The sequence below is a fragment of the Lycium barbarum genome, chromosome 1, assembly GCF_019175385.1.
Source record: "Lycium barbarum isolate Lr01 chromosome 1, ASM1917538v2, whole genome shotgun sequence".
In the NCBI taxonomy this organism is placed as follows: Eukaryota; Viridiplantae; Streptophyta; class Magnoliopsida; order Solanales; family Solanaceae; genus Lycium; species Lycium barbarum.
Window position 1 is genome coordinate 121,319,941 of NC_083337.1, and position 144,179 is coordinate 121,464,119.

Genomic DNA, 144,179 nt, shown 5'->3' on the forward strand with positions numbered 1-144,179 from the left:
GGAGCATAGATACATGAAATGCCGGATGTACCGCTTCCAAATCAGATGGTAAATCTAACTCGTAGGCGACATTCCTAATCTTTCAAATAATCTGATAGGGTCTGATATATCGCGGACTGAGCTTACTCTTTTTGCCGAATCGCATTACGCCTCTCATAGGCGATACTTTCAAAAATACCCAATCCCCGACTTGGAACTCTAAGGGTCGACGCCGTTTGTAAGCATACGATCTCTGTCGACTCTAGGCTACTAATTTTCTTTCTCGGATGAGTTTCACCTTATCAACGGCCTGCTGGATCATATCGGGACCGATTAACTCTGTTTCGCCAATATCGAACTAGCCGATCCGTGACCCGCATTTTCTGCCATACAAAGCCTCGTATTAAGCTAGAATCATAGCTGTCATTATAAGCAAACTCGATCAACGGCAGATGATCGTCCCGGCTACCTCTGAATTCAATAATACAGACCCGTAACATATCTTTTAGTGTCTGTATAGTGTACTCAGCCTGTCCGTCGCTCTGAAGATGGAATACTGTGCTCAGACTTACCTGAGCCCCTAATCCTTCCTGAAAACAAATCTCCAGAATTTAGTCATAAACTGAGTACCTCTGTCAATGACAATAGATATAGGAACTCCGTGGAGTCTCACTATTCCTTTAATACATATAGTCTGGCATAATCCTCAGCTGAATAAGTGTTTCTGACGGGAAGAAAGTGGACTGATTTTTGTTAGCCTTTCCACAATAATCCTTATGGAATCATACTTCCGTGGAGTGCGAGACAATCCTGTAATGGAATCCATATTAATTATCTCCCACTTCCAAATCAGAATTTCCATTCCCTGGAATAGTCCATCAGGCTTCTGGTGTTCAATTTTTAATCTGCTGGCAATTCGGGCACTGGGCAACGGCCTTGCGATGTCGGGCACACATAATCTGCCTCGGTATAACAATACTCATTCGGTACAACTTCGAGCTGAATCTCTTCCTTATCAAAGGTCGTCTCCCTACCATACCAGAATAGACTCCTCAAACTGACGCTGTTTTACCTCTTCCATAATCGATGATTCTGCAGCTTCTCGGACAAAACTTTCAATATCTTCAGAACCGACCAAACGGACTCCAAGACTAGCTGACTGATGAGTTTTACAGACCAATTCTTTGTTTCTGACTGTACGCCGGTCAAGCCGTCCATAGATTCACAACTAAGTGCGTCTGCCACAACGTTAGCTTTTCTAGGGTGGCACAAAATATTAACATCATAATCTTTCAATAATTCGAACCATCTTCTCTGCCGTGAATTCAACTCCTATGGCTTAGAATATACTGGAGGCTCTTATGGTCCGTATAAATATAAACGTGGAACCCATGTAAGTGATGCCACCATATCTTTAAAACATGAATCTCTGTGGCTAATTCCAGATCATGAGCGGAATAATTTCCCTCGTGCGGTCTGAGCTGCCGGGGAAACATAGGCTATAATCCAACCATTCTCAGAGAACTACGTATTTCAGTCGATGTCGAAGGCCTAGGTCAATTCTTTATCGCTTCAATCTTCTATGTGCCAATTGTTTCTACTTATACTTACTTTACTTTACTTTCATTCACTCCCCCTCTTTGGGGTTATACTTATACCATATCTATATCTTTTCTTTCTAACCTACAACTTGATTTTCTCTGTACGAGACCTTAACAGAATCACAATTATATAGTACACAATCTTATCCGATAGCTGGCACTCAAGTAATTTAATTAACGCAGCAGTTTATCCTTTAGTAACCACGTTCTTCCTCCATACCCATTCCTTATCTGTCGTTCTATTTTCTCGATAATCGAATTATTCGATATGCACATGATTCATCATTTCATGCCTTAAGTTTTCCTTTGCCCTGTACTATTCCATTTTTGTTTGCTTTCGCAATTGACTTCGTACTTTGCCCGTCGACTCTTTCAGAGGCTCCGCTTAATTACGTTTCTTACGGTTCATTTTTGTTTTTGACATTTTGATCTCCTTACCTTCCACTCAATTATTCTCTTTTCTTTCCAAACATCGTTGTATTAGAATCTTCCAATCTCAACCAGTAGCAAAATCAATATCAGTCTACTTCGTAACATCTATACCATACCTTTCCCCTTTTCTCGTAAATTCTGTCCAGTCAATGTTTTCCCTATATTACAACACTGGCTATTAGGGTTCACCAATCAATCGACATAGTTATAAATGGGGGCCGTACACATACGTGTATATATATATATATATATATATCACTGTCATTTCCTTTTACAATACATCTTCAATCACTTGTTCAAATTTACTCTAGTTCCTGAGCTACGCTGCTTTTTCTTCCTTTTTGGCAATCTAATCCGTCTCAGCTCGTGTGACCCCTATAAAGTTTCTAACCATTCCACATATCCTAATTCCCTTTAGGTTACCCCGAATTTCCTATTCGTCTCTTATACCTATGTTTGCAAAAATTTTTGCACATTTCCCAGGGGGTCACCCATCCCAGAATTGCTCTGGCCCTGGCACGCTTAACCTTACAACTTTAATGAATTTAGACACGTTAAAGCCGGTATAATCACACCAATTGCCCCGCACGTCTTTTGTCACGTAATTTAAGACAAGTCGGGGTCTTGACAGCTTTTCAGAACGTTCTCATAGCGGGTCCCACCCCGACCTAGCGAGAATTCTTTTATTTTTCTGACTATATCGTCTTCAATACTTACCTCCATGTATATATATTATATATATACGAGTCGTGAGCGAACCACTCAATTCCCGACTGCTTGTCATACGTTTTGTATTCTTCCAATTAGAGGAAACTTGCTCGTCAGACATTTTTGCCCTTCCGCATATTTGCCCTTCACATGGGCTATGCTAAAACAAAATGGGGTTAGAACATATTTCTGGTCCCTCCAAATAAATTGTGAATTCGCTACTCGTATATGCTTTCTCGAGATAAAATTTTCCATATGAGGATAACGCTTCTTACGAATGACATGGAGGGTATCGCTTAAACTTTTAACCCAACATAAGAGATTTACCCTATCGGTATCGACTTTCAAGACATATTAAGAATTTATATCTTATTTTCCTGTTTATATTTCTGGAAAAATTTGGGCAGAGGTTCCTCTGTATTTCTTACTATCCCAAAACCTGTACACAGGAAATACCAACCATGCCTCACAGGGCCAACACATATACGTATATACATATATCATATCATATCGCATCATAGCCACACGGGGCTAACAATTTCAAATAAAAGTATCAGAATTCCGAGGCTTACCTCACATGCCCAATTCGACTTTATGTTTTAATCGTACTTCAGGATACCTTACCCAGCATACATCTCTCATACCATTGCTTACCGGAGTACTGTGTAGCTTCCAATATCAGCAGGCGCTGTCTTACGTCGATACCGTTCACCAGCTGCAATTATGGGTTAGTAAAGAAAGGAATTCATTTCCTACAGCTGGCTCTATCGCACGATCTAAGAATCAAAGAAAGGTAACACCTAAATGTCCTGTAGCCTCCTGTTTATAGATGTGGTGCACAACACACCGATAAACAGGACTCTACTAGACACGGTCTGTAGACAATCCGAGGACGAACCGCTCTGATACCACTTTTGTCACGACCCAACTCCGTAGGCCGCGACTAGTGTCCGTGCTGGACACTCAAACGTACCCAATAACCCAAATTAGCAAACGACAGAATATTTTCAAATATAGAAGTCGCTTGGCATTAATAATAACCATAAATGACCCGACACCGTACATGGAGGCCGATGAGGCTGTCACAGATCATATCATACCCAAACATATACAGAACCCACACAAGTATGTCTACAGACCTCTACAGATCATAACAAAATCATAAGACGGGACAGGGCCCCGTCATACCCCTGAATCGCATACATATATATAATACAGCGGCAGACTGTACCAATATACAGGCTCTGAACAAAAGAGCGCTCCCAATATAGCAGAACAGATGTCCTAAGCAGGCGATCAGCAAATCTGTCTTCTGTACCTGCGCGGCATGAAAACGCAGCCCCCGAAGAAAGGGGGTCAGTACGAAATATGTACTGAGTATGTAAAGCACGGAACGTAGTAAACAAACTCATAATCAAAGTAGAAGGTACAGAAAATGGACAAAATGTACAGATTAGCAAAATGCTGATCATAAAGTATAAATAGTATTTGTTGAAAACATATGTCGTACCTGGTCCCAATACGGAACAAGATCATAACCGAAACAGAACTTACAGAGAAGTGAGTGTGACATCCGAAGTATCAAATGCATATTTTCAAAACATGAGGAGTGTGTTCAGAAACATATAACATATCATGTCCGGCCCCTGCCAAGGGCTCGGCGAAACAGAACGTGGCCACCCCCCGACGCTAGTGCCACCATACATAAGGAACTGAGTAGGGGATAACCCTGTAACATAACATATCATATCATATCAGATGGCCATATCAGATCATATCATATCAGAATGTGTGTACATGGCACAGCATACTCCAAAACCCATGTACATATATACCTGCCCCCTCACATCGAGGCACGGCGAACAATGCATTGGAATACGCTTGACAACATATCCTGGCCCGGGCTCAGTTTGGAAAACATTGGGGCATCCACGAATGGAGTAGTGAGAGACTAAATGCAACAAAAAATATCACAGATTTCCAGAGACTCAATGAGGCATATCGAAATGACAAATCAAATCAATAAAGTCGGACAGAATCATAGTAGGTGTATGTCGTATGTCATAATGAGTTACGGAAGAATAATCCTTCTGGGGTCATTCTCATATTCCAAAATAGTTTACCAGACTCGAGGGAATCATTAAAACAATTTTCCTTAGTAATTAAAAGGATAGTTAAAACGTTTCATTTTATATTGTTCGAAAATAAGGCAATAGTACAATAAGAGAGCAAAGCGGGAATAGTGGAACTAAATGTAATACAAAATATCGTACCTTTACAGAGACTCAATATAGTACCCCGAATAAGCATCATTAGTAGTTGGAAAAGTAGATAAGACGTTTCCTTAAAAATTGCTTGACATCAAGTTACAAAGGACCATAAGGGTAAAATCGGAAATAGCGGGCCCACCTCGGGACAACCAAAGCGGCGGGCTCAAATTACGTGTATTAAGCTTATGGGGTCACCTACAGAGGTCCTACGGCATTCCATAACTTCCTAAGTGATTTGGAGAAATTTTGCATAATTTTTCATTAAAGCATACTAAAAGGGTTCAATTCTATTGAATGAAAATGTGACAATTTCAGACGCGGATTCCGATGAGCAGAATATGCTCCGAGGCGTGAATCCGATCCTAGTACATCTAGGACATGCCAAAAGAAGAATCGGGGTGGCTTTACATACCTTTTACGCACTTTACGCCTTTCCAAGTTCACTTCCCGTTTCGTCCAAAATCTGCAAATGGTCACATTTACCAAATGTTAACCATAAGGCTTTAGGCTTAAATCTAAAGTTATCACTTTTCTACAGAAATTTGGGCAGCATCTCCCCTATACATATAGCATCCCCGAGAATTCAACTCGGCCAAAACAATCAACAACAACCCAACAACACCACCACCAACAACAACAATCACTATAAAACACTCAATATGGCACAACTAGTTCCCTTTCCAACATAGTGCAATATCTTCCATTTCAACTTCAAATTTCCAAACCAAGCTCGATGGTTTCACATTCATCATTAATCTAGATCATCACAATATAATTTGGAAGCATTTCATATCATTTCCACAAAATATTCACAAGATATACAAAATATACAAACTTTCCACCAAAGTCATAATTCATCCAAAACTTCTAATCTTTAACATACTTATTCATAACATGTTTCCATCTTCCTATTACATCAACAATCATCATTATTTGCACCTTAACAACTTCATTTCCGTAATGTCATAAAATCATACTAAAATGACACAAACTTCTACATTCCATTACAATGCAAACTTATATCATTTTACCTTCATTTACATTGCAAGGTTCACCACAACACAACTAACATATTAAACAAAATTAATTCATTCCTATTCCAATTTCAATATACCACTCGGCCAATACATATAATTCCAACTTCAACCAAATTCAATCAACTTTCATTTCCAATATGAATTTCACCATAACCACAACTAGAATACAACATAAAATTTACTCATCTTTGACTACACAACCACACAATATACACGGCTACATTCATACATATATATATTCATGCAACTTCCATATTTTCATGAATTTTAACCCTTTCTACTTCCCACAACATAAACCAAACCTTCATAACACATAAAAAGAAATTAAATCTTACCCTTTCTCTTCAACTTCTTCACTTGGCCAAAGTGCGGAAACAATGAAACGGATGACTTATCTTCCGAAAAAATTATACTATGTTGTAGAGGACCCTTGAATTAGTGGAAATACTACAAGAAAATAATTTTTGGAACAAAATTTAAAGCACCTAATTTCCATGGTCTTGGCCGAAATGGCCCCTTTCTCTTGCTCTTCATCTTTTGTCTTCTCCTTATCTAATTTTTCTTGAAGCTTCAAAAGGATAAAGACCCCTTTTTAATATAATTGTCACATGACTAATCACATGACAATTTCATATTGTGGGTTTGGGCCAAGGCTTGGCCGGCCTCCCTTCAAACTTGGGCCTAAATTTTTTTCTTTTCATTTTTTTTTGGGCCAATTCGGTTGGTCCCGAGTTGGGCCTAGCCCACTGACCGTTCGACCTTAAAACGTCCATATCTCCTTGTACCAACGTCACCTAGGAACCCACGACCTATGGTTGGAAAGCTAATTCAAATATCTATAACTTCTATCTCTTGGTATGTTTCCAAATTCCAAACTTATAATACCGTTTGTGCCCCTCCAAGTCAGGTCACCCGGAAACGTTTTCTTAAAAATATTCGTTTGGAGGGCTTCCACTTTGATTTGGCCAAGGGTCCTTCATGAGTTGTTTTTAACTTTACATATGTGATTCATATAGCTTGTCACATGTTCCAAAAAAATTCTTGATGTGTGGGCCCCACCTCAGCTTACAAATAATCCGATGTTCAAAAATATGGGATATAACACAAGCGGTCAGCCAAATTCAGAAAATCTTACACAAATCCCGAGGCAAACGAGGTAGAGGGATATCCACTGAAGCATCTAACGAGTTCACTGTTTTGGGAAGATATCTTTAAATACGGCCTGTATTTCATTATACGGACCGTAAAGTAGATCGTAAAGTGGAACGTGAAAAGTTATCCTCAAGTTGAGCTCACTGTCTCGAAATAGGATCCTTAAATACGGCTCGTATTTCACTATACGGACCGTATATCAGCTCGTAAAAAGTTGGGTCCAAAGTTGAGTATTCTGCCTCTAGGACTAATCCTTAAATACGGTTTAAGTTTACAAACCGTATTTCACTTTACAGTCCGTAAACTTCAAGGGGTCAGTTCTATAACTATTGGGGTCCAGTCGTATTTCACAAATACGGACCGTATATCAAAACACAGACCGTATTTGGTGAGAGGCTAGTCGTCTTTTCTAAGGTACCTATCTTGATTCAAGCTTCGTTTCTTTCCACTTCCATCTCATTTCATTCCTCAAAAAAATTTCTTGAGCCTTGATTGAAAGTGATTATGTCCCTATTCCTCTGGTAGGGAAAAAAAAGAGTATAGAAATTTAAAAAATTTCCGTTATTTCAAATTGACACCTTAGATCAATTGGGGCTTCACGGTCGTGTTTTCAAGTTATCACCTACCCGGGCCTGAAATTTTATTTCATTCCTGATTTTAGCATTTCATTTCTTGTATTCTTCAACTAGTGTGCATTTAGTAATTCTTCTACTTGTGTATGCTAGTTCTTGAGTCTGTCTTTCATTCGTGCCAATTCTTTCCAAGCTTTTCTCGTTTTGATATCGTTGAATATATTCCTCCACAAAGGTTAGCAATCTTGTGAATTGATTTGGATTAAAAGGGTTCTTGACCAACCTTGGAAGAAGCTTAGGTTGAGAGGTAAGTTTGAGTGCAAATACGACTGACGTGAGGAGCTTTTGCTACTAATCTTGTTTGCTTGTTTTGTAGGTACACGAAGAGAAGACATAACGAGAAGGAGAGAAAAGGATGTCATCCATAGCTTCCGAGTCTTGTGGAGATGATTTTGAAGGTTATGCCTCTAGCAATGGCGGGTATGACTATGAGGGTGACGGAGGCTATGAGGGAGATGACATGGGATATGAGCATCACTATTCTTACAATGAATATGATGGTGATGGTGCTCATGAGTCGTATGAGGAACATGGTCGATATGATCATAACTTGTACGAGGGTGAAGAATGCTACTCTGAGGGCAATTGTGAGGCAACACCTCATGAGGCTTATGAAGAAGAAGTAGTAGATGAGTATGAAGAAGGGTCCTATGGTGGATACGAGCTTGAAGAGTCTCATTCTACATACCATGGACATGGAGGTGAGTTGAGGTATGCTCCTTCCTCACACTTTCGATATGAACCACTCGGCGAAAACTTGCAAAAATGGCAAGAATGTGGTGAAGATAAGCCTATTGGCTATGCACTTCATGGTGAGTATGCTTGTGAAGGTAATGGGGGTGCATATAATTCTAATGAGGGGCCTTCTAATAGGTATTCACGTGCATCGCCTTGTAATACTTCCTATTCCAAGCCAAAAGGTATAAGTGTGTGGATTGGGCCGAGTAGGAGTACGCCTAGAAGGAGAAGGGAGTATACATGTCCTCCTTCAAGAAACACAAAGGCATACAATTCTTACCCTAATCGGGTGTCACCATGTTCCCAATATGGTTATGATTTGGAGGGTAGGAGTAGAGAAGGTTTGAGGGGCGATGACCAACATGTTGTGTATGGAAGTCCTTATGGCGGTTACTCAAATCCAACATCTTATCCTACTCCAAGGAATATAATGAATCATTACTCTTATCGTAATCCGAGGTTGCCATGTTCTCAAGGTGGTTATGTTATGGAAGGTATGAGAGGAGTGACAATAGGTAAAGGAAGTAGGAGGAATAAGGGGCCTCAAGCGACGAATGAACCCAAAGAAGAAACAAGCACAAGTGGTGGGTTCAAGGAGATAAGAAAAGACTTCAACTGCATAAGAGATCATATAAAAGGGACAAAGAAAACCTCAAGGAAATGACGGAGCTACTTCTCCAAATGTAAGAACAAGTCCACAAGGCCCAACAAACTGTGAGAGAAAATATTGAGAGGAGTAAGGGAGTGAAAAGTGACAACTCTGGAGAGGAAAAAGGAGAGGATGTGAGGGAGTTGTCACAATCTTTATCTAGCCCTTGTAACTTTTCTTTCTTCTCTAGTTTCTTTGATAATGGTGTAGGTATTCTTGGAAGCAAACCGAATGATAAGCCTCAAGATTTGAAAGTTCATGAGGTAGTTGAAGGCTTCCCGAAGGAGCAAATGGGCTCCAATGTTGAAATCTGAGGTAAAGAAGGTGTAGTATGTGAAGTTCAAGGTAACATAGCTGATCTTAACTCTCCATATGATATGAGTGAACATGTTTTTGGGGTGAGTGTGAGTGAATACTTGTCTTTATGTGAGCTTAATGAACCTTTACCTTGTGATAATCTTACCGAGTCTTCATTGATTGTTGACAATGTAGTTGATATGGGTGATCCAACACTAGTTGATCCTATTGATGACCATCTTGATTCTTCTTGTAAAATCAATTTGAGTCAACCTAGTGTTGATCCCTATGATTTGCATGTTAGTACATTGTCATGTGATGTGATAGCTCACCCACTAGTTGATCCTAGCAATGACAGAATTGATTCTTCTAGCAAGATCGATTTGAGTCCAACTAATGTGGATACTTGTTTTGATCAATTTACTTGGCATGATAATCCACTATTTGAGGAACTTTGTCATGTGCTTAATGAGCCTCAATTTAGTGACGATATTGATGAAATTGATCATGTGAATAGTTATGTACCTAGTGGGATGCTTGGTAATGTTGCAAATGTAGTGTCCTTTGGAGACTACAAGTTATTTAGTAACCTACTATGGGATGATGATGGGCTTGGTCTTGATGACAAGCATGGAGTGGTTGAAGTTTTTGACACCATTCCCGAAGACAAAAAGTCCTTCTTGAGGGTTTGTGACCCACTTGATGGACCAACGTCGAATTTGGAAAAGGCTTCCGAAAGTGATGAGTGCTCTTTAAAGAAATGGAGTGAATTGCATGAACAAGAACACACTTCTTGGAAGGACTATGCTAGATCTCCTAACCTAAGGGATAGGGAGATGCTACTTCTAGCTTGGCATAGATTAGATAACCCTTTCCCCTGTGATGGAAACTTTCCCTTGAAGGGATATGACATGATAGTTGGGGAAGGATGCTTAAAAAAAGGAAGGTTAAACTTGTTTGCAAATTGTCACTTCTTCCATAAGTGTTCCAACTAGTAGTGACTTGCTTGAACCCCATAATGAGTCTACACTTGAGGTCACTTTAGTTGAAGAAGTTGTTTTGTGTAGCACCTTTCTTTATTACCTATTTGCTTATGGTGATGCCCATGTTTGTGTTGAGGGTGCATCCTTGATTGAGAGAGGTAATTGCGGGGTGAATAGTGTTTTCCTTAGCCATGCTTTGTGGATAATTTTTCCCTTCGACCCCGGTGCTAATTGTTGTGCATTGGTGGTGGGATGACCTTTGGAGTGTTTTTATTTGCGGAATGAGGGTCCAATGTGTGTTGTGTTTTCTAGAATCAATATAACATTGCATGCTTATTGTCTTAGGTCCTTCGATTTCCTTATCTTACCCTCGTTTCATAATCCTTGGAGAGGTCAACTTCTTGGTGCCCCATATGTGGAGTCTTTCTTCACATTGATGATTGATAGGTGGTTATACCACAAGTTTGTGCATCCTTGGCAGATTCTTTTGTGCTAACTCTAACCCTCATGCTTTGAGGATCTTGCTTGTTGTTGTCTTCCCTGTGTTTTTTCTACGTTTGGATTCGAGGACGAATCCTTTTAAAGAAGGGGAGGATGATATGATTCCCGTTGGCTCGATGCATTTATAGAGCCTATGATTCGAGGTGGAGCTCAACTTAAAGTCTATGATCTTCATTGGAGCTTATTCACCACATTTGGAGCGTTTCAAAAGACCTCAAGTGTGTATTTCCACACTATACACTTGATGAGGATCAATGATGAGAGCCAAGTCTCTACAAGTTTCATAGAGGTTGGATCCTACAAGGTTTGGGAGATTTCTTGGTTGGGAGATTTAGATCTCGAGGTCCTTGCACGCAAGACTTGGAAGATAGCGTGGAGGGCTATTTGTGCAAAGGGCTATTTGTGCAAGTGGTTACTTTGCGCAATGAGGGTTATGATTGCAAAAAGGCCATGCGTGCAAGGTTTATTAGAAGGCCATCTATGCCAGGAGGGATGTGTTTGGCCATTGAAGGCCAATCCTTGATTTGAAGACTACACCAAGAAGACTAGCCAAACAATGCCCTTACTTCATTAAGGGTAGCATTGTAATTGCCTATTAGTCTTCTTTACTTAGCTTGTATATATAGCTTGTCTTTCATTTCATTTACTTAGATTTTGATGATGAACATTTGAGTGATGATAGGATTATCATAGTTTGTTTAGCTAGGGTTTAGCTGAGTTTAGTAGATTTAATGGGGGATTCCATTGTTGGTCTTTGAACCTTTAATTCCATTGATTTCATGAAGAGTTGTTCATTTGTGGATTCATTTGAATCGCTCTTGCCTTGATTTCAAGTAGCATAGGTTCTTTTAGGATTGAATTCGATTGGGAGGTGTTGGATTTAAAATATCCAAGGTTGCCCATAAATTCACCCTAATTGGGTCTTGCTTTTATCCTCTTTTCTCATCCCCTTTTCTTCGTATCTTTAAATTCTGTGTTTTTGCATTGAATTTCTCTAATACCAAATGATACGAATCGAATTGGGGAAGAACCAATTCAATCCAAAAATGCGGAATTTAAAGTTACGAAGAAAAGAGGATGAGAAAAGAGGATAAAAGCAAGACCCAATTAGGGTGAATTTATGGGAAACCTTGGATATATTAAATCCAACACCTCCAAATCGAATTCAATCCTAAAAGAACCTATACTATTTGAAATCAAGGCAAGAGCGATTCAAATGAATCCACAAATGAACAACTCTTCATGAAATCAATGGAATTAAAGGTTCAAAGACCAATATTGGAATCCACCATTAAATCTGCTAAACTAAGCTAAACCCTAGCTAAACAAACTATGATAATCCTATCATCACTCAAATATTCATCATCAAAATCTAAGTAAATGAAATGAAAGACAAGCTATATATACAAGCTAAGTAAAGAAGACTAATAGGCAATTACAATGCTACCCTTAATGAAGTAAGGGCCTTGTTTGGCTAGTCTTCTTGGTGTAGTCTTTAAATCAAGGATTGGCCTTCAATGTCCAAACACATCCCTCCTTGCATAGATGGCCTTCTAATAAACCTTGCATGGATGGCCTTTTAGCAAGTATAACCCTCATTGCGCAAAGTAACCACTTGCACAAATAGCCCTTTGCACAAACAGCCCTCTATGCTATCTTTCAAGTCTTGCGTGCAAGGACCTCGAGATCTAAATCTCCCAACCAAGCAATCTCCCAAACCTTGTAGGATCCAACCTCTATGAAACTTGTAGAGACTTGGCTCTCATCATTGATCCTCATCAAGTGTATAGTGTGGAAATACATACTTGAGGTCCTTTGAAATGCTCCAAATATGGTGAATAAGCTTCAATGAAGATCATAAACTCTAAGTTGAGCTCCACCCCGAATCATAGGCTCTATAAATGTACTAGAGCCAATAGGAATCATATCAGGAGCACAGTTCACAACTAAATTCTGGAAGTCTTTTCAGTAAGGATTAGGGACTCAAGTGAGTCTCAGTACTGCGTTTCACCCGCAGACAGATGGACAGGCAGAGCGTACTATACAGACCCTTAAGGATATTCTTAGAGCATGTCTACTTGACTTTCAAGGCAGTTGGGATGATCATTTGCCTCTTATCGAGTTTGCATATAACAACATTTACCATTCCAGTATTCAGATGGCTCTGTACGAGGCCTTATATGTGCAGAGATGTAGGTCGCCGTAGGATGGTTTGATGTCGGGGAGAATCCGTTAGTAGGCCCAGACCTAATTCAGCAGGCAGTTGATAAAGTGAAAATGGTCCGAGAAAGATTGCTAACAGCTCAGAGTCGACAGAAATCCTACGCGCATAATCGGCGTCGTAAGCTAGAGTTTGAGATAGGTGATTAGGTTTTCCTGAGGGCTCACTTATGAAGGGAGTGATGAGGTCTGGAAAGAAGGTAAGTTAAGCCCTCGATATATTGGGCCATATCATATTATTCGCACTGTGGGTAAGGTGGCCTATGAGCTAGCATTGCCTTCTGAATTGGAGTCTGTAAATCCAGTATTTCATGTATCTATGCTTCGTAAATGCATCGAAGATCCTTCAAGAGTTGTACCAGTAGACGATATCTAGGTGACCGAGCAATTATCATACGAAGAGGTTCCAGTGGCTATATTGGACAGACAGGTCCATCGGTTACGGACTAAGGATGTAGCCTCCGTTAAAGTCTTGTAGAGGAATAAGAATGTTGAGAAAGTGACTTGGGAAGCGAAAGAAGTGATTAATATTAAGTACCCGCATTTGTTCCCAGCATTACAGGAGGTGTAGTCTGAGGCATCGTCTCCCCAGGTATTATTTCATTTCAGTTATCGTGACTGGTTTTGTGAGCCCTAGTATTGTATGTTATAGTATATGGCCCTGTGTGGCATTATATTGGGTTGTTACTTGCAGGACGGGGTGGTATAAGTACAGGGGAAACTCTGCCGAAATTTTTATAACCCATGACTGTTCAATCATTCGAGGACGAATATTCCTAAGTGGGAAAGAATGTGACGCCTCTCGTTTGCGTCATAGTAGAACTCGTGGTTTTCTAGTGGGGTAAAAAGTGTCTTGCCCAATGTACAAGGGTACTAGCAGGTATTCTTGGCAATTTCCTAGATTAGAAGTTGAGCGAATCGAATCGACGCGACCTGAGCTGAATCTGAGAAAATCTGCAGACACCAGTCATCGTCGATGGGTCATCGACATAGTCGACAGACGGTCTTTGTGTAGCTTCGACAGGGTTTCGTAGCCTTGCATCTGCAGGCACATGTCGACGGAGCAAGTCAACGGTTCATCGACCCGCTCATCGAACCGCACCGCTGTAGCTATTTATTTCCAAGTATAAATATAGGAGCCATGACTTTATTTCTCATTTTCCTCCATTCCAAATCAGTGGAACCCTAATATTTTCTCTCCGAACATTTTCCATCATTATTAGTGGAGATTTGGTAAGATTTGAGCCCCGTGAACCCGTGCTTGTCAAGAAGAAGGTTGTTTCTAGGGTTTCTTTAAGGTTGTGAAGCTTAGGAAGTTGGAGTTGAACTGATTCTTGGAATATTAGACCCCTCAAGGTAGGTAAATGCTTTTTACCCTTGTATTTGAGTTTATTATCAAGAGTTTTAGTGATTTTAAGTAGAGATAGGATACTTATGGAATTGGTAACTTGATGAAGGGTTACATAGTGATTTGGGGTTATTTTAAGAGATGATTAGAAATGGATTTAAGTATATATATATATATATATATGTGTGTGTGTGTGTGTGTGTGTGTGTGTGTGTGTGTGTTGTCATTGTGTTGTTGGTATATTGGTTGATATTAGATTGAATGGGAAGTCGAAGGGTTGTTAAGCTTACAAGGGGAATGTTGGCCATAATTCGTTAAGCTCTATATGTATTTAAAGATGGTTAGTAAGCGAGGCAAATAGTCTAATTAAGGCCTATGTTATCTTAATTGTAGACTTGCAAGTTCGAGATGTAGAAGTTGGACGATTGGATATACTTTAAGGTATGTTAAGGCTATCCTTTCTTTCCGTTGGCATGATCCTATGATATGAACCAACAAGCGAGTAAGCGAGCTTCCATATTACTCGACTCTTAGAAGCATTAGAAGTACCTCAGCCTTTGATGTTCATGTACCTCGTTTATGATTGTTCCTTCTGTTCATGGGTCTAGTCTTATGTAGACAGTTCTATGTATACAGTTTACTCATGCATTACATTCATTATATATATATATATTTATGTACATTGACCCATGATCAGAAGGTGTTATATACGCGAATATTAGATATATGTGGAGTATGAGAAGAGAGATAGGCGTTATACACGCATTATCACCATGATGATGATATGAGAATGAAGTTGCACGTACCGCAACAATGTATATATGATGATGGCCGCAGAGAGGCCGATATGATATGAGAAGAGAAACAGGCGTTATACACGCACATATATATAGATGTTGACCTTCATTGATAGGCATGAGCATGCTATTATGCGGCCACAGTGGCATTGTCAATTACACAGATTTATACAGATACATACAGATACTAGTTCATACAAGTACGTACAGATAGTCATTTTAGCTTATGAGTTCAGATCTTATTCATGATTCTTGTATATATATGTTGTTCTTGTCCCTTACATACTCAGTACATTATCCGTACTGACTCCCAGTTGCTCTGAGAGGGGGGGGGGGGTGGCGGCTTTGTTCATGCCCGTAGGTGCAGGTAGACAGACAGGTGGTCCAGCTTAGTAGGACTTTTATCCAACAACGATGAGTGCACTCCATTTAATCAGGAATTGCAGTCTATTTTGGTATGCCATTCTTTTGAGATGTATATAGATGGGTATGGCGGGGCCCTATCCCGTCCTTCTACGACTTTTATTCCAGTAGAGGTCTATAGAAAGTTATATGTATTAGGCAAATGATGTAGCCTTGTCGGCTTCTATTCTTTTGTGTACAGTATATGTAGCAGCCTAGCTACCTTGCAGTATTCTTTCAGCATGTTTATGTATATACAGATTGTTCAGTGTTCATGATGTCGCCTATTTATGAGATCCGTTTAAGTCATGTATGGGCCCTAGATGTCCAGAAGATTCAGATATGAGTATAGGGGTGTTTGGTCATTAGAGGTCAGACACTCGTCACGACTCATCGGTTTGGGTCGTGACAATCAACTAGCGTTGGATCACCCATATCAACTACAATGTCACTTGGCACCAAAGCAAGCCCATCACATGGTAAAGATTCGTTAAGTTCACATGAAGACAAGCTATGACTCAAACCCGATTTAACAACATGCTCATTAACATTTGTTGGAGAGTTGAGGTTAGCTATTTTACCTTACGGCATGCCCACATCATTCTCTTTACCATGGTTTTCAAGTGTGGATTTCATTTGCTCCTTTGGGAAGCTCTCAACTATCACAAGTACTTGTGAAGTTTGAGGTTCATCATACGGCTTACTTCCTTGGTGTGCCTTCGAGGTCCTTTCCAATTTTTTCCAAATCTCACTTGTGGTTCCCATTTTCAAAGCATTTTCAGCTCCTTGAGTACCTACAAAAGAGTCTGCATAGCAAGATGAGGAAATAGAAAGGTTAGATTGAATTTGTGGCAACTCCTCACATCACTCCACACTTCCTCTCCTTTTTACACTCTTGGGTGGCCACTTTGCACTCCCCTACTACTCTCCATTATTCCTATCTTGCCCTTTAAATTAGCCATTAGATTCTTCGTGTCGGTTATCATAGCCATCACATCACCAAGTGTAGGTTCCCCGGTGGGAACTTGAGTTTCCTTCACCGTCGTCATCGTACCTGCTTAAGAACACTTAACAATAAGCAAACAACGTTAGTAGTATAGGAATCTCACCATACTCGTGTTTACACACTTTTGCGCTGGGCTAGCACCACTCAAATGAACTCACACTCTCGTGCCTTTTACCACTCAATTGGACTGGCGGATGTTGATTCTTAATTGGATTCGGTTGCTTGCAAGGTGCACAATTACTACTCGAGATCGGAATGGATTCTTGTAGACTCAAGAAGAACGAACGAGTCAATTAAATCAAACGGACTTGAATCGAGAATCAACAATGAAGTTGTTAAATGAGAAAAAGAACGAAAAGAATTGGCTTGAAAGAAAGGACCCAAGAGCTAGTTAACAACCAAGTAAGGATCAATTACTAGTTGTTAATTAGTTAGAAGAATCAAAGAAATGAAGTTAGGAAGTAGACAAACCCACTTAGAAAAAATTTGGGAAAAACGCAGGTCATGCTATGGGTGTGTGTCGCACACCAATCGCACAACGTGCCCCTCTCTGAATCTCTCTGATCAGTGCTGACGTGGAAGGCTGATGTGTTTTTTTTTTTCTTTTAGTGTAAAATGCACTCCTCAAATGCATTTTGTTCTATTTCCATTTTTTCCTCAAAATTTGGGCTGTAGTTTCTAAATTGGTGTTGTGGCTTGGGCCCACTTTCTCACCAGGATGACGTGGCGTGCTGACATGGCACGCTGCTGACGTGGCATTTTTTTCTTTTTCAAATCCTTGAAATTTTTGGGTTGGATTTTTTTTTACAGATTTTAGTGAGGTAGCTTGGGTCCACACAACCTAGCATTTTCCTTTTTTTTTAGGCCCACAAACACCTTTCTACACTTGACCTAAAATTATTTGGATCAAACAAGCTTTTTGGTCATCTTCTTCCTATGAAGATATGAATGTCTTCAAGAACATTCAAAAATCCAACCACCTTAATTCACCTCCTAATCACTCCAAATTCTAGATCTAGGATCTCCTTGTTGTTGAGAACAAAACCCAATAACACTTAACCTCTAATTTTCACCTAATCAACAAGACCCACTTTCAAGTTGTTAAAGTTTTTCAAAGCTTCAAATTCCCAAATTGGTAGACCCTTCAATCCTTTGCCAAATACCTCCACATTTTGGATTTAGAGTCCTTATCAACTAGAGAACAAACCCCAATCAACTTGAACCCTCAAATTTTCTCTTTCTTCAAACCCACCAACCTTGTTCTTGAAGTTTTGAAGCTCAACAATGGTGGAACACAAACCCTAACTTCAAATGGACTCAAATTTCAGATCTGAAACCGTAAAATCTAAGGAATTCGAATCCAACATAGATTCAACAAAACAACACAAAAATTCGAGTTTTTTTTTTTTGAATTACAATTTTCTTTTTATTGAATCAAAACCCAAGACTAGATTTGTGTGAACAAACCTAAGCTAAGCTTTGATACCAATTGATACAAGAACGGATATGCGAAAGCAATAAAAAAACAAGGAAAGTAAAGATAGATAGATTGACACAAGAAAATGGAACTAAAAGCAACCTAAAGGTATATTAAACCTAAAGACCTTAATTAATTAACATTAACAAACACCAAACTCTTAGGAAGACCTCAAGGGAATTAGATTCCCTTGCAACCAACCACTCAACAAATCTCAAATCAACAAGAGCTTAAATCCATAAGACTCTCACAATTGTTTCTCTCTAGAGACAACACAAACATACTAAAATTTTCATCAATTTATCAAAAAGCTCCCTAATGAAATAAAAGACTAGCTATTTATACTAACTAAACAATAGAAGACCCTATTATTACATAAATGCCATTAATGAGGCAAGGGCCTTATTTTGCTAGTCTTGTGGAGATGGAAATCTTGAATTTACGAATGTGGCCTCTTGTAAACATAGCCTTCCTTGCTTGTTTGGCCCCCTTCAATGTGCATCCATCTCCAATCTGTCCTCCCATGCTATCATCCACTCTTGGACAGTCGGGGACGGCCCATGACAACATCTTTGAGGCAACTCGACTTGTATCAAAAGGGATGTTAGTACGAAACAATGTACCGAGTATGTAGGGCAATAGATAACTGAAACTGAACTGGCATACATGATATACTAAATGTAAACTGAGAGTCAACAATAATCTACATATCTAGCTGTCTTTGTTTCCTGTCATGTACGCAATACTGAAAATAAACTATCCGGCCTCATTTGGAGTCCGGTGTGTAAGTGTATAGCCCCGAAGGCAACGTCAGTGACCCGAAGATCGTGCATAGCCCCGAAGGAAAATGTAAATAGCCCCGTAGGAAAACTGTATCTCTTTATAGCCCCAAAGGCAATGCATATATCTGTATAGCCCTAAAGGCGACTGTATCTCTGTATAGCCCGAAGGCAAATGTATGTAATGATGCTGCAAATGATATGCATGATATACTCTCTGTTTTTCAACAAGAGATGATATACTCTAACTGAATATAGACTCTCGACAAGGGAAGATTTCAACACAAGTAAGATGGAATATAAGAGATATAGAAACTCTATGAATTACTCTTCTTGTATACGCTTGTTCGACTCTTACTGATTATGGGTTCATGCCAAAAAAAGAAAGGATAGCCATTAAATACCTTTGACGCTTAATCCATGAATCAATATGTATACGCTGCTCGAAGTACTTCAACCTATACTAATACATGAGAACTATGGTTAAGCTACGGAAAAGCTTAAAACGGATTTCTAAGCTAGTAGCTCAATTCTAGAAAATTGGGCAGCATCTCTCCTACGACTTTCACTTCCTCCCAATTCAAAATACCATCAACAACAACAACAACCAACAGCCACACATTCAGCCCTTTAACAATATAGGAACAACCTCCACAGTCCATTAGAACAATGTTCAACATTAGATTACAACTTTTCAATCACCATTTCAAAAGTTCTTGACAAACCAACATACTTAAAGCTTCAGCAAGCTCATATACATAAAGAGGAATTAAAACCTTGCCTTGATTAGCAGCCCTCAAATAAATCACAACAATATCAGCTCCTACAAGTTTACTCTGCACAGAATGATAATTATATTAGTGTCAAACAACCTTAAACGTAACAACGAGTAACCAGCCCACTACCCTACCATTTTGTGTAATTTCTCCACGCCCTTTCTCCTTCCAAACTCCATAGAAATAGTAGAAAAAGAGACAATTCAAACACAACACGAAACAGTCCACCAAACAGTCCAAAACAATTCACTACAAATCGAATAATTTGAACTTACAGCTTCTAATCACCATTCCGCGAGTTCTTACTATTATGGAACAAATTTCCCACCTTTACAGCAGAAAAATAGGATGAACTAGGGCACTATACTCACCTCACTTGGTGAAGAACTCAACTCTTGATTTGGATTCTTCAATCTTAGGTTTTCCTCCAACTACAACTTGAAAAAGAAGAGAAAATTATTTAGGGCTTGAGGGAAATTGGAGTGGCTAGCCTTGGAGGAGCTTCTCTGGAGAACTTTGTGTCTAGGGTCGTGGATATAAAGTGGGGGAGAGAAAGATACAAATCTGATCTATAAAGGGTTCCTTTTCTCTTTTAAATTTGAAAAAAATCTGGTCCTTTCCTTTTTAAGCAAGTAGGTGGTACACCTACTTGTCACCTACTTGCTTAATTAGTAGGTGTCACTTGATGGTCCATTTAATCTAACACGTGTCTCATCCTTACTTCGTAGTTAAGATACGTATCAAGTAGTTCAAGCAAGTAGGACAGAGAGTAAGTGAAGCAGGCACGTCGGGTAAGCAAGCAACTCGTTTTTAGTTGTCCAAAATCTCATTTCTCCCGTTTAAGTGCATTCGCCCACCTTAACTTAGTCATGTATATGATGAACAAAAATACGAGATATAACATCCTCCCCCTCTTAGGAACATTCATCCTCGAATGGTAGATTCTCAGAGGTTTATAGAAATTTTGGTAGAGTCTCCTCTGTAATTGTACTACTAGCAACCTGCCACGTAGCCAACCAGACAATACGATGCCATACAGAGCCACAACCATCAATAAGAATAATGACCTCTCATGACTAACAATAGTAACTAGTAACATATTACACACCTGAAGGCAGGGGTGTCTCGGTGTGCATCTCCTCTGAGATTGGAAACAAGTGAGGATATCTGGTCTTCATATCTTCCTCAGCTTCCCAAGTCATCTCCTTAACATTGTTATTTTTTCAAAGAACTTTTACTGAGGCTACATCCTTGGTTCTTAATCTACGGACCTGGCGATTGAGGATGGCAACGGGAACCTCATTATATGACAATTGCTCTGTAATCTGGACATCATCAACTGGTACCACTCCAGAAGGATCATACACTTATGGAGCATAGATACCTGAAAGTCCGGATGAACTGACTCCAAATCTGAAGGTGCATCCAGCTCATAGGCTACCAGGCCTACTATACGCACAATCCTATAAGGGCCAATGCATCTAGGGCTAAGCTTGCCCTTCTTGCCCAACCTTATGACGCCCTTCATTGGAGACATCTTCAAGAATACCCAATCATCTACCTGGAACACCAAGTCTCGTCGTCGATTATCTATGTAGGACTTCTAACGAGTCTAAGCTGCTAGTAATCTCTCCTGAATAATTAACTTTCTCTACCGCCTGCTGGACAGAGTTAGAGTCGTATAAATTTATGCGACTGTACAATTGTACCATCAACGCGTAACAGTAAGCAACTTTGTTGGCTGGATTTTGATGTTGTAATTTGACGTCCCGTAGAATTTTATACTGTCCGCACAATGGACCGTATACCAGTTCCCCTGATGACGTCTCGTACTCGAATTTCTTGGATCTTGGGATAGATTCCTAACCTTATTGACCTTCTTGGGGGCACAAAAACCTAGTAATTACCCTTTTGGGCTATTTTAACACCTTTTGCACTTGGACTTGGAAAATTTTAGATCAAACCTTCCTTTTTGGCCTTCTTCGTCAATATGAATATATGAATGTCTTCAAGAACATGAAGAACATTCAAAATTCCAAGTACCTTAATTCCAACTCGTTTTTCCTCCATGTTTCAGGTATAGGTTCCTCTTTGATAGGATAAAAAAGCCCAATACCAATTGAAGTCAATTTCAATCCAAATCAACAAGACCCATTTTTAGTTTTTCAAGAATGGTGGAAACTTCAATCCTTACCTAATTGACTTCAAATTTCGCTTCCAGATTTTTTCCACCACAACGAACTCAAATCTACCTTAAAAAACACTCAAATCCAACCACAATTGTGATTTTTGAATTTTTTTTTTGTGGGTTTTTTTAAATTTTGAGCCTAGGATTAGAAATTTTAGAAACAATCTAAGAGCCTATTCTCTGATACCAAATGATAACAATCAACCTAGAGAAACTCTAAGAATTAAACAAAAACAAAAGAAATAACAAGGATATGGGAAATTGGGGATGAGAAGATAGAAGGATAGATACTAAACCCAATTAGTAATGAAATCTATAGGCAAACTTAGTTATATGAAACCTAAATCCTCTTAATTGGATTTCAACCAAAGAACCTAAGTAATTTGAATTCAAAGAAGAAGACTCAATTTGAATCCACAAATGAGCAATCTAGATGAATTCAATGGATAAGCAATTCATTTCACAATTTGGAAATCACACTTGAACAATAACCAAACAAACTATACTAAAATTCTCTCAATTTGAGTTTATCATCAGTATGCAAGCTAAGTCTTCCAAATGGATGAAAACAACTATTTATACTAATGTCTATTACATCAAAAGGCTCTAAAGTGGCTCTTTTGCAAAAATACCCACATGGGTCTTCAATTGCATCCAAAGTCTCATAACTTGCAATTATGACCTCCAATTGCCATTCTAACCTCATAACTTGCAATTATGACCTCCAATTGCAATCTTAGCCCCATAGTTGCACTTTTAGCCATTTTGCGCATCTAGCCACTTTGCAACGCATAGCCACTTTCCAACTCTTCTAATGCTAAGTTATCTTCCAAACATCATTTGCTCTCTTATGTGGGTCCATAAGGGTCTCCATCATCCTCGTCCATGCCCTTGAGCCATTAGCATCAATCATGCCCTCAAGGATCATATCAGAATCCTATAGACAAATCTAGGTATATGAAACCTAAACCCTTCTAATTTAAATTCAACAACCCAAAAGAACCAAAGCAGTATGAATTCAAGGCAAGATATTTGGATGAAATCCACAAAAGAACAATCTTCATGAAATCATTGGAAATAAACGGTTCAAAGACCAACAATGGAATACACCATTAAATCTACTAAACTAAACTAAACCCTAGCTAATCAAACTATGATAATCCTATCATCACTTAAAAATTCATCATCAAAATCTAAGTAATGAAATGAAAGACAAGTTTATACACAAGCTAAGTAAAGAAGACTAATACGCAATTACAATGCTACCCTTAATGAAGTAAGGGCCTTGTTTGGTTAGTCTTCTTAGTGTAGACTTCAATTCAAGAATTGACCTTCAATGGCCAAACATGCCCCTCCTTGCATAGATGGTCGCCTAATCAACCTTGCATGCATGACCTTCTTGCAAGCACAACCTTCCTTGCACAAATATCTAACTCCCGATCTTGTCCAAGTTTGCAAGTCTAGCCAATTTGCAGAAATGTCCCTATTTGCACATTTGGCCACTTTGCGTATTTGATCCCCTTTCTAGTAGCTTCTTCTTCAATCAACTCCCAAGCCACCTTTTCAACACGAATCCTACTTAGCACATTTCATTTCAAGACATACATTCAAGGACGAGATATGAGACTTCAAGCTCTACAAGCTACATGGAGGATGAGGAAGTCGTTTGAGGCCTTTGGAGGCTCCTCCCCTTCTTGAAAAGCATTCGTCCTTGAATCCGAACCTAGCAAAACACAAGGGAAGACATACGAAAACATACTCCTTAAGGATTAAGGGTTAGCACACAAAGTAATAACCATACATACATGCCAAAGATGGATAAATTTGTGGTACAACCACACATCAATAGAAATCATGATTAACAAGTGCATACATGAGGTATCAAGAAGTTGATTCCTCCAAGGTTCATGACATAAGGGTAAAGTAATAAAGTCAATGGATGCACAATAAGAAGCATGTAATACTACATTGGTTCTATTTGAAATGAAGCACCATGAATATTCAATTTTAAAGCAAGGACTCTTCCAAGATAGTGTCCCTAAATCACACAAGGTATCACCTGGATTGAATGGGAAGAACATCCACCTAGTATGGTCAAGAACATAATCGGCTAGATCATAAGAGCCTTCTCCTACATAAGATGCACTCTCCATAGGCTTAAGAATGTCATCATATGCAAATAACTAATAAAGAAAGGTATCACTTAAGATAATTTCCTCATCTATGTCATCCCCCAATGTAGCCTCACTATTAGGTTCAATAATAAGATCATTCCATAGGCTATTAGGAAGTCGAACATGAAAGGAAGAATTTCTAATTTCTAGACAACAATCACTTTCCTTTGTAACACTTTCCTTCCTCACAAATGGATCACAATTCCTCAAAGGAAGATCTCTGTCATGGAAAAGAGTGTCATCATTCCATAATGGGTTACCAAATACATTGTAGTCTCCAAAGGACACTCTACATATGCAACATTACCAAACTTCCCATTAGGTATATGAATATTCACATGATCAACTATACCAACACCATCACTAAATTGAGGGTCATTAAGCACATTAGAAGGTTCCCCAAATAGTGGTTTTTCATAGCACACAAATTGATCAACACAAGTAACCACACTAGTTAGACACCAATCGATCTCACTAGAGGAGTCAATTAGGTCATCGCTGGGATCAACTAGTGGGTGAGATATCATTTCACATGACAATGTACTAATGTTATATCCCGTATTTTGCACATTCGGATATTTTGAGATAATTGCGACAAGTTAAAGACAAGGCTATACTTTGATCTTGTTTGGTATATAAGTTGGTTATGAAAATTTTGGTGTGGAAATATTAAGAATGGCTAGGGGTAAAAAGGGAAATTCGCAAAATGACTCATGGAAAAAAATGAGGAAGGCTAAGGGCAAATTTGGAAATTGGAAAATAATTTTTCAAAAAAAAAAGGGGGAGATTGGTCTTGAAATAAATGGGCTTGAAAAAAAAAAAAGGGCCCAAGTGTGGCCGGCCAAGGTGGATGGGCCAAGGCCCACTTGGGAACTTAATACAAGTAAATAAAAAGGGATGACCCATTACCATTTGTCATCTTCAATTCAAGAATATTCAAGAAAACTTGAGACCAAAAATAAGAAGGGCCATTCAGCCAAGAAAAAGAAAAGAATTTTTTTTTGAAGTCTTCAATCTTGATCCAAAAATTATTTTCTTCTAGTATTCCTACTAATTCAAAGGTCCTCTTTCACGTGGTATAATTGTTGGAGCAAGAAAACCCCTCTTTGTTGCAAGTCCGTAATTCTAGACAAGAGGGAAATCAAGGGAAAAAGGTAAGATTTAATCTTCATTTATATGTTATGGATGGTTGTGTATGTTGTAGTATGTAGAAATGGGTGAAATTCATGAAAATATGAATGTATGTTGTGGCCGTGTATATATAGTGTGTGGCCGTGTATGTGTTGTATTGTGTAGGGATGATGAACAAATTTTATCTAGTATTTTGGTTGTTGTTGTAATGGAATCTATGATGAAAATGAAAGTTTAATGATTCTAGTTGAAGTTGTAGTGATTGGAGAGTTATTTTAGAAGTTAATGTGATTTGAATATAGTCTTCTTGTATTTGTGGAAGATAATGTTGTTAGTGTGTGAATTGTTGGTGTAGTTCATGAATTTGAAAGGAGGAAATGTTTTGTTATTGTTCTTGTTGAATTTGGAAGGTTTCGGGTGGAGGGGAATATCGGTTGGATTATTTGAATATTGTGCGGATTGTTTGAAGCGTTCTTGAATATTGTTTGAATGGTTTCGGATTAGTACTTGAATATGTGAGCAAATATGAATTGAATATAAGTGAAATGCCGTTGAAGTTTGTAGAAAGAAAATTGCTAACGTTGGAATGCGTTTTGAATTGACTGTTTGTACTGTTGTTGATAATTTGGCCTAGTTGAATTCTCGGATTTGTTGTTGTATTTTTGGCCGAGTTGAATTCTCGGGGTTGTTGTATTTACAGGGGCAATGCTGCCGAAATTTCTGTAAATAAAGTGTTGGTTTAGAATTAGACTCTTAAGTGTTTATGGCTAATGTTTGGTATGTACGAATATTATTGTAGATTTTGCGAAGCCAAAGACTTAAGTTCGGATTAGCGTAGGAAGCGGGCAAGGTATGTAAGGCTCATCCTTTCTTTCTATTGGCATGATCCTTATGAAACGAGCAGATGATGTATACGTATGATTTCAAAGAAACTCCTATTCTTAGAGCCACTAGGATGGCTAACGTTCTTGATTTCCATAAGCTATTTCATATGATTTTGATGTGTATCCATGATGTCCAAAGATCTATTTAATATGTTTCCGAATGTCATTCGAAAGATAATTGATATGACTAAAGTTTTGATTTGCAAATGCTAGCACGTTCGATTATTCCATTGAGTCTTTGATATATTTTGATATGTACATATGGTTCCAAAAGCTCTATTTGATTTGATCCGTAACGATATCCGAAAGGTACTTGATATGATTGTTGCTTTGATTTTCCAAAAATGGCTTCTGAAGCGTTCGTAGAAGGTTCTGTACTTCAAACGATCATAACATTCTTATACTAAATCGGATTGACCCGAAACTTGTTTCTGAGCCTTCAGGTGTCGGTAAGTATACTTATTTATCGAGTCTTGATTTATGTGCATATGGTTTCGCACTATTCTGTTCGTGCAAGCCTCAGTATGTCCTTCATTGCGCCCCAGGCCAGGTTCTGTTATCGTGCGCTTCCTCTACACTGTTCACCGCACCCCTCGTTGGAGAGCCGGGATCGGTTATATGTACGTCTGTCTATGATGATATGATGATATGGGGATGGCGGCCAGGATGGCATGTGATGATCCTATTCACCGCGTCTCTCCCTAGAGGGCCGGGATCTGTTATATGCATACATGATATATGATTTTGACATGCATTGATGATTCTGTCCACCGCGTCCCTCATTAGAGGGCCGGGATCTGTTATATGCGTATATGATATATGATGTCATCATACATGGTGATTCCATTCACCGCGCCCATCACTGTAGGGCCGGGATCTGTTATATGTATATGTATATGATGACATAAGATGTCGGCACGCATGATCTGTGTTTGGAAAGTAAGTATTTTGGTACACTGGATGATTTACTCATTTTCTGTACTTCTTCTGACATATGACATCGGTATGCATGATTTACGTTCGGAAAAGAAGCACCTTGGTATTCTGCCTAATGTACTTACTTTTTGTACCGTTGTTCCGGTTATGTTTCTGTTTTCTGTATTTCATGCCTTACATACTCAGTACTTATTCCGTACTGACCCCCTTTCTTCGGGGGCTGCGTTTCATGCCCGCAGGTACAGACGTTCGTTACGGTGATCCGTCAGCCTAGGACATCTGTTCTGCTGTTTGAAGTGCTCCCTTGATCCGGAGCCCATACTTTTGGTACAGAACCATCTGTTGTACATATTTATGTATGTGTGACTATTTAGGGGTACGACGGGGCCCTGTCCCGTCATATGATTCTGTTGTCTTTGTTAGAGGCCTGTAGACATGTATGTGGGTCGTGGGTCATATTTGTTCAGTGATGTTTATATGGTTTGTGTCCGGCTTTCCCCTACACTACGATAACCTGATCGGGTTATGTGTTATACTATAAGTAACGATTTAAATGACATATAGTATCTTGTATACACGAAATCCTTAATATGTTAGACGCAAGTAGAATTTGGTTAGTAGGTATGTATGAGTGCCCATCTCGGGCACTAGTCGCGGCCTACGGGGTTGGGTCGTGACAAAAGTGGTATCAGAGCAGTTCGTCCTCGGAATGTCTACAGGTCGTGTCTAGTAGAGTCTTGTTTATCGGTGTGTGGTGCACCACATCTATAAACAGGAGGCTACAGGACATTTGGGGTGTTACCTTTTCTTTCGATCTTAGATCGTGCGATAGAGCTGTAGTATTAGGATGGTTTCTTCTTCTTCATAAGCCTCATGATGTGTTGCCTCACAATTGCCCTTGGAGTAGTATTCTTCACCCTCATACGCGGTATGATCATATAGACCATATTCTTCATTCAATCTATGAGCACCGTCACCATCATATTCATTGTAAGAATAGTGATGCTCAAATCCCATGTCATCTCCCTCATAGACTCCGTCACCCTCATAGTCATACCCTCCATTGCTAGAGGCATAACCATCAAAATCATCTCCACAAGCCTCAGAAGCTATGGATGACATCCTTAGCTCTTCTTCTCCGAATGCCTCCTCTTCTTGTACCAACAAAATGAGCAAACAAGATTAGTAGCAAAAGTTCCTCACGTCACTCGTAATTGCACTCAAGCTTACCTCTCAACCTAAAGCTTCTTACAAAGTTGGTCAAGAACCCTTTTAATCAAAATCAATTCATAAGATTGCTAAGCTTTGTGAAGGAACAGATTCTTGTTAATCGAAAGACGGACGACTCGATAAATCAAAAATGACTTGAGCCAAAGATGTTTCAACGATATCAAAATGAGAAAAAGCTTGAAAGAACTGGCACAAAAGGATTAAGGACTCAAGAACTAGTTAACAACTAATAATATCGATTACTAGTTGTTAAATAGTTGTAAGAATCAAATAAAGGAAGTTAAGAAGGAATCAAACCGTTTTGGGACACTTAGAAGAACTGTCTGATGGTCGTGCGTCGGCTATGCGTGGCGCAACCAGCGCACAAAACACCCCTCTCTGAATCTAACACTTAGAATTTTTTTTGAAATTTTTAGAGTCGTGCGATGGCCATGCGTTGCACTAGGATCGCACAAAATATGTTACACCCCAGAAAGTTTCGCGTTACTAAGGCTGTAGACGGCTTAATGTGAGCTCAAGGAGGAGAAAATATTACAAGTATAAAGGATGAAATTATACTGTATTAGCATGAGGATAGCATGAGTATGATATTTGGAATTCGTACAGTATGATAGGAATGATACGTTAAAAGATATAGCCCTCGTAACCGTAAGCTGAAGTATAGCCCACATGATGGGGTTTTTATAAAGGACATATGAAAACTTATATGGACAATATATGTGAATTTAAACACAACTCAAGAAGGACCGTTGAGCAAAATCCAAGTGGAAGCTCTCCAAAAAGATGTTTTCAAGTTACGTTTTCAGGTGATCTGATTTCGGGAGGCCATAACCCCATCATTATTTGGTAATTTAGGAAAACGCAAAACAATAAAGTTGTAGATAATTGAATTATATTTCCAACCATAGGTTGTGGGCCTTCACATGACATAGGTATAAAATTTTATGGACGATTTAAGACAGAAAGGTCAAGCTGGGCAGTGGGCTCGGCCCAACCCGACTCCAAGTTGTGTCAGGCCCACTTCCCTTGCTATTTAAAGGATGTTTTAACCCTTATCATACTCATTTCATACCAGAAAGTCCAGAACATGGTAGAGAGAGAGTGAGGGGAGTTTAGAGAGATAAAGCAAGGGTTTGATCAAGTTCGAGGCCCCGAATCGCGAGGCTCGTGAAGGATAAAGTGTAGTACGAGTTGTCATCGTTGTTTTAAGCTAAAAAATGAACTTGGGGGATGTTGGTTTCATGGTGTCTGCTCATATAAGGTATTTTTAAGATGTTAATGATGTTCTTACCATGATCATTGATAGATTTGACGGGTTAGAATAGAGAAAATGACGTTGAAAGTTCGGTTATAATTTTATGATATCAAATGACTTGGGGGATGTTATGGTATGATTAAATGGATAGATTTAGTTGGAAATTGATATAAAGTAATTGTTGATCTTGTTGTTGATGTTTTTGATAAGTTGTTGTTCTTGAATTTAGGAGAATAAAGTGTATGAAGATATCATATACAAAACGTATACCAGGCTGTTTTGGTATATATCCTTGGGAGTTGATGCTTTGAGTTTAAAGAGGCTTATATGAGATGGTTGTTGGTGTTGTTGATTAATTTAGCTGAATTGGATTTTTTGGGGTTGTCCAGTTTATAAAGGAAATGCTGTCGAAATTCTGTTAGAAATAGAGATGAGTTTAAGGGATTGATTATAAGGATATATATTGGATTAATTGTTGGTAAATTGATATTGTTGATAGAATAGCGTTACCTGAAGATGGACTGTGGTAAGCTGGAAAGTGGCAAAGGTATGTTAAGGTTATCTCTTTCTTTCATTTAGGCATGATCCTTATCATATACATATATTATATTATATATGGATCGGGCCGTACGTTCCTCGACACTATTATTTTATATATGGATAGGGCCGTACTTTCCTCGGCACTATTATATTATATATGGATCGGGTCGTACGTTCCTCGACACTATTATATTATATATGGATCGGGTCATACGTTCCTCGGAAATATTATATTATATATGGATCGGGCCGCATGTTCCTCGGCACTATTATATTATATATGGATCGGGCTGTACGTTCCATAACACTATCAGTTATATTATAACCTATGCCTATCATATACCATAGAGTCGGTTTCAGTCATATAGAGTTATGCAGATATTCTCAGATGTTAGCCACAGATGCATTCAAATATTTAAACTGGTTTTCATGATTCATCTGTGCTTGATGTTCTTATGCCTTACATACTCGGTACATTGTTCGTACTGACGTCCTTTTGACTGGGGGCGCTGTGTTCATGCCACACAGACCATATTGTTTTGCAGGTAAAACTATTCAGCTAGGGTGGTTGGCTATCAGCTTGGATTGGCAAACTCCATTTTCTTCCTGGAGCAGTGTCGAGTCATTATGGTTATCATATGTGTGTATGGGTATGTCGGGACCCTGTCCCGACTCATATGATTCAGGTGTTTACTCTTAGAGACTTTGCAGACAGTATCCTGTGGTTAGTATGTTGAGATGTCATGAGTTGAGTAAAGTGACCATGTAGTTAGTTTGACTTACTCGATTTTTGATTAATTGAGTATTGCTCACAAATTTCTATGGTTTGACTGAAAGTACTTTATTATATTTCCAAAAAAAAATTATTTGTCCAGTTTTATTGTGTTAATATAAGAGGGTTCGCTCAGCTATAAGTAAGGGTTGGGTGCCTATCATGCCCTGATGAGATTAGGGTGTGACAAAGTGGTATCAGAGCAGTTCGTCCTAGGGGTTGTCTGCAAAGTCGTGTCTAGTAGAGTCTTGTTTATGGTGTGTTGTGCACCACATTTATAAACAGGAGGCTACAGGGCATTTAGGATTGTTACTTTTCTTTCATATCAAAGATCGTGCGATAGAGCCAAGCTATAGGAAATGAGATTCCTTATACTAACCCTTGCTTTTAGCAGAAGAATGGTATCGACAGAAGAAAGTGATTGATGATATTGAAAGTTACAAAGGTAAGTCACTTCGTTGAGGCTACGTTATCAGAATATGTATTTATATGATGAAGGATTGGTTGTCATAGAGGTAAGTCAGTGTAAGTACAACAGAGGAATTGATTAAATTTATCTCTTGATGATAAGTTCAGTTATAATTTTGTGAACTAAACAAATTGAATGAATCAGTACAAAGGTAAGCAACGGCACGAAAGATGTATATCGGGTAAGGTAAGAATATTGAGGTATGATTGAAATGTAAAGCTGAAGAATAAAAGGTAAAGTAAATAGGAAGGTATAACTTGGCAGATCGCTAAAGGATCAGGTACATCTCGAGGTGTGCTATATGTGGTAAGTTTCGACATCTTTGTACTTTTACTTCAAATTAGGAGCCTTGTGTGGCTGAGATAGGTATATATATATATATATATATATATATATATATATATATATATATATATATATATATATATATATATATATATATATATTAGCCCTGTGAGACATTGTTGGTATTTGCTGCGTGCAGGTTTTGGATAGTAAAAAATATAGAGGAAACTCTGCCAAAATTTTCCTAGAATTTAAAGGAGATAAGATATAAGCTTGTAATATGTCCTAACGGGAAAATATGTTGTGAAAAAAAAAAAGTAATGGCAGGACGGGATTAAGTTAGGAGTATCATTGACAACTACAAGAAATGAGTTAAATGTTGTTGAATTGATAGTAACGGTAACTATAAGATCGACATTGATATGGTAAGGAGAAATGCTAGAGTAAATTAGGGAGATAGGTAGTACTAAAGTATGACATAGAAGCGAAAGGGTAACTCCAACAGAGTGTGAATTGAAGTATTGATTGGATGGATAAGCACAAGTAAAATACGACAAGTCTATTAGTAAAATAAAGTAACAGCATGGCAGGGTACGAAATACGAAGGTTATCACGAATGTGAATACATTGGTAAGACTACTTATATGGTAAGTCTAATAGGGCTGATTAGAAAGAGTAACAGGTTAAGCATGCTTACTTCGCGAGGTATATGCTATTTTATAAGCAGGCTTACGAATGAGATCAAAACGTGGCACTCTGTAGAGTTGATTATGATCAGGATATAATGAGAATGTAGCAAGAACTGTAGTACAAAGTATGTGAAGTGTAGCGAGGAAACAACTAAAGATGTGACATATTCTATATGAATAAAGAGTGAATGCAAGTGTGAAATCAATAAGCAAGCCATGGGGCAGTAGATAAGAAAGCTTATAAGACCTTGTTAGGGGAAAGTCCAGCATAGAGGATTCGGCATGACTGAAATGATAGCAAGCAAAAGGAAAAAGGAAGCCAACTCGAAAAAGAAATTAGAGCATAGTGATATGGCAAAGTAGTAGCAGTTTGTGATTTGTGTAATCGAGATCACGAGTGATATCTGTGGTTGGATGTAAAATACCAAGACTATGGAAAGATGAATAACAAAATCGAACGATTGTTAGGAAAAGGATCAGCAAAATAAGGATCATAGGAGATGATCAGAATGAACAGAATAAGTTTTGGAAGCGAAGAATGGTTTGTATAGAAGTAATATATTCTTAAAGACAAGGCGGTACTGAGTTAAGAATAGGGTTCCTTGAGCGAGGAATGAATGATTGATTTTAAAACGCGAGGTAATAAGCTAAATTGAGGAGGAAAGAATGTAAATAAATAAGTATGGGTATAGAAAGAAAAGGAAATATGCGAAGTACGCGCGCTTAGGAAGTAGTCGTATTATGAGAAAAGGAAGATGCATGTCCTACGAATATCCTATACCAAGATAGAACGAGTGAAGTATATAAAGGAATAAGTTGGAAAGAAAAATATGGCCATGAGTTATGAGTTTACCGCACGACAATAAAGCGATAAAGCAAGGCTATCATCAATGGCAAATACGATCTGATTATGATTTGGTTTTGAAATCAATGTTGAGTAAAACACAAGAGTAGAAGAGTATGAGGCATAAGAGGTATTAGTTGCGCATGAGACTTAGATCCTTCAAACAAAGATGACAGGTTTAAGGGAAAATGCATTTACAGTTACTATAAGTCGATATGGGAAAGAGAGGAATGACTTGAGACGGGAAGAAAAGGGAAATATCACGCTATAAGTGAACTCTGAGTACCGAAGAATGGGATAAGTGACATTACATGGATGGTACGGATCACTAGACATGCGACTATTTCGAGTATCCCTATGGGACAGAAGTTGTTAATTGGAGCGGATGTAGACATTGACTCATAACTAATGGTTGAGCTAAGTAAAATACATCCTTGTTTGGATTGTTATGTTGGTTGTATTACTTGATCACAAAATTGCAAGATGAGTATGTTAAGACTTCACACATGAATTACTGTAACTATAAATTATGGGAAATGGCATGAATATGATTCAGAATAATAAGGGAATTGAGGAAACAAATTTTAGAATGGTATAAGTAAGACCCTTAAAGGGGGAAGCGAGTAAGGAAAATACAAGTGTAGGGGTTGAAACGATGAATCCTAAGATCTGACAGATATAGACTCTAAACCAAAAAGTGAGAATTATGCAGAAATGAATCTAATAGAGAGTAACTAAATGAACAAGAATTGAGTGGGTATCTGAGACTGTACTGGAAATCATTCATGAAGACCTTGAACAACATGGCATTGGGAGAAAATAACTCAAGGAATATTGTAAAGGATAGCGATGCTATACTGGAATAGAGGCAAAAGAATTTATAGTAGAGTCATTTGTTAACAATATTTGCGATTTATAAGTGACAAACAAGAAGGGACATAAAGTTTTATATAGTAGAATATAAGATGTGATGATCAAGGGACAAATAAACGAAAGAAAAGAGTATGACATAATAAGTTACAACAAATAGACAAAAGAGTTTTGGTTTGTATGAGATACGTAAAATAGAACGAACCAAAGGAAGGGAAGTTTACGAATAAGATTTGATGTTCATATAGGAATCACACAAGTACGGTTAAGTAACCTGCAAGTATTTACATGTCGAGAATGAAACCAATTGGGTACTTAAAAAGAGGAGTAAGAGGTAAGCAAGAATAGTGTGTTTGTGATACTGCGGGTCAGTTAAGGGAAAATACATGATAAGCTGAGTCGAAATGTTGAGCTGGAGTTATCATTAAGGATAAATAGGACAATTACTCTGAATATGTTATAAGTATATGTTATATGTTTACTGCAATAGCCCTGGGGTGTGTTAGATTACTTACGAATTCGATAGGATCATTGAATAAGGGCGGGGGGGGGGGGTATTTACCAGAAGAATAGTACGCCTTGGAACTTCCATTTTGTATCATACTACATTCAGATTGTTAGCACTTAATGTTTTCGCTTCATTCAGATCATAGATTGTGTTATAGGCCTTGAATCCTTGCCGCTAACTTTAAGATTTGAATTTTGATTAAGTGATTGTAAAGTGCAGCTATGATTGCGAAATTGGAATTGCTCGTAAGAAAGGTAAGTTTTCTGATGATTAATGATTGCTATTTGAGGTAAGTGCTGCAGGTTAAGGATTGCAGTAAGAAAGGTATGCTTTTTATCGAATTGAGAATGCCATTATGAAGAGCATTTGTACAGGTATGTATGTTGTAATATGATTGTGGCCCTGTGAGGCATGTTGATATATTTTGATTGTTGCCCTATGAGGCTAGTTGGTTAGCTGTGTACAGGTGCGTAGTACAAATTACAGAGGAGGTTCTGCCAAAATTTTGTTAAAATTGATTGTGATCAGTATATATATGTGTGCTAAGATCAGTAAGATACACAAGTGTAAACTGAAGAATGAAAGGTTAATAATAGTTGTAAATCAACTGAAAGGAGGGTTATAAGATAGGTTCCGAATGAGTTTGACGGTTAGGTTGAAATTACTCGAGGATATAGAAGTGAGTCGAGGGTTAAGTTAAGTTCTCTTGGGGATTAGAAGTGAGGTTGATGAACTAAGGTTAATGTGATTGAATAATGTGATAAGATTATGAGAAGAGACTTAAGAGAGGAAGTAATGATAAGCAAAGAGTCATTCGAGAGGTGAGTTAGTATAAAAAAAGAGTAAGCTTAAACGAGTAAAGAATGAAACAAGGAAGAGAAAGAAATATGATCATATGTGTTTGAGGAAAGGGAATAATGTGTCCCACGTAGAAATTAATATAACTGAAAGCATCAATGAGGTTAAGGGAAGTTGAAGCTTATAGAGGAAAGATAAGTATCGAAAAGGATCTTAGGAATTGTGAAAGGGTGAGTGATATTAGTAAGTGTTGGAATTGGGTACGAGTATTAGTCTTCATTTAACATTCGAGGATGAATGTTTCTAAGAGGGGAAAAATGTAACACCGCAGCAAATTTCGCGTTACTAAGGCTGTAGATGGCTTAATGTGAGCTCAAGAAGGAACAAATATTACAAGTATAAAGGATGAAATTCTACTGTATTATCATGAGGATAGCATGAGTATGATATTTGGAATTCATACAGTATGATTGTAATGATACGTTAAAATATATAGCCCTCATAACCGTAAGCTGAGGTGGGGCCCACATGATGGGGTTTTATAAAGGACATATGAAAATTTATATGGACAATATATGTAAAGTTAAACACAACTCAAGAAGGACCCTTGAGAAAAATCCAAGTGTAAGCTCTCCAAAAAGATGTTTTTAAGTTACGTTTTCGGGTGATCTGACTTCGGGAGGCCATAACCCTATGATTATTTGGGAATTTGGGAAAATTCCAAAAATTAAAGATGTAGATAATTGCATTATATTTCCAACCATAGGTCGTGGGCCTTCACACGACATAGGGATAAGAGGTTATAGACCTTTTAAGACAGAAAGGTCAAGCTGGGCAGTGGGCTCGGCCCAACCCGACTCCAAGTCGGGTCAGGCCCACTTCCCTTGTTATTTAAGGGATGTTTTAACCCTTATCATCCTTATTTCATACCAAAAAGTCCAGAACATGGTATAGAGAGAGAGTGAGGGGAGTTTAGAGACATAAAGCAAGGGTTCGATCAAGTTCAAGGCCCCGAATCGCGAGGCTCGTGAAGGATAAAGTGAAGTACGAGTTCTCGTCGTCGTTTTAAGCTAGAAATTCAACTTAGGGGATGTTGGTTTCGTGGTGTCTGCTCATATAAGGTATGTTTAAGATGTTAATGATGTTCTTACCATGATCATTGACAGATTTGACGAGTTAGAATAGAGAAAATGACGTTAAAAGTTTGGTTATAATTTTGGATATCAAATGACTTGGGGGCTGTTTTGGTATGATTAAATGGATAGAATTAGTAGGATATTGATATAAAATAATTGTTGATGTTGTTGATAAGTTGATGTTCTTGAATTTGGGAAAATAAAGTGTATGAAGATATCATATACAAAGCATATACCGGGTTGTTTTGGTGTATATCCTTGGGAGTTGATGCTTTGAGTTTAAAGAGGCTTATATGAGATGGTTCTTGTTGTTGTTGATAATTTAGATGAATAGGATTTTTTTGGGTCGTCTAGTTTATAAAGGAAATACTGTCGAAATTCCGTTAGAAATAGAGATAAGTTTAAGGGATTGATTATAAGGATATATATTGGATTGATTGTTGGTAAATTGATATAGTTGATATATTAGAGTGACCTGAAGATGGACTGTGGTTAGCTGGAAAGCGGGAAAGGTATGTTAAGGCTATCCCTTTCTTTCATTTTGGCATGATCCTTATCATATGAACGAACACAGTAAGCAAGCGAGTTCCAAACACTATATTCTTAGATAGTGTAGAGATATTTGTATCCTTGGCCTCCTATGTTTTATGTCCATAACTCCCTGAGACTTTTCATACTAGCTTCTTATGTCACCAGAGGAGTTCAGAGTATCCTTTTTCGAGTTTTACATGCATTTATATATATTATATTATATATGGATCGGGCCGTACGTTCCTCGACACTATTATATTATATATGGATCGGGCCGTACGTTCCTCGCACTATTATATTATATATGTATCGGGCCGTACGTTCCTTGGCACTATTATATTATATATGGATTGGGTCGTACATTCCTCGACACTATTATATTATATATAGATCGGGGCGTATGTTCCTCGGTACTATTATATTATATATGGATCGGGCGGTACGTTCCACGACACTATCAGTTATATTATAACCTATGGCTATAATACGCCACAGAGTCAGTTTCAGTCATATAGGGTTACGCAGATATTCTCAGATGTTAGCCACAGATGCATTCAAATATTGAAACTAGTTTTTATGATACACTGTACTTGATGTTTTATGTATTACATACTCGGTACATTGTTCGTACTGTCGTCCTTTTGCCTGGGGGCGCTGTGTTCATTCCACACAGTCCAGATTGTTTTGCAGGTAAAAGTATTCAGCTAGGGTGGTTGGCTATTAGCTGGGATTGGCAAACTCTATTTTCGTCCTGGAGCAGTGTCGAGTCATTATGTTTATCATATGTGTGTATGGGTATGTCGGGACCCTGTCCCGACTCATATGATTCAGGTGTTTACTCTTGGAGACTTTGCAGACAGTGTCCTATGGTTAGTATGTTGAGATGTCATGTGTTGAGTAAAGCGACCATGTAGTTACTTTGACTTACTCAGTTTTTTATCAATTGAGTATCATTCGCAAATTTCTATGGTTTGACTGAAAGTACTTTATTATATTTCCAAAAAAAATTATATGTCCAGTTTCATTGTGTTAATACCAGAGGGTTCGCTTAGCTTTAAGTTAGGGTTGGGTGCCCATGATGCCCTGATGAGATTGGGGTGTGACAAAATACGCCTCTCTGAATCTGTGCAACACATGCTCTGCAGAGAACTGAAATTTTCCGAAAAAATTTTGGCCACATGCGATGGTCGTGCGTTGTACGTCCAGCGCACGCCCGTGCTGTGCTTTGGCCGTGCGACGCATTGTCAAAACACGCACTCCTGGGCTTCATTTTCTCGAACTTTGGGCTGAATTTCTTGGATATGGTCATGTATTGGGCCCCACATAACCTAGGACTTGCCCTTTTTGGCCCAACAAACAACTTTCCACTTGCCCTTGGAAGAAATTTTAGATCAGACCTTCTTCTTTGGTCTTCTTCTCCAATATAAAGATATGAATGTTCTTATGAAGACCAAGAACCCCCAAGTGCAATCTGGGACCAAATCAACTCCTTTTTCCTCTAATTTTCAGATCCACGCTCCCTTTGATATGGAGAACAAACCCACTAATCAATTAGCTCCAATTTCAACTCAATCACCAAACTCACTTTTTGATTTTTCAAAGCTTCAAAGCTCAACAATGGTGATTCACTCCAAACCTAACCAAATGAACTCAACTCTTGGATTAAGGGGTTTTGGATATCAGCAAACTCAAATATAACTTCAAATTCGAGAAACAAGAACAAAATTTTTGGGGTTTTAGAATAGGGAGTTTTTTGGGATTTTCTATATATATATATATATATATATATATTTGAATTTTCGTTGAACCAAGGATTGAAGAATGTAAGAACACTCTTCTAAACTAGCTCTGATACCAAATGATACGAATCGATTTGGGGATGTAACCAAATCAACTCAAAAGGCGGAAATTAAGGATAGAAAGAAAGGGGATGAGGAATAAAGATAAATACTTGACCCGAATGGGGGGAATCCTATAGAAAAATCTTGGTATATGAAACCTAAACCTTTCTAATTTGAATTTAACAACACAAAAGAACCAAATCAATATGAATTCAAGGCAAGATATTAAGATGAAATCCACAAACAAACAATCTTCATGAAATCATTGGAAATAAACGGTTCAAAGACCAACAATGGAATCTATCATTAAATCTACTAAACTGTTATAGCCCGTATCTTGTGTGTTTGGAAATTCCAAAGTCATCGTGGAAAGTTAAGGGCGAGACCATTTTCAAAAATTATTTTAATGTACAAGTTGGTTATGGATATTATTTATGAATATTATTGTATGGAAATATTGAGAAAGGTTAAGGGTAAAAAGAGAAACTCACAAAATGGTAAATGGTAATATCAAGGAAAGTCGGAGGGCAAGACGGGAATGTCACAAAAATTTCATGAAGGTTCTTGAAAGGCCATGTTGGCCGTGTGACTTGTGAGGAATATGTGCACATTTTTAATTAATGGGGACTAAGGTGTACACAAGAAGACACTTAGTCTTCTTTCTTTAATTTCATGAAAAAGGTGGGAAAAGTCAAGAAATTTCTAGAGAGGGGCATGTGCCCCTCACATGCTTGGAGATATATATATATATATATATATATATATATATATATATATATATATATATGAGTTTACCTTCTAATTCAAGACAAAAAGAAGAACAAAAAAAAAAATGAGGAGAGTGGAGAAAAAGAGAGGGTTTCGGCCATGGCTAGGGGATTTTGACCCCTTGAAATCTTATTCCAAAAACTTATTTCTTCTAGTATTCCTACTAAGTGGAAGGTCCTCTTTAACATGGTGCAAGTGTTGGAGCAAGAAATCCCTTCCTTGGTGCAAGTTCATAGCTATAGTCAAGTGGGAAGTTAAAGGAAAAAGGTAAGAACTAATCTTCCTTTATGTGTTATGGATGCTTGGTACATGTTGTGATATGGAGAAATGCATGAAAAACATAAAATCAATGATGTTGAAGTGTGGCCGTGCATGTATGGTATTGGTCGTGTGTTGTGTGGTGTTGTGTTGTGTTGGAATGATTTTATGTAGTATGTTGTTTGTTGTTATAATGTATAAAAAGGATGAGAATTCATAGAAATATGGATGAAGTGTATGTAGCATGTTGGTTATCATTGGAATATTATGAAATGAATGAAAAATTTATGGAAATATGCATGGAAGTGGTGATGGTAGAATGTGATGAATTAGTTTTATTTAGCAATTGGATTGTTATGGATTATGTGATATAGAATGAAGGCTGTTGTTAAAGTTAGTGTACATGAATTATGATGACGTGCATGGTTGTTGTTGAATTGGAAGGTTTCGGTAAAGTAATATGTTGATTGTGTTGTTGAAAGATTGTGTGAATTGAATTGGATTGAGTTGGATATTGAAATGTTGCTAGAAATATTGTTGGTATTGTTGATTGTTTGGCCGGGTTGAATTCCCGGATTGTTGTTGATTGAAATTGGCCAAGATAGATTCTTGGGGACGATGTATTTACAGGGGAAATGCTGCCGAAATTTCGGTAGACAAATGTTGCCTTAAGATTCCACTTCTAAATGTTCTAATTAAGGTTTGGTAAATGTGACCAAATTGTAGATTTTGGCGGATTTGCAACTTGAATTTGGAGTCGCATAAGAAGCAGAAAAGGTATGTAAGGCTTCACCCTTCTTTTTATGGCATGTCTTAGACGGAATATGTTGGATATGAGCCTCGGGAATAACTCTACCCTCCGAAATCCGCGCCTAAAGTTTTCTTTTTTTCAATCAGTAGAATTGAACTAAAAAGTGTGCAAAATGTTGGAAGAATTTCCTAAACCTCTAGAACTCGCATAAATAGGACCCGACTACCCTAAAACCCTCACAAGTAACGCCATGACATGTAACATATGTAAATTTGGTACGCCGCCTCATATGACCCGAGGTGGGCCCATGGTCCCCGGATTTTCCTTATTGTTCCGTTTGATTTATTTTGAAGCAGAATCCAATGAAACCCTTGATCCGTATTCCGTTCACCGAATGACAAATACTGTAACTATGCTAACGAAGATACTCCTATGATGACAATGATAATGATGATGTTGAGAAAGAGAATATGCCTACGATAAGTACGACAAGAATGATTCCATGACTAAGAGTCTTGAACTAAGAATCCTATGTGAATATGAAAGTGTTATACTAGTTCTTGAACCTCAATTCTATTCCTTAGCTATGACACTAGTTTCTAAAAGGCTTCAAAGCATATTAGTCGGCGGTTATAATGTCCATGATTTCATTCTATGCTCTCTCTTAAGGCTATTTTCCGTTGGTAGTCTCGCCTTAAAATACTCGTTCCTTCAAGGTGAGACAAAGTGATCATGATTATTCCATAATGTAATCGGAAGTCACCGACCTTACGTCACTCCGATGGACACATGACTTTCTTTGGGCTCTCATGCATGCCAATTGTATGACATATGTATATGAATGTGAATATGTATATGTATATGTATATGAGGAAAAGGGGAAGGGCCACTGTTACATCACCACCTGATTCAGCTAGATTTCGTCCCGGACGCGGGATATGGGAGAGCCGGATACGGCGTCTGTATATGTTATATATATTTATATATGATATGTTGGCACACTGTTGGGGAGGGGGGTGGGAGAGCCGATGTACTCGGCGTCTGTAAATGTGAATAAAGGATACCGTTTTCTGAAACGTTCTGTTTTCTGTACATGTAAATAAGAAGTACTGTTTTCTGAAAAAAAAAAAAAAAAAAAGACTAAGCATGCATGGCATCTGCCTGAAAGGCATTCATATGTACAGGTTATTTCTGTCCCAAGATAAGCTCCATATGTCTACCCCGTTATTAGTCATACTGTATATTCCTTTATTATGTCACTATTCATGCCTTACATACTCAGTACATTACTCGTACTGACCCCCCTTCTTCGGGGGCTGCGTTCATGCCGCGCAGGTACACCAGCTGAGCCACAGTTATCATAGAAGATGTTCCAGCGGAGTTGGCGGGCTCCACTTGTTATGGAGTGATGCCGAGTCAGAGTATATGAGCTATGGTGTCTGTTCAATGTTAGAGACTTTGCAGACAGAGTCATGAGTATAGAGTGTCAGCTTGGTAGACGGCTTCAACCGTCACAATGTTATTACATTTCATGTCGCGGGTCCCATTGTCACGACCCAGCCCCGTGGGCCGCGACTGGCACCCTACCTGGGTGCCCAGACCGAATCTCCCATTAATTATAAGGCCCAAACGTATTTCCGAATTTTACGAAATCATATCAAATGCAATTTATATCAAAATATGTCTTAAGCGGTCGCACAAATCAAATACAAACTGAGCGGTGGAATAGACATCGCCGGTCAAAAGTACAAACATAAGCATAAGGGCCATTTGGGGCCATCATAACAAGCAGGTCGCTTTAAGACCAGAAAACGAAATCAACCAACATATACAGGACCCTCACCCCACATATATGACTACAGGCCTCTATGAGTTCGAAACAAAAACATATGGCGAGACAGGGCCCCGCCGTACCCAAATAGTCAAATATACACAATATATACAAAGCACAAGGAGTCTGTACCAGAAGTGGACTCCGGATCAAATAGGAGTACTCCGGAATAGCAAGAAGTGAAGCCTACTGCGGAGGATCACCGATATCTACACCTGCGGGCATAAAACGCAGCCCCCGAAGAAAGGGGGTCAGTACGAAATATGTACTGAGTATGTAAAGCACGGAGTACAGAAATATGGATCAGACCGAAAGCAAATCAGACATCAAAGTGGAGTACAAACTGGTATGTCAAAATCTGTATCGAAATCATATACGTATACATAATGCAAACGAAATCATGCAAACTCTTAGGAACGTGGTCACCACTCCGACGCTGGCGCCACACACAGCATAACACCAGAAGGTTTCAAATCTCCGTACATCCCCGAACACAAACATAGTCATAGGTGAGCGTATCGCATCACGAGCTATATCACAGCATAACTCCAAACGGAACCCGGCCCTATGGCGAAGCCTCGGGAACCGTAACACAGCATACGACCGAATTATCATAAGGCGCACGAATCAAAACCGGCCCGGGAAACGGTGAACGAAGTCATAATAAGGCACGAGCGGAGTCGTGAGCAAACAAATGCAAATCATACTTCAAAATAGTCCTTCAAAATGGAGTAAACCCATAAGTCATATCATAATACAAAATAGTCGAATACTTAGTCGATATAAGGTTTCATTTCACAAAACGTTTCCAAAATAGTACGTATAGCTCAAAACACAACTTGGCGCATCGTAATGTTCAAAACCTACCCCGTAGAAGGAAGTTCCAAAAATCAGAAGTAGTATATCCAACTCTATTCACAAAGATAGCCCAACAAGACAAATAGGGCGTTTCGGGGTAGCGGGCCCACCTCCAGTCAAAGTGAGGTGGCGAACATATTTTTTTCGAACATTTATATGCCAAAGGTCATACATGGTCGTTTCTAGGTTACCCGACCACATTTCGATAGGTTTCGGACGAGTGGTGGCATTCTAGCCAAAATAGAGCCCTTAGGCTTCAATCGAATTGAATGAATAGTAACTTTTCTGTGGATCGGGTTTCGAGGAGCAGAAGTGCTCCGGAAGTTCTCATATTCGCTTAACATACTAAGATATGCCAAATGAAGGAGTGGGAAGCTTTACATACCTTACAGATGTCGTATGCTCTCCCAAAAGTCCAGTCCCGTTTCGTCTAAAATCTGCAAATGGTCAAAGTTACCAATTGAGATTCTTAGGCCTAAAAATGCCTTTAACATCATTTTTGCCTACCGAAATTTCGGCAGCATTTCCCCTATAAATCTAACATCCCCGAGGCTTAGCTCGGCTCAAAATACATCAACCACAACAGCCCACACATCAACAAACAAAATAAGCCACAATCAAACCATTCTAGCTTCAAAGTTCTACTTTATTACCTAAGTTGGCAACTTTCATTCAAACTTTCAAAACTCCAATTCTACATCTACATAATTGTATTCATTTCCGCATTCAAACTTATACAATCACATCCTAACTACAATCCAAGCCATACACGAAATTGCCCCAAAATCCATTACTTTCCCTAATTTGCAAAACATCAAAAATTCACGACGAACATTCTAACTCACGTCGTTTCATTCCGAATTCATTAACATCATTATAAATTCATATTTAAAGTCTCTAGCACCCTAAATATACAATGATATACATAATGATACCGAAGGTATACGCTTTCCGATAATATCCAAAATCATTTTCCAACGCCAATTTAATTCATCAATCGATCATTTATGACATAAGGATCACAACAACACATTATACCAACTAAACAAGGTAAATTCACACCATTTTCTCCTCCCTATGGCTCACGGCCAACACACACTATACACACACACCCACGACTTTTTATTTACATCCAAGTTACGGGATTCTCGTCTATTTCCAATCCTTAACATATTCACATCAATTCTATAACATTAAAGGGGCAAATTTCTTACCTTTTCTTGAAAACCCGACTTGTCGTAAACGTCGTTCTTGTGCCAAACTTATTATACCCCGTTGAAGAGGGTCTTGAGCACTTCACAACTATGGGAAGAACAAGAATTTTTGATCAACTACCAAGCTTGGAAATTTTTCTTTCTCCTTATTCTTAGCCACGGCCGAGAGCCTCTTTTTCTTGTGTTCTTTAATTTTGTTCTAGTTTCTTGATAAATCTTAAGTGTAGCATAGTGATATATATCCATTAGTAGTCATGTGCATAGCACATGACATTAAAGTGGTGGGTTTGGGCTTGGCTAAGGCCGGCCACCCTTCAAAATTCTTGGGCTTCAATTTGTATTGTAATTCTCTTGGCACAATTCGAAAAGTCCCACTTTGTAATTCCCGAAACTAATTTCCGAAATTCCAAATTTACCCTCGGCCTTCCCCGAGGTCTTGACATTAATAATTCCATAACCAACATAGTCATATTTACAAAAATCAAAATATTTTCTTATAACTCACAAATCGTAGTTATTTCCCGATTTCCAATTATACGAAAACACGGGACATAACACCCATATGATGATAGACCTTACTTATGAAAAAAAAAGATTTTTTTTTTTTAGAGCTTACTATGTATTTTATTCTTAATTGATCCACGAGTTTATATGTGTAATAAGAGTCAGCGGGTTCGCTCGGCTCCAGATATGGGGTCGGGTGCCCATCACACCCTAGGGTGATCGGGGTGTGACAGAGTGGTATCAGAGCAGGTCGGTCTAAGGGGTTGTCTGCAAAGTCGTGTCCGGTAGAGTCCTGTTTATGGGTGTGAAGCCAGCCACATTTATAAACAGGAGGCTGCGGGGCATCTAGGAAATGTTGACCTTCTTTCTGTCATAGATCGTGCGATAGAGCCAAGTCATAGGAAATAAGATTCCTTATACTAACCGTCGATTTTTGCAGACGTCCAGTAGCGACGGAAAAAGGCGAATGACGATATGGCAAGTCATAGAGGTAAGACTGGATATTTGCTTTGTTACTCGAAACTGGAAGTTCTGGACGGCGGGAATATGTCATATAGCCGCATGTTCTGTGAAGTATTATCGATATTTGTTACGTACAGATTTTGAAAAGTAAGAATGGCAAAGGACGTTCTGTCAAAATAGATTCGCCCAACAGGAAGAAACGGGGACAGAAGATACTGTAAATAGGTAATAAGTGAGATGCGTCGGTTTAGAAAGGTTATGGGTTTGGCATGACGACGAAGGTGCGATCACTACAATCAGGAATCTGGAAGTCCAGGAGAGGAGGTAACCATACACACAGACGGAAGGCGAACATTGGAAATCGAGAAGGGAAAAACGGTAATTATAAAAGAAAGGACGTGTTACGAAAATGTTTCGGAACCTGTAAGATTTTGACTTGCTCCAGAACATGCAATAAAGGTCATGTGAGAAAGCGGACGCGAAAATGTCAGCATTAAGATACCGAATTCCAATGAAGTTTTTGGGTTAAGCATGCTCAGGTGGGAGCAATTTCATGATGGGTGACCCCTGGGAAGTTGGCAAGAAATTATACATATTGAGACATAAGAGACAAATGAAAAGCTAGGGTAGTCTAAGGAACACTAGGATATACAGAATGGTTGGAGATTATAAGAAGACACGTGGGACGAGGTAGACTAGCTCGGTGAAGAGACAGAAAAGGGATCACAGCCCTGGAATTAGGCTAAGCTTGAACCGCGTTTGGAAGTATTTTGTGGGCTAGTAGATAATATATATATATATATATGTAAATATATAAAGGTGTAGCGTATCCCATATATGATTGTATCGGAGGACATGTGAGTCCCAGCGACCGGAGCTACGGAAAAAGGGGCATTGATCACGTAAGGGTACCGAAGTTCGAAGGGTGGTAAAGATGAACGGTGAAAGTGTTGCCGGGTAAATTATTATTGTTCTACTATAGGTAAAGATTGGAAATTCTAGTATAACAACATTTGGAAAATAAAGGGTGAGTAGATGGAAAACAAAGAGATCAAAGTATCGTAGGTAGGTGAAAGGTAAGAAACCTCAAGAAGATAGGGGATAAGGGATAGACCAAGATTTCGTAGAAGGACTGTTGGCATATAAGGAGCCCCCTAAAGGGGGGGATGCCATATTATAGTAGACCTAAAAAGGAATTGCAACACTATCAAGTGTCAGAAAAGGAAATCTATTAGATTGGAATTAGAGTTTAAAATACGTCGGCGTGTCGCAAGAATACTTGGGAGAAGAGTAGAAGCGAAATAACAATGAGTATACTAAGAGATAGATCCGAGGATAAAGAAATAGCCTACGGCTACACTGAATTGTTAAGTAAGGATTGTGTACAAAGACATGGCTTACGTTAAGGTGCGGTGACGAGACAATAGTAGAAAAGGAAAGGCCCGGAAAGAACAAGGATAATGAGGTGACACAGTGAGTTAGAAAAACCTATGACATGGAGCAATAACTCGTGAGGGGTCAAGGAGTTCGATTATAAGGAAAACAAGGTAAGGGATAAGGATCGGGCATAATGGAAAGAGTAGCTATAAAAGAAACCCATGACATGGAATGAGGACTCATGTAAGGATCCAGGAGTTTGATAGTAAGGAAAGTAGGATAATAGATAGAGAGTGGACATGGAGAAAAGGGCAATTATAAAGGAACCCCCTTCCGAAGTGCTAAAAGACCCCACAAAGTCAGTTGAACATTCGAGGACGAATGTTCTAAAGGGGGGGAGGATGTTATAGCCCGTATCTTATGTGTTTGGAAATTCCAAAGTCATCGTGGAAAGTTAAGGGCGAGACCATTTTCAAAAATTATTTTAATGTACAAGTTGGTTATGGATATTATTTATGAATATTATTGTATGGAAATATTGAGAAAGGTTAAGGGTAAAAAGAGAAACTCACAAAATGGAAAATGGTAATATCAAGGAAAGTCGGAGGGCAAGACGGGAATGTCACACAAAATTTCATGAAGGTTCTTGAAAGTCCATGTTGGCCGTGTGACTTGTGAGGAATATGTGCACATTTTTAATTAATGGGGACTAAGGTGTACACAAGAAGACACTTAGTCTTCTTTCTTTAATTTCAAGAAAAAGGTGGGAAAAGTCAAGAAATTTCTAGAGAGGGGCATGTGCCCCTCACATGCTTGGATATATATATATATATATATATATATATATATATATATATATATATATATATATATGAGTTTACCTTCTAATTCAAGACAAAAAGAAGAACAAAAAAAAAATGAGGAGAGTGGAGAAAAAGAGAGGGTTTCGGCCATGGCTAGGGGATTTTGACCCCTTGAAATCTTGTTCCAAAAAATTATTTCTTCTAGTATTCCTACTAAGTGGAAGGTCCTCTTTAACATGGTGCAAGTTTTGGAGCAAGAAATCCCCTCCTTGGTGCAAGTTCATAGCTATAGTCAAGTGGGAAGTTGAAGGAAAAAGGTAAGAACTAATCTTCCTTTATGTGTTATGGATGCTTGGTACATGTTGTGATATGGAGAAATGCATGAAAAACATGAAATCAATGATGTTGAAGTGTGGCCGTGCATGTATGGTATTGGCCGTGTGTTGTGTGGTGTTGTGTTGTGTTGGAATGATTTTATGTAGTATGTTGTTTGTTGTTATAATGTATAAAAAGGATGAGAATTCATAGAAATATGCATGAAGTGTATGTAGCATGTTGGTTGTCATTGGTATATTAAGAAATGAATGAAAAATTTATGGAAATATGCATGGAAGTGGTGATGGTAGAATGTGATGAATTAGTTTTATTTAGCAATTGGATTGTTATGGATTATGTGATATAGAATGAAGGCTGTTGTTAAAGTAAGTGTACATGAATTATGATGACGTGCATGGTTGTTGTTGAATTGGAAGGTTTCGGTAAAGTAATATGTTGATTGTGTTGTTGAAAGATTGTGTGAATTGAATTGGATTGAGTTGCATATTGAAATGTTGCTAGAAAAATTGTTGGTATTGTTGATTGTTTGGCCGAGTTGAATTCCCGGATTGTTGTTGATTGAAATTGGCCAAGATAGATTCTTAGGGACGATGTATTTACAGGGGAAATGCTGCCGAAATTTCGGTAGACAAATGTTGCCTTAAGATTCCACTTCTAAATGTTCTAATTAAGGTTTAGTAAATGTGACCAAATTGTAGATTTTGGCGGATTTGCAACTTGAATTTGGAGTCGCATACGAAGAAGAAAAGGTATGTAAGGCTTCACCCTTCTTTCTATGGCATGTCTTAGACGGAATATGTTGGATATGAGCCTCGGGAATAACTCTACCCTCCGGAATCCGCGCCTAAAGTTATCTCTTTTTCAATCAGTAGAATTGAACTAAAAAGTGTGCAAAATGTTGGAAGAATTTCCTAAACCTCTAGAACTCGCATAAATAGGACCCGACTACCCTAAAACCCTCTCAAGTAACGCCATGACGTGTAACATATGTAAATTTGGTACGCCGCCTCATTTGACACGAGGTGGGCCCATGGTCCCTGGATTTTCCTTATTGTTCCGTTTGATTTATTTTGAAGCAGAATCCAAAGAAACCCTTGATCCGTATTCCGTTCACCGAATGACAAGTACTGTAACTATGCTAACGAAGATACTCCTATGATGACAATGATAATGATGATGTTGAGAAAGATAATATGCCTACGATAAGTACGACAAGAATGATTCCATGACTAAGAGTCTTGAGCTAAGAATCCTATGTGAATATGAAAGTGTTATACTAGTTCTTGAACCTCAATTCTATTCCTTAGCTATGACACTAGTTTCTAAAAGACTTCAAAGCATATTAGTCGGCGGTTATAATGTCCATGATTTCATTTTATGCTCTCTCTTAAGGCTATTTTCCGTTGGTAGTCTCGCCTTAAAATACTCGTTCCTTCAAGGTGAGACAAAGTGACCATGATTATTCCATAATATAATCGGAGGTCACCGACCTTACGTCACTCCGATGGACACATGACTTTCTTTGGGCTCTCATGCATGCCAATTGTATGACATATGTATATGAATGTGAATATGTATATGTATATGTATATGAGGAAAAGGGGAAGGGCCACTGTTACATCACCACCTGATTCAGCTGGATTTCATCCCGGACGCGGGATATGGGAGAGCCGGATACGGCGTCCGTATATGTTATATATATTTATATATGATATGTTGGGACACTGTTGGGGAGGGGGGTGAGAGAGCCGATGTACTCGGCGTCTGTAAATGTGAATAAAGGATACCGTTTTCTGAAACGTTCTGTTTTCTGTACATGTAAATAAGAAGTACTGTTTTCTGGAAAAAAAAAAGACTAAGCATGCATGGCATCTGCCTGAAAGGCATTCATATGTACAGGTTATTTCTGTCCCAAGATAAGCTCCATATGTCTACCCCGTTATTGTTCATACTGTATATTCCTTTATTATGTCACTATTCATGCCTTACATACTCAGTACATTACTCGTACTGACACCCCTTCTTCGGGGGATGCGTTCATGCCGCGCAGGTACACCAGCTGAGCCACAGTTATCATAGAAGATGTTCCAGCGGAGTTGGCGGGCTCCACTTGTTCTGGAGTGCTGCCGAGTCAGAGTATATGAGCTATGGTGTCTGTTCAATGTTAGAGACTTTGCAGACAGAGTCATGAGTATAGAGTGTCAGCTTGGTAGACGGCTTCAACCGTCACAATGTTATTACGTTTCATGTCGCGGGTCCCATATGATGATAGACCTTACTTATGAAAAAAAAAAAAAAAATTTTGAGAGCTTACTATGAATTTTATTCTTAATTGATCCACGAGTTTATATGTGTAATAAGATTCAGCGGGTTCGCTCGGCTCCAGATATGGGGTCGGGTGCCCATCACACCCTAGGGAGATCGGGGTGTGACATAAACTAAGCTAAACCCTAACTAAACAAACTATGATAATCCTATCATCACTCAAATATTAATCATCAAAATCTATGTAATGAAAAGAAAGACAAGCTATATATACAAGCAAAGTTAAAAAGACTAATCGGCAATTACAATGACACCCTTAATGTAGTAAGGGCCTTGTTTGGCTAGTCTTCTTAGTGTAGTCTTCAATTCAAGAATTTGCCTTCAATGGCCAAACACGCCCCTCCTTGCATAGATGGCTCCTTAATCAACCTTGCATGCATGAGCTTCTTGCAAGCATAACCTTCCTTGCACAAATAGACAACTCCCGATCTTGTCCATGTTTGCAAGTGTAGCCAATTTGCAGAAATGTCCCTGTATGCACGTTTGGCCACATTGCGCATTTGGTGCCCTTTCTAGTAGCTTCTTCTTCAACCAACTCCCAAGCCACCTTGCACACATCATAAGCCAACTTTTGTGGTTTGTAGGAGCCTCCAAAGGCCTCAAACGACTTCCTCATCCTCCATGTAGCTTGAAGTCTCATATCGCGTCCTTGAATGTACGTCTTGCAATGAAATTTGGTAAGTAGGATCATATCATCTTCCCTTTCTTGAAAAGGATTCGTCCTTGAATCTGAACCTAGCAAAACCCAAGGGAAGACATACGAAAACATAGTCCGCAAGGATTGAGGGTTAGCACACAAAGTAATAACCACACATACATGCCAATGATGGACAAATTTGTGCTACAACCACACATCAATATCAATCATGACTAACAAGTGCACACTTGAGGTATCAAGAAGTTGATTCCTTTAAGGTTCATGACATAAGGGTAAAGTAATAAAGCCAATGGATGCAAAATAAGAAGCATGTTAACTACATTGGTTCTATTTGACATGAAGCACCATGATTATTCAATTTTAAAGCAAGGACTCTTCAAAGATAGTGTCCCTAAATCACACAACGTATCATCGAGATCAAATGGGAAGAACATCCACCTAGTATGGTTAAGAACACAATCAACAAGATCATAAGAGCCTTCTTCCACATAAGATGCACTCTCCATAGGCTCAAGAATATCATCATATGCAAATAAGTAATAAAGAAAGATATCACCTAAGACAACTTCCTCATCTATGTCATCCCCCAATGTACCCTCACTATTAGGTTCAAGAATAAGATCATTCAATAGGCTATTTGTCACGACCTGACTAGGGGCCGTGACGGGTACCCGGAGCTAACTACCGAGCACAGATCATATTTCTAATCATCATACTCAACCTAAACACATACATATATAAATACCCCAGGGATATACATAGATATACGTAAGCCTGTGCGGCTACCAAAAGTGATATACAAAAATGTACACTGACATTGTCATGGGCACCCAACAACCCATACGTACGTATCTATGAGCCTCTACTAGAGTACTAGATATAAGATGGGACAGGACCCCGTCGTGCCTAAAATATATATAAAAAATAGTAATCAGTGGCACCTCCGGAACAATGGAGTGCTCTCAAAGTCTGCTGATAGCTCCTACGACTCTGGATCACCTCTCTGTCTACCTGTGGGCATGAACACAGCGTCGAAAGAAAAGGGACGTCAGGACGAGCATTGTACTGAGTATTTAAGGCTTGAATAAGACGAGCATAATAGAAAAATCATAAGACATGATACAAATATATAACCTACTTAACCTTTAAGAGTGTGTGTTTTAGTCATATCACATTTATCATTATATCACCTATACCCTCGTCGTTAACCCGCGTCCGGGTAACCATCATACGTCGCCCACTAGTGGTGGTCATGTCCGGACATCCAAGCACGGTGGTGTCGTAAGCAGCCCCCATTAGCGGTGACATGTCCGGCCATCTAGGCACGGTGGGATCGTAAGCAACCTGCGTTAGCGGTGACATGTCCGGCCATTTAGGCACGGTGTAACCTCATCATCGTACATATCTCATAAAACATACATTCGAACTCGAAGATAATCTAATACTATATCAAGGTGACGTAAGGTCGAGAACCCCCGATTTCCGTATGGAGTATTCATGATCATCATACCTTAACTTGAAGGAATTAACATCATAAGGTGAGTTTAGCAACAATGAACATCGAGGAATCGTATAATGGTCATTAGCCTCGTAAAATGTCATCTCGTATTCATAGCATGAACATCATGAGAGTATTGTATCATAAGCTTTAGAATCCTTAAACTTTGGTTCATCATTACCTTTATCATATTCATAATATATCTCTTATTCTTTATATCTCATAAGAGAGTCTATATAACATAGACTCATAGTTCATAGGATGTAAGAAGGTCATGGAGAGATAGGGGTATTCATGCCATCGGGATCATGCCTTAGAAAAGAAAGAACGAGCCTTACATACCTTGTATTGCTTCAACTCTCTATCGTTTACTCGTGTGCCTCTCTAACTTGCGATTCTACCTTCAAGGGAATTCGTACAAAAATTAGATAATCGATAACATAAGTATATTTGAACTAAAGCTAATGAAAATTGGGCAACATCTCCTTAGTTTCTACAACCTTCCCCATACCATATAACAACTCCCAAAAATTTGTAAGGACATTCTTAACCTCATAATCCACAATCTTCATCAACCATACATCATTCAATTCTCCTACTCCCCTTTCAAGGGCATCTATAGCCATGATCATAATACAATATTGCATTCGTCCTCCTATTATGTTTCTCCCATTTTCTTAATATCATTTATAGCAAGATTCTATTCATAATACATCAAGAGTCATGATTCATGTCAACTACTATTTAAGATTACTATTACCTTCACCTTTGAGCTCTATATTCTATTTTCTTCCATAATCCAAGGCTTTCAACCCCTCAATGCTCTCAATAATAGGAAATTAGCATAGAACTCACCTTAAGCACTTGGGAACAAGCCTTGAGTCACTCTACTCCATTAGAATGGAATCCTCACTCTCCACAAACCCTAGTAGGTTCCTAGTACATGAATCTCTTAATTATTGGCTGTGATCTTGGCTTTTTGGTATAGATTGTTGTGAGAATAGAGGGAGGGTTTTTTTGGAGGGTTCTAGAGAGATATAGAATCTGTTTCTTGTGGAAAATAATGAAATAAAACGTGGGTTCTCATATTTACAGGCAGGGCTGGAAACTTCCAGGTCCGCGGGTCGACGGTCGTCGACGTGGCCATCAAACCGCCACCTGAGATGTCTGAGTTCAGAACCCCGTCGACGGTGCCAGTCGACGGCTAGTTGACGTGGCCGTCAATGCTGACTGGTTTCAGCATTTTCCTGAACTGCTTCGTTTTGCTCCGATTCGATTCGTCTCACTTCTAATTCCCCTGTAATATTAAGGATGCCTACTTATATTCCTGTACACATACAACGTAAAATATCTCGTGAGTAAAGCTCTGGTGCGGACTACCGAATAGAGGGTATACACCTCCAATCAACCAAAATCTACTTGAAACAAAATGGGAGGTGTAACATTCTTCCCCGCTTTAAAAACATTTGTCCTCGAATGTTAAGTTAAGTTCTCGGGACTTATACGAAAATCTCCCCGGAGTTTCTCCTGTAATATGGCGCTACCATCCTGTCACAACATCTCACAATAACTATGCCACACAGGGCTACAACATGATAGCAATAAATTATGGTCATTCACGACCAAAAGGATGAAAAGAAAGCATACATACCTCACAATATTGAGGTTGCACCTTGGATCTCTTCCGGGGGTTGGAATAGGTGTGGGTACTTAGACTTCATATTTTCTTCCGCTTCCCAAGTCATTTCTTCTCGGTTATTATTTCTCCATAAGACTTTGACTGAAGCTACATCTTTGTTTCTAAGTCTCTGCACCTGTCTGTCCAGTATAGCCATAGGTACCTCTTCATAAACTAGTTTTTCTGTCACTTGAACATCATGTACCCGCACGATCCTAGTAGGATCTCCGACACATTTTCGGAGCATTGAGATATGGAAAACCGGATCGACTGATTCAAGTTCTAGGGGTAAGTCCAATTCATAAGCTACATGACCCACCTTGCGGACAATCTTGTAGGGTCCAATATATCGAGGATTGAACTTGCCTTTCTTACCAAATCTCATCACGCCTTTCATCAGTAATACCTTCAGGAATACCCAATCATCCACTTGAAATTCTAAACCTCGTCGACGGTTGTCTGCATAAGATTTCTGGCGGTTTTGGGCTGTCAACATTCGATCTCGGATGACCTTGACCTTTTCCACCGCTTGTTGGATCAACTCAGGACCTATTAATTGTGTTTCCCTGACATCAAACCACCCAATTGGGGATCTACACTTTCTTCCATATAGAGCTTCATACAGGATCTGGATACTGGAATGGTAGTTTTTATTATATGCGAACTCGATTAGAGGCAAGTGATCATCCCAATTACCACCAAAATCTAGCACGCATGCCCGTAACATATCTTTCAAGGTCTGAATAGTGCGTTCGGCCTGTCCATCAGTTTGCTGATGAAACGCCGTGCTAAGCTTTACCTGAGTACCCAAATCTTCTTGGAAAGTCTTCCAGAATTTAGCTGTAAATTGTGCTCCTATATCTGTGATAATAGATAACGGAATACCATGAAGTCTCACAATTTCCTTAAGATAAAATCTTGCATAATCTTCAGCTGAATATGTGGTTCTGACTGGAAGAAAATGGGCTGATTTTGTGAGTCTATCCACGACCACCTATATGGAGTCATACTTGCTTCGGGAACGAGGTAACCCCACAATGAAATCCATGTTTATCTCTTCCCATTTTCAAGTTGGAATTTCCATTGCTTGTAATAATCCTCCTGGCTTTTGATGCTCAACTTTTACTTGTTGGCAGTTTGAACACTGAGCTGCAAATTCTGCTATGTCCTTTTTCATTCCATCCCACCAATACATTAGCTTAAGATCGTGATACATATTTGTCGCTCCTGGATGAATAGAATATCGGGATTAATGAGCTTCTTCTAGAATTTGACGACGTAGCCCTCCAAAATTTAGGTCACATAGCCTGTGTTGGTACCTAAGAACTCCATCTGTAGAAATTTCAAATGGTGATTTCTCTTTCTCATGAAATGTATCTCTATAATGGCTCAACTGAGGATCCTCATATTGGTGCTCTCTCACCGCCATATCTAAGGATGAAACAGTTGGATTATGAATAAATTAGATGAACTCCAAGGATGGCTAGCTGATGGAGCTCACGGATTAATTCTTTCTTCTCTGAAGGAATCTCACATAGACTTCCCATTGATTTGTGGCTAAGTGCATCGGCCACTACATTAACCTTTCCGGGGTGGTATAAAATACTCACATCATAATCTTTCAATAATTCCAACCACCGTCTCTATCAAAGATTTAACTCCTTCTGCTTGAAGATATATTGGAGACTCTTGTGATCTGTATAAATATCAACATGAACACCATACAAGTAATGTCTCCACATCTTTAGTACATGAATAACTGCAGCCAATTCAAGATCATGAGTTGGATAGTTCTTTTCATGTTTTCGCAACTACCTCGAAGCATAAGCAATGACTTTACCATGTTGCATCAATATACATACTAACCCAATGCCAGAGGAATCACAATACACAACATAATCGTCTGGTCCTTATGGGAGTGTCAGGACTGGGGCTGAAGTCAATTTGTTCTTTAACTTTTGGAAACTGCTTTCACAAGCATCAGTCCATTGAAATTTCGCTGATTTCTCAGTTAGCTTCGTCAATGGTGCTGAAATGGAAGAAAATCCTTTCACAAATCTTCTATAATAACCTGCCAATCTCAGAAAACTACGAACTTCCGTGGGTGTTGTAGGCCTTGGTCAAGTCTTCACAGCCTCAATTTTCTCAGTATCAACTCGAATGCCATCAGCAGAAATAACATGGCCTAGAAAAGTCACAGAATTCAACCAAAACTCGCATTTTGAAAATTTTGCATACAATTCTCGATTCCGAAGAATTCCAAGGACAATACGCAAATGGTCCGCATGCTCAGATTCCGTTTGAGAGTAAACAAGAATATCGTCAATGAACACGATCACGAACAGATCTAAGAGTGGCCTGAATACATTGTTCATCAAGTTCATAAACACTGCCGGAGCATTCATCAACCCAAACGACATTTCTCGAAATAAATAGTGGCCATACCTTGTTCTGAAAGCTATTTTAGGAATATCTGCTTCTCTAACCCTCACTTGGTGATAACCCGATCTTAGATCGATTTTGGAAAACCACTTGGCACCCTGTAACTGATCAAACAGATCATCAATTCTTGGTAACAGATATTTGTTCTTAATTGTAACTTTATTCAATTGTCTATAATCAATGCACATCCATAGGGAACCGTCCTTCTTTCGCACAAATGGGACAGGTGCTCCCCACGGTGATGAACTAGGCCTAATAAATCCCTTTTCAAGAAAATATTTCAATTGAGCCTTCAACTCTTTCAATTCTGCCGGAGCCATTCGGTAAGGAGGAATAGATATGGGATTGGTGTCCGGAAATACATCAATAGCAAAATCAAACTCTCTTTCCGGGGGAAGGCCTGGAAGTTCATCTGGAAATACATCTGGAAATTCTTTCACTACCAGGACGGATTGAAATGTCGGTGGCTTTGCTTCGGTATCATGAACTCGAACTAGGTGATAAGTGTAGCCTTTAGCTATCATCTTCCTTGCCTTAAGGTAGGAAATAAACCTACCTATAAGAGACGCTGTATTACCTTTCCATTCAAGCACGGGCTCTCCCGGAAACTGAAATCGAACTACATTCGTTCGACAATCAACATTGGCATAACATGAGGCCAACCAATCCATACCCATAATCACATCAAAATCTAACATTTTCAGCTCGATTAAATCAACTTTGGTCTGGCGTTCGCATACCACAATTACACAATTCTTGTACACTTGTCTAGCTATCACGGGATCACAAACCGGAGTAGACACCTCAAAAGTTTTAATTGACTCGAGTTTCACCCCAATACGATCAGCAATATAGGGATTACTATAAGATAACGTAGAACCCGGATGTTTTGGGCCGTTGCGTCATTTGATAGCCTTGTCGGCTTCTGATATATATGTACATATATGGTTGTGTTTGAAATGTGTCTGAGACAATTTGATATAATTTGAGGCAGCGTGTGATATTTGTGCCCGTATACGCTATCTGTATGTGATTCGGGTTTGACGAGTGTGTTCGGGTGCCCAGTTCGGGCACTAGTCACGGCCTACGGGGTTGGGTCGTGACACATTTATAACGTATTTGTACTCACAACACTTCAATATTCATAGTTCAATTCCACTATCATTCATTTATGTCACTATTCACTCAATAATGACCCATTTCTATGTTTTTCTATATTTCGAGTGTCTAAGCTTTCCAATACTTCAAACAACATGGAATAATCATGAAACTTACCTTGGATGATGGTTGAACAATCCTTAAGTTGAAATACTTCAATTAACCAAAACCCTAGTTCCACCCTTTGTGGGATTTCTTGACTTAGATGATCCTTTATTGTGTTCTTACACTTGATTTCATGAATTTGGTGGTGTTGATCTTAATGGTTCCTTTGATCCTTTTGAATTCTTGTGGAGGAAGTATTTGGAGAGTTCTAGAAGTCTCTTGAGTTGGTTGAATGGATAATGAATTAAAATGAGGCTTAAGTCCCCTTTAAAAATCACAAAATCTGATCTTTAATGAATTCTTGTCGGGATGAACAGTGGTCGTAAACCACCATATACGGACCGTATTTTGATTTACGGTCCGTCCTCCATGGCCGTATTTAATCATTTTAAAAACAGAAAGTTTTGGCTGAGGAACATGGCATTTTACGACCTGGTTTACGGTCCGTAAACCAGTTTACGGGCCGTAAACTGGGTCGTATTTAACCATATCAACACAGGGCAGAACTTGAGAGATTTTTGGCAAGCTGAAAGACGATTGCACTATACAGTCCGTAAATCACTTTACGGGCCGTATAGTGCCATATACGACCACTGGACTGAAAATTTTTCCGTGACATTCTTATTTCCAAAAATTCTTAATTAGCCATTCCCGACTTAACAAAACATCATACACTCAAACTCTTCATCATTCCACTCATCATACAAGTACGGAGAAATTTCCGAGGTGTAACAACTGTAATACTAGACATAAGGACTGGATAAGACCCCATCGTGCCCAAAATATACACATACACAAAAGAATGACCGTAAGCATCTCCGGAACAATGGAGTGCTCTCAAATCAGCTAAAAGGTCCTATAAGTGTGGATCAAGCTCACCTCCCTATCTACATGTGGGCATGAACACAACGTCCAAAGAAAACGGACCTCTGTACGAATATTGTACTGAGTCTGTAAGACAAGAATGAAATAAATATAATAGAAGGATCATGAGCCATAAGAGAAATACATAACCTGCATAGGTTTCATAAGTGAATACATTTCGTACACATGTCGTATATTTATATAATCATGGTACATGTATCATCCCATCACATATATCATCACATCATAATCCTCATCGTTAACCCGCGTCCGGGTAACCATCATATGCTGCCCACTAGTGGTGATCATGCCCAGCCCTCTAGGCTCGGTGTAAACATAGCAGCCCACCTTAGCAGTGACATGCCCGGCCATTGAGGCATGGTGGAATCATATGAAGCCCGCCTTAGCGGTGACATGCCCGACCATTTTGGCGCGGTTGAATCATATCATCATATAATCCATCATAAATTCATTATTTTTACACATATCATAGGCATAACATAATCTTGTCATAGCTTAACACTTTCATACATAACATAGGCATATTATAAACTTGCATTATTGATCATCTTATGGACATATCATGACTTAGCATCATTTAAAATTTATCATTAAGAGCATACATTAGACTTTGAAGGCAACTATGGCTATGTCGGGGTGACATAAAGTTGTGAGCCCCCGATTATATTATGGAGTAATCATCACCATCATATCTCACCTTGAAGGAACTAACAATTTAAGGTGAGTGTGCGCAAAGAGAAGTATCGATAAAGCCATACTTAGGATTATTAGCTTCATGGACACCTTATATTGCACTAAGGTTCCTCATACTATTATTCATCGTCATCATTATCATGCTCGTATTGTATTTTCTTTCTTAATCATGTACATATGTAGTTTGGTATATTTACGGACTTATAGTCTCCATCGTATAGGATGATCATGAAAAACTTGAAAGATTCATGCCTTTGAAGGAAGGGATTAGCCTTACATACCTTTTCCGTTTAACTTGTTTATCGCTTGCTTGCTCTCCTTCAACGCCTACGTTTCTACCTTCAAGAGAATTCGTATTAACAATAGTTAATCGGCTATATGTACGTGTTACTATCTCTAGGGAAAATTGGGAAGCATTTCCTGTGTTTCTACTACTTTTCCCATGTTCTATATCAACTCCCAAACATTCATAGCAATATTCACAATATCGCAAACAAAAATCATCATTTATCTACATTTACCACAATTCACCATTTCCCTTCAATTTCTCCACAATTATGGTTATAGCTCACTATCGCGTTTTCGCATATATAATACTCATTCCATGTTCTATAGGTCATTCATAACATGTTTACAATCTCAACGTACCAATATTCATAATTCAATCCAACTATTGTTCAACAATGACACATTCACTCATTTATGACCCATTTTCTATACTCTTCTACAATCCAAGTGTTTCAACTTATCAATACTTCACAAACATCATGAAAATATCATGAAACTTACTGTTATACCCCGCATTTTCAGAGCCTGAGCGTGACACGTGCTTCCTCAGACATTGTGTCACGACCCAGCCCCGTGGGCCGCGACTGGCACCCTATCTGGGTACCCAGACCAAACCGCATATTCATTTACCAAATCCGAGCATATTCCAAAAATTCATAAAAGTCATATCAACAGAATTTATATCAAAATATGTCTTAAGCGGTCGTACAAATCAAAATGTCATATCGAATCCAAACTGAGCGGCGGAATAGACATCGCCGGTCAAAAGTGCAACATAAGCATAAGGGCCATTTAGGGCCATCAAATCAAACGGACCGCTTTAAGACCAGAGAACAAACTCAAACAAACATATATAGGACCCTCACCCCACATATATGACTACAGGCCTCTACGAACTCAAAACAAAGACATATGGCGAGACAGGGCCTCGCCGTACCCAAATCGTCAAATATACAGAGCATACACATAGCAAAAGGAGTCTGTACCAAAAGTGGACTCCGGATCAGAAGGAGTACTCCAAAATAGCAGAAAGTGAAGCCTACAGTGGAGGATCACCAATGTCTGTACCGGCGGGCATGAAACGCAGCCCCCGAAGAAAGGGGGTCAGTACGAAATATGTACTGAGTATGTAAAGCACGGAGTACAGAAATATGGATCAAAACTGAAAGCAAATCAGATAACAAAGTGGAGTACAAATCAGTATGTCAAAATCCGTATCAAAGTCATATACGTATACATAATGCAAACGAAATCATGCAAACGCTTAAGAACGTGGTCGCCACTCCGACGCTGGCGCCACACACAGCATAACACCAGAAAGTTTCAAATCTCCGTATCTCCGAACACAAACACAAACACAAACATAGGTGAGTGTATCGCATCACGAGCCATATCACAGCATAACTCCAAAACGGAACCCGGCCCTATGGCGAAGCCTCGGGAACTATAACACAGCATACGGCCGAATTATTGTAAGGCGCACGAATCATAACCGGACCGGGAACCGGTGAACGAAGTCATAATAAGGCACGAGCGGAGTCGTGAGCAAACAAATGCAATTCATATTTCAAAATAGCCTTTCAAAACTTAGTAGTCTCATAAGTCATTTCATAGTACAAAATAATCGAATACTTAGTCGGTACAAAGTCTCATTTCACAAAACGTTTCCAAAATATTACGTATGGCTCAAAACGTAACTTAGCATATCATAATATTCAAAACATAGCTCATAGCGGAACGTTTCAAAATCAAAGGGTTCATATCAAACCTTATTCCAAAGGAGAGCCCGATAGGACAAATAGGGCGTCTCGGGGTTAGCGGGCCCACCTCGAGTCAAATTGAGGTGGCGAACATAATTTACGAACATTAATAGGCCAAAAGGTCATACATAATCATTACCAGGTGACCCGATCACATTTCGATAGGTTTCGGACGATTGGTGGCATTCTAGCCAAAATAGAGCCCTTAGGCTTCAATTGAATTGAATGAATAGTAACTTTTCTGTGGATCGGGTTTCGAGGAGCAGAAATGCTCCGGAAGTTCCAATATTCACCTAGCGTACTAAGACATGCCAAACGAAGAAGTGGGAAGCTTTACATACCTTACAGACGTCGTATGCTCTCCCAAAAGTCAAGTCCCGTTTCGTCTGAAATCTGCAAATGGTCAAAGTTACCAATTGAGATTCTTAGGCTTAAAAATGCCATTAACTTCATTTTTTGCCTACCGAAATTTTGGCAGCATTTCCCTTATAGATCTAACATCCCCGAGACTTAGCTCGGCTCCAAATACATTAACAACAACAGCCCACACATCATCAAACAACACAAATCATAATCAAACCACTCTAGCTTCAAAGTTCTACCTTATTACCTAAGTTGGTAACTTTTCATTCAAACTTCCAAAATTCCAAATCTATATCCATATTATTGTATTCATTCACTCATTCAAGATTATTCAATCACATTCCAAATATATTCCAAGCCATATACGAAATTGCCCAAGATTCATTACTTTCCATAATTCTTTCAAAACATCAAAACTTACAACGAACGTTCTAACTTGCGTCGTTTCATTCCGAATTCACTAACAACAACATCAATTTACATCCTATGATCTTACTTTCACAATTATACAAAAACTATATAAATTCGCATAATTTCCCATAATGACATACAACCAAGTTCAATGCCATAATTCTTCCAACACTTCCAAATCAATGCAAACTTACATCATTTAAATTATAAGGATCATAACCATACAACTAACATATCAAACAAAACAATTTATCACCATTCCAACTTCTTCCATAGCCACGGCCAACATTCATTTTTTTCCAATTCCACCCAATTCATTCAACTTTCATTTCTAATACAATTTCTACCATCACATACTAGATTCTAACATGAATTCAAGCCACCAAAACCATGCAATATACATGTTTACCTACGGCTAACACACACTTAGTCCCAACACACAAAATTCCCATGTTTTCCATTCATTCACACATACTACAACATACATATACCATTCATAACATAACAAAAGCATGAAATCCTCACCTTTCTTCAAGTCCTTCACTTGGAGATAAGAATTGTTTTCTTGCCACAACACTTATATCAACTTGTAGAGGGCTTTGCACTTGATAGTAATTTCGCAAGAGATGAACTTTTAAACCAAGGAATTGGCTCCAAAAATTTTTTCTTTCTTTTCTTTCTTTTCTCCTCTCAAACCCGAATTGCCCTCTCTTTTTCTTTCATTCTTGCTTTGTGTTTTCTTGAAGGTTCTTGATAATTATCCAATTATATATGTATTTAATCACTTACAAAATTTCCTTATGGGCTTGGGGCACTTCTTTGGCCGGTTGGGCCTTGGATTGGGCCTCACTTTCTTATATTTTTTTTTTGAGTCCAATGTGTTGGCTACATATTTTAATTCATGGGGCAAGTTTCCAAAATTCCAATTTTGCCCTTGGCCACCTTTCGTAATCCCACACCATTACATTCATAGCTTACACATTCCTACCAAGCAAGGTCCAATTGTGGCCTTATTCATCACAAGTCAATTTATCTTGAATTTTTTTGAATAAGCGAAAATGTCGGATGTAACATCCTCCCCCCCTTTAAAACATTCGTCCTCGAATGTTAAATTGACCTTATGGGGCATCATACTACTTCGGGAGGGTTCTCTTTATAGTCGTCCTTCGTTGACTTCCCAACATGGCTTCTTCACCGATATCATGGGGAATTTTTTTTTTCACGTCACTGATTCAAATGCCTTCGTAATTTACCTTCTCATACCCCACATGGTTATCGGACCACGAACTATATTCTTGTGATGGACGAACGCGTTCCAGACATCATAGTCAATATCATTTTTTTTACACTTCTGAGTTTCTTACCACATCGTCATAATCTCACTTTACTTCATACCAGACACTTCATGCCAAACAGATTCAGAACTAGGGCCAGACGCGTATAAGCATATCGGACGGATTAATAGTCAACATCAGAGGTACGGAAGTATATCAGACAAATCTGAGATCGGAGTTAGACGTACAAAGGCGTATCGGACGGATTCGTAATCAGAATCAAACACACGAAGATATACTAGACAAATTCATAATCGGAGTCAAACGTACAAGATCATATCAGACAGATTCGAAATCAGAATCAAATGTACAGAATTGTATCATACAGAGTCGTGATCAGACAGACCGAAATGTATCGAACATACGTGTGATCAAAATCAAACGCACAGAAGCATATCAGACGGATTTATATCCAGAGTCAGACATACAGAGGTGTGTCGGACGGGTTCGCAATCAGAGCCAATCATACAGAGGTATATCAACCAAGAACAGATTCAGAACCGGATGTACCAAGGTTTATCAAATGGGAACACAATCGAGGCCAGAAGCATAGAGGCGTAATAGACAGAGCCTTATCAAAATCGGGAGTGCAGAAGTTTAGCAGATAGAATCCGAATTAGAATCAGATCACTCTTATTAAGGCTCCAATGATACATGAAAAAATTTCCTTTTATTTGTAAACTTATTCGCCAAGCTTTCACACAATTGTCTCGCGTCTCGCGTATCGACTCTTTCAAAGATTCCACTTATTCACACTGCTTATCTTTCATCTTTCCTACCCTCCATACTTATTTTCTCTTTCAGACATCGTTATTCTAAACTGAATTATAATGTACTTAGGGATTTTCTATCCCTTGACAACCTTCGGATCGTCGCCCTCGCTTCGCTTCATGTATTCGGTTTAGTAAAACCTCCCGTCTATCACAACATTAGTTGCCGGGTCTCGGCTCGTAATCCACATGGGCACCAAACGAAAATCATACATACACACACACACACACATTTACTAATACCTTACTGGCGAACGTCTCTGACTGTTATTCAAATTCGTTCAATTTCCCAAGCGGTGTTGTACCCTTTTCTTTTTGCCCATTTAGTCTGCCTCGTTCTGCGCGACTCCCGAAAGGGCACTAATTACTCCACACACATTCTATTTACCTTTTGGTTACCCCAAATTCCCATCTATATTTATCGTACTCTCACTTATGAAAAACTTTACATTACTTCCCAGGGGTCACCCATCCCAGAATTGCTCTGGCTTGAGCACGCTTAACCCCGGAACTTTCATGCATTGTGACGCGTTAGGGCTGATATAATTTCGTCGATTGCCCCGCACGGCCTTTGTCACGCAATTTTAGGGCAGATCGGGGTCTTAGCAAATTTTCAGATAATTTTTGTAGCGGGTCCCACCCCCGGTTAAGTCGTACCATTACCATGCCGCCCTTCTGAATCTTAAATATTCACTTTCATACACATATACATATGATTACGGGTAACCCACGGATTTAAGTCTTCGTCCCACGAATTCCGCCTCCAAATAGTCGGTGGAATCTGATAAAAATATCACCGTAAGGTGTTCTCCGGCCACCGACCGAGGAAAACTAAAGTCCGACAAGTATTGCGGGACCTCTTTGTACTTAGTCTACATATTTACTTCCATATTTCTGGAAATATTTGGGCAGAGGTTCCTCTGTTTTTCTTACTATCCAAAACCTGTACACCAGAAAATACCAATCATGCCTCACAGGGCCAACTCATATACACATACATACATATCATATCATGTCGTATCGCAGCCACACGGGGCTGATAACTTCAAATAAGAATTATAACGCCGTCGACACTTACCACACGTGCCCAACTCAAACAGCATCGGAGGCACTTTCCTGTTTACTTTCATCCGGGATTTCCAGACTCACACTGACGGTGGGGACATCTCAGTCGCCCTTGCCTTGGGTCACTAGGTCTCTAATCCTTTTAAATTTCCGTTATCGTCATTGAACCACGTTTTACAGATATCATACACATATCAAAAATTCTAGGAAACTTACGTACTCATAACTGATCAACTCGGGTCTAACCTGGGGAGCTGCCGTGGGAACTGTGTCCCTCATCATCGTCGTCGGTCTGGCCCCCACTGTTACCTGCATCTGAATCGGAGGAGTGTAGGTAGCCTAGCAATTCCTGGTTCACCGACGGCCAGGACAAAGGGCTGGAATAGGGCGTAACACTCTCTGGGGAAGCCTGTCTAACATACTGCTCCACTACCGGAGCTGCTGGCACATCCTCGGGAATCTCCTCCTCTGGCGTCCCAGAGGATTGCTCTAGTTGCTCAGCCTCGGGGCTATCCTCCTCCCTGGGAGTAAGAAACTCTGGAGGTATCGTCGCTGGGTCCTCCGAAGGGTCGGTGTCATAACTGTCTTCCCTGGGAGCCTCTGCTCCGGGGATCAAAAACTCTGGAGGAATTGTCTCTGGATCCTCCGAAGGGTCTGTCTCAATCGAGTAGCTGGGGATCTGCCTACTCGGTCCTGGTGATGTCCTAGGGGCCTTATTAGCACCCCCATCCCCATCATCCGAAGCGCTCCTCTTCATTATTTATCAACCTACGATCACCTGCAGGAAGAGGGTCAGAAACATTTTCCCCAAATACCGACACTTCTGCTCTTCTGGAGCCTCGCTGTAGATACAGCAATTCATAGGGGAGAATCATCCTAATCATATAGCTTTACCGCACGATCTAAGAATCCAAAGAAGGGTAACATCCTAAATGCCCTGTAGCTTCCTGTTTATAGATGTGGTGCACAACACATCGATAAACAAGACTCTACGAGACACGGCCTGTAGACATTCCGAGGACAAACCGCTCTGATACCACTTTTGTCACGACCCAGCCCCGTGGGCCGCGACTGGCACCCTATCTGGGTACCCAGACCAAACCGCATATTCATTTACCAAATCCGAGCATATTCCAAAAATTCATAAAAGTCATATCAACAGAATTTATATCAAAATATGTCTTAAGCGGTCGCACAAATCAAAATGTCATATCGAATCCAAACTGAGCGGCGGAGTAGACATCGCCGGTCAAAAGTGCAACATAAGCATAAGGGCCATTTAGGGCCATCAAATCAAACGGACCGCTTTAAGACCAGAGAACAAACTCAAACAAACATATATAGGACCCTCGCCCCACATATATGACTACAGGCCTCTACGCACTCAAAACAAAGACATATGGCGAGACAGGGCCTCGCCGTACCCAAATCGTCAAATATACAGAGCATACACATAGCAAAAGGAGTCTGTACCAAAAGTTGACTCCGGATCAGAAGGAGTACTCCAAAATAGCAGAAAGTGAAGCCTACAGTGGAGGATCACCAATGTCTGTACCTGCGGGCATGAAACGCAGCCCCCGAAGAAAGGGGGTCAGTACGAAATATGTACTGAGTATGTAAAGCACGGAGTACAGAAATATGGATCAAAACTGAAAGCAAATCAGATAACAAAGTGGAGTACAAATCAGTATGTCAAAATCCGTATCAAAGTCATATACGTATACATAATGCAAACGAAATCATGCAAACGCTTAAGAACGTGGTCGCCACTCCGACGCTGGCGCCACACACAGCATAACACCAGAAAGTTTCAAATCTCCGTATCTCCGAACACAAACACAAACATAGGTGAGCATATCGCATCACGAGCCATATCACAGCATAACTCCAAACGGAACCCGGCCCTATGGCGAAGCCTCGGGAACCGTAACACAACATACGACCGAATTATTGTAAGGCGCACGAATCATAACCGGCCCGGGAACCGGTGAACGAAGTCATAATAAGGCACGAGCAGAGTCGTGAGCAAACAAATGCAATTCATATTTCAAAATAGCCTTTCAAAACTTAGTAGTCTCATAAGTCATTTCATAGTACAAAATAATCGAATACTTAGTCGGTACAAAGTCTCATTTCACAAAACGTTTCCAAAATATTACGTATGGCTCAAAACGTAACTTAGCATATCATAATATTCAACAACATAGCTCATAGCGGAACTTTTCAAAATCAAAGGGTTCATATCAAACCTTATTCCAAAGGAGAGCCCGATAGGACAAATAGGGCGTCTCGGGGTTAGCGGGCCCACCTCGAGTCAAATTGAGGTGGCGAACATAATTTACGAACATTAATAGGCCAAAAGGTCATACATAATCATTACCAGGTGACCCGATCACATTTCGATAGGTTTCGGACGATTGGTGGCATTCTAGCCAAAATAGAGCCCTTAGGCTTCAATTGAATTGAATGAATAGTAACTTTTCTGTGGATCGGGTTTCGAGGAGCAGAGATGCTCCGGAAGTTCCAATATTCACCTAGCGTACTAAGAAATGCCAAACGAAGAAGTGGGAAGCTTTACATACCTTACAGACGTCGTATGCTCTCCCAAAAGTCAAGTCCCGTTTCGTCTGAAATCTGTAAATGGTCAAAGTTACCAATTGAGATTCTTAGGCTTAAAAATGCCATTAACTTCATTTTTTGCCAAACGAAATTTCGGCAGCATTTCCCTTATAGATCTAACATCCCCGAGACTTAGCTCGGCTCCAAATACATTAACAATAACAGCCCACACATCATCAAACAACACAAATCATAATCAAACCACTCTAGCTTCAAAGTTCTACCTTATTACCTAAGTTGGCAACTTTTCATTCAAACTTCCAAAACTCCAAATCTATATCCATATTATTGTATTCATTCACTCATTCAAGATTATTCAATCACATTCCAAATATATTCCAAGCCATATACGAAATTGCCCAAGATTCATTACTTTCCATAATTCTTTCAAAACATCAAAACTTACAACGAACGTTCTAACTTGCGTCGTTTCATTCCGAATTCACTAACAACAACATCAATTTACATCCTATGATCTTACTTTCACAATTATACAAAAACTATATAAATTCGCATAATTTCCCATAATGACATACAACCAAGTTCAATGCCATAATTCTTCCAACACTTCCAAATCAATGCAACCTTACATCATTGAAATTATAAGGATCATAACCATACAACTAACATATCAAACAAAACAATTTATCACCATTCCAACTTCTTCCATAGCCACGGCCAACATTCATTTTTTTCCAATTCCACCCAATTCATTCAACTTTCATTTCTAATACAATTTCTACCATCACATACTAGATTCTAACATGAATTCAAGCCACAAAAACCATGCAATATACATGCTTACCTACGGCTAACACACACTTAGTCCCAACACACAAAATTCCCATGTTTTCCATTCATTCACACATACTACAACATACATATACCATTCATAACATAACAAAAGCATGAAATCCTCAGCTTTCTTCAAGTCCTTCACTTGGAGATAAGAATTGTTTTCTTGCCACAACACTTATATCAACTTGTAGAGGGCTTTGCACTTGATAGTAATTTCACAAGAGATGAACTTTTAAACCAAGGAATTGGCTCCAAAAAAATTTTCTTTCTTTTCTTTCTTTTCTCCTCTCAAACCCGAATTGCCCTCTCTTTTTCTTTCTTTCTTGCTTTGTGTTTTCTTGAAGGTTCTTGATAATTATCCAATTATATATGTATTTAATCACTTACAAAATTTCCTTATGGGCTTGGGGCACTTCTTTGGCCGGTTGGGCCTTGGATTGGGCCTCACTTTCTTATATTTTTTTTTTGAGTCCAATGTGTTGGCTACATATTTTAATTCATGGGGCAAGTTTCCAAAATTCCAATTTTGCCCTTGGCCACCTTTCGTAATCCCACACCATTACATTCATAGCTTACACAATCCTACCAAGCAAGGTCCAATTGTGGCCTTATTCATCACAAGTCAATTTATCTTGAATTTTTTTGAATAAGCGAAAATGTCAGATGTAACACATTGACAATCACGTTGTTACTGCATTATTTAAACTCACGTCGATAGTATTATATTTCGTATTTTTGCACGTCGGATTAGTCGTAAGCGGAGGTGGGGCCCACACATCAAGATTTTTTTAGGAACACATGACAAGTTATATGAGGCACATATGTGAAGTTGAACACAACTCAAGAAGGACCCTTGAGCCGAATCAAAGTGGAAGTCCTCCAAAGAAATATTTTTAAGTAACGTTTTCGGGTGATCTGAATTCGAGGGGCAAAAACGGTATTATAAGTTTGGAATTTGGAAAAATACCAATAAATAGAAGTTGTATCTAATTGAATTAGCTTTCCAACCATAGGTCGTGATTCCACAGGTGACGTCGGAATAAGGAGATATGGACGTTTTAAGGCAGAAAGGTCAGTGGGCTAGGCCCAATCCGAGCCCAACCGGGTTAGGCCCATTACCCATGTCTTTATAACAGCAAATTTCGGCCTTCCTCCTCATTTTAAGACCAGGAACGCCCATAAAATTCTGGGGAGAGAGAGAAAAAGATTCTTGGAGAAGAAAAACCAATTTTGATCGAAATCTGAGCCCCGAATCCCGAAGCTCATGAAGAGAAAAGTGTTGTACGTCGCGTTGTCTTCAATTTGAACTAAAAATCAACCAAAAATAAGAGGGTGGACGTGGTGGCTGTACACTTGAGGTAAGAATAAGGTTCCTTTTCATTGCTAGCAAGTTTATTTAGAGTTTTAACGAACTAGAATGGAGAAAATAGTGTGATAAATTCGTTTATCGGTGTGGTTGGATTATGGTTTGAGGCGTGAGGAGAATTTTGGATAAAATGTATATTTATTTATTTATCTTGTAGGATGTAAGTATTGATGTTATTGGTATTAACTTCGACGTCTTTGCGGAAATAAAATTATGAAATAGCTATATCGCAAATTTGGTTGGTTGGTCGGAAATGATGTTAATATTATTGGTATTGTTGTTGATGTTGTTGGTTGTTGAGTTTGAATCTCGGGCTAGGCATATAAACAACGGAGATACTGCCCGATTTTCGGTAGAATATAAAAGAGTTTAAATTGAAACTTGGGATTGTATGTGACTAAATTGAATGTAAATTAAATGTCGTCGGATTATGTAAAAGGAGTTACTAACGTTAGAATGCATTTTTAATTAATTGTTGAAGTTGTTAGTGTGGTTGTTCGTATTGTTGTTGATAATTTGGCCGAGTTGAATTCTCGGATTGTTGTTGATAATTTGGCCGAGTTGAATTCTCGGGGTTGGTTGTATTTACAGGGGAAATGCTGCCGAAATTTCTGTAAATGAAGTGCTAGTTTAGGATTGGACTTCTAAGTATCTATAGCTAATGTTGGTATCCATTAATATTGTTGTAGATCTTGTGAAAGCCAAAGACTTAAGTTCGGATTAGCTTAGGAAGCGGGCAAGGTATGTAAGGCTTACCCTTTCTTTCTTTTAGCATGTCCTAGATGTAAGTAAGAGACGATATGTACCTTGGGGTAACTCTATTTTGTAATTTCGGGCTTGTTTACGATCCTTATTCACTTCTTGATATGAGTGTACTTAGCATTGTTGAACTCGTAGTATGATCGCACCTTGAGCAAAGCATAAAGAGTTCGTGTCCCTAAAAGGGTTCTGTAAGTATTAATGTCTCTAACTTTTGTATACAGTCTCGGATTGCTTTGAAACGTTCGTAGAGGTTCTGTAGTAAAAGTGTCCATAACTTTCTCATACTAAACCAGATTGACTTGAAACGTGTTTACGATCCTCAAGTGTCGATTAGTGTACTTATCTATCGAGTCTTAAAAATTAATTTAAATTGCATTTAGTTTCTCACTACTCTGCTCGTGCATATGGCTGTTACATCTTTCGCCGAATCCCGGGCCGGTATGTATCGTGCGTATGGTTCCCCGAGTCCATTGCTTGAGGGCCGGGCTCCATATATATATTCCGGAGTTATGATGTGTTATGGTGTTATGATGTGTTCATGGTTCACCGAGCCCCTTGCTAGAGGGTCAGGTACCATATATATGTGTATTATGATGTTATGATGTGTTACGGAGATTGTGGAGCAATCATCTGGTGTATGATGTGTGTGGCGCAAAAGACGGGGTGGCGACCACGTTCCCCGGGTCCCGTAAGGGACCGGACAACGTTTCTGACATGCATGATTTGTGTTTCAAGTAAGCATATTGATATTCTGCATATCGTGCTTAGTTTCTGTACTTCTTGTTCCGGTTATGATTCTGTTTCCAGTACTTCATGCTTTATGTGTATATACAATCTGGAGTATGATGTGGTATATACATTCTGGAGTATGATGTGTTCCGAAGTATGATGTGTTATGGCGCCAGTAAAGGGGTGGCGACCATGTTTTGTTCACCGAGTCCCATAATGGGCCGGATATGACATGCATGATTTGCGTTTTAAAAGTAAGAATTTTGGTATTCTGGAAGATTTACTTACTTTCTGCACTTCTTATGACATGTGACATCGGCATACATGATTTATGTTTGGGAAAATAAGCATTTTGGTATTATGGATAATGAACTTACTTTTTGTACTGCTTGTTTCGATTATAGTTCTGTTTTTTGTATTTCATGCCTTACATACTCAGTACATATTCCGTACTGACCCCCTTTCCTTCGGGGGCTGCGTTTCATGCGACGCAGGTACACACAGATGAGTGGAAGACATTGATAGAGACGTTGCAGCGGGATTGGCGAGCTCCACTTTCTTCCGGAGTGTTGCCGAGTTAGAGTATACATGTTATGATTTTTCTTGATTGGTGTTAGAGACTTTGCAGACAGAGTCGTGGGTATAGAAAGTCAGTCTTGTAAGCGGCTCTATAAGCCGACGTACCATTATGCTTTATGTTATAAATTTCAGATGATCACCGATTTTACTTGACTTGAGAACGACGAAAAGAATGTTTCTGAAAGCCTTTATTATGTATTTCATTTTTATTTGATTTAAGAGTCCAAAGAGATTATGCTTGGAATTAGAGTCAGCGGGTTCGCTCGGCCCTAAATAAGGGTCGACTACCCATCATGCCCTAACAAGATTAGGGTGTGACACTTACCTTAGATGGTGTAGAAACATGCCTTGAATGGAAATATTCTTCTAGCACCAAAACCCTATTTCACTTCTCTTGGGATTTCTTGGCTTGGATGACTTTAATGGGTTTCACACTCTTGATTCTTGTTGGTTTGATGAAGTTGATCATCAATTTCCTTTGGATTCTTGTGGATGAAGAGTGGAGAGAATATTCTAGAGGTTTCTTGACTTGTGGAGTGAAAATGAAATGAAAATGAAATGAGAGAGAGGTCCCTTATAATAATTCACAATCTGTCCTGACCAGAACATACGGACCAACATACGGTCCGTATATTTTTCACTGACCGTATGTCTGGATCGTATGTTTGGTCCAGTGAAGTGTGCCATTCTGGGCTGAACCTACGGCTGGACATACGGTCCGTGTATTTTATACGGCCAGTATGTCTGGCAGTATAATGTCCAGCTGTCCGGGACTTGTTCTCGTCGACTCGTTTGATCTCCGATCCTTATGGAACCTTCTTAACACTTGTTCAACGCCTCATTACTATTCTAAGGGACGTTATCACTCGTCTCCTAAACATCTTTAAGCCATCGTTAACTCGTCGCTCATAATTCTTACCCGACACATAACATATCATTCACTTTTCCTTGTCAACTTTCTTCCCTTACGTCGTATGTCTTTGAATAATGATTAGGGTCATCAAATGCTATTTTTTATTTATCTGAATCATCGTATACGTCGTGCTCTTCGCTAGCCTATTCACTGTATGATAATGGGGAATTTTCCAAGATGTAACACCTATCCTAATCCTAAAACTGTGATGCACCTTTTTTCTCTTTGCCGATCTAGTCTGCCTAATTCTTCATGATCTTTCAGAGCTCCCAACCACTCCGCATACTCCAATTCCTCCTTAGGCTACTCTAATTTCCCATCTGCCTCTTATGTTTGACTTCGTAGGATTTCTAATACACTTCCCAGGGAGGTCACCCATCCTAGTATTTCTCTAACCCCAGCACGCTTAACCTTGAAACTGTGATAAAATCCGGTGTGTTAGTGCTGATATAATTGTAGCCACCTTACTACATGACCTTCATCACCTAATCTCGGGCAAGTTGAGGTCCTAACAGATTCCAAACCATTCTCGTAACGCATATCCCTCCGAATTAGAAAGGATCTCTTATTCTTCCGACTACACAATTACTATCTTCGCCTTTTTCAATCCTCAATATCCAACTTTCACCCGTATGTATGACTACTTTTCATTTTAGATTTCAAAATTCCCCATGGTGACGAAAACACCTTGGTCGCCGTACTTATAAATACTTGGTTGTCGGCCCCTTTGATTTTCGCTCGCCGCTATTATGTAATAATCTACAGCAAATGCACACACATAGGAAATTTCAATAAAGTCTCATATACCTGTAGTCGATCGGTCTCTAGTCTGATCTGGTGATCTACAAGGTGAAGTGTGCTCTTCGTCATCATCTACCCACCATCCGCTCGTCTGGCCTTCATCATCTCTCTCATCTGAGTCCGAGGAATGAAGATAACCGGGAAACTCTTGGTTTACCGACGGCCAGGATAGGGGGCTGGAGCAATCTGTAACACTTACCGCGGTAGCTGGTCTAACGTAGTGCTCTGCCATAGCAGCAACTGCTATGGCCTCAGGGATATCCTCTTCTAGTGTCCCAGACGAATACTCAGACGGATCTGTGAAATAACTGTCCCCTGGGGGCTTCTCCTCCCTGGATGTCAAAAAATCTGGAGGAATCGTCGCTGGGTCCTCCGAGGGATCAGTCTCAATGGAATAACTGAGGCTCCTCCTGCTCGGTCCTGGAGCCTGGGGTCCTAAATCTACTCTAGGGGCCTTCTTAGCACCCCCACTATCTGAAGCTGATCTCTTCATCTCTCATCAGTCTGCACCTACCTACAGGAAAAGATGTCAGAAGCGATCTTTCCTAAACTCTGGTTCTATCGCATGATCTAAGACAGAAGGAAAGATGACATCCTAAATGTCTGTAGCTTCCTGTTTATAGATGTGGTGCACAACACACCGATAAACAAGACTCTACTAGACACGGTTTGTAGACACTTTCGAGGATGAACTGCTCTGATACCACTTCTGTCATGACCCAAATCGATGGGCCATGACCAGTGCCCGAGCTGGACACTCGTATACGAACCTGCTAAATATAATCAGACTAGAACTAAGGATAATATGGAAAATTGTAAAAGCAAGCTATAGACTCATAACGTCATCTATCAGAATGAACCAGTCTCTTGAGGAGTCACAGCTAACCAAACAGAACAAAATATACAAGCCGACAAGGCTGTCACTAAATACAAGAATATCCAAAACGGACTATGTCGATATTGCTAACCAAAGCCCATATACAACCCACACATGTCTACAGACCTCTAAGAGTATAATAGTGAAATATGAAGGGGACAGGGCCCCGCCGTACCCCTGGATATGCATAAGTCAAGTCTATATGAAAGGATCTGTACCCAAAATGACTTAAGCTCCGGAACAATGGAGCTCTCCAAGAAGGTGAGAAGAAGTCCTAGGCTTGAGGATCGCCAGACTGAGTATTTGTACCTGTGGGCATGAAACGCAGCCCCCGAAGAAAGGGGGGTCAGTACGAAAAATGTACTGAGTAAGTAAAGCATGAAGTACAATAAAGAAGATCATGACTGAGTAAAAGATGACATGAGACAAGTATGATAATCAAAGATACCAATGCACCTATGCCTTATGAGATGAGAGTCATGCATATCTACATAGTACACCATACCCGGCCCATTATAGGACTCGGTGAAATAATCATATATGTACTGTACCCAGCCCTCTAGTGAGGGACTCGGTTAAATAATCATATATATACCGTACCCGGTCCTCTAGTGATGGACTCGGTGAAATAATCATAGATATACCGTACCGGCCCTCTAGTGAGGGACTCGACGAACAATGCAATGAAACTATGCACAAATGCGTACCTGGCCCGGGCCTCGGTGAAATGATGTAATAACGTTATGCACGAATAGAATATCAGGAGGAACCATATACAAATTAAATCATCATCTGAGACTCAACAGAATAATTAGAATGAACCAACACTTGAGAATCAAAGACAACTATCAAGTCAAGTACCACTGAGAACTAGAATTCATGGGAATTATATACGTTCATCGTCTACTCATTTTATGTAATTCATGCCAAAAGAATGAAAGGATAGCTTTACATACCTGACAATCTACCTAATCACCCAATGTCTACTCCTCGAGTCTGTATGTCTACAATCACGACGATAATATCACGATTACACCATTTACACCACTTTCTATCTATTTTGTATATCGGAACTTAATGAAATTCGGGCAGCATTTCCTCTATAAACTGGACAATCCCGAAAATACAATTCAATTGAATCATCAACAACATCAACAACAATACCAACCATTATTATACATCATAACTCAGCTGATTCCATCCATTTAATCCAACTAAAACAACCCCCGATCCATAAATCTCAACAAAACAACAAATGAGTTTATAACGCTATCTTCGTTCTAATCTATTAAAACCCTTATTAAACTTATTGACAATGAAAAACGGACCTTAATCTTACCTTAAGTATGCAGCAACCACGTCAAAACCCCTATTTTTGGCTGAGTTTTAGCTCAAACTGAAGGCAACGTGACGTACAACGCTTTTCTCTTCATGAGCTGCGGGATTCGGTGCTCGGATTTTGACCAAAATGGCTTTCTTAGCCTAGAAGTTCTTTGCCTCTCTCTCTAATATTCTTGGAAACTATTAGATGAAAATGAGCAGCCCTCAAACGAAATTTCCATATATATTAAGGTTAATGGGCCTCATGAGCCGAAATATAAATGTTTGGGTCGGGTCTCAATTTGCTGCCCCGCCAGCCCAACTTGCATCGTCCATAACTCCTTATCCCGATATCATTTTGACGAGCGGTTTGTTGCGTTGGAAACTAGACTCGATGAACTTCATTTTAGGATTTTGAAAGACCTTTAAACTCCTCATATACTAAGAGATATGCCTCAAAAAATATGGGCTAAAAATCTGGTCCGAGATTTTACTAAAGTTGTTTCGATTCATTTCGTTTAGATTCGTTTAACTTCTAATCCTCTTCCAACCTTCATGTAACATCTTATACATGCATATACATACTCATATACATCCATAACAATCAATACACGCATCTCAAAGGGTCCGGAGAATCACAATAACCTTAAACATAACTAGAGAACTCACAAAGCTTCGACGAAACTCCAATCGCAAAAGTATATTCATATCATTTGTCCATCTTCTATATCATTACTAATAATATCTAATACTTTAAAAGGGCACTCACATTACCTCGTATACATACTCATAACACTATTTCAAATCCTTTAGGCTACCATGTCACCTCGGGATACTTAAGGCAACCATATATATAACGATATTCTTACTAACTCGATTAACTTTCCTTGACTTTTCTTAACTCATTCATTCTTGTCTTAAGTCAAGTAGCATTGACTCTTACGGGGTGTAACACTTCATATCTATCTGTGATAGCCTATAAGACTTTTAGGAAACTTCAAGTTCTTTCATTCTCTAGTACGACTTCATTCAAATTGGTATCTAGTCGATTCCAATTAGTATCTAGACTTTCTTATCTTAATCACCCACGGAGGGTGGAAACTTGTCCTTAAATTCTTATGCGCATGGTTGATTTATGACGTGTCGTGGTATGGTACGAGATGTGTTATTCTGATTTGGACACGTGATCAAGTTCAGACTCTAGTTATGGCCTAAGGATTCGATTGTGTAGAGCCACGATTAGACTCAGTTGTTGTGAGGAGTCGCGATTAGACTCGTTTATTGTGAGTGTTCATGAGAAATGGGAAAGATAATTCAGAGGGTTACATGGTCTCCATGTTTCAGCGTTGGGTTGCTCGGAAGTGACAAAGTGCATTGATGGCTTAACAATAGGGGGTTGCTCGATGATATGATCAGTTTGGGAAAAATTTCAGCTCGTCAAGGGTTTATGATTGTGTGAGTGACACTGGTGTACCAATTGCGGGTCAACGATTCTGCAGCGATAGAGCATTAGACGTCGGTGTGTGACGACAAGTGTAAGTTCGGTAATGACCATCGAATTTAGGCAATCGTATTGTGATCGCGTGTAATAAAGAAAAGATGTTGACAATAAGGACATGAAGAAATACTTTAGTGGAAAGCGTGTAGCGAAGTGAGACTTCATAGAATATCTTAGACATGAGTACTTTTCGTGAGGTTGGGAAGGGAAAAATTGGTATCTGATATTATTGTTAGGATAAGGTTGCGACTGGTGCTAAGGGTCATTCTTGTTATGGGATCGTTGGTGTTGAAGGACTACTCGGCAATGAAGAGAATGATATGGGCACATTGTTGATTGATCGGTAAATTTGACTGAATTGTGGGCTTCTAAGGAGCTAGTAATTTACTGATAGAAATGACTTCAATTATGGGCGTATGCGATGAGTTAATAACTTGGGGAGTCACTGGTTGTTACACGTAGATTTAAGGAGAAGTATTGATATTGTTTATGGTTTGTTCGGCTTAGAGGGATGATTAGTTTAGAGGATCGAGTGGATTTGAGTGTATGTTGGTAGATAGTGATAAAAGTGATTTGAAATGAAATACGAGAACTGAAGGATTACAATGACATATCTTGCGACCGGGTTCAGGGGATTAAGGTTCGTAAGACCTAAGGTGAGGTAATATGGGTGCTTTATGTCACGACCCAACCGGAGGGCCGCGACGGGCACCCGGTGCTATCCCACCCGGGCACCTCTTAACATACCTTTACATATACATCTAGGTGAGCCATATATTAAATCATACTATTTCCATTGGGAAACAATACATATATACCTACCACCATTAATAGCAATGCCCATAGCAATGTACATAAGCCGACGAGGCTAACAAAATGACATCTAAAATATGGGCCGACAAGGCCAAACACATGTCTACGAGCCTCTACGGAGAGTATGCCATATCATATGGGCGGGATAGGACCCCGCTATGCCCATAAATATGTACACAAAGAATCAATACCAAAAGCTATAGCTCCGAATGAAATGGAGCTCCGCTATGTAGTCCCTGAGTAATGTAGCTATGGATGAAGTCTATCTCCCTGGCCACCTGCGGGCATGACGCAGCGTCCACAAACACAAGGACGTCAGTACGAAGAATGTACTGAGTATGTGAAGCATGATCAATATCATTGTAGAAGCATAATAAGCAACATACGAAATAGCATAAGATGGGAGATAGTAGTATCATCGTCATAAGCACTTACTTGCTTTTCATAGGGACTTTTCATTTCTAATGCGAGATTGGGTACATACATCCGTATCCCTATCCGTACTCATATCCGTACTCATTTACATTTCGTATCCATAGTCGTATTCATATACATATTCCTATTCGTATTCGTGTTCATACTCATATCTATATCATATACATATCCATATCATATACATAGCATTTACATAGCATACCCGACCACGAAGGTTCGATGTTTCACGTACCCGACCATGGCTAGGCTTGGTTATCTTACATACCTGGCAAACCAAGGCTTAGGGTTACACATACCTGGCCCTACCAAGGCTTCAGGGTTATTCGTACCCAACTGCAGAGGTACGCGCGCGTTACATAAATATATATATATATATATATATATATATATATATATATATATATATATATATATATATATTTTACCCGGCCATATAAGCTCAGGGTTCCGTAATAGTCATACAGAGACACATATACATAAAAGCTCATAAGCATCTTTAGCATCATTACTATTATCGTCGTTATCACTATTATCGTCGTTCATTACATCTATCTTTATAGGATTACTCGTCATATGACGAATCTAGTACAATCGTAACATATCGAGAATCATGAGCTTAGTAGCTTTTGAAGATAGAATCATTTGGAGGACATCATAGGCTCATAGAAGAATAGATATTTTGGCCAAAGAACCATGCCTTATGAAAGAAGGGTTAGCCTTACATAGCTTTCCGTTCAACTACTCTATCACTTGCACGTTCTCCTTCAATGCTCACGTTTCTACCTTCATTAGAGTTATACTATCATTAGAAATCGATAGCTAGCATACACGACTAAAACTAGAGAAAATTGGACAACATCGCTGTCCTGACTCGACTAGGGCCATGACGGGTACCCGGGGGTTAACCACCGAGCACCACTCGTTCTATTACTCATTCTGCGTACAATCGTATTTCTTATGCTCATAATCGTAGGAAAACCATTTTTCATTTGAAGCATATTTACCTTTATATGTATAAGCCCTTTGGCTATCCACATAATACATATATACACATGGAAAAACGTGAGACCATACTACCCACACATACGCATCTACGAGCCTCTACTAGAGTACTAGACATATGGACGGGACAGGACCCCGTCGTGCCCAAAACATATATGTACACACAACAGTAAATCAATAGCACCTCCGGAATAGCGGAGTGCTCTCAAAAGTCTTCTTATCGGCTTCTATAAACCTGGGTCGCCTCCTTGTCTACCTGTGGGCATGAACACAGCGTCCAAAGAAAATGGACGTCAGTACGAATATTGTACTGAGTATGTAAGGCATGAATGAAATGAACATAATAGAGAAATCATAAGTCATAAGTTGTAGATATAACCTGCGTAACATTTAAGGGTGGATACCTTTCATGCCTATATCATATATAATCGTAGTACATGTATCATTATAGCGCATACTTCATCGTATCATATATATATCATAGTACCGTATCTGCTCATACACATTAAACATTATCCGTATTCAGCCACGTAGTGGCTCGACAATATCACACACATGTCCTTCGGGCTTTTCATACATTTGAAAACATAGAAGTATCATACCCGACCATATAGGTTTGGTGTCTTATGTACCCACCTGTAATAAAGCTTGGTGTTATACGTACCTAGTCCTACCAAGGCTCAGTGTTGTCCGTACCTGGCCCTACCAAGGCTCAGTGGTGTCCGTACTTGGCCCTACCAAGGCTCAGGGTTGTCTGTACCCAACTGGAGTGTTGCGCGCGCATTATATATACATTCTACCCGGCCATATAAGCTCGGGGTTTCATAATAGCTATACATAGGCACATATACATAAAAGCCCATAAACATCTTTAGCGTCATTACTATTATCATCATCATCATTATAATCATCACCATTATCGTCATCATCATTATCGTTATCACTAGTATCGTCGTCATCATTATCATTATCAGTATTAACATCGTCATCGTTGCCATCACTACGGGAATATTTTATGATCACATACATCGCATAAGCTTATCATAACTTTCCATAGAGCATGCATTTGAATTTAAAGACAATCTAAGAAAATCATATCGTATTCGTAGGATGAACTTCATGAAAATATCGTATGATAGGATTTATAATCTCTAAACTTAGGCTCATCATAACCATTATCGTATCTATAGTATCTCTCTTATCTTTATCTCGTATTAAATCCTCTAGGAACATAGACTCGTAATTTTCCGGGACATTGGTCATGGGACATGCATTTGAGCTTATAGACAATCCATAACAATATCGGGGTGACATAAGGTCGAGAACCCCCGATTACATTATGGAGTGATCATATTTGTCATATCTCACCTTGAAGGAACTAACATTTTAAGGTGAGTGTACACCATGAACAACATCAAGGCATCGTAAGTAGAATCTTTACCTTCATAGACATCATATCTTTCTTTAGAATCTCTAGGCTTAAACTTACCATCATTATTATCGTATTCATGACATATTTCTCATCTTTATCTAATAAGAAGCTCTTTATCAATATTGACTCATAGTTCCCGGAATGTAAGAAAGTCATGGAGAGGTAGGGAATTAATATCATAGGAATCATATAAGGATCATTAGTTTCGTAGGAATATCATATCATGAGCTTTAGGACTTCTAGACTTAGATTCATCATCGGTATTGTCATGCTCATAACGTATCTCTTTTCTTTATCTTGTATGAAGCTCTTTTGTCACGACCCAACCCCGTGGGCCATGACTAGTGTCTGACCTGGACACCCGTATACGTACCTGTTAGATATAGTCAAACTAAACCAAAGAACAATATGGAAACTTGCAAGAGAACTCAAAGGATCACAACGTTGTCATGTATATATATATCCAGATAAACTGTCTCCTGCGGAGACACAACAAATCAAATCATGAAATGATATGCAAACCGACAAGGCTGCCACTACATATCAATGTCATATGCAAGCCGACAAGGCTGCCACTACAGACGGACATCAAATCATAGTACATCGTACAGACACAGCTGAACAAAACTTATACACAACCCACACATATGTCTACAGACCTCTAGAGTATCGATAGCGAAATATGACGGGACAGGGCCCCGCCGTACCCCTGGATAAACATATACATATACACCATAAGATCTGTACCAAAAGTCTAGACTCCGGAACAACGGAGCTCTCCAAGACAGCTGAGTAGAAGCCCTATGCTGAAGGGTCACCAAACCGACTATCTGTACCTGCGGGCATGAAACGCAGCCCCCCGAAGAAAGTGGGTCAGTACGGAATATGTACTGAGTATATAAAGCATGAAATATAGTAAAAACGGTCATAACTGAAATAGGGAGTACAGAAGACAAGTACAATGTTCAGAATACCAAAACACTTACCCTTTTGAAACATAAATCATGCATGTCAATATCATATATCATACCCGGCCCATTATGGGACTCAGTGAACATGGTCGCCACACCATCCTTGGTGCCATAACACAGCATAACTCCATAAACACATCATAACGCCATAACACAGCATAACTCCATAAACACATCATAACGCCATAACACAGCATAAATCCATAAACACATCATAACGCCATAACACAACATAACTCCATCACACACATATATATATATATATATATATATATATATATATATATATATCATATTCCGGCCCTCTAGTGAGGGACTCGGTGAACAATGCAGTAAGACTGTGCACGATAACATACCCGACCCGGGACTCGGTGAAAGACATATTGAGGCATGCACGAGTAGAGTAGTGAGCAACCATATGCAAATTAAATCATATCTGAGACTCAATGGAATAATCAAAACGAATTATCATTTGAAAATCAAGACAATAGTCTTATCAAATACGTTTCGAATGTCGCTGTGGATTATATCAAAATAGAACCTCTGGAATTATATACACGTATCAAGACATAATGAAATAGCTTCTGGAAATCAAGAACATTGGCCATCCTATTGGCTCTAAGAATAGGAACTTCTTTGGAATCATATACACGTCGTCTGTTTGTTTCATAAAGATCATGCCAAAAAGAAAGAAAGGATAACTTTACATACCTCACGTCATTCAAGAACTCAGTCCCCACGAATTTCCACAATTAATATGCCAAACCTATAATCGTAAGAATATGCACGTGACTTAATAAGGCTTTCGTATATCATATGTATTAATTGATAACTTAATCCTAAAACGAAACGGGCAGCATCTCCCCTATATCATTAGTATCTCCCAATTTGTTATATCACCACAACAGCCCAACAACAAATAAATCTCAAAAACATAACATGCATGTCCATAACCATTTCATAATACTCTATAACGAGCAACAAGCTCGAATTACAATCCGTATACTTCATAGCACCTTTTCTTATGTTTCCTTCTTAACCTTAAAAATATTCTCAATATGATAAGGGCATCATTTACCACAAATCTCAACCTTATATCATATATATACAACTAAAAAAATAGCCCCCAACTCCAATTCTATCAAATGACAATTCTATTCGCAAGTTCGCGTTTATTTCATCAATTCCCACAATTTAGCTATGACCTAGATGAATTTAAATATATCAAGAATAGGAGAATTCTTTCCTTATATGGAAAAAAAATACTCTTCTTAAATCTTACTTCACTTTGAAGAAGTCTCGAATTCAACAACACGATAAGACGAAGCAACGAGATTGAAGCGGTGTGCAAAACCCGTAAAAAAAAAATTCAAATAACGCTGTTGCTTAAACTTCCAAGAACTGAATGTACCAGTACGTTTCAGCCCATATTAGTCCTAAATACAATGCAGCTGTAGAGGATAGTTGCTGCCCCTAATCTTCTTCACAAAATAAAATCTATCAACTTAGCATATGTAAACTAATCATATGTATTAGTCACAATCTGCCCATATAACACTTCCCCCCACCTTTAAACGTGTATGGATTTAAATTCACCTTTATCCTCTCTTAGTCTTGTGAATGCCACCTAATTAATAGACATACATAGTCACCAACTTGCTGCCTCACGTGACATGTGCATGCCATATGCTTCTCCATTAAATTCAATTAATACCATAATCAAATCCTTATTCTCCCACTTTATCCCAATGTTTAACCAATTAATCACTAATCCCCACTTAATAATCTAATCATGGTTAATTAATCCCTAATCTCTACTAATATTTCTATACTAATAGAAATTTGCAAGCAAGTCGTGCACTTATTAAAATCGGAGATTAAAAGTCCTTGTTTCATATCCCAAAATAATCTTGTCCTTGGACTTACGTCGATTATCTTACGAATAATTCATCGTATAAAAATACGGGATATAACATCCTTCCCCCCTTTAGAACATTCATCCTCGAATGTTAATCCAGTCCCATAAGGTCTTATAAAAATTTCGGGGGAGTCTCCTTTATTACTTTATCATGTAGTCTCATCTACCAATCAATATAGTTAGTGAGGAATTTAAATTACCTGCAAGCGTGGGGAATAAGTAAGGATACTTATTCTTCATCTCATGTTCGGCTTCCCAGGTCATCTCTTCCCGATTATTATTCCGCCACAATACCTTGACGGAAGCCACATCCTTAGTACGCAACTTTCTCACTTGACGATCAAGTATAGCTATAGAGTTCTCCCCGTAAGGCAACTCCTCCGTTATCTGGACATCATCCACGGGGAATACTATAGGTCACCAATACATTTACGAAGCATTGACACGTGAAAGACTGGATGTACTGCTTCCAAATCAGATGGTAGGTCCAACTCATAGGTAACCTTGCCTGCCCTATGAATAATCTGATAAGGCCCAATGTACCTCGGGCTACGTTTCCCTTTCTTGTCGAATCTCATTACACCCTTCATGGGTGACACCTTCAAGAACACCCAATCACCAATCTGGAACTCTAAGTGTCGACGTCGATTATCTGCATATGACTTCTGTCGACTCTGGGATGCTAATAACCCTTCCTGAATAAGTTTCACCTTATCAACAGCTTGCTGAATCATATCTGGGCTTATTAATTTAGTCTCACCAACACCGAACCAACCAATAGGTGACCTACACTTCCTCCCATATAAGGCCTCATATGGCGCCATTTGGCAAATGATCATTCCAGCTACCTCTACAGTCAATAATACAGGCCCTCAACATATCTTCCAGCGTCTAAATAGTACACTCGGCCTGTCCATCAGTCTGAGGGTGAAATGCTATGCTAAGACTCACCTGTGTTCCCAATCCCTTCTGGAATAATCTCTAGAAGTTAGCTGTAAACTGAGCTTCTCTGCCTGATATAATAGATGTGGGAACCCCGTGAAGTCTTCCTATCTCCCTGATATATAACCTTGCATAGTCCTCAGCTGAATAAGTAGTCCTGAATGGAAGAAAATGGGCTGATTTTGTCAGCCTATTCACAATAACCCATATAGAGTCATACTTCCGTGAAGTGCGAGGTAAGACTGTAATGAAGTCCATATTCTGGAATCTTTAGCCTCATGTATTACTTCTCGCCATCTTTAAAAGACTTTAACTGTCACTCTACTTTTTAACTCTTAATCTCAATCCTTAGAGTTGGCTACCGAGTAGCGCTGGAGTTTCCTCATATAATAACTTTACATAGCTGCTCTGTGCTCTGTCTATCAATAACTGGTATAATTCTAAAAAAAAAAATATTTGACATATAAATTCACCATCTTCTAGTAACCAGCTAGTTCTGATCGTCTCGCTTAAACCATTTTATAATTCCCTTAACCCAACTTGTAACACTCTAGGTGTATTATCTCGTGTCATTTCTTTATCTTCTATTGCCTCTTTACTCAGATTTTTCTCTTAGTTCTCCTATCACGCGACCTATTGCAATCTTTACCAGAATATGCATAGGTGCTCAAATTAGCCCAAGAAATACCTTATTGTCGTCTCACTAGTCTTCATGCTTTACCTTGTCTTCTCCCCTCTGATATGACAATCGGTATCGGGATAAGCCTTCGACTCAACCATGGCCAAGTCCTATTTGCCCTTAGTATTAATTCTATCTCGGTACTTTAGCTTAAACCATCTTTACAGCTTTCCTTAATGTACCTAAAGTATCACAACTACATTGTTATTACTAAATCCTTACTCTTCTTATCAAGTACTCACTTGGTCTCATTCTTAGTATACAAATATTCGTAGGTTATATAACTATTCTTGTACAACTTGTATAAAGTATATTCAATCTTAGTCATAGTATGTCCTTCACCTGGTTCATTCTGCTTTACATATCTCATCCGTATCAAAACTCGTTCGTAGCCTATCTTATCATACTCCTTTCCTTCCTTTGTTCACCCCTTTGATTTTATCATATCCTACTGTAGGAGATTTTCTATCCCCTCCTTTTGCTACTTATAAGTCGCACTATCATTAGCGCACAACTCTATTGCCAAATCTTAGCCTCTAATCTAGTATAGCATTGCTATCCTTCGTAATATCCCTTAAATTACTCGTTGCCATTCTCTCATCGTACTCTTTCTTTTCATAGCACCTACCTTTTAATGTCATATCATTCAAGATCTTTATAAATAATTCTCAACACTGTCTCAAATACCATTTTGACTACCATCTGTTTCTCGCTAGCTTTTAGATCTTACCAACTTGTTTCAGCAGGGGATCTCACTTGAAGTTTGAGTATCCATATTAAATATATTGTAGTGTCAATTGTTTCCATCTATACTTGCTTTGCATTCACCCGCTTCCCCCCTTTGGGGTTGTACTTATACCATTATCTGTTTATATTCCGCTCCATGTTCCTATTTCCAATCTAAAATTCACCCGATCCTTCTTCCAATTCACTCGGTATACTGTACCATACTCATGTCTTTCTTTATAATATATAACTTTGATTATCCACGTACGAAACCATAACAAAATCGTGAATCGATGAGAACCTTTCCATATATAGTATAAAATCTTATGTGATAATTCGTACTCGAGTAATCCAACCAATGTAGCAACTCATCCAAGGCCACATTCCACATACTCCAATCAATAATTGTTTAGTACTTGTAGTCGTTCTAAATTCTCAATCAGGTAGCACTCATATCCCGGTGATAAGTATCCAAGGCACTCTTGTAACATTATCTTTACCCCAACCTATCTCATCTATTTCCTTTAATAAATTCACAATACCTCATTTGTTCCTCAGGCTTACAATCGTTATCCTTTAAGGATTTCACTCTTTTCGAGGTGAAGTCATATACACACGATACTCCTTTATGCCTTATGTTCTTTCACTCTTGTCGTGTAGCTAATGATAACTTCTAACTTACTCAAAATAATATCAAATTTGTCTTAATAATGGTCTTATCTCACCACCTTGTCGTCGTACTGCACTTTTAAGTCCGTAGCTTTATATTTCCCTTTCTATTTTATACTCGTACTCAATTAATTTTGTCTATCCAGGGTGCTTCTTTTAGTATTCCCTTACTATTTCTCCAATCTATGTCCATCTTTCATTCTGTGCACGAGGAATCTCGTTTTATCTCTGTATTCTCCGGAAAACACTATTTCTGTATAATCCCTTTCTCATGCTCAAAACATATTCTGCTCATCATTATTTGTTCTTACCATCCCAGTCATTTTCTGGCACTCATTCTGCTTCACTGCTTATCTTTATAGTTTGGCCTTTCACAGTTACGTCACTTCCATTACTCGTGCTCTCAGCTATGTCATAACCTGTTACTACACTGCTATCTCGCTCGCTTTCTTCCTATTTCCTTCTTTCAATTAACTCCTTCTCTTCTTGTGCTCGCTTTCACTTTCGTTACCACTTGATCTCTATTCTGAACTTTGTTCTATATTTGCTTTTCCATTTCACACTGATCATATCATATCCTTTAGTAACTTCCTTGCTAGGCTTTACTCATTTCTATAACAATCCTTATGGTATTCACATTACATCCTATTCGTAATCCATCCTATAACGTAACACTTGCTAACCTTATTCACGATTCTATAGAGTAGGTGTATTTAACCCTTCACCCTTTCTTATCAATCTTATCCTTAATATCTCACAAGCTGTCTTATGAATACCTTCATAATTTGTCAATTTTTTATAAATCTCTCTTTAGTGTCACAAGCCCTTCCAAGTTATCCTAGCATTTCATCGACCACTTATGAAACACATGATCCTAGACAGCCCACAAGTTTGAGTTTTCCTCCCACAAATTCCATCTCCAATTAGTTTATTAAGAACTAATAAAATGTCACCATGAGGCATTCTCCAACCAACACCAAAAGAAAAACTAGAATCCGACAAGCACCACAGGACTTCTAGTGCTTGATTCACATGGTTTACCTCCAGATTTATTCTTGAGTCGTGAACGAATCATTTAGTTCATAAACTACCTACTGTATGCTCTGTATTCTTCCAATGAAGTGAAACTTAATTGCTGGACATTTTTGCCCTTCAATATGAGCTATTCTAAGGTAAATATGTGACTGGAAGTATTTTGGTCCGTATATGAATTCCAAAGTTTGTTACTCATATATACTTCTTCGAAATAAAATTTCCCAAGTAAGAATGGTGCCTTTTACGGATGACATAGAGGGTATCTCTTAAAGCTTTAATCCAACATAATAAATTTACCCTATCGGTATCGACTTTCAAGACATATTACGAGCCTATATCTCATTCTTATTTTTTTTTCTGGGAAAATTGGGCAGAGTTTCCTCTGTACTTCTTACTATCCCAAAACCTGCACGCAGGAAATACCAACAATGCCTCACAGGGCCAACATATATATGCATATATCATATCGTATCATAGCCACACAGGGCTCCCAATTTCCTGTAAAAAGTATAAAGGTGTCGGAACTTACCTCACATATCGCATCTCGAGGCGTACCTGATCCTTTAACGATCTATTCGGTTATACCTTCCGATCTACCTCCCCTTTCATTCTTCAACTTCACGTGTCGATCATACCTCAATATTCTTACCTTATCCGACATGCCTCTTTCGCACCGTTACTTACCTGTGTACTTTGTAACTTCCAATATCATCAGTCGTTTCCTTCTGTCGATGTCGTTCTTCAGCTGAAATCAAAGGTTAGTATAAGGAATTTCATTTTCTATGGCTGGGATCTATCGCACGATCTTAGATATGAAAGAAAGGTAACATCCTATATGTCCTCTAGCTTCCTGTTTATAGATGTGGTGCACAACACACCGATAAACAAGACCCTACTAGACACGGTCTGTAGACACTCCGAGGATGAACTGCTCTGATACCACTTTTGTCACGACCCAACCCCGTGGGCCATGACTAGTGTCCGACCTGGACACCCGTATACGTACTTGTTAGATATAGTCAAACTAAACCAAAGAACAATATGAAAACTTGCAAGAGAACTCTAAGGTTCACAACGTTGTCATGCATATATATATCTAGATAAACTGTCTCCTGTGGAGTCACAACAAATCAAATCATGAAATGATACGCAAGCCGACAAGGCTGCCACTACATATCAATGGCATATGCAAGCCGACAAGGCTGCCACTACAGACGGACATCATATGATAGCACATCGTACAGACACAACTGAACAGAACTTCTACACAACCCACACATATGTCTATAGACCTCTAGAGTATCGATAGCGAAATATGACGGGACAGGGCCCCGCCGTACCCCTGGATAAACATATACATATACATCATAAGATCTGTACCAAAAGTCTAGACTCCGGAACAACGGAGCTCTCCAAGACAGCTGAGTAGAAGCCCTATGCTGAAGGGTCACCAAACCGACTATCTGTACCTGCGGGCATGAAACGCAGCCCCCCGAAGAAAGGGGGTCAGTACGGAATATGTACTAAGTATATAAAGCATAAAATATAGTAAAAACGATCATAACTGAAATAGGGAGTACAAAAGACAAGTACAATGTTCAGAATACCAAAACACTTGCCCTTTTGAAACATAAATCATGCATGTCATATATCATACCCGGCCCATTATGGGACTCGGTGAAAATGGTCGCCACACCATCCTTGGGGCCATAACACAGCATAACTCCATAAACACATCATAACGCCATAACACAACATAACTCCATAAACACATCATAACGCCATAACACAGCATAACTCCTTAAACACAGCATAATCCCATAACACAACATAACTCCATCATATATATATATATATCATATTCCGGCCCTCTAGTGAGGGACTCGGTGAACAATGCAGTGAGACTCTGCGCAATAACATACCCGGCTCGGGACTCGATGAAAGACATATTGAGGCATGCACGAGTAGAGTAGTGAGCAACCATATGCAAATTAAATCATATCTGAGACTCAATAGAATAATCAAAACGAATTATCATTTGAAAATCAAGACAATAGTCTTATCAAATACCTTTCGAATGTCGCTGTGGATTATATCAAAATAGAACCTCTGGAATCATATACACGTATCAAGACATAATGAAATAGCTTCTGGAAATCAAGAACATTGGCCATCCTAGTGGCTCTAAGAATAGGAACTTCTTTGGAATCATATACACGTCGTCTGTTTGTTTCATAAAGATCATGCCAAAAAGAAAGAAAGGATAACTTTACATACCTCACGTCATTCAAGTGTCACACTCCAATCTTGATAGGGTATGATGGGTACCCGACCCCATTCTCAGAGCCGAGCGAACCCCGTTGGTTCTCGTTATGTTCATAATCTCCCTGGACTCTTAAATCATAAAATGAAATGCAGAATGAAAGTCTTTCAAAAACATCTCCTTTCGTCTTTCTCAACTCAAGTAAAATTTGTAATCATATGACGTTTGTAACATAATGCATAATGACACATCGGCTTGCAGACCCTCTTGCAAGGATGACATACTATATACGTGACTCTGTCTGCAAAGTCTCTAACATAAATCAATATATCATAACATAGATACTCTGACTCGGCAACGCTCCGGAAGGAAATGGAACTCGCCAATCCAGTTGGAACATCTTCTAACATTATCCTATACTCATCTGTATACACCTGCGTGGCATGAAACGCAGCGTCCACGAGAAATGACGTCAGTACGAGCAATGTACTGAGTATGTAAGGCATGAATAATAACATAGTAAGGGATGTAAAGTATGAATAATAACAGAATGGAATCATAGAGCATATCGTAAGATAAAAGAGTAACCTGTACATATGAATGCTTTTTTGGGCGGTGCCATGCATGCTTAGTGCTGCGGAACGTTCAGCCCGATCCACATATATACATATATACATGTATCCATAGTAATACTTTCTTTGAAAATATTTCATTTTCATATATATAGAAAATGGAACATATCATATTGCCGAGGCGTCGGCTCCGATCCATTTAGCCACATATGTCCCGCGTCCGGGATGATATCATGTCATATACAGATACATGTATCGTGTGCATATCCCAGCGTCTATAGCGCTCTGGCCCTTTTTCCCATCTTCCTAGTATACATATACATATATATATATATCATATAAGCAGCATGCATGAGAGTCCAAAGAAAGTCGTGTATCTATCGGAGTGACGTAAGGTCGGTAACCTCCGATTTTATTATGGAATAATCATGATCATCGTGTCTCACCTTGAAGGGACAATTATTATAAGGCGAGACTATTGATGAAGAATATCATTAGGGAGAACATAAAATAAAATCATAATCTCATGAGGCATCAATTCATATACTTTGGAAGATTTAGAAATAAAGTTACCATCAATGGATAAATCGAGAAATCAATAAATAGCCCAACTGTTACACCTCGAAAAATTTTCGGTTGGTACGCAAGTGGATGAACTAGTGATGAATATGAGTGCATGATGTCTATGAGCAAGAAACGACGTTTGATGACCTTAGGCGAGATTTCGAAAGTATCCGATGTGCGACGAGGAAGTTGGCTAAGTTAAGATGAGATACAAGGTGAGCAATGCATGTGCATGGACGGGGGTGATTAAAATGAGAAGTCTAAGAAATATGGGAAGTTGCAGAATTGCAACTGCCCAGTGGTCGTAAATTGCAAAATACGGACCGTAAATTACTATATGGTCCGTAAAATGGCAGTCGTAAACTGCCATGCAAGGTTTCCACTTTCTGCCCAGTCAAGAAATGGTAAAATATGACCAGGTGGACGGACCGTAAAGTGATTTACAGCCCGTAAACCATGGTCGTAAACCACCATGAAGGCAGCCCAGCTTCTAGTTCTGGAAATGGTTAAATACGCCCATGGAGGACGAGCCGTATAGTGGAATACGGGCCGTAAACCTCCATGGATGACCACTGTTCATCTCAGCACAGATTTCATAAGTCATTAAATAAAGGGACCAACACTTGTTTTATTTCATTACAACATTACACCACTTCTATCTAAAACTTCTCTCTACATTTATTATATGAGTTTTCAAGGATTATAAGCCATCAATAACATTAAGACAAGTGAATCAAGGATAAGGGAATCATCAAGGATCACCCAAGTCAAGAAATCCAAATGGAGAAAAACTAGGGTTTGGCTCAAAGTGGGGTATTATCAACCAAAGCTTGTTCCTACAACTTCTAAGGTAAGATTCATGATTTTTACATGATGTTTAAGGTATTGGAGAATTAAAATACATGGATTGTAGAAATGTGGTCAACTAGGTCATAAATGGTGAATAGTGACGTTTTGTGGAATAGTTGGAATTGAATCATGAATGTTGTTGTGTTGTGATATGAATGCATTATAAATGGTACTAAAATCGTGACCTAGACACTTTAGACGAATGGACGAAGTTGGATGTTATGACCATGAATATGGGTGAATTAGAGGCAAATTGAGAAATCTAGATAATGTTGATAATGTGAATGACTAATGACCATTGTGATTATATTAAATGAAGGTATAAACGCTATCATTGGAAGGAAACGTGCAAGTGTAAACTAGTTCGACGAAAAGGTATGTGAGGCTAACCCTTCTTTCATAAGGCATGGTTCATTGGCCAAACTCTTAAATCCTCTATACGAGTATGTTGTATTCAAGTGATTGACACTCCGAGCTCATAAGCTCACAACCCTTGATACGTGCTATGAATGTACTACGCACCCCATTGACGAGTAAGCATAAGATAGAGATGTAGCGAAAACGATGATGATAGTGATGACGATGATAATAATAATGATGCTAAAGGTGCCCACGTGCTATTATATTCACATGTGCCTACGAAGGGCTATGATGACACCCCAAGCTTATAATGCCGGGTAGAATATATGTATATGATTATGTATAAAGTATGTATACGATTACGTAACGCGCGCACACCTCTGCAGATGATACGGATAACCCTGAAGCCTTGGTAGGGCCAGGTAGAAATAACATTGAGCCTTGGTTGGCTAAGTACGTATGAAACACTGAACTTTATGGTCGGGCACGCTATGTATGTATATAAGTGTATAGCTATGTATACGATATGAATATGAATGTGAAAAGACTATGTATATAAATGCGAATAGGGGCATATATACGAATACGAGCACTATTATGAAATACGCATGAGAAATGGAAAGTCCCTATGAAAGGCAGGTAAGTGTCATAATGATGATATTATTGTCTTCCCTCCTGTGCCACTTCGTATATTGTCTATGATGATTCTATATTGATGTTAATCATGCTTTACATACTCAGTACATTCTTCGTACTGACGTCCTTTTGTTTGTGGACGCTGCGTCATGCCCGCAGGTGCACAGGGAGACAGACTTGATCCATAGCTGCTTATTCAGAGATTTCATAGAGAGCTCCATTTCCTTCGGAGCCATAGCTTTTGGGTACTCATTCTTTTGTGTATATAATTATGGGCATAGCGGGGTCCTGTCCCGCTAATGTGATATGTCATACTCTTAGAGGCTCGTAGTCATGTGTATGTGGGTAGAGATGTTCGGCCATGTCGGCCCATGTTTTGTATATCTTTTGTTGGCCTCGTCGGCCTTGTACTTATGATGTGGCATAGATTCCTATGATGTGTTTAATGATGATGGTCGTCTAATGGGATCAATATGATTAACGATAAGAAAAGCACGAATTGACTTATGGTTCACCTAGATGTTATGTTATGTACGATAAGGGGGTGCCCGGGTGGGGTAGCACCGGGTGCTCGTCGCGGCCCCTAGCCGGGTCGTGACAAAAGTGGTATCATAGCAGTTCAGTCCTAGGATGTGTCTACGAGCCGTGTCTAGTAGAGTCTTGGTTATGGGTGTGTTGCGCGCCACACTTATAAACAAGAAGCTGCTGACATTTTTGGAATATATGACCTTCTTTCTTCATAAGAATCGTGCGATAGATCTATGATGTAAGAAATTCATGTTCCTAAATAGTGTGTTGTGTATTTCAGAGATGCCTAAAAAGAAAAAGGCTACAGCAGCCCAAAAGGTCAAGACAGTGGCAGAAAAGTGGGCTGAAAGAGCACCACCACCGGTAGTAGAGGACGATGAGTCCCAGAGTGCGGCTCAATCTCAGTCCTCCCAGACAGTGCCTATTACCGAGGAGCCCGTGGGAGCCTCAACCCCAGCTCCCGCTCCTCCACCGAATGCTTTGGGCCAAGATGTGAGAGAGGCCATTAATTTGTTGACTCAGTTGGTTGCGGCCCAGGCTCAGAGACAAAGTTCAGGGCTTGGCGATAGGGCGGTTAGTGCAAGGGCTCGTGATTTTATTACTCTAAACCCTCCGAAATTCTTTGGGTCAAAACCGGAGGAGGATCCCCAGGACTTTAATGATGGTATGCTAAGGACGCTCCGGTTAATACATGCTTTAGACACCGAGTCGGTAGAGCTAGCGTCATATAGATTGAGAGATGTCTCGATCCAGTGGTATACGGTGTGGATGGCTTCACGGGGGGCCAATGCACCTCCCCCGGTATGGCAAGAGTTTGTTAATGCTTTTCTCCGTCATTATATACCCCTAGAAGTTGCGAGCTAGGGCCGATAAATTCTTAAATTTGAGGCAAAGCAGTATGAGTGCCCTAGAGTATAGCCTCCATTTTAACTCCTTGGCCAGGTATGCTTCGACCATTGTTGCAGATATGGGCGACCGGGTACACAGATTTGTAAAGTGCCTAGGGCCCCATCTGATGGACAAATGCTTGACTGCTTCCGTTCAGGATGGCATGGATATTGCACGCATTCAGGCACATGCTCAGGAATTAGAGGAACACTTACAGCAGCAGAGAAATGAACGGGAGCAAGATAGGGGCATAACAAGAGGGCTAGACCTTCGGGTTCTAGGGGCGAGTCCAGAGGCGGACACAGGCAGCAGTTTCCCAGCCATTCGGGCTATTCCATGACCAGTCCACCTCCACGGTTTTCAGGCCAAGGCCTTGATAGATCTGTTCGTTCAGGGCCGAGTCAGAGTTATTCAGGGTCCCAGTTCAGAGGTGATTCAGGCCAGTCAAGGCCGCCTGTGCCACGATGTTCCCAGTGTGGGAAGTCGCATTGGGGTCAGTGCCGATTGGGTTCAGATGTTTGCTATTCATGTGGTCGACCGGGCCATATTATGTGTGATTGCCCCTCAGTGCATGGTAGAGGTAGGACCCAGCCATCAGGGTCGGTAGCCAGATCTTCGGCATCTGTACGCTCTACGGGGCCAGGTTCACATGCGCCAGTCGGCCATGGTAGAGGTAGAGGCAGAGCTCCCAGTACTAGCGGTCCTCAGCACCGTATTTATGCTTTGGCTGGACGCCAAGATCTTGAGACTTCTCCTGATGTGGTCATAGGTATATTATCGGTATTCTCTCATGATGTATATGCTTTGATTGATCCGGGCTCCACATTATCATATGTTACTCCATATATTGCGGGTTGATTTATAATTGAGCCGGAGTCTATCAAACCTTTTGAGGTGTCTACACCCGTGGATGACTCGGTAATAGCTAGCCGAGTATATAGGAATTGTGTGATTGTGATTTGTGATCATCGTACCATGATTGATTTTCATGAGCTAGAAATGGTAGATTTTGACGTTATTATGGGCATGGATTGGTTGGCTTCTTGTTATGCCAATGTTGATTGCCGAATGAAGATGGTTCATTTCCAGTTTCTAGGAGAACCAGTCTTAGAATGGAAAGGGAATGCGGCATCCCCAAAAGGTAGGTTTATTTCCTATCTGAAGGCAAGGAAAATGATCACAAAAGGGTGCATTTATCATCTAGTACGAGTTCAAGATGTAGAAGCTGAGTCGCCGACTTTACAGTCAGTTCTAGTGGTGAACGAATATCCGGATGTGTTCCTAGAAGAGCTTCCAGGCCTTCCTCCCGAACGGAAAATTGATTTTTCCATTGATGTGTTGCCAGGCACCACACACCTATATCTATTCCCCCATATAGAATGGCACCCGCGGAATTGAAAGAGTTGAAGGAGCAATTGAGGGACTTCCTTGATAAAGGCTTCATTAGGCCTAGTTCATCCCTGTGGGAGCACCCGTATTGTTCGTTCGGAAGAAGGATGGCTCCTTGAGAATGTGCATTGATTATCGGCAATTGAATAAAGTGACGATTAAGAACAAGTATCCCCTCCCAAGGATTGATGATTTGTTTGATCAATTGCAAGGTGCCAAATGGTTTTCAAAGATTGATTTGAGGTCCGGGTATCACCAAGTAAGAGTTAGGGAGAAAGATATCCCTAAGACAGCTTTCAGAACAAGATATGGCCATTTCGAGTTTCGAGTAATGTCGTTTGGGTTAACTAATGCACCGGCAGCGTTTATGGACTTAATGAATAATGTATTCAGACCTTTTCTTGATCTATTCGTGATTGTATTCATCGACGATATCCTGGTGTATTCTAGATCCGAGACAGATCATGCGGAGCATCTGCGTATAGTCCTTGGAGTTCTGCGAGCTCGAGAGTAGTTTGCAAAATTTTCCAAGTGTGAGTTTTGGTTGAACTCGGTATCATTTCTGGGCCACATTGTTGCAGCTGATGGTATTCGAGTGGATAGCCAAAAGATCGAGGTCGTGAAGACTTGGCCAAGGCCCACGACTCCTACGGAGGTTCGTAGCTTTTTGGGCTTAGCAGGCTATTACAGAAGATTTGTTGAGGGTTTTTCTTCTATTTCTGCGCCACTCACCAAGCTGACTCAGAAGTCAGCTAAGTTTCAATGGACAAATGCTTGCGAGCGTAGTTTCCAAGAGTTGAAAGACCAATTGACTTCAGCCCCGGTCTTGACACTTCCAGAGGGATTGGAAGGATATGTTATTTATTGTGATTCTTCAGGCATCGGGCTAGGTTGTGTACTGATGCAACACGGTAAGGTGATTGCGTACGCTTCTAGGCAATTGCGGAAACATGAACAGAATTACCCGACCCATGATTTAGAATTAGCCGCAGTGGTCCATGCATTAAAGATATGGCGACATTATTTATATGGTGTCCATGTGGATGTTTATACAGATCATAAGAGCCTTCAGTATATCTTCAAGCAGAAAGAGTTGAATTTGCGACAACGACGATGGTTGGAGCTGCTAAAGGATTACGATTTTGATATCTTGTATCACCCCGGAAAGGCTAACATTGTGGCTGACGCTCTTAGCCGCAGATCCATGGGAAGTCTAAGTGATGTACAACCAGAAAAGAAAGAGATGGCCCGTGAGCTTCAACAGCTAGCGAGCCTAGGAGTCCGAGTAGTGGACTCAGGTAGCAGCGGAGCTACTATTCAAAATTGAGCAGTTTCATCGCTAGTAGCGGAAGTAAAAGAGCGACAATATGAGGATCCCATGCTAATGCAGTACAGAGATCCACTCCCTCAGAAGGAGGAGTCATCATTTGATATTTCGGAAGACGGAGTTCTCCGATGTCGAGGCAGGTTATGTGTTCCCGATGTGGTAGGTCTACGTCACCAAATATTGAGGGAAGCTCATTGTTCCCGTTACTCCGTTCACCCCGGAGCGACGAAAATGTATCATGATCTTAAGTCTATATATTGGTGGAATGGGATGAAGAAAGACGTAGCGGGATTTGTAGCTCAATGTCCTAATTGCCAACAAGTGAAGATCGAGCACCAAAAGCCGGGTGGCTTGTTGCAAGCTATAGAAATCCCGACGTGGAAGGGGGAAGTGATTAATATGGACTTCATCACAGGGTTACCCCATTCTCGACGTAAATATGATTCTATATGGGTGATCGTGGATAGACTCACAAAGTCAGCGCATTTCTTACCGGTCAGAACGACCTATATGGTAGAAGATTATGCCAAGCTTTATCTTAAAGAGATAGTGAGACTCCATGGCGTTCCGGTATCTATTATCTCCGATAGAGGGACTCAGTTTACAGCTAAGTTTTGGGAGTCTTTCCAAGAGGGTTTAGGGATCCAAGTGTGCCTTAGCATGGTGTTTCACCCACAGACCGATGGGCAGGACGAACGTACCATTCAGACTCTTGAAGATATGTTGCGAGCATGTATGTTAGATTTTGGAGGAAATTGGGATGATCATTTGCCACTCATTGAATTTGCTTACAATAATAGTTACCATTCCAGCATTCAAATGGCACCGTATGAAGCTCTATATGGGCGAAAGTGTAGATCCCTAATTGGGTGGTTTGAAACCGGAGAAACTAAGTTGATAGGGCCAGACTTGGTCCAGCAAGCAAAAGAGAAAGTTAAGCTTATACAAGATCGGTTGCTAGCGGCTCAAAGTCATCAAAAGTCCTATGCAGATAATCGTCGAAGAGACTTAGAGTTCGAAGTGAAAGATTGGGTATTCTTGAAAGTGTCGCCGATGAAGGGCGTAATGAGATTTGGCAAAAACGGGAAGCTCAGTCCCCGGTATATTGGGCCATACGAAATTGTACGCAAGATAGGCAAAGTGGCCTATGAGTTAAATCTACCTCCAGACTTGGAGTCAGTTCATCCAGTATTTCATGTTTCGATGCTTCGAAAATGTGTTGGAGATCCTACTAGGATCGTCCCAGTGAATGATGTACAAGTGACAGAGAAATTGACTTATGAAGAGATACCCATTGCCATACTAGACAGGCAAGTACAGAGACTTAGAAACAAAGAAGTGCCCTCAGTTAAGGTCTTATGGAGGAACAACAATCGAGAGGAAATAACGTGGGAAGCAGAAGAGAGTATGCGATCCAAATACCCACATCTATTTCAGCCCTTGGAAGAAGTACAAAATGAGACGTCGAGATCATAAAGTATGCATGTTTTCCTTTTATGCTTTTGGGTCGTGTGTGGCCAATTTTTATGTTATTATGTTGTGGCCCTGTGTGGCATCGATATTATGGGTTGTTGTGGCAGGGTGGCAGTGCCCTAATGTAGGGGAAACTCTGGCGAAATGTTTTTTTAGAATCCCCGAAGACTTTAACATTCGAGGACGAATGTTCTTAAGGGGGGGAGAATGTTACACCTCGGAAAATTTTTCGTTGGTACGCAAGTGGATGACCTAGTGATGAATATGAGTGCATGATGTCTATTAGCAAGAAACGATGTTTGATGACCTTAGGCGAGATTTCGAAAGTATCCGATGTGAGATGAGGAAGTTGGTTAAGTTAAGATGAGATACAAGGTGAGCAATGCATGTGCATGGACGGGGGTGATTAAAATGAGAAGTCTAAGAAATATGGGAAGTTGCAGAATTCCAACTGCCCAGTGGTCGTAAATTGCAAAATATGGACCGTAAATTACAATATGGTCCGTAAACTGGCAGTCGTAAACTGCCATGCAAGGTTTCAACTTTCTGCCCAGTCAAGACGGACCGTAAAGTGATTTACGGCCCGTAAACCATGGTCGTAAACCACCATGAAGGCAGCCCAGCTTCTGGTTCTGGAAATGGTTAAATACGCCCATGGAGGACGAGCCGTATAGTGGAATACGGGCCGTAAACCTCCATAGACGACCACTGTTCATCTCAGCACAGATTTCACAAGTCATTAAATAAAGGGACCAACACTTGTTTTATTTCATTACAATATTACACCACTTCTCTCTAAAACTTCTCTCTACATTTATTATATGAGTTTTCAAGGATTATAAGCCATCAATAATATTAAGACAAGTGAATCAAGGATAAGGGAATCATCAAGGATCACCCAAGTCAAGAAATCCAAATGGAGAAAAACTAGGGTTTGGCTCAAAGTGGGGTATTATCAACCAAAGCTTGTTCGTACAACTTCTAAGGTAAGATTCATTATTTTTACATGATGTTTAAGGTATTGGAGAATTAAAATATATGGATTGTAGAAAATGTGGTCAACTAGGTCATGAATGGTGAATAGTGACATTTTGTGGAATAGTTGGAATGGAATCATGAATGTTGTTCTGTTGTGATATGAATGCATTATAAATGATACTAAAATTGTGAACTAGACACTATAGACGAATGGACGAAGTTGGATGTTATGACCATGAATATGGGTGAATTAGAGGCAAATTGAGAAATCTAGATAATGTTGATAATGTGAATGACTAATGACCATTGTTATTATATTAAATGAAGGTATAAACGCTAGCATTGGAAGGAAACGTGCAAGTGTAAAATAGTTCGACGAAAATGTATGTGAGGCTAACCCTTCTTTCATAAGGCATGGTTCCTTGGCCAAACTCTTAAATCCTCTATACGAGTATGTTGTATTCAAGTGATTGACACTCCGAGCTCATAAGCTCACGACCCTTGATACGTGCTACGAATGTACTACGCACCCCATTGACGAGTAAGCATAAGATAGAGATGTAGTGAAAACGATGATGATAGTGATGACGATGATAATAATAATGATGCTAAAGGTGCCCACATGCTATTATATTCACATGTGCCTACGAAGGGCTATGATGACACCCCGAGCTTATAATTCCGGGTAGAATATATGTATAAGATTATGTATAAAGTATGTATACAATTACGTAACGCGCGCACACCTCTGCAGATGGTACGGATAACCCTGAAGCCTTGGTAGGGCCAGGTAGAAATAACATTGAGCCTTGGTTGGCTAAGTACGTATGAAACACCGAACTTTATGGTCGGGCACGCTATGTATGTATATAAGTGTATAGCTATGTATACGATATGAATATGAATGTGAAAAGACTATGTATATAAATGCAAATAGGGGCATATATACGAATACGAGCACTATTATGAAATACGCATGAGAAATGGAAAGTCCCTATGAAAGGCAGGTAAGTGTCATGATGATGATATTATTGTCTTCCCTCCTGTGCCACTTCGTATATTGTCTATGATGCTTCTATATTGATGTTAATCATGTTTTACATACTCAGTACATTCTTCGTACTGACATCCTTTTGTTTGTGGACGTTGCGTCATGCCCGCAGGTGCATAGGGAGACAGACTTGATCCATAGCTGCTTATTCAGAGATTTCATAGAGAGCTCCATTTCCTTCGGAGCCATAGCTTTTGGGTACTCATTCTTTTGTGTATATAATTATGGGCATAGCGGGGTCCTGTCCCGCTAATGTGATATGTCATACTCTTAGAGGCTCGTAGTCATGTGTATGTGGGTAGAGATGTTCGGCCATGTCGGCCCATGTTTTGTATATCTTTTGTTGGCCTCGTCGGCCTTGTACTTATGATGTGGCATAGATGCCTATGATGTGTTTAATGATGATGGTCGTCTAATGGGATCAATATGATTAACGATATGAAAAGCACGAATTGACTTATGGTTCACCTAGATGTTATGTTATGTACGATACGGGGGTGCCCGGGTGCGGTAGCACCGGGTGCTCGTCGCGGCCCCTAGCCGGTTCGTGACACCAACATTCTCATATTGTCGTTGCAATCGTAAACTTAGAACCTTTAAACATAAAACCTATCTCATGATAGTCGTCATAGAAAAATATTCTCATCTTTAGCATCCTCGTTGTCAGTGTAAAACATATCCATCGTTGTTGTCATAAAATCTTACAAAACCATAAACTGTTTTAAAAAGATACGGACATTTTGGAAAACATTGACGGGTTATCAGGAAAGTAATCATGCCTTGGGACCATAGACTTCTAACTTTTGAAGACAAGGAAGATATGCAAACATTTATAAATTCATAACGTAGGAATCATGCCTTTGAAAGAAAGGGACGAGCCTTAACATACATGTTCGACCTCCTATAAGCTATGCTTATTCGTCCAAGCTCGCAAGTCTACATTGAAGAGGAATTATACTAACGTTAGACTCTTTATTGCACACTTGTTCCCGGTTTCAAATCAAACTATTCCATATTCTGCCGAAAATCGGGCAGCATCTCCCTTGTTTATATGCCTAGCCCAAAATTACAATTTAGCAACCAATCAACAACAACAACAATACCAACATCACAACACTATTATTCATACCAATATATTCCATAAACATCCCACACGATGTTTTTCAACATACAACAACAATATGCACTTCCTTTCGTCCCAATCGAGGAGTATAATCTCATCAACACACTAAAAACATTATATACCATCCTTACATGTATAAATCAGTCCATCCACACGGCCACAACATGTTCAAAACAGCCCATAAACACAACAACTACAACACAACACTTTATGACCCTTCCTCCATAACTATTTTCGTTTTTAAAGCTTGCTAGACCTTCCAATAGACTCAACACAAGTGATGGGATGTATAACATACCTTATAATTGAAGAAACTCAGACACATCAACTTCCTCCAATGCCAAACTTAGGTAGAAGTAAGAACAGTCACCTTTCACGGGCTAGTTTGGCGTAATCTTGTTAAATTCTCGATTTATCGGACAATAATTTTTGGGGGAGGTGTGGAGAATTTTCTAGGACCTTTGAGAATGTTATTATGCTGAAAAAATGAGGTTGATGGGGGTATTTATACCCCTGTTAGGTCGGTTTCACCGACCTCGTCATGTGGGGCCCGCGGAGCCATTTTGGCAGCTTAGGGTCTTGCTCTTAAAATAGCCATAAATTTTGATCCCGACATCGTGTGAGGGCCCACGACCTATGGTTGGAAAGATAATTCAATTATCTACAACCTTCATTGTTTGTGTTTTTCCAAATTCCAAACGTAAAATATCGTTTGGGCCCCTCGAAGTCGGATCATCCGAAAACGTTTCCTTAAATCGTCCTTTTAGAGGGCTTATGCCCATTTTTGGCTTATGGGTCCTTCTTACGACTTGCTCAACTTTCCATGTACTACCCATATATCTCTTCATATGTCCTTTATAAAATTCCGACATGTGGGCCCCACCTTAACTTATGGTTACGAGGGCTATCATCAAGTAACCTTAACTTATGGTTACGAGGGCTATCATCAAGTAACTTGTTAACTGATTTACTCCTTACGATCTCCAAATGTCACATATATATTCTTATACTCAGATAATATAATCTCCATCCCTAATCCTTGTATAACTTTGCTCTCCCTTGAGCTCATACTAAGCCGTCGACAGTCTCGGTAACGCAAAATTTTCCAGGGTGTAACATCAAGAACTCAATCCCAACGAATTTCCACAATTAATATGCCAAACCTATAATCGTAAGAATATGCACGTGACTTAAGAAGGCTTTCGTATATCATATGTATTAATTGATAACTTAATTCTAAAACGAAACGGGTAGCATCTCCCCTATATCATTAGTATCTCCCAATTCGTAATATCACCACAATAGCCCAACAACAAATAAATCTCAAAAACATAACATGCATGTCCATAACCATTTCATAATACTCTATAACGAGCGACAAGCTCGAATTACAATCTGTATACTTCATAGCACCTTTTCTTATGTTTCCTTCTTAACCTTAAAAATATTCTCAATATGATAAGGGCATCATTTACCACAAATCTCAACCTTATATCATATATATACAACAACAAAAATAGCCCCCAACTCCAATTCTATCAAATGACAATTCTATTCGCAAGTTCGCGTTTATTTCATCAATTCCCACAATTTAGCTATGACCTAGATGAATTTAAATATATCAAGAATAGGAGAATTCTTACCTTATATGCCAAAAAAAATACACTTCTTCAATCTTACTTCAATTTGAAGAAGTCCCGAATTCAACAACACGATAAGACGGAGCAACGAGATTGAAGCGGTGTGCAAAACCCGTAAAAAACAAATCAAATAACGCTGTTGCTTAAACTTCCAAGAACTGAATGTACCAGTACGTTTCAGCCTATATTAGTCCTAAATACAATGCAGCTGTAGAGGTTAGTTGCTGCCCCTAATCTTCTTCACAAAATAAAATCTATCAACTTAGCATATTTAAACTAATCATATGTATTAGTCACAATCTGCCCATATAATACTTCCCCCCACCTTTACACGTGTATGGATTTAAATTCACCTTTATCCTCTCTTAGTCTTGTGAATGCCACCTAATTAATAAACATACATAGTCACCAACTTGCTGCTTCACGTGACATGTGCATGCCATCCGCTTCTCCATTTAATTCAATTAATACCATAATCAACTGCTTATTCTCCCACTTTATCCCAATGTTTAACCAATTAATCACTAATCCCCACTTAATAATCTAATCATGGTTAATTAATCCCTAATCTCTACTAATATTTCTATACTAATAGAAATTTGCAAGCAAGTCGTGCACTTATTAAAATCGGGGATTAAAAGTCCTTGTTTCATATCCCAAAATAATCTTTTCCTTGGACTTACGTCGATTAGCTTACGAATAATTCATCGTATAAAAATACGGGATATAACATCTTTATACTCATAGATTCATAATTTTCGATATATAGGAAAATCATGGAAAGATAGGAGGATTCATGCCATAGGAGTCATTCCTTAGAAAGAAGGGACTAGCCTTACATACCTCTTTCGTTTAACAATTGCCATCGCTTGATTGTTCTCCTTCAATGCTCACGTTTCTACCTTCAAGAGAATTCGCATTCACATTAGCTAATCGATTATATGAACGTGCTTACTAAAGCTGGGGAAAATTGGGCAGCATTTCCTTTGTTTATACAACCTTCCCCATATTGTATATCAACTCCCAAACATTTATAATAACGTTCACAATATCATAACCAGCAATCGTCATTCATCTACATTACCCTTATTTCACAATTCCACTTCAATCCATCCATAATCATGGTCATAGTATACTACTAGGTTTTCTCACATATAATGCTTAACCCATGTCCTTAATATCATTTATAACATAACCATATCACAACACATCAAAAATCATGACTCAATTCAACCTATAACTCAAACTGACACTATTCTCACATTTATGACCCATTTTTCTATATTCTTCTACAATCCAAGTGTTTCAACTTCAAATACCTTAATCAACATGGAAATACCATAAATCTTACCTTAGATAGTGTAGGAATGAACCTTGGGTGAAAACTCCGCACTTGAGCAAAACCCTAGTTTCACCTTCACCTGGATTTCTTGCCTTTGGATGAACTTTAATGGGTTTCTTACACTTGATTTCCTTCGTTTGATGTAGTTGATCACTAATATCCCTTGAATTTTTGTAGGAGAAGTGTGGAGAAATATTCTATAGAGAAGGGGAGTGAAGGGGAAATGAAATGAAATGAACTTGGATCCCTTATTAATACACAAAATCTGACCCGACCAGTTTCTACGGACCAACATACGGTCCGTATAAATTATACTGACCGTATGTCTATCCGTATTTGGTCCAGAGAGGGATGCTAATATGGGCTGATTATATAGTTGAACATACGGCCCGTATGTTTTATACGACCAGTATGTTTGGCCATATAATGCCCAGGTTTCCGATGTTCGTTCTCGTCGACTCGTTTGATCTCCAATCCTTATGGAACCTGCTTAGAACTTGTTTATCACTTCGTTAACAATCTAACGGACGTTATAGCTCTTCTCAAAAACATCATTAAGTCATCAATAATTCGTTACTCATAAATCCTTCCCATTACATAACGTGTACGTTGTCTTTCTTGGCAAACTTTCTTCCCTTACCTCGAATGTCTTTGAAATCTCATTTAGAATCATCAAATGTTATTTCTTACTTATCGAAACATCGTATACGTCATGCCCTTCCTCAGTCTATTCACTGTGCATAAACGAAAAATTTTCCCAAGTGTAACATTCTTCCCCCCTTGGGATCATTCGTCCTTGAATGTTAAACTATCCACAATTCTACGAAAATTTTGCCATATATTTTCCTTCAACTGACCCGAAGTATCATGACCACACTATTCTTGCTTACCTCTTACTCCTCTTTTTAAGTACCCACTTGGTTTCATTGGCGACGCATAAATACTTGCAAGTTACATAATCGTTCTTGCGTGATTCGTGTACATACACATCTATACGTATACATGTATCCATATCCGTATACACATTCGTGTCCATATTCATATCCATAGCATGCCCGACCTTAAAGGTTCGGTGGTCTTCGCATACCCGGCCACGACAAGGCTCGGTGTCATACATACCAAAACTCTTTTGTCTATCTGTATTAACTTATCTCGTCATACTCTTTTTCTTCCTTTATTTTTTTCCCTTGATTATCATATCTTATGTTCTACTATATAAAACCTTAGGTCCTTTCTTAATTGTCACTTATAAATAGCAATATCATTAACAACGACTCTACCATTAGTGCCTTTGCCTCCATTCTAGTATACCATTGCTATCTTTTACAATATCCCTTGAGTTATTTGCTCTCAATGTCACGTTGTTCAAGGTATTCACGAATGATTTACAGTACAGTCTCAGATACCCCCTTAATTCTTGTTCGTTTACTTGCTAGTCATTAGACTCATTTCTGCGCAACTCTCACTCTTTGTTTTTGAGTCCATATATGTCACCTCTTATGGTCCATCATTTCCATCTCTACACTTGTATTCTCTTTACTCGCTTCCCCCCTTTAAGGGTTTTACTTGTACCATTCTCAAATTCGTTGCCTCACTTTCAAATCGTGAATTCATATATCCCTTACTGTACGACGTCTTATTCATGCGGTTTTCCATAATTCATAGCTATGATAATTCATGTGTGAAGTCTTAACATACTCATCTTGCAGTTTTGTAATCAAGTAATACAACCGATACAGCAATCCGAACAAGAATATATTTTACTTAGCTCATCTGGTAGTTATGAGTCAATGTTCAAATCCGCTTCAATTAACAACTTTTTGCCCCATAGGGATGCTCACAATAGTGGTATGTCTAGTTATCCATACCATCCATGCAATGTCACTTGCCCTCTTCTTCGGTGCTCAAAGTTAACTTGTAACGTCATCTTTGTTTTCCAGGGCCTAAGTCTCATGTGCAACTAATACCCCTTATTCCTCATACTCTTTTACTCTTGTGTCACACTCAACATTGGTTTCAAAACCAATCATAATCATATTGTATTTGTCGTTGATGATAGCTTTACTTTATCGCTTTATCGTCGTACGGTAAACTCATAACTCATGATCATCTTTTTCTTTTCAGCTCATTACTTCATATACTTTACTCGTTCTAACTTGGTCTAGGATATTCATAGGAGATGTATCTTCCTTTAACCATAACACAACTACTTCTTAAGCGCGCGAACTTTGCAGTGCATTTTCCTTTTCTTTCTATTCCCATTCTTATTCCTTTACATTCCTTCCTCCTCAATTTATCTTATTTCCTCCCATTTTATAATCAATCCTTTATTCCTAGCACAAGGAATCCTATTCTTAACTTAGTACCGCTTTGTCCTTTAGAATATACTACATTTCTACAATCCATTCTTTGTATCAAAACTTATTATGTTCATTCTGATCATTCCCTCTCATCCTTATTGTGTTGATCCTTTTCTTAACAATCTTCCTATTTCGTTATTCATCTTTCTGTAGTCTTGGTCTTTTACATCCAGCCAAAGATATCACTCATACTCTCGATTATACAAATCACAAACTACTACTACGTTTCCATATCACATTTCTCTGATCCCTTTTTCAAGCTTACTTGCTATGATTTCTGTCATTGCGAAACCTCTATGCTGGATTTTTCTAACAAGGTCTTATCAGCTTTCTCATCTATTGCCCCATGGCTCGCTTGTTGGTTTCACACCTACACTCACTCTTTACTCATATAGAAAATGTCACATCTTTAGTCGTTTCCTCGCTATACTTTGTATTACAATTCTTGTTACGTTCTCATTATACCCTGATCATAATCAACTCTATAGAGTGACACTTCTTGATCTCTTTCGCAATCCCGCTTATGAAATAGAATAAACCTCATGAAGTAAGCATACTTAACCTGTCACTCTTTCTGATTATCCCTATTACATTTACCACATAAGTTATCTTATCAAGGTATCTTCATTCGTTATACCCCTTTGTACTTCACACACCTGTCTCAATCATGTTGTTACTCTATTTTTCCAATAAACTTGTCGTATTTTACTTGTACTTATCCATCCAATCAATACTTCAGTATCACACTCTGTTGGAGTTACCCTTTCTCTTCTATGTCATATTTTAGTACTACCAAGCATTTCTCTTTACCGTATCAATGTCGATCTTATAACTATTGTTACTATCAATTCAATAGTATTTAACTTATCCCTTGTAGTTGCCAACGATACTCCTAACTTAATCTCGTCCTGCCATTTCTTTTTGCACAACATCTTTTCCTGTTGGGACATATTACAAGCTTATATCTTATCTCCTTTAGATTTTAGGAAAACTTCGGCAGAGTTTCCCTTATATATCTTACTATCCCAAAACCTGCACGCAGCAAATACCAGCAATGCCTCACAGGGCCAATATATATATACGACATATCTCAGCCACACAGGGCTCCCATTTTCAACTGAAAGCACAAAGATGTCGAAACTTGCCTCATATATCACGCTTCAAGATGTACCTGATCCTTTAGCGATCTGCCCTGTTATCTCTTCCTATTTACTTTCTCTTTCATCCTTCAACTTAACATTTCGATCGTACCTCAATATTCTTACCTTACTCGACACACATCTTTCATACTGTCGCTTACCTTTATTCTAATTCATTCAATTGCTTAGTTCACAACTTATAACAGAACTTATCATCAAGAAACACATTTAATCAATTTCTCTATCATATGAAAGCTGACTTACCTCTATGGAAACCAATCCATTAACATATGAATACGTACCCTGATAACATAGTCTCAACGAAGTGATGTAGATCTGTAACTTCAACATCATCAATCACTTTCTTCGGTCAATACCGTTCTTCTACTGCAATCAAGGGTTAGTATAAGGATTCTCATTTCCTATAGCTTAGCTCTATCGCACGATCTTAGGGATTAAAGAAGAGTAACAATCCTAAATGCCCTGTAGCCTCCTGTTTATAGATGTGGCGCGCAACACACCATAAACAAGACTCTACTAGACACGGCTCGTAGACACTTCCTAGGACTGAACTGCTCTGATACCACTTTTGTCATGACCCGGCTAGGGCCATGACGGGTACCTGGGGCTAACCACTGAGTACCACTCGTTCTATTACTCATTATGCGTACAATCGTATTTCTTATGCTCATAATCATAGGAAAACCATTTTTCATTTGAAACATATTTACCTTTATATACATAAGCCCTTTGGTTATCCACATAATACATATATACACGTGGAAAATCGTGAGACCATACTACCCACACATACGCATCTACGAGCCTCTACTAGAGTACTAGACATATGGACGGGACAGGACCCCGTCGTGCCCAAAACATATATGTACACACAACAGTAAATCAATGGCACCTCCGGAATAATGGAGTGCTCTCAAAAGTCTGTTTATCGGCTTCTATAAATCTGGGTCGCCTCTTTTTCTACCTGTGGGCATGAACCCAACGTCCAAAGAAAATAGACGTTAGTACGAATATTGTACTGAGTGTGTAAGGCATGAATGAAATGAACATAATAGAGAAATCATAAGACATAAGTTGTAGATATAACCTGCGTAACTTTTAAGGGTGGATACCATTCATGCCTATATCATATATAATCGTAGTACATGTATCATCATAGCGCATACATCATCGTATCATATATATATCATAGTACTGTAGCTGCTCATACACATTAAGCATTATCCATATTCGGCCACGTAGTGGCTCGACAATATCACATACATGTCCTTCGGGCTTTTCATACATTTGAATACATAGTAGTATCATACCCGACCATATAGGTTCGGTTTCTTACGTACCCAGTTATAGTAAAGCTTGGTGTGATACGTACCTGGCCCTACATAGGCTCAGTGTTATCCGTACCTGGCCCTACCAATGCTCAGTGGTATCCGTACCTGGCTTTACCAAGGCTCAGGGTTGTCCGTACCCAACTTCAGTGGTGCGCGCGCACTATATATACATTCTACCCGGCCATATAAGATCGGGGTTTCATAATAGCCATACATAGGCACATATACATAAAAGCCCATACACATCTTTAGCATCATTACTGTTATCATCGTCATCATTATCATCATCACCATTATCGTCGTCATCATTATCGTTATCACTATTATCGTCGTCATCATTATCATTATCAGTATTAACATCGTCATCATTGCCATCACTACGGGAATATTTTATCATCACATACATCTCACAAGCTTATCATAACTTTCCATAGAGCATCCATTTGAATTTAAAGACAATCTATGAAAATCATATCGTATTCGTAGAATGAACTTCATGAAAATATCGTATGATAGGCTTTATAATCTCTAAACTTAGGCTCATCATTACCATTATCGTATCTATAGTATATCTCTTACCTTTATCTCATATGAAATCCTCTATGAACATAGACTCGTAATTTTTCGTGACATTGGTCATAGGACATGCATTTGAGCTTATAGACAATCAATAACAATATCGGGGTAACATAAGGTCGAGAACCCCTGATTACATTATGGAGTGATCATATTCATCGTATCTCACCATGCAAGAACTAACATTTTAAGGTGAGTGTACACCATGAACAACATAAAGGGATCGTAAGTAGGATCTTTAACCTCATAGACATCATATCTTTCTTTAGAATCTCTAGGCTTAAACTTACTATCATTATTATCGTATTCATGACATATCTAATAAGAAGCTCTTTATCAATATTGACTCATAGTTCCCGGAATGTAAGAAAGTCATGGAGAGGTAGGGAAGTAATATCATAGGAATAATAGAAGGATCATTAGTTTCGTAGGAATATCATATTATGAGCTTTAGGACTTCTAGACTTAGATTCATCATCGGTATTGTCATGCTCATAACGTATCTCTTTTATTTATCTTGTATGAAGTTCTTTATACTCATAGATTCATAATTTTCGATACGTAGGAAAATCATGGAAAGATAGGAGGATTCATGCCATAGGAGTCATGCCTTAGAAATAAGGGACTATCCTTACATACCTCTTTCGTTTAACAATTTCCATCGCTTGATTGTTCTCCTTCAATGCTCACGTTTCTACGTTCAAGAGAATTCGCATTCACATTAGCTAATCGATTATATGAACGTGCTTACTAAAGTTGGAGAAAATTGAGCAGAATTTACTTTGTTTATACAACCTTCCCCATATGGTATATCAACTCCCAAACATTTATAATAACGTTCACAATATCATAACCAACAATCGTCATTCATCTACATTACCCTCATTTCACAATTCCACTTCAATCCATCCATAATCATGGTCATAGTATACTAGTACGTTTTCTCACATATAATGCTTACCCCATGTCCTTAATATCATTTATAACATAACCATATCACAACACATCAATAATTATGACTCAATTCAAGCTATCACTCAAAATGACACTATTCTTACATTCATGACCCATTTTTCTATATTCTTCTACAATCCATGTGTTTCACCATCAAATACCTTAAAAAACATGGAAATACCATAAATCTTACCTTAGATGGTGTAGGAATGAACCTTGGGTGGAAACTCCTCACTTGAGAAAAACCCTAGTTTCACCTTCACTTGGAATCCTTGCCTTTGGATGAACTTTAATGGGTTTCTTACACTTGATTTCCTTGGTTTGATGTAGTTATCACTAATATCCCTTGAATTATTGTAGGTGAAGTGTGGGGAAATATTCTAGAGAGAAGGGGAGTGAAGAGGAAATGAAATGAAATGAACTTGGATCCCTTATTAATACACAAAATCTTACCCGACCAGTTTCTACGGACCATCATACGGTCCGTATAAATTATACTGACCGTATGTCTGGCTGTAGATTTGGTCCAGAGAGGGATGCTAATCTGGGCTGATTATACGGTTGAACATATGGCCCGTATGTTTTATTCGGCCAGTATGTTTGGCCGTATAATGCCCAGGTTTCCGAAGTTCGTTCTGGTCGACTCGTTTGATCTCCAATCCTTATGGAACCTCCTTAGCACTTGTTTATCACTTCATTAAAATCTAAGGGACGTTATAGCTCTTCTCCAAAACATCCTTAAGTCATCATTAATTCGTTACTCATAAATCCTTCCCAATACATAACGTATACCTGGTCTTTCTTGGCAATCTTTCTTCCCTTACTTCGAATGTCTTTGAAATCTTATTTAGAATCATCAAATGTTATTTCTTACTTATCGAAACATCGTATACGTCGCGCCCTTCGTCAGTCTATTCACTGTGCATGAACGAAAAAAAATTTGAGGTGTAACAATCTCCATTATTTATACGACTTCCCCATATCATATATCAACTCCCAAACGTCAATAATACATTCACAATATCATAACAATAGTCTGTATTTATCGACATTATCCATATTTCTCAATTCACTTCCAATCATCCATATCCATGGTCATAACACACGATTACGTTCGTTCATATAAAATGTCTGTCCCATGTTCTTAACATCATTTATAACATGATTATAATCATATCATATCACGAATCATTACTCAATCCAAACTATTACTCAAAGACGACACTATTCCCATATTCAAGACCCATTTTCTATATTCTTCTACAATCCAAGTGTTTCAACTTTCAATCACCTTAAAAAACATGGAAATATCATAAAACTTACCTTAGATGGTGTGGGAATGAATCTTGAGTGGAAATACTTCACTTGAACCAAACCCTAGTTCTCTTCCAATGGAATTTCTTGTGGTCCTCTAACCCTTGGAAGCTTTCTAGCACAAAAACACTTGATTCTAGTCTTTGATCTTTGTGTTCTCTTGGACTTGAGTGGAATATGCTTAGATAAGGGGTTTTGAGCTCTCAACACTTGTAGGATATGAAAAATGAAGTAAAAGAACCCAAGGCATCTATTTATACAAACATTAAAAAACCGCCCGTCGGGACTTCCACGGACACTTATACGGTCTGTATAGTATTGTACGGTCCGTATAAGTGGTCGTGGTTCACCGACCAGAAAATCATCTCCCTGCTGGGAGTTATATGGACCATATAATGTTATACGAACCGTATAAGTGGTCGTATAACTCCACTTCTCTGAAATAGTTTCCGTCGTTTCATTCGATCTCCAATCCTTATGGAACCTTCTTAACACTTGTTTAACACCTCATTAACAATCTAAGAGACGTTATAACTCTAATCCAAAACATCGTTAAGTCATCATTAACTTGGTACTCGTAATTCCTTTTCGATAACTATCGTATGCCTTGCCTTCTCTTGGCAAACTTTCTTCTCTTATCTCGAATGCCTTTGGAATCTTAATTAGGGTCATCAAACATCATTCCTTACTTATTGAAATACCGTATACTTCGTGCTCTTCATTATCCTATTGACTGTGCATCAACGGAAAAATTTTCGAGGTGTAACATTTTTCCCCCCTTAAGAACATTCGTCCTCGAATGTTAGGTTCGGATTCTACAAAAATTTTGCCAGAGTTTCCTCTATAATATGGCACTACCATCCTGTCACAACAACCCATAATAACAATGCCTCACAGGGCCACAACATAATAGCAATAGAATTTGGCCGCACACGACCCAAATGCATAAGAAAAGAAAACATGCATACCTTTTGATCTTGATGTCTCATCTTGGATTTCTGCTAGGGGATGAAATAAGTGTGGGTACTTGGATCTCATAATTTCTTCCGCTTCCCATGTAATTTCTTCTCGGTTATTGTTTCTCCATAAAACCTTAACTGAGGCCACTTCTTTGTTCCTAAGCCTCCGTACTTGCATATCTAATATGGAAATGGGTGCCTCTTCATAAGTAAACTTTTCCGTCACTTGAAAGTCATTTATTGGCACGATCCTAGTAGGATCTCCAACACAATTATGAAGCATCGAAACATGGAAAACTGGGTGAACTGACTCCAAATCAGGAGGTAGATCTAATTCGTAAGCCAATTTGCCTACCTTGCGCACAATCTCATAAGGCCCAATGTACCGGGGACTTAACTTCCCCTTTTTGCCATATCTCATTATCCCCTTCATTGGTGACACTTTTAAGAATACCCAATCTTTCACTTGGAACTCTAAGTCCCTTCGACGATTATCTGCATAGGACTTTTGATGACTTTGGGCTGCTAATAACCGATCTTGTATGAGCTTAACTTTCTCTATGGCTTGCTGGACCAAGTCTGGCCCTATCAGTTTTGTCTCTCCTACCTCGTACCACCCAATTGGGGATCTACACTTTCGCCCATGTAAAGCCTCATACGGTGCCATTTGGATGCTAGAATGATAACTGTTATTATAAGCAAATTAAATAAGGTGTAAGTGATCATCCTAATTACCTCCAAAATCTATCATACATGCCCGTAACATATCCTCAAGAGTCTAAATGGTACGTTCAGCTTGTCCATCAGTCTGCGGGTGAAATGTCGTGCTAAGGCTCACTTGAGTCCCTAAACCATTTTGGAAGGACTTTAAAAAATTAGCTGTAAACTGAGTTCCTCTATCTGAGATTATACATGCTGGGACACCATGGAGTCGCACTATTTCTTTAACATAAATCTTTGCATAATCTCCTGCCATATATGTAGTTCTGACTGGTAAGAACTGAGCTAACTTCGTGAGTCTATCCACAATCACCCATATAGAATCATATTTACATCGAGAATGGGGCAAGCCTGTAACGAAATCCATGTTAATTACTTCCCACTTTCAAGTTGGAATTTTTATAGACTGCAATAATCGGCCCGGCTTTTGGTGCTCGATTTTCACTTGTTGACAGTTGGGACATTGAGCTACAAATTCCGCTATATCTTTCTTCATCCCATTCCACAAATATATAGACTTAAGATCATGATACATTTTCGTTGCTCCGGGGTTGACGGAATAACGGGAATGTCACGACCCAGGCCCATGAGCCATGACTAGTGCCCGAGCTGGACACTCATATACGTACCTATTAGATATAGTAAAATTGAAATTATGAACAATATGGACACTTGCAACAGAACTCCAAAGGTTCATAACGTCATCATATATATGTCCAGATAAACTGTCTCCTGAGGAGTCACAACTAATCAAATCATAAAATGATACGCAAGCCGACAAGGTTGCCACTACATATCAATATCATATGCAAGCCGACAAGGCTACCACTACATATCAATATCATAGCACATCGTATAGACACAACTGAAAAAAACTTATACACAACCCACATATATGTCTACAGACCTCTAAGAGTATCGATAGCGAAATATAACGAGACAGGGTCCCGCCGTACCCCTGGAAAAACATATACATACATCATTAGATCTGTACCAAAAGTCTAGGCTTCGGAACAACAGAGCTCGCCAAGACAGCTGAGTGGAAGTCCTATGTTGAAGGGTCACCAAACCGACTATCTGTACCTGCGGGCATGAAACACACCCCCCCCCTCCCGAAGAAAGGGGGTCAGTACGAGATATGCACTGAGTATATAAAGCATGAGATACATTAAGGAAGATCATAACTGAAGTAGAGATTCCAGGAGACAAGTATGATAATAAGGAAATCATTGTACCTGTTCCTTACGAAACAAAATCATGCATATCATTATCATATACCATACCCGACCCATTATGGGACTCGGTGACATAATCATATCATCATATATATATATATCATACCCGGCCCTCCAGTGAGGGACTTGGTGAATAAAGTCGTGTACACGTATACCGTACCCGGCCCATCATGGGACTCGGTGCCATAATCATGTCATCATATCATCATATACATATAACGTACCCAGCCCATCATGGGACTCAGTGAACAATATAGTGAAACTGCGCACGAGAACATACCCAGACCGGGACTCGGTGAATGGCACAATAACAATATGCACGAGTAGAATATCATGAGTAACCACATACAACTAAATCATCAACTGAGACTCAATAGAATAAGTGGAATAACTAACACTCGAGTATCAAAGGCGATAGTCATGTTGAGTACCCTTTAAATGTCACTATGGACTATATCAAATAGAGCCTCAAGAATCATAGACATGTATCAAGATAATATGAAATAGTTTATAGAAGTCAAGGACATTAGTCATCGTAGAGTCTCTAAGAATGGGAGCTTATACATACCGACTACTATCCAACGTATAGAAGACTTGAGAGGCAATAGCTCAATTACCTTAAGAGTTGTAACATCAAAAAGTGAATAAGAATCATGAATCACACTCGCAACTTTTGAATAGGATCACCCCAAAGCTCATATCATGCGTCACTTATATCTAAGACATGCCGAAAGAAAGAAGGGATAACTTTACATACCTGTTAAAGGTTAATCGTAACCAAGTTCGCTTTGTCGCCCCTTTACCCTATTTAATATGAAAGTAATGCTATTGTTAGTAAACTATACTTTCTAGCTTATAAATTTGTAACCAATCACTTATAGGAATCATTCTTTAATTCATACTCTCTTGATTAGGATTTTTATTAGTTAAGAACTTAACGGAAATCGGGCAGCATTTCCCCTATATAACTGGCCTAACCCGAACATCCAATTAACCTCCTGTTATCACAGCAATACCAACAATGACAGTAATAGAAACATTCATATAGAATCCTTACAATTCCGTCCATAAACAACTCTAACAACCCAATAACCTTTCTTAATCCTTTTCCAATCTAAATCATTAACATTTAAGATTATATACCAAACAAACCAACATACGCTTTGTACACGATACGTTATACACTTCTTTCTTCCAAATTTAGAATCCACATCAACGACAACACGATAACAACACCAACAACAACATATGAACATAAATCATACTTTTAATCCTTTCAACTCAACAATTCCATATAACAACCACAACTCCTAATATCAACGGATTCATGCAATTTCTTACTTCCAACTTCATCTAATCTAATTTTAATCCTTCCATTACAACACCATCAATCCAATTATACCATAAAATAAGAAAATCTTACCTTAATTTAATCGGAGCAAATTCTACGCTCACTTGCACCAATTTCACTATTTCTTCTTCCTCAATTCAATACTAATGTTGCTATCACCTCCTTGGACTTGTAAATCACCTTGGAATTAAATCAAGCAAGCAATTTGTTTTCTCAACCATGGCAGCCATGGCAGTGTTCTTTCTTCTTTTTCTTTTAAGCTTTCAATTTGAAAATGAATAATGTTAACTCAATTTGGTCATTGCCATTTATATATATATGGTGTCCCTTCCTTGGACACGTGCCCCCCCCCCCCCCCCATGACTCATCAATTGTTGTTTTGTTTTATTTATTATTTTTTTTAAATTAAAAACGGGTGGGCCCACAAGATATAATTAACTTAATTAATTTTAATTAATCACTAATACCTACTTAATAATCTAATCATAATTAATTAGTCTCTAATCTCCAATAATATTGCTACACTAAATAAAATTGATAAGAAATTCGTGTACTAATTAAAATCGAGAATTAAAGGCACTTATTTCATATCCCAAAATAATCCCGTCCTTAACTTATGTCGATTAGCTTACGAATAATTCGACGTACAAAAATACGGGGTATAACATCCTTCCCCCCTTTGGAACATTCGTCCTCGAATGTTAAACTGGTCCTGAACTCCCAATACTTCGTTAAGCGTTCTTTCACTGAATTATACTCTTCACATGACTCTTTTGTTGGTCGATTTCCTTCAATCTATCATAATGTATTTTAGATCTCCACGTAACCATTCCCGTAATATTACCTCCTTCTGTTGCTTCTCGAGGTAATTATTCCACGTCGTTGTCTTTACTCTCCTCTTTATTTCGCAGTCGTTTGTAAGTTGTATTGCGAGCTCTTCTGCTGAAAGGTTACTCTTTCTCTTGTCTGCATATTGTTCAGTTGTACTGTCACTGATTGATTCAGACTTGTATTCATGGTGCACTTAGTCATAACTCGACTCTTTCATTTTCTATAGTTACTCCCTTAAGATGATGTATCGTTCACTTCACTTTACCTTCTAATCTTTAAATAATATCTTGTAACGCGCAGACATTCCTCATCGATTTATTAGACTTTACAATCCTTGGAGTATTTGATACCCCCGGTAACTTGTAGACCCTTCACAAACTTTACGAATAAAATGACATTTCCCAGGGTGTAACATTATTTTACTCCAATAACCTTGCTTTGTCCTGCTAGTACAGTCCGTATTCAGGAAGCTTCAGCATTATGTGTCACTTTTCGACTTTCTTTTTAAAGTTTTTTAATTGTCACTTTGATTTTAGCTCTTGATCTCGATCTTTAGGGTTGGCTATCAAGTAGAGCTAGAGTTCCCTCATTTTATAATTTCACATAGCTGCTCTGTGATCTGTCTATTATTAACTGGTATAATTCTGAAATAATTTCTCTTGATTTGACATATAAATTCACTGTCACCCAGTAACCAGTGACCCGCTTGTTCTGATCGTCTCGGGTAAACCATTTCATAATTTCCCTTAATCCAACTTGTAACATTTTAGGCATATTATCTCGTAACGTTTCTTCATTTTTTATTCAAACTCTTCTATTGCACCTTTCTCAAATTTTGCTCTTAGTTTCTCTATCACACATTATATTGCAATCTTTACACGAATATCTGAAGGTGCTCAAATCAGCCCGAGAAATACCTTAGCGTCGTCTCACTAGTCTTTATGCAGACCTTACATTCTTCTCTTATATCTTTCAATTGATATCGGGGCTCAACTATGGCTTTTGCCCTCAGTACTAATCCTATCTCGGTACTTTGGTTCAAACCATCTTACACCTTTGCCTAATGTATACAAATATCGTAACCACATTGTTATTACTGAATCCTTACTCTTCTTATCTAGTACTCACTTGGTCTCATTCTTCACATACAAATATGTGTAGATTGCATATTATTCTTGTATAACTTGTACAAAGTACATCCAATCTTAGTCATAGTCTTTCCTTCTGCTGGTTCATTCTGCTTTACATATCTTATTTGTACTAAAACACACTTGTTGTCTATCTTGTCATACTCCTTTCCCTTCCTTTCTTAACCATTTGATTTTTCTTATATCCTATTATAGGAGATTTTCTGTCTTCTTTCCTTTGCTACTTATAAGTTACAGTATCATTAGCAGACAACCCCATTGCCAACGTCTTAACCTCTAATCCAGTATAGTGTTGCTATCTCGTTGCCATTTTCTAGTCGTATTCTTCCTTTTCATAAGCATCCACTTTCTAACGTTATAGGTTAACCGTAATCAAGTCCGCTTCGTCGCCCTCTTTAGCCTATTTGATATGACAGTAACGCTATCGTTAGTAAACTATACTTTCTAGCTTATAAATCTGCAACCAATTACCTATAGGAATCATTCTTCAATTCATACTTTCTTGATTAGGATTTTTATTAGTTAAGAACTTAACGGAAATCGGGCAGCATTTCCCCTATATAACTCGCCTAACCCGAACTTCCAATTAACCTCCTGTTACCACAGCAATACCAACAACGACAGTCATAGAAATATTCATATTAAATCCTTACAATCCAACCCATAAACAACTCAAACAACCCAATAACCTTTCTTAATCCTTTTCCAACCCAAATCACTAACATTTAAGATTATACACCCAACAGACCTACATACACTTTATATACGATACATTATACACTTCTTTATTCCAAATTTAGAAGCCACATCAACGAAAACACAATAACCACACGAAAAACAACATATGAACATAACCACACTTTTATTCTTTCAACTCAACAATTCCATATAACAACCGCAACTCCTAATATCAACGAATTCATGCAATTTCTTACTTCCAAACTCATCTAATACAATTTTTAATCTTTCCATTACAACACCATTAATCCAATTATACCATAAAATGAGAAAATCTTACCTTAATTTAATCGGAGCAAATTCTACACTCACTTGCACCAATTTCACTATTTCTTCTTCATCAATTCAATACCCAATGTTGCTATCACTTCCTTGGACTTGCAAATCACCTTAGAAATTAATCAAAGCAACAAAACATAATTGTTTTTCAACAACAATGGCTGGCCGAGAGTTTGGCAGCCATGGAAATGTTCCATTTTCTTTTTCTTTCTAAGTTTAAAGTTGCAAATGAAGATGACAATGTGCTACTTGCCTAATCTTAATCGCTAACAAGCTTTTTATATGCATTCTAATAATCTTACACGTGCCCACTATGGTGAATCACCATTCTAATATATTTGTTTATCTATTATTCTTTTTATTATATTTTATTTTTTATATTTTTTTAATTAAAATGGGTAGGGCCCACTCAAGGTATAATTAACGTAATTAATCTTAATTAATCACTAATTCCTTCTTAGTAATATAATCATAGTTAATTAGTCCTTAATCTCCAAGAATATTTCTATACTAATTGGAGTTTATAAACAAATTGCGCACTAATTAAAATCGAGAATTAAAGGCACATATTTCATATCCCAAAAATAATCCCGTCCTTAACTTATGTCGATTAGCTTACGAATAGTTCGACGTACAAAAATACGGTATATAACATCCTTCTCCCCTTTGGAACATTCATCCTCGAATGTTAAACTAGTCCCGTGCTCCCAATACTTCCTTTAATGTCCCTTTTATTGAATTATGCCCTTCACATGTCTTTTTCGTTTGTCGATCCCCTTCAATTTGTTATAATGCATTCCAGATCTTTAAGTAACCAATTCCATCATATTTCCTCCTTCTGTTGCTTCTCGAGGTAATTATTCCACGTCGTTGTCTTTACTCTCTTCTTTATTTCGCAGTCGGTTGTCAGTTGTATTGCGAGTTCGTCTGCTGAAAGGTTACTCTTTCTCTTGTTTGCATACTGTTTAGTTGTACTATCACTGATTGCTTCGGACTTGTATTCATGGTACACTTAGTCATAACTCGACTCTTTCTTTTTCTATAGTTACTCCCTTAAGATGATGTATCGTTCACTTCACTTTACCTTCTAATCTTTAAAAAAGATCTTAAAACGCGCAGACATTCCTCATCGATTTATTAGACTTTACAATCCTTGGAGTATTTGATACCTCCGGTAACTTGTAGACCCTTCACAAACTCTACGAATAAAACGACATTTCCCAGGGTGTAACATTATTTTACTCCAATAACCTTGCTTTGTCCTGCTAGTACAGTCCGTATTCAGGAAGCTTTAGCATTATGTCTCACTTTTCGACTTTCTTTTTAAAGGTTTTTAACTGTCACTTTGCTTTTAGCTCTTGATCTCGATCTTTAGGGTTGGCTATCAAGTAGCACTAGAGTTCCCTCATTTTATAACTTCACATAGCTGCTCTGTGATCTGTCTATTATTAACTGGTATAATTCTGAAATAATTTCTCTTGATTTGACATATAAATTCACTATCACCCAGTAACCAGTGACCCGCTTGTTCTGATCGTCTCGGGTAAACCATTTCATAACTTCCCTTAATCCAACTTGTAATATTTTAGGCATATTATCTCGTAATGTTTCTTCATTTTTTATTCAAACTCTTCTATTGCCCCTTTCTCAAATTTTGCTCTTAGTTTCTCTATCACACATTATATTGCAATCTTTACACGAATATCTGAAGGTGCTCAAATCAGCCCGAGAAATACCTTAGCGTCGTCTCACTAGTCTTTATGCAGACCTTACATTCTTCTCTTATATCTTTCAATTGATATCGGGGCTCAGCTATGGCTTTTGCCCTCAGTACTAATCCTATCTCGGTACTTTGGTTCAAACCATCTTACACCTTTCCCTAATGTATACAAAATATCGTAACCACATTGTTATTACTGAATCCTTACTCTTCTTATCAAGTACTCACTTGGTCTCATTCTTCATATACAAATATGCGTAGATTGCATATTATTCTTGTATAACTTGTACAAAGTACATCCAATCTTAGTCATAGTCTTTCCTTCTGTTGGTTCATTCTGTTTACATATCTTATTTGTACTAAAACACACTTGTTGTCTATCTTGTCATACTTCTTTCCCTTCCTTTCTTCACCATTTGATTTTTCTTATATCCTATTATAGGAGATTTTCTTTCTTCTTTCCTTTGCTACTTATAAGTTACAGTATCATTAGCAAACAACCCCATTGCCAACGTCTTAACCTCTAATCCAGTATAGTGTTGCTATCTCGTTACCATTTTCTTGTCGTATTCTTCCTTTTCATAAGCATCCACTTTCTAATGTTATAGGTTAACCGTAATCAAGTCCGCTTCGTCGCCCTCTTTAGCCTATTTGATATGACAGTAACACTATCGTTAGTAAACTATACTTTCTAGCTTATAAATCTGCAACCAATTACCTATAGGAATCATTCTTCACTTCATACTTTCTTGATTAGGATTTTTATTAGTTAAGAACTTAACGGAACTCGGGCAGCATTTCCCCTATATAACTCGCCTAACCCAAACTTTCGATTAACCTCCTGTTACCACAGCAATACCATCAACGACAGTAATAGAAATATTCATATTAAATCCTTACAATCCAGCCCATAAACAACTCAAACAACCCAATAACCTTTCTTAATCCTTTTCCAACCCAAATCACTAACATTTAAGATTATACACCAAACAGACCAACATACCCTTTATATACGATACATTATACACTTCTTTATTCCAAATTTAGAAGCCACATCAACGAAAACACAATAACCACACGAAAAACAACATATGAACATAACCACACTTTTATACTTTCAACTCAACAATTCCATATAACAACAGCAACTCCTAATATCAACGAATTCATGCAATTTCTTACTTCCAATCTCATCTAATATAATTTTTAATCTTTCCATTACAACACCATTAATCCAATTATACCATAAAATGAGAAAATCTTACCTTAATTTAATCGGAGCAAATTCTACACTCACTTGCACCAATTTCACTATTTCTTCTTCCTCAATTCAATACCCAACGTTGCTATCACTTCCTTGGACTTGCAAATCAACTTAGAAATTAATCAAAGCAACAAAACATAATTTTTTTTCAACAACCATGGCTAGCCGAGAGCTTGGCAGCCACGGCAATGTTCCATTTTCTTTTTCTTTCTAAGTTTAAAGTTGCAAATGAAGATGACAATGTGCTACTTGCCTAATCTTAATCGCTAACAAGCTTTTTATATGCATTCTAATAATCTTACACGTGCCCACTATGGTGAATCACCATTCTAATATATTTGTTTATCTATTATTCTTTTTATTATATTTTATTTTATATATTTTTTTAATTAAAACGGGTAGGGCCCACTCAAGGTATAATTAACGTAATTAATCTTAATTAATCACTAATTCCTTCTTAGTAATCTAATCATAGTTAATTAGTCCTGAATCTCCAAGAATATTTCTATACTAATTGGAGTTTATAAACAAATTGCGCACTACTTAAAATCGAGAATTAAAGGCACTTATTTCATATCCCAAAAATAATCCCGTCTATAACTTATGTCGATTAGCTTACGAATAATTCGACGTACAAAAATACGGGATATAACATCCTTCCCCCCTTTGGAACATTCGTCCTCGAATGTTAAACTGGTCCTGAACTCCCAATACTTCGTTAAGCGTTCTTTCACTGAATTATACTCTTCACATGTCTTTTTCGTTTGTCGATTCCCTTCAATTTGTTATAATGCATTCCAGATCTTTAAGTAACCATTTCCATCATATTTCCTCCTTCTGTTGCTTCTCGAGGTAATTATTCCACGTCGTTGTCTTTACTCTCCTCTTTATTTCGCAGTCGGTTGTCAGTTGTATTGCGAGTTCTTCTGCTGAAAGGTTACTCTTTCTCTTGTCTGCATATTGTTCAGTTGTACTGTCACTGATTGATTCGGACTTGTATTCATGGTACACTTAGTCATAACTCGACTCTTTCTTTTTCTATAGTTACTCCCTTAAGATGATGTATCGTTCACTTCACTTTACCTTCTAATCTTTAAATAAGATCTTATAACGCGCAGACATTCCTCATCGATTTATTAGACTTTACAATCCTTGGAGTATTTGATACCTCCGGTAACTTGTAAACCCTTCACAAACTCTACGAATAAAACGACATTTCCCAGGGTGTAACATTATTTTACTCTAATAACCTTGCTTTGTCCTGCTGGTACAATCCGTATTCTGGAAGCTTCAGCATCATGTGTCATTTTTTGACTTTCTTTTTAAAGGTTTTCAACTGTCACTTTGATTTTAGCTCTTGATCTCGATGTTTAGGGTTGGCTATCAAGTAGCGCTAGAGTTCCCTTATTTTATAACTTCACATAGCTGCTCTATGATCTGTCTATTATTAACTGGTGTAATTCTGAAAGAATTTCTCTTGATTTGACATATAAATTCACTGTCACCTAGTAACCAGTGACCCGCTTGTTCTGATCATCTCGGGTAAACTATTTCACAACTTCCCTTAATCCAACTTATAACATTTTAGGCATATTTTCTCATATCGTTTCATTATTTTTGATTCAAACTCTTCTATTGCCCCTTTCTCAAATTTTTGCTCTTAGTTTCTCTATCGCACATTATATTGCAATCTTTACACGAATATGCGAAAAGGTGCTCAAATCAGCCCGAGAAATGCCTTAGCGTCATCTCACTAGTCTTTATGCAGACCTTATATTCTTCTCTTATATCTTTCAATTGATGTCGGGGCTCAACTATGGCTTTTGCCTTCAGTACTAATCCAATCTCGGTACTTTGGTTCAAACCATCTTACACCTTTCCCTGATGTATCCAAAATATCGTAACCACATTGTTATTACTGAATCCTTACTCTTCTTATCAAGTACTCACTTGGTCTCATTCTTAACATACAAATATGCGTAGATCGCATAACTATTCTTGTATAACTTGTACAAAGTATATCCAATCTTAGTCATTGTCTTTCCTTCTCCTGGTTCATTCTGCTTTACATATCTTATTTGTACAAAAACTCACTTCTTGTCTATCTTGTCATGCTCCTTTCCCTTTCTTTCTTCACCATTTGATTTTTCTTATATCCTATTGTAGGAGATTTTCTGTCTTCTTTCCTTTGCTATTTATAAGTTACAGTATCATTAGCGAACAACCCCATTGCCAACGTCTTAACCTCTAATCCAGTATAGCATTGTTGTCCTTCATAATACCTCTTAAGTTACTCGTTACCATTCTCTTGTCGTACTCTTTCTTTTTATAAGCACCTACTTTGTAATGTCATATCATTCAAGATTTTTACAAATAATTCTCGACACTATCTGAAATACCATTGTGAATCCCATCCGTTTATTGCTGGCCCTCAGATCTTACTAACTTGTTTTAGCAAGGGATCTCACTTGATGTTTAAGTATCCATATCAAATATACTATAGTATCAATTGTTTCCATCTTACACTTGTATTTCCCTTATCCGCTTCCCCCCTTTAGGGTGTACTTATACCATTGTATATTCTGTTTTATGGCCCTATTCCCAATCTCAAATTCACCTGATCCTTTTTTTTTCTAACTCACTTGGTATACTGTACAATATCTATGTCTTTTCTTTATAATTTATAACTTTGATTATTCACGTACGAAAACTTAACAAAATCACAAAGCGACGAAAACCTTTCTATATATAGTATGAAATCTCATCTGATAATCTGTACTCGAGTAATGCAACCAATGTCGCAACTCATCCAAGGTCGCATTCCACTGAATCCAATCGATAATTAATGAGTGCTCGTAGTCCTTCCAAGTTCTCAATTAGATAGTACTTATTTTCCGATGATAAGTGTCCAAAATTCTTGTAATATTATCTTTATCCCCACCTATATCATCTGTTTCCTTTAATAAATTTACAACACATTATTTGTTCCTCAAGCCTACAATCTTTGTCCTTTAAGGATTTCACTATTTCCGAGGTGTAATCATATACACAGTACTCCATTGTGCCTTATTCTCTTTCACCCTTGTTGTGTACCCAACACTGGCTTCTAACAGACTCAAAATCATATCAAGTTCGTCTTAATCATGGTCTTATCTTATCACCTTGTCGTCGTACCACACCTTTTAAATTCGTAGCTATATATTTCCCTTTTGTTCTATACTCATACTCAATTAATCACGTCTATCTTAGGTGTTTCCCTCGGAATTCTCTTACCATATCTCCAGTCTATGTCCATCCTTTATTCTGTACACAAGAAATCTTATGCTACCTCTGTATTCTTCGGAAAACACTACATCTACATAACCCCCTTCTCATTCTCAAAACGTATTCTGTTCATCCCTATTTTTTTTTATCATCCCAGTCATTTCTGGCACTCATTCTGCCTCGTTGCTCATCTTTCTATATTTTAGTCTTCTTCAAGTTATGCCATTTATATTACTCGTGTTCTTGGCTATGTCATAACCTGTTACTACACTATTATCTCGTTCGCTTTCTCCTTATTTCGTTCTTTCAATTAACTCTTTCTTTTCTTGTGCTCGCTTTCATTCTCGTTATCCATAGTCTTTATTCTGAACTTTCCCTATAGAAGGACTTTGTAAGTCTTCCTTATTCGTTCTATACCTTGTCTTTCCATTTCACATTTGCTTTTATACCTCAGTCGCATAGACCACGTCATATCTTTTAGTCACTTCCTCACTAGGCTTTACTCATTTTCATAATTATCTTTATTGTATTCACATAATATCATGTTCGTAATTAATCCTATAGTGCAACACTTCTTAACCTTATTCACGATTCTTACTATGATTTAATTACACTATGTGAAGTAAGCGTACTTAACCTTTCACCCTTTTTGATCAATCTTACCCTTAATATCTCACAAGTTGTATCAATACCTTCATATTTGTCATAATCCTTCTTCCTCCGTACTTTTATCTCAATCATACTATTACTCCTTTTAACTGTAAGCTTGTCATAATTTATCCCTGCTTATTAACTCAGTCGATACCTCAATATAATACTCTATTTAAATTTGCCCGCCTTTTCTAAATCATCTTTTATTATCACAAGCCCTTCCAAATTATCCTAGCATTTCCCTTTTCACCATATTAATATCGGCCTCATAATTACTATTACCCTTGATTCAATGGTCAACTTATTTCTCGAAGTCAGCTACACTCATCACTTAGTCAACTCCTATCATTACTGTTGACACGACCTTTCAAGAGTATTATGAACTTATATCTCATTCTCTTTTTATTCTAAGAAAATTTTGGCAGAGTTTTCTCTGTATTTCTTACTGTCCCAAAACCTGCACGCAGGAAATACCAACAATGCCTCACAAGGCCAACATATATACATATATATCATATCATATCAAAGCCACACAGAGATCCCAATTTCAAGTAAAGTGTAAAGATATCAAAACTTACCTCATATCTCGCACCTCGAGGCGTACCTAATCCTTTAACGATCTGTCCTGTTATACCTTCCTATCTACCTTCCCCTTTCATTTTTCCACTTTACATTTCAATCATACTTCAATATTCTTACCTCATCCGACATGCATCTTTCGCACCGTTGCTTACCTGTGTACTTTGTAAATTCCAACATCATCAGCCACTTTCTTCTGTCGATGTCGTTCTTCATATGAAATCAAGGGTTAGTATAAGGAATTTCATTTCCTATGGCTGGGCTCTATCGCACGATCTTAGATATGAAAGAAAGGTAACCTTCTAAATGCCCCGTAGCTTCCTTTTTATAGATATGGTGCACAACACACCGATAAACAAGACTTTACTAGACACGGTCTGTAGACACTCCGAGGATGAACTGCTCTGATACCACTTTTGTCATGATAAAACCCCGTGGACCATGACTAGTGCCCAACCTGGACACTCGTACGTACCTGTTAGATGTAGTCAAACTGAATCTAAGAACAATATGGAAACTTCATCATATATATATATATATCCAGATAAACTGTCTCCTGAGGAGTCACAACTAATCAAATCATAACTTTATACGCAAGCCGATAAGGCTGCCAATACATATCGTCACCATACCCAAGCTGACAAGGCTGCCATTATAGAAGAGCATATCCATAGCACATCGTATAGACACTGCTGAACAAGCTTATACACAACCCACACATATATCTACACACCTCTAAGAATATCGATAGCGAAATATGACGGGACAGGGCCCCGCCGTACCCCTGGGTAAACATATATATATATACATCATAAGATTTGTACCAAAAGTCTAAGCTCGGAACAACGGAGCTCTCCAAGACAGCTGAGTAGAAGTCCTATGCTGAACGGTCACCAAAACGACTATCTATACCTGCGGGCATGAAATGCAGCCCCCCCGAAGAAAGGAGGTCACTACGAGATATGTACTGAGTATGTAAAGCATGAAATATAGTAAAGAGGATCATAACTGAAATAGGGAGTACAGGAGACAAGTATAACATCCAGAATACCAAAACACTTGCCTTTTGAAACATAAATCATGCATGTCAATATCATATATCATACTCGGCCCATTATGGGACTTCGTGAATAAAGTCATCATATACCATCCTGGCCGCCATAAACATATCATATATATATATATATATATATATATATATATATATATATATATATATATATATATATATATATATATATATATACCGTACCTATCCCTCTAGTGAGGGACTCGGTGAACAATGCAGTGAAACTGTGCACGATAACATACCCGGCCCGGGACTCGGTGAAAGACATATTGAGGCATGCACGAGCGGACTAGTGAGCAACCATATGCAAGTTAAATCATAGCTGAGACTCGATAGAAAAATCAAAACGAGCTATCACTCGAAAATCAAGACAATAGTCATATCAAGTACCTTTCGAATGTCACTTATGGATTATATCAAAATAGAACTTCTAGAATCATATACACGTATCAAGACACAATGAAATAGCTTCTGGAAATCAAGGTCATTGGCCATCCTAGTGGCTCTAAGAATAGGAACATCTTTGGAATCATATACACGTCGTCTGTTTATTTCATAAAGATCATGCCAAAAAGAAAGAAGGGTTAGCTTTACATACCTGTTATAGGTTAACCGTAATCAAGTCCGCTTCGTTGCCCCCTTTAGCCTATTTGATATGACAGTAACGCTATCGTTAGTAAACTATACTTTCTAGCTTATAAATCTGCAACAAATTACCTATAGGAATCATTCTTCAATTCATACTTTCTTGATTAGGATTTTTATTAGTTAAGAACTTAACAGAAATCGGGCAGCATTTCCCGTGTATAACTCACCTAACCCGAACTTCTAATTAACCTCCTGTTACCACAGCAATACCAACAATGACAGTAATAGATATATTCATATTAAATCCTTACAATCCAGCCCATAAACAACTCAAACAACCCAATAACTGTTACATCGGACATTTTTGCTTATTTGAAAAGAATTCAAGGTAAATTGACTTGTAAGGAATAAGGCCACATTTGGACCTTACTTGGTATCAATGTGTAGGTTATGAATTCAATGGTGTGGAATTACGAAAGGAGGCCAAGGGCAAAATTGGAATTTTAGAAATTTGCCTTATGGATTACAATATGTAACCAACAATTTTGGGCTAAAAAAATAAAATAAAACAAGGCCCAATAATGGAAGGCCCAACCGGCCATAGTGTGTTAAAAATAGCCCAAGTCCACAATTTAATTATGTGGTATTATATAGTTGGATAATTATCAAGAACATTCAAGAAACACAAAGCAAAAAAAAAAAAAAAACAAGGGAGAGTTCGGGTTTGAGGAGAAAAGAAAAGGGAAAAGAAAGAAAAATTTTGGGAGCCAAATCTTTGATTTAAAAATCCAAGTCTTGTGAGATTATTACCAAGTGCAAAGCCCTCTACAAGTTGATATAAGTATTGTGGCAAGAAAATAATTTTATCCTCCAAGTGAAGAACTTGAAGAAAGGTGAGGATTTCATGCTCTTGTTATGTTATAAATGGTATATGTATGATGTAGTATGTGTGAATGAATGAAAAACATGGAAATTTTGTGTGTTGGAACTAAGTGTGTGTTGGCCGAATATATATATGTATATTTCATGATTTGGATGATTTGAATTCATGTTGTAATTTAGTTGTAGTATGATGGAAATTGTATTAGAAATGAAAGTGGAATGAATTAGTGAAAATTGGAAAATATTGTAGGTGGCCGTGTGGTTATGTGATGTTGGAAGGAGAACCAAATCTTGTTAGCATGTTAATTGTGTTGTTATGGATTTGTGAAGTAGATGGGAGGATAATGGTTAAGCTAACACGAAGTATTTGTTGGTAAAGTTTTTGTCGGAAAGTATGTTGTTTTAGCATGGTTTCTTGAAATTATGATTAAGGATAATGAACTTGGAATATGGAAATGTGTTTATGAACTTGTATGTTGAAGGTTGGGAAAATTGGATAAGTAGTAGCTTAATGGAAAGTGTGAATGTTTGCATATCTTATGTATATCGTGTGAAAATGGTATGGATGCCTCCGATGTATGTCGTAATGATTTTAATGGATAATGAATATGAAAATAATAAGTTTGGTTTGGAAATGTAAGTTTGAAACGAAAGATGTTTCGTTATGTCGAAAGATGGCTAGTGATGCCATAGTGTATGTCTCAATGTTTATTGTTGTTTTAATGTCATTTCTGGGTTGTTGTGTTGATGAATTGAGCCGAGCTAAGTCTCGGGGATGTCGTGTATACAGAGGAAATGCAGCCGAAATTTCGGTAGGCAAGCATGTGTTAAGTTGGAATATTGAAAGTTTGAAACTAACAAATGGTAAACTTGACCATTTCCAGATTTTGGACGAAATTGAAGTCGACGCCAAGCGAGCGTAAGGCGCTATCGAGGTATGTGAAGCATTTCCCTTTGTTCCTAGGCATGTTCCGGATGGGATAGGCTCGGCCGCGAGCCTTAAGTACGACTCCGTCCCCCGGAATTCGAGACGGAAAACCGCTCCAATTCCTTCAATCCAATTGAAGCTATTTTCCTACAAATTGCCTTTAAAGTGAATTTTTGTACAAAACTTCCCTAAACGGAGTCGGAACACTTCCAGATGATTATGGATGACCTTATAAGGTCTACTATCGGTAATTTACCTATGTCGCCTCGAGTTTATCCGCGGCGGGCCCACGAGGCCCGATACCTTCTGTATGATCTTAATTACTTTAGTTTTGCCCGATTTTCTCGGAAAACACCTGGACTACTATTCTGATCATGATACGACTGTTTTTATACAAATCTTACAAAATAGTTTTTGACATTTGGAAATCTGGTTCTGGTTATAATCTGTCGTGCCTCCCCAAGTGACGTGTAGGCACGTACCTTGAAAACTATCCGAATACTTGGTTCGATCGGCCAGTTGGCCTACTTCTGTTCTGTTGAGTCTGTATGACGATCTGTATGTATGTGGTTCCTCATTAATCAGTTCGTGCACATGCTATGATTCCTTTCACCGGATCCCGGGCCGGTACGTATATCGTGCGGTGGGCCACCGAGCCCCATATGTGAATTCTGAAGTATGATGTGTCCGGTTTCGGGGTACTGTGTTATATGTCCGTCCCCGGTTACCGAGGATATATTACGAAGTATGATGAGTCCGGGCTCGGGGTGCTGTGTTATCTGTCCGCCCCCGGGTACCGTGGTTATGTTATAATGAGTAACGGAGATCGGAGAAGAATTTCTGATATCTGACGTGTTGTGGTGCCAATGGCAGGAGTGGCGACCACGTTCCTGCACCCTATGTGTGATTCTTTCTGTCTGTGTGACTTATGCTTCTGTATGTCCGTCTGGATTATCTGACCGACGGGTTATGCTTCTGTATGTCCGTCCGGATTATCTGTCCGACTGGTTATGATTCTGTATGTCCGTCCGGATTATCTGTCCGACTGGTTATGATTCTGTATGTCCGTCCGGATTATCTGTCCGACTGGTTATGCTTCTGTATGTCCGTCCGGATTATCTGTCCAACCGGTTACGATTCTGTCTGTCCGTCTGGATTATCTAGCCGACGGGTTCCGATTCTCTACGTCCGTATGAATTCTGATTCTGTCCGTTTGTCGGGACTATGACTCTGTCCGTCCGACTTATGAGCCTGTCTATTATATTTCTGTGCTTCTGGTCCAGATCATGATTATGTTTGATATATTTGTGCTTTACATACTCGGTACATTTTTCGTACTGACCCCCGGTTCCTCGGGGGCTGCGTTACATGCCCGCAGGTACAGGCGCACTTGGTGATACGCCGCCAGTCTAGGGCTCGGTTTCTGCTATTCTGAAGAGCTCCTTCTATCCGGAGCAACTACTTTTGGTATATATCTTCTGTTATCTGTAGACTCTGTATGTATGGTATTTTAGGGGTACGGCGGGGCCCTGTCCCGTCATCCGATTCTGTATGTCTGTAGAGGCCTGTAGATAGATGTGTAGGTTACGGGTTTCATCTGTTTGGTAGGTACGAATGATTTTGTGACTCCGTCTGTATGTTAGCCTCATCGGCTTATCTGTAAATTTCTGTATGTTCAGGTATGTATATGTTCGCGCGCGTGCAGTATCTGTATCGGCCTGATTTTGTAAACATCTGTTTGAAAGGAAAAAAAAAAATTGTATGGTACGAAGTTCTGTCAGGTAGGTATGTACGGGTACCCAGTTAGGGTACCAGTCGCGGCCACGGGGTTGGGTCGTGACAATAACCTTTCTTAATCCTTTTCCAACCCAAATCACTAACATTAAAGATTATACACCAAACAGACCAACATACGCTTTATATACGATACGTTATACACTTCTTTATTCCAAATTTAGAAGCCACATCAACGGAAACACATTAACCACACGAACAACAACATATGAACATAACCACACTTTTATTCTTTCAACTCAACAATTCCATATAAAAACCGGAACTCCTAATATCAACGAATTCATGCAATTTCTTACTTCCAATCTCATCTATTACAATTTTTAATCTTTCCATTACAACACCTTTAATCCAATTATACCATAAAATGAGAAAATCTTACCTTAATTTAATCGGAGCAAATTCTACACTCACTTGCACCAATTTCACTATTTCTTCTTCCTCAATTCAATACCCAACGTTGCTATCACTTCCTTGGACTTGCAAATCACCTTAGAAATTAATCAAAGCAATAAAACATAATTTTTTTTCAACAACCATGGCTGGCCGAGAGCTTGGCAGCCATGGCAATGTTCCATTTTCTTTTTCTTTCTAAGTTTAAAGTTGCAAATGAAGATGACAATGTGCTACTTGCCTAATCTTAATCGCTAACAAACTTTTTATATGCATTCTAATAATCCTACACGTGCCCACTATGGTGAATCACCATTCTAATATATTTGTTTACCTATTATTCTTTTTATTATATTTTATTTTATATATTTTTTTTAATTAAAATGGGTACGGCCCACTCAAGGTATAATTACCGTAATGAATCTTAATTAATCACTAATTCCTTCTTAGTAATCTAATCATTGTTAATTAGTCCCTAATCTCCAATAATATTTCTATACTAATTGGAGTTTATAAACAAATTGTGCACTAATTAAAATCGAGAATTAAAGGCACTTATTTCATATCCCAAAAATAATCCCGTCCTTAACTTATGTCGATTAGCTTACGAATAATTCGACGTACAAAAATACGTGATATAACACTTCTAATACTTGATTCAAATAGATTACCTCTAGATTTGTTCTTGGGTCGTGAACGAACTATTTAGTTCATAAACTACTTGGTGTACGCTTTTTACTCTTCAAATAAGAGTGAAACTTAATTGCTGGACGTTTTTGCCCTTCGACATGATCTTTTTCTAAGGTAAAATGTGGCTGGAAAGTATTCTGGTCCGTTCAAATGAATTCCAAAAATTGTCGCTCACATTCGCTTCTTCGAAAGCAAATTTCCCAAATAGGAATGATGCCTCTTACGGATGACATGGAGGGTATCTCTTAAAGCTTTAATCCAACATGATAAATTTACCATATCGATGTCGACCTCATAATTACTATTATTATCAATTCAACCGTTAACTTTATTTCTCGAAGTCAGACATACTTGCAACTTAGTCAAATCTCATCATTACTGTTGACATGACCTTTCAAGACTTTTACGAACTTATATCTCATTCTCTTTTTATTTCTTGGAAAATTTTGACAGAGTTTCCTCTGTATTTCTTACTATCCCAAAACCTGCACGCACGAAGTACCAACAATGCCTCACAGGGCCAACATATATATGTTTGTATTGTATCGTATCATAGCCTCACAGGGCTCTCCATATCTATATCAGTATGAAAATGACGAACTTACCTCGTATGTCCAACTCGAACTGTACCTGTTACACTTTCCTGTGTACTTTCCCTTTTAATCTTTAACTGCAAGTTTCAATCATACCTGCAACATTCATACCGTATCTGATATGTACCCTGCTTACTTATCTTTTTACTGGTTCGTTCAGCTTCTTCTGTTCACACCTTATAACTGAACTTATCAACAATATATATACATTCAATCCATTTTCTTACTATACTTACAATAACTCACCTTGATGATGGCCAGTTTGCCATTCTGTATATACAACTTTTGATAACGTAACCTCGATGAAATATGTTACCTCTGTAACTCCCAATAGCATTATTTACCTTCTCTTGTCGACACTACTCTCCTGCTGAAATCAAAGGTCAGTATATAAAGGATATCATTTCCTATCTCTTGGCTCTATCGCACGATCTAGAGTAAGAAAGAAAGGTAACATCCTAAATGTCCTGTAGCTTCCTGTTTATAGATGTGGTGCACAACACACCGATAAACAAGACCCTACTAGACACGGTCTGTAGACACTCCGAGGATGAACTACTCTGATACCACTTTTGTCACGACCCAACCCCGTGGGCCATGACTAGTGTTCGACCTGGACACCCGTATACGTACCTGTTAGATATAGTCAAACTAAACCAAAGAACAATATGGAAACTTACAAGAGAACTCTCAGTCGTGGTCTTCCAAACTTTACCGAGAGTGTGGACGAATCCCTCACTTCATCCATATGTGTAAAAGACACTAGCCGCACTTAAAAGCCGAATACTCTACCGTTGAGTTAGCAACCCGAAGAAAATATCGAAAAAATCTCCTACCGCAGTTCGTCTTGGACCAGATCTAGAACTGTTCTCAACAGGTTGTGTAGCCATAAATCCTATTGTATTCATTGAGATCTGTAAGGTTCACAACGTTGTCATGTATATACATATCCAGATAAACTGTCTCCTGCAGAGTCACAACTAATCAAATCATAAAATGATACGCAAGCCCACAAGGCTGCCACTACATATCAATATCATATGCAAGCCGACAAGGCTGCCACTACATATCAATATCATAGCACATCGTATAGACACAGCTGAACAAAACTTATACACAACCCACATATATGTCTACAGACCTCTAAGAGTATCGATAGCAAAATATGACGGGACAGGGCCCCGCCGTACCCCTGGAAACACATTTACAAACATCATAAGATCTGTACCAAAAGTCTAGGCTCCGGAACAACAGAGCTCGCCAAGACAGCTGAGTGGAAGTCCTTTGCTGAAGGGTCACCAAATCGACTATCTGTACCTGCGAGCATGAAACGCAGCCCCCCCCCCCCCCCCCGAAGAAAGGGGTTCAGTACGAGATATGTACTGAGTATATAAAGCATGAAATACATTAAGGAAGATCATAACTGAAGTAGAGATTCCAGGAGACAAGTATGATAATCAGGAAATCACTATACATGTGCCTTACGAAACAAAATCATGCATATCATTATCATATACCATACCCGGCCCATTATGGGACTCGGTGACATAATCATATCATCATCATATATATATATACCGTACCCGGCCCTCTAGTGAGGGACTCGGTGAATAAAGTCGTGTACACGTATACCGTACCCGGCCCATCATGGGACTCGGTGCCATAATCATGTCATCATATCATCATATACATATACCGTACACGGCCCATCATGGGACTCGGTGAACAATGCAGTGAAACTGCGCACGAGAACATACCCGCCCCGGGACTCGGTAAATGACACAATAACAATATGCACGAGTAGAATATCATGAGTAACCACATACAACTAAATCATCATCTGAGACTCAATAGAATAAGTGGATTAACTAACACTCGAGTATCAAAGGCGATAGTCATGTTGAGTACCCTTTAAATGTCACTATGGACTATATCAAATAGAGCCTCAAGAATCATAGACATGTATCAAGATAATATGAACTAGTTTATAGAAGTCAAGGACATTAGTCATCGTAGAGTCTCTAAGAATAGGAGCTTATACATATCGACTACTATCCAACGTATAGAAGACTTGAGAGGCAATAGCTCAATTACCTTAAGAGTTCTAACATCAAGAAGTGAATAAGAATCATGAATCACACTCGAAACTTATGAATAGGATCACCCCCAAGCTCATAGCATGCGTCACTTATATCTAAGACATGCCAAAAGAAAGAAGGGATAACTTTACATACCTGTTAAAGGTTAATCGTAACCAAGTTCGCTTCGTCGCCCCTTTAGCTTATTTAATATGAAAGTAACGCTATTGTTAATAAACTATACTTTCTAGCTTATAAATCTGTAACCAATCACTTATAGGAATCATTCTTTAATTCATACTCTCTTGATTAGGATTTTTATTAGTTAAGAACTTAACGGAAATCGAGCAGCATTTCCCCTATAAAACTTGCCTAACCCGAACTTCCAATTAACCTCTTGTTATCACAGCAATACCAACAATGACAGTAATAGAAACATTCATATAGAATCCTTACAATTCAGTCCATAAACAACTCAAACAACCCAATAACCTTTCTTAATCCTTTTCCAATCCAAATCATTAACATTTAAGATTATATACAAAACAAACCAACATACACTTTGTACACGATACATTATACACTTCTTTCTTCCAAATTTAGAATCCACATCAACGACAACACGACAACAACACGAACAACAACATATGAACATAAATCATACTTTTAATCCTTTCAACTCAACAATTCCATATAACAACCACAACTTTTAATATCAATGGAGTAATGCAATTTCTTAATTCGAACTTCATCTAATCTAATTTTAATCCTTCCATTACAACAGCATCAATCCGATTATACATAAAATAAGAAAATCTTACCTTAATTTAATCGAAGCAAATTCTACGCTCACTTGCACTAATTTCACTATTTCTTCTTCCTCAATTCAATATTAATGTTGCTATCACCTCCTTGGACTTGTAAATCACCTTGGAATTAAATCAAGCAAGCAAAATTTTTTTTCCCAACCATGGCTGGCCGAGAGCTTGGCAGCCATGGCAATGTTCTTTCTTCTTTTTATGTTAAGCTTTCAACTTGCAAATGAATAATGTTAACTCAATTTGGTAATTTCCATATATATATATGGTGTCCCTTCCTTGGACACGTGCCCCCCCCCCCCCCCCCTCCCAATGACTCATCAATTGTTGTTTTGTTTTATTTATTATTTTGTTTTAAATTAAAAACGGGTGGGGCCCACAACATATAATTAACTTAATTAATTTTAATTAATCACTAATCCCTACTTAATAATCTAATCATAATTAATTAGTCCCTAATCTCCAATAATATTTCTACACTAAATAAAATTGATAAGAAATTCGTGTACTAATTAAAATTGAGAATTAAAGGCACTTATTTCATAGTGCACAAATAATCCCATCCTTAACTTATGTCGATTAGCTTACGAATAATTCGACGTACAAAAATACAGGATATAACAGGGAACAATGAGCTTCTCTCAATATTTGGTGGCGTAAACCTGTCACATCAGGAACACATAATCTGCCTCGGCATCGGAGAACTCTGTCTCCTGCAATCTCAAATGATGACTTCTTCTTCTGAGGGAGTGTATCTTTGTAATGCATTAGCATGGGATCTTCGTATTGTCGCTCTTTCACTTCTACTACTAGCGACAAGACTGCTGTATTCTGAATGGTAGTTCCCCTGCTACCTGAGTCCACTACTCGAACTCCTAGGATTGCAAATTGCTAGAGCTCACGGGCCATTTCTCTTTTCTCTGGTCGTACATCACACAAACTTCCCATGGATCTACGGCTAAGGGCATCAGCCACAACATTTGCCTTTCCGGGGTGATATAGGATAACAACATCATAATCTTTTAGTAATTCAAACCATCGTCGTTGCCGCAAATTCAACTCTTTCAGCTTCAAGATATACTGAAGGCTCTTATGATTTGTATAAATATCCGCATGGACACCATATAAATAATGTCTCCATATCTTTAATGCATGAATCACTGCAGCCAATTCCAGATCATGGGTTGGATAATTTTTCTCATGTTTCCGTAATTGCCTTGAAGCATACGCAATCACCTTACCATGTTGCATCAACACACAGCCTAGCATAATGCCTGAAGCATCGCAATAAACAACATAACCTTCCAATCCCTCTGGAAGTGTCAGGACGGGGGCAGAAGTCAATCTATCTTTTAACTCTTGGAAACTACGTTCACAAGCATCTGTCCATTGAAACTTAGCTGATTGCTGCGTCAGCTTTGTGAGCGGTACAGAAATAGAAGAAAAACCTTCAACAAATCTCCTGTAGTAACCTGCTAAGCCCAGAAAGCTACAAACCTCCGCAGGAGTTGTGGGCCTTGGCTAAGTCTTCACGACCTCAATCTTCTGGCTATCTACCCGAATACCATCGGCTGCAACAATGTGCCCCAAAAATGTCACTGAGTTCAACAGAAACTCACATTTAGAAAATTTGGCGAATAGCTCTCGAGTTCGAAGCACTCAAAGGACAGTACGCAAATGTTCCGCATGTTTTGCCTCAGATCTACAATACACAAAGATATCATCGATGAATACAATCACAAATAGATCTAGGAAGAGCCTAAACACATTGTTCATCAAATCCATAAATACTGCCGGTGCATTAGTTAGCCCAAATGACATTACCCGGAACTCAAAATGGCCATATCTTGTTCTGAAGGCTGTCTTAGGGATATCTTTCTCCCTAACTCTCACTTATGATACCCGAACCTCAAATCTATCTTTGAAAACCATTTGGCAGCTTGTAATTGATCAAACAAGTCATCAATCCTCGGAAGAGGATATTTGTTCTTAACAGTCACTTTATTCAATTGCCGATAGTCAATGCACATTCTCAAGGAGCCATCTTTCTTTCGGATAAACAATACGGGTGCTCCCCACGAGGATGAACTAGGCCTAATAAATCCTTTGTCAAGCAAGTCTTTCAATTTCTCCTTCAACTCTTTCAATTCTGCAGGAGCCATTCTATAGGGAGGAATAGATATAGGCTTGGTGTCTGGTAACACATCAATAGAAAAATCAATCTCCCGCTCGGGAGGGAGGCCTGGAAGCTCTTCCGGGAACACATCCGGAAACTCATTCACTACGGGAACTGACTGAAGAGTCGGCGGTTCAGCTTCTACATCTTTAACCCACACTAGATGATAAATGCATCCTTTCGTGATGCAGTATTCCCTTTCCATTCTCTAACTGGTTTTCCCGGAAATTGGAAGCGAACCATTTTCATTCTACAATCAACATTGGCATAGCAAGAAGCCAACCAATCCATGCCCATAATAACATCAAAATCTACCATTTTTAACTCATGCAAGTCAATTATAGTACGACGATCACAAATCACAACTATACAGTTTCTATACACTCGGCTGGCTATTACCGATTCACCAACAGGTGTAGACACCTCAAAAGGTTTGATCAACTCCGGTATGACTCTAAATCGACGCGCAATATACGGATTATAATATGACAATGTGGAGCTCGGATCTATCAAAGCATATACATCATGAGAAAATACCGATAATAGACCTGTGACCACATCAGGAGAAGACTCAAGGTCTTGGCGTCCAGCCAAAGCATAAATATGGTGCTGAGGATCGCTAGAACTAAGGACTCTCCCTCTGCCTCTACCATGGCGGACTGGCGCATGTGAGCCTGGCCCCATAGGGCGCATAGATGATGAAGATCCAGCTACCTACCCTGAAGGCTGGGTCCTACCTCTGCCACCAACTAAGGGGCAATCACGCACAATATGGCCGGGTTGACCACATGAATAGCAAACCTCTTAACCTAATCGGCATAGACCCCAATGTAACTTCCCACACTAGAACATCGTGGCACGGGTGGCCTCGGCTGACCCGAATCACCTCTGAACTGAGATCCCGAAAAACTCTGACTCGACCCAGAACGAGTAGATCTATCAAATCTATGGCCTGAAAACCGTGGAGGCGCACTAGCCATAGAATGGCCTGAATGCCTCGAAAAATGCTGTCTGTGCCCACCTCTAAACTCACTTATCGGACCCAAAGATCTAGCCCTCTTGCTATGTCCCCTATCATGCTCACGCTTATTCCTTTGTCGTTGTAGGCTTTCTTCTAAATTTTGAGCATGGGCCTGAATGCGTGAAATATCCATATTGTCCTGAAGGGACGCAGTCAAGCACCTATTCATCAAATGTGGCCCTAGTCCTTTCACAAATCGATGCACTCGGTCACCCATATCCGCTACCATGGCCGAAGCATTCCTAGCCAAAGAATTGAAGCGGAGACTATACTCTAGAGCACTCATGTCTCCTTGCCTCAAATTCAAGAACTTATCGACTCTAGCTCGCCGAACTTTTGGATGTAAATAATGTCGGAGGAAGGCATCTACAAATTCTTTCCATACCAGGGGAGGCGCATTGGCTCCCCGTGAAACCATCCAACCATGTACCAATGAACTGCAACATCTCATAATCTATAGGACGCTAACTCCACCAATTCAGTGTCCGAAGCATGTATCAACCGAAGCGTCCTCAATATTCCATCAATAAAATTCTGAGGGTCTTCATCCGGCTTTGATCTAAAGAATTCCGGAGGGTTTAAGCTAATGAAATCACGGGCCCTTGCACAAACAGTCCTATCACCTTGCCCTGTACTTTGCCGCTAAGTCTGGGCAGCAACCGATTGAGTAAACAAATGAATGGCCTCTTTTACATCTTGTCCTGAAGCATCCGGTGGAGGAGCCGGAGGTGCTGGAGCTGGGGCTGAGGCTCCCTCACGCTTCTCAGAAACAGACACTATGTTACGACCCAACCCCGTGGCCCATGACTAGTGCCCGAGCTGGACACTCATATAAGTACCTGTCAAATATAATCAAACTGAATCTATGAACAATATGGGGACTTGCCAACGAACTCCAAAGGTTCATAACGTCATCATATAATGATATTCAGATAAACTGTCTCCTGAGGAGTCACAACCAATTGAATCAAAAAATGATACGCAAGCCGAAAAGGCTGCCACTACATATCAATATATTCATAGCACATCGTATAGACACAGCTTAACAAACTTATACACAACCCACACCTATGTCTACAGACCTCTACGAGTGTCGATAGTGCATTATGACGGGACAGGGCCCCGCCGTACCCCTGGATAAACATATATATACATCATAAGATCTGTATCGAAAGTCTAGGCTCCGGAACAACAGATCTCTCCAAGACAGCTGAGTAGCAGTCCTATGCTGAAGGGTCCCAAACCGACTATCTGTACCCGGCCCATTATGGGACTCGGTGAATAAAGTCATCATATACCATCCTGGGCGCCATAAACATATCATCATATATATATATATATATATATATATATATATATATATATATATATATATATATATATATCATACCCAACCCTCTAGTGAGGGACTCGGTGAACAATGCAGTGAAACTGTGCACGATAACATACCCGGCCCGGGACTCGGTGAAAGATATATTGAAGCATGCACGAGCAGAGTAGTGAGCAACCATATGCAAGTTAAATCATATCTGAGACTCGATAGAATAATCAAAATGAGCTATCACTCGAAAATCAAGACAATAGTCATATCAAGTACCTTTCGAATGTCACTATGGATTATATCAAAATAAAACTTCTGGAATCATATACACATATCAAAACATAATGAAATAGCTTCTGGAAATCAAGAACATTGGCCATCCTAGTGGCGCTAAGAATAGGAACTTCTTTGGAATCATATACACGTCGTTTGTTTGTTTCATAAAGATCATGCCACAAAGAAAGAAGGGTTAACTTTACATACCTGTTATAGGTTAACCGTAATCAAGTCCGCTTCGTCGCCCCCTTTAGCCTATTTTATATGACAGTAACACTATTGTTACTAAACTATACCTTTTAGCTTATAAATCTGCAACCAATTACCTATAGGAATCATTCTTCAATTCGTACTTTCTTGATTAGGATTTTTATTAGCTAAGAATTTAACAGAAATCGGGCAGCATTTCCCCTGTATAACTCGCCTAACCCGAACTTCCAATTAACCTCCTGTTACCACAGCAATACCAACAACGACAGTAATAGAAATATTCATATTAAATCCTTAAAATCCATCCCATAAATAACTGAAACAACCCAATAACCTTTCTTACTCCTTTTCCAATCCAAATCACTAACATTTAAGATTATACACCAAACAGACCAACATACGCTTTATATACGATACGTTATACACTTATTTATTCCAAATTTAGAAGCCACATCAACGGAAACACGACAACCACACGAACAATACATATGAACATAACCACACTTTTATTCTTTCAACTCAACAATTCCATTTAACAACTACAATTCCTAATATCAACGAATTCATGCAATTTCTTACTTCCAATTTCATCTAATCCAATTTTAATCCTTCCATTACAACACCATTAGTCCAATTATACCATAAAATGAGAAACTCTTACCTTAATTTCATCGGAGCAAATTCTACACTCACTTGCACCAATTGCACCATTTCTTCTTCCTCAATACAATACCCAATGTTGCTATCACCTCCTTAGACTTGCAAATTACCTTAGAATCTAATCTAAGCAAGATTTTTTTTTTAAACCACTGCTGGCCGTGAGTCAATAGCCATGGCTGCTCATGTTTTCTCCTTTTTTTAAAAAAAATTGCAATGGAGATGACAATGTTCTAAAATGCCTAATTCTTGTCATTAACTTGATACTTATATGTATCCTAATAATCCTACACGTGTCCATCATAGTGACTCATCCTTTGATTATATTTTATCTATTTTATTTTATTATTATTATTATTATTTTTTATTAATTATGGGTGGGTCCCACTCCAAACATAATTAACTTAATTAATATTAATTAATCACTAATCCCTACTTAATAATCTAATTATGTTTAATTAGTTTCCTAATCTCCAATAATATTTCTACACTAATTATAGTTAATTAGTAAACCGAGCAATAATAAAATCGGGAATTAAAAGCCCTGGTCTCATATCCCAAAATAATCTTGTCCTTATACTTATGTCGATTAGCTTACGAATAATTCGACGTACAAAAAGACGGAATATGACATCCTTCCCCCCTTTAGAACATTCATCCGCGAATGTTAAATTGGTCCTGAAATCCCAATACTTTCTCAAGTGTTCTCTTATTTAATTATGCCCTTTACATACCTTTTTCTTTGGTCCATTCCCTTTAATTCACTATAACGTATTCCAGGTCTCTAAGTAACCCTTCCGGTAATGTTTTCTCTTTCTCTTGCCTCGCGAGGAAATAATTCCTTGTCGTGGTCTTTACTCTCGTCCTTATTTCGCAGTCGGTTGTCAGTTGTATTGCGAGCGCTTCTGTTGAAATGTTACTAAA